At 32.9% G+C, this 108,245-nt stretch overlaps 3 protein-coding genes across 3 annotated transcripts; 1 reads left to right on the top strand and 2 right to left on the bottom strand.

Moving 5' to 3' along the window:
• Window positions 1-881: 881 nt before the first annotated feature.
• LOC113500597 lies at window positions 882-47,427 on the bottom strand. The gene is made up of 6 exons (XM_026881451.1): window positions 47,392-47,427; window positions 18,374-18,498; window positions 9,667-9,786; window positions 4,671-4,785; window positions 3,535-3,697; window positions 882-1,351 (listed from the first exon to the last, which is right to left on the bottom strand). The coding sequence occupies exons 2-6, from the start codon at window positions 18,431-18,433 to the stop codon at window positions 1,219-1,221; spliced, it is 591 nt and encodes a 196-aa protein (XP_026737252.1). The 5' UTR covers window positions 18,434-18,498; window positions 47,392-47,427; the 3' UTR covers window positions 882-1,218.
• Window positions 12,138-15,925, top strand: LOC113500596 (WD repeat-containing protein 63). The gene has a single exon (XM_026881450.1). It carries the CDS (start codon window positions 12,273-12,275, stop codon window positions 15,558-15,560), a length of 3,288 nt encoding a protein of 1,095 aa, XP_026737251.1. The 5' UTR covers window positions 12,138-12,272; the 3' UTR covers window positions 15,561-15,925.
• A 4,800-nt stretch (window positions 47,428-52,227) lies between the features above and the next one.
• On the bottom strand, window positions 52,228-78,667 carry LOC113500515 (alkylglycerol monooxygenase-like). The gene is made up of 10 exons (XM_026881345.1): window positions 78,463-78,667; window positions 70,066-70,236; window positions 67,588-67,715; window positions 66,778-66,929; window positions 66,194-66,297; window positions 64,460-64,622; window positions 62,669-62,820; window positions 61,495-61,629; window positions 60,561-60,674; window positions 52,228-53,486 (listed from the first exon to the last, which is right to left on the bottom strand). The coding sequence occupies exons 2-10, from the start codon at window positions 70,219-70,221 to the stop codon at window positions 53,220-53,222; spliced, it is 1,371 nt and encodes a 456-aa protein (XP_026737146.1). The 5' UTR covers window positions 70,222-70,236; window positions 78,463-78,667; the 3' UTR covers window positions 52,228-53,219.
• Between the last annotated feature and the right edge of the window lie 29,578 nt (window positions 78,668-108,245).

The following is a 108,245-nucleotide window of genomic DNA, read 5'->3' as shown; positions in this document are numbered from 1 at the left end:
AGATAGCTCCTTAATATATCATATGGAAAATGTACTTCTAGTACGAGTTCGAGTTTCTCGAGTTTTGAGAAAGACAAATGTATTATATGCCTAAATCTGAGTGACATTATATCAGTGTAGCATATGTGTTTGGTGCGCGTAAATGGTTTTTAAAGCGGAATCTAGCAGAAGTTTTTTACGGATTGAATAGCTCATAAAATTGCTGCATTGACTTAGATGAATATAAGATGATTTACACGACATTTCAGTCTACAATTTATCTATTATTTACAGTTGGAATGGCCTTATTTATAATAGGTAATTTGATAAATTAATTAAATCTTGATCGTGAACAATGAAACAAAAAATCAATAACATTTTAAAGGTTTGATTTATTACCAAGATGCAGGAAGTCTAGCTTTAATTACAAAAAACTTGTTTTACAAATCAGGGTTACAAATTAAACAATTACTTACACAGAAATGTAAACAAAAATGAAATGCGCGCTACCTGTTACTTAGCCAAAGTAATTAACAGCACTCAACGGGCGAAATCCGATACTAAGGGAAAAAGGTTCACAAATATTTCTACCGTTATGCGATTAGTTACTACCGTTTTTAGTACACGACCTATACTTTTATACATCTATTTTACGCATTTTACTGCAAAGGATATGAAGAATTCACTTGCATATTTGTCACTATATTAAAAAAATATGGTCTGATTATTGTTTGTAACACTAACAGAGTTCGTGTAGAGAATGTTTTGAACGCTCTACTACCCCATTTCTTCACTAATGACGTCATCAAAGAGTATATAGATAAACATGGTTCGTTGACTAGTGTTGCATGCACTTCACACGCTGAAACTGTAGGAGTTTATTATCAACGTGATTTCTCTTATTCCACAATTACGCCATCAAAGAAGCCATTGCACATTCAATGGCGTGGCTATTACTGAAATGGTTTTTACTTTATTAACAGTTACACAATGTTTACATCAATTAGGCGTTGCTACCTCTTTTAATGCTGACGTCAAGAATCCGTACATTCAAAGGCTCTTCTTATGAAAATATTGTTCTTCACGTAACGTTTATATCAACCAGGCGACTCTACTACCTTCTCTTTCAACGATGACGTCATCAGGCGGTGAGACGGTGAGTTCAGCTGCTGCAGCCACAGCAGGCGTTGTAGGCGCTTCACTCACCCTGCGTCGGGTGAGTGTGCGCTGTGGCTCCAGTCATGTACCGCTATCGATGCGTGCACAGATCGCTGCGCTAAGTAGTGTAGTGACTGCAAGCGCGATTTGAACGCACGCAATTATGACTAAATCGCGTGATGATGGTAGCGTTTCTTCTTCTATAGGACCGTCTCTGCAATCATAGGAAAAGGAGACAAATTTATAGTTTTTTATCTAAGTAGAAGCTTTCCTGAAAATATAATACATAACAATATCCTTTGTCTTACAATTGTGTTTACTATCGAACGGCAAAGTTGTCAAAGGTATGAATTGTTAATGCATTATCATTTAATGGCGACACAAGATAGAATACCGATCGATATTTAATTGAATATACATCAAGAGCGATTGACAATTCAGCCTCAGCCTTGAACCAGTTCCAAAATTAGATAATTTTATCGGTCAAGGTGCCCGATGTCTGATTTTAATTTTTATCACACTATACAAGCTTATAAAGGTCGAACCTATGCACCTGTCCTTGAAGCTTGCGTTGAAGTTCGCTTCATAAAGCTTTTCAAAGACAAACGATTGAATAGCCTTTTGTAGCAAACTTCTAACAATATGTCGGGGGCGGCAGGCCTGAAAGTAGGCGTGGGCGTGTATATATATTTTTCTCATAAAATTATTATACCTAGCCCTAGGGCCTATTGCAGGTAGAGGCCTTTTCTTTTATACTCTTCGCCGACATGTTCTTTTCCTTTTTAGCCTGTTGCAAGGTCCCTTTTCTTTTTACGATAGATCCTTGTTGTGAATATACTGAAGTTTCTTAAAGTTTATTCCTCGTTTCTTTAGCTCTAAATAATACTGACAGTAGAATCTGTCTTGATACCTAGCTGTTTTGCATACTACCTACAAGTCTGTATAATTTCATTATTAAGTTTTGATAACTAACGGTTTGAATAATAAACAGAGATGTTGATTTGATTAATTAAGTTTATTCATTAGAAAATAATAATACCTACTGTAAATTTCTTGGAATTTCGTCTTTAAGAAAAATGGCTTATAGCTCGTAATGGAGATAGATGATCATTTTAGAGATATAGATTTGTAAGAAGTGGAGTTATAACATTCTTCCGTTATCCCAAACATTTAGGTACAATATTAAAAGTAGAAACTTTACAACGATTTCTAAATAACAACAAATTATGGTAAAGATTACAAATAAAACATAAATACTAATAACGATAAAGAATTAGAAAACTTAAACTTAACTCAAGTTTACCATTGGAAGGGACTAAAATTATTTCAATTTTTAGCCAGATTTAGCATTTCTAGTAAGATATTAAAATATTAATAATTATAACAATTAGTATTGCAGTAACAACACAGAACAGTAACTTCTGAAGTCAAGCCTCGTCAAACTTTGACCGAGAGTTTCTCAGAATTGCTAACGAGAGCTTAGTTTGTAATTATTTAGATGCATTTGGGCATAGGTTTGATGCAGCCCGGTTCAAAGGGTGACAGGAGGTTATGACACCTGGAATTGTAAAGCCGTGTTCAAACGGCATATTGTAGCACTAGGCATTTTGCGTGTTTCAGGTTCAGATAAGGACTTTACTTGTGAATAGGTAATTTGATATTGTTGTTGTTTACAATTGAGAATATAAAATTATTTCAGAATATCTGAAAACTTTAGATTTCTTAACGACTTAAATTTTATATACTGTTTAGTGATTTTCCTCCTCTATCGAAAATTATTCAAACATTTTAGGTATATCGGTAACGGTTTGAATTTCCAATAAAGGTTTATTTCGGATATCCAATGGGTTCGGTTACGGAGCTACATAACATACGTGCAGGATCTGTTTGCCTTGTCTAGCGTTGCAAGATTCTGTAGACTGAAATGGCGAGACTTCGCTTCGCTCACCACGTAAACTTCATTAATCTTTGATGTCACGTTTATCGTCATCAATCAGAAAATGTTTTCAGCAACTGTTTACTCCTACTTTTACCAATTTCTACCTCGCCCTCTACCTATGTATATGGTGAATTATTAGAGTAAAAACCAAATAGTTGTTTGAATGTATTATCTTGGTGGAAAATTAAAATAAATGCGCAACTTAAATCGTGAGCTACTAATATAAACAAATGAGTTCACTACTGTGTAGGATTAAGGCAAGAATTAAATTAGTTTAAGTAGGACATAATTTGATGCCATACATCAAATTTTATCTGATAAAATGACGTGCCGTTATAAATTTTCTGACATAAAGCCCGTTTTCTACTTAAATACAGTTTGCCGCAATAATCCAAAACAGATGCATTAAAGATTGATAGCGTTGAAACGCAATCAGAATATACTTAGTAGGTACGTACCCATGATCAACGCCTGGCGGGTCCAAGATAGTTCTACAGCATTGTACCACTAGAGCGACAAGCATGCACGCTGCGGCTGCCCATATTATAGTAGCGGCACTCGCTTTGTTGGCCGCCATCCCCGGCATTGACGTCCAGCCTCGTGATGTGTGGATAGATATAGCTGGAACAATGAACGTAGGAATACTTGGTATATAATAATATAATAATATTTGTTAGCTGAAGCGTAATATTTATTAAGTTTATGTTTATGTAAATGCGAACTCTATGAGTTTAAAAAAATCTGCACGTATAATAAAAAACATTCTATATGAAGTTAGCGAACGTCGCAAAAGGACGATACTTTTTGTATCGATTACAATCCCGTAACATCTTTATTTAAGAACCTTATTATTTTGCCGCAATTAAGACTTCATATAAAGCCAAGCGTCGCAGATTCGATCCCCGCGTGGGACAAGCATTTTTGTAATCTGGAAACGCTTGTTCCGAGTCTTGTGTGACTTGGATGCACAACTGAAATTCCAAAATGCAGGAGCGGTTACTTAAAAAAAGATATTTTATGATGTTCCCTGTAAATAATTTCCAGTTAGAATTTATAGGTACACATTTACTACAAGTAATTAATAAGTTGCCGAGACTATTAATCTAGCAATTCTACTAAGTACTACTCTTGGATTAGTCAATCTACGGCCATTAGACATCGAAATGTAAGTAATTAGTATATTTCGAGCCGTATAAATGGGGCACGATACGTCTTTTAATGTACGTTACTTATTTATTAAAGTACTTTGCTGCTTTTAAATTAACGAGACATACCAGCGTAAGATCTACGTAATTGCACATAATTACAGACTATATTTGTTAATGTAATAAAAAAGAAACATAATAATGACGTGTGTATTTATTATTTCTTCTTTTTTGGCATTTTTAAAACTATTTTATAAATTAGTTTATCAAGTGTTTTTGGATTCGCAAGTCTGCTGGAAGACATCTGTCTCTAAGAGAAATTTTGTAACTTCTATACATCAATACAAAACAGTGTGTGTAGGTATTAAATTGTTAATATATTTACATCTCAAAACATGGTACAACACTATCTACAAAAATTAAATATATATTTTTGTTAATGCTTATACCTGCAGCTAAAACTGTGATGGCTCCCGCAGGAATCCCGAGCCCCATGTTGAACTTCTGCCTCTCTTCTATAAACGCCACGCTGCCCATCACCATCGCTGATATGCCACATACTATCTGCAAGCAAACGTTCTGTTACTATACACAATATAAAATTTTTGGGTATGAATTCAGATTAATAAAGTCAATTATGTCTTTTTCATAATCAGTGAAGTTTTAAGAAGTTTTTAATCCATGGCATGGCACTTAGGTCATACATCAACCTGATCCAATGAAGAATTTTGTATCTTTGTTTTTTGAGTGAGTAAAAAAAGGGACTTTTTTTTTTAAATCTATATTCTATATCTATCTATATTAATATATAAAGCTGAAGAGTTTGTTTGAACGCGCTAATCTCAGGAACTACTGGTCCAAATTGAAAAATTCTTTTTGTGTTGAATAGACCATTCATGGAGGAAGGCTTTAGGCTATAAACCATCACGCTGCGATTAATAGGAGCTAACATATAATGGAAAGTGTGAAAAAAACCGGGCAGTTATACCTAAATCATAACTTATATCTTCTACCCACAGGGACGAAGTCGCGGGCAACAGCTAGTTATTTCTAAAATTGTTTTAGTACATCAAAAGTTATTCCTACAAACTTCCGTTCTAAATATTATTAATTTAGATTTGTCAAACAGTGATATAAAGTATCTCTATTAATTCGAGGATCAAAACTTTGATGAGAAGGTGTAACTAAATAATCGCTTTCGTAAAGCTTATAATTCCATTATTACTAGTAATGGGTTATTCAACGCGACCAAAAGCGATATTGGATTTTAGTGAATAATCTCCGTGGGTTGGGTCTAATTATAATGACTTTGATGTAACTTAAATCGACGTTGAGATTAATATCCATTTGAAATTCAATTTATACGCAGTAGTTCAACTGAGGTCCTATATTTAGTAACAAAATCAGTTGCATTTGTGAAAGAGATACACGCTTTTTTTTCTGGGCGTAAAGGCTAATGTCTCCAACTCACGCCGAGGACATGACATGGGGACATATCGTACCATCACCTAAAAATATCCGGAACCCCTTCTACGAGCCTGAGAGTAATTCTAGATGCACAATACTACTTAAAAAAGGGTACGGCGTGAAAGATACGTTTCAACAAAGACAAAACTCCTGCTTTTCATTCTTAAAGTAAAACTGGTGTAGTTGTGGAAGTGTGACGCAACTCTATGATGTTGTGTGTTGTCTCGATCGCACTATTACAACCCTTGCTCTGTTATTTCAGTTCGTTTCAGGGGATCCCGAAAACAATAGAACTATTAAAACCTTTTATTTGAAGATCGTTAAAGACCCCATCGTAAGACTTTATGGCTTAAGCTACTAAGCAAAAATTACCCACCATTCGTAGGAGCCATTGTTTGTTAAGGTTCCTTAAGGAATTAAGAATTTCGTTTTATTTTTAGCAAAAAGAAATGTATCTTTATTTTATTCCTATGGGTGTCGTTAATAGTCGCTGAAGAGGTTTCGGCATTCTGATACAATATTCTAATGGGCAGGAATCTCATTCTGTTTTAACAATATTTTAGGTATATAACTTACTTTTTTTCAAGGTTTAAATGGGAAGATAATATTTGAATTATTTTTAACAAAGCTTTTCATTTAATTTATATTAGTAATAGTAGCACAGATCCAACTATTTTACTGAACATTAAATGCATGTAATACTGTCTTAGCAACAAAAACATACAAAAAAGTTCAAATAAAAAACTACTGCGTCAAACTTGATGAAATTTTAATAGTATCAAAATTAAATGGCAGCTTTATGTGGAATGAAAAAAGAATAAACACAGTCCATAATTCTGAGGTAAAAACAAAAAAATAATACAGAAAATACCGACGAATTGACAACTTCCTCCTTTTTGATGTCTTTTAAGAAAAGATGTCTTAAATGAAATGATAAGTAAATTTTCATTTCATTGTGATATTTTAAGGCAAATATTAACTTTAAGTTAATTGGAGAAAAACATGCAAAAAAAATATATCAACTGTTAAGACTAACAAAACATATTTTATACTGAACCGTATGAAAACCATTTTCCCGTTCTTTCAGCGATCAAAAATCTCCACAGTTCGATTTATATAAGATACGTTAACTCGAAGATAGACCGTAATCAGATTGAGTGTTGAGTGAAGATTTTGGGGCGACTTAATCCAATCATGGTCTTCAATAAAATGAAGGTAATATAAGAAATAACTTGGAGAAAGTAATTTCAATTTGGTAAGTTATCGTTGAAAAATAGGGCTAATTAAAAGTTGGACATGTGGAAGGAATAAGATAGAAGCTGGGGAAACTTTTATGAGCTACTTTCTCGTACAAATTTTACTGGAATAATGGCTCCAGCGTAACTCGCAATTATAAGGATAATATAACCTACGTCTTAGATAGTATATGATTTCAGGTATTTTTATGTTGAGAAAATCACTAAAGCAAGAAAGTTTAGGATGCTCGATTTCGTTAACTGAAATAAAATATTCTTGGTAAATCTTCCAGTTGTTTTAATTCGCCATTCCGAGTGCTTAAAGTGATTTAATACTATTGATACACGACCAGCCCCAAAGGCATATCCCATCCGCAAAAAAGGTTTTGAAACGATTCCTAAAATGCTGGAGATTTTTACAAAAAATAACAGTATTAACAGACGATTTAAGAACTCAATTAATACATTCTTTATTTTTCAGGTCCATTTTTTTATTTTTTGAGCAGTGTTAGGTATTATTGATTTGTAGTTTGTAACTTAATCATAACGATGAGGTTGCGATACATAAAAGGGCTACAAAATAAGAAGCTTATTTCAAGAATGCTAAAGTTCCGGAATTTCTAACATATGTTGCTTTCAAACTAACCTCGTTTGTACAAGATGGATAGTAGCTAAGGAAAACCACAGCGTGACGTAAACTTCAAGTTTCACGTACTTTACAACATTAAAACCCCTTTTTACTACCTATCTATCCTAACTATCTAATTCTATTGATCATTCAAAGGTGCCTTAAAATATATAAAATTTAAATCAAAATGTTTTTTTAGTCTTATAGTGCTTTTAGGCGTACTCTCGAAGGCTCTCAATATTACGAATACCTAGTCACGATCTACGGATCAAGTCAACGTTAGGATCATAAGAAAACAATGTAAATAAAAAACAAAACTAGCAACACATCTGACATACAACAAAACAATCATAAAAAAGTATATTCAAAATCACTCCTATCTGATATCTGTGAATATCGTTTGTCGACTGGTATCCACAATCTAAGTTTGCGTTTACTATTAGACTACTGTCTTGTCTATTAAATATTATAACGCTGTATTTCAGTCTACAATGCTGGATATATTTAAACCATGAATATTCAGTGAATCTGTTACAATAGCTGAGAACTTTAGTAACGAATATGAGCTAAATAAATTAAAATTCTTGGCTTCTTGGCTTTGTGGTTTCAGTTAATAGGAATCATTATTGAAGATCTAATGTGGCTTTGTATACAACCTAGAGTAAGGTTAGGTTCATATATTTTCCCTTGCCTTTATTTTATTTGACTATGAGATAAGAAATCAATGATTTGTTTTTTGTCATGTGAGAAGACCTCTTTGCTACAAACGGAAATAATCATTCATCGTGATAATAATAACTATCAATTATCAACAATAGCTTATGATTTGTGAAAAATCATATAATTATAAATATCCCATAATCATCAAATAATATGTATTCCAAAAAAATATATTCAGAACAACACCAAACATAGGAGACTAACTCTTAAACTTTTGTAGTCTTGTGTTAAATTATAAACAAATATATTTTTGTTCTGCAATAATTAAATAACACATGTCGGTTGTTTAAAGCATTAACAAATTCATTTAAAACACGAAACGTTAAATCAACGCGAAATTAATTTTATGCATTAATTAGGTTGACTAAACTTATAATGTAAGCTTTTAAATACAACAGCTGCAATAAATGCGAATATTATGTTAAGCGGTATGCTATGATAGTGGTACTTGAAAGTGACATCTGTAGTCACAAGTCCTCGAGGGCTAATTTATTATGATGACCGAATACAGCCAGCGAAATAAGTTAATCAAAAGATTTTCAAATCTATTGTAGAATTGAAAATGATAAGTTGTTGCTGCAATATTCAGTAAAAAATAGGCTTGATAGTTGTATAGTTATAACATGCCAGGTAATTCCTAGTAGAAATTAAAACAATCTGCATGTAGCCAAATGGTATTATAGGTTACCACCAAACCCACTGGTGAGCTACGTGTGCTCTGCGGGATCGATCCCCATGTGGAACTTACATTCAAGCGAAATATTTAACGATTTCGATATTGATCTTGCAAAGTTAAATACTGAATTAATTTTTATTTTAAAACCGAGTAAACGGAAGTAAGCGTGTTGTAAATGAATGTAGAATGAAATTTGTGTCAGCATAAGCTTTGCTAAAGCTAAAAATAAAACTGAAGTGTTAGACTTAAGTGTGTCGTTTACTGCAGGAGAGAACCTACAGTTTTGCTACGTTATGAAAGCAAGTTGAGCCATAAAAAGCAAAATTTAATGTCTGCTAAGCTTTTAAGACTCAAAACAAGAACATTAGAGATCAGGCTCTACCACTGGTTTATTTTAAGGAAAAAAACTACTAAAACTAGATTAAAACTTATTATGCGAAAGTATGAGTATATAAATTCTCATTTATTTTGTAAGAATTAAATTGAAAGTGTGTTCAAAAATCATTCATAATATAATACAGTATATCAATTAATAACACAATTTAAAATGTCAAAAGAATCAAAAACAAGTTCGACTTGTTATTATTACAAAATAAGCTTACAATTAAGAGCTTTGCTATAAAAACTTATCAAAACGTTCTATCCAACGTAGAGCCCTTCAGACAATATCGATCGTAAAAGAAAAAAACCCATTCAAATCCCTATCGCACATTACTCACCTGTAAAACTCGTAGTCGTAGCACCAGAGCGAGAGGGTACCCGAAGCCATGACGAAATATCGTGCTGTCTCGCTCCCCCGTCAACGGAGCTGCTGACTCCTTCCGCCGAGACAGGGCACCCTATAACAATTAATCAGTTTAAGCTTTCTGAGAACAACCCGGATTATTCGGCTTTGAAGATTTTAAAAGAACTGGGCCAAAAGCATAAAGAACTTGGCTATTTAATTTTTACTAATCTTTTCAGCGTAAAAATAAAGTTAGAAACTTAAGTGTGAATGACATCTTTGTGGTCAAATAATATTAGACCTTTTAAATTCGAGGGACTGAGTTTATTTTTATTCTTTCGCTTTTCTTTTGTCTCGGCACACATATTATAAAATAAGAATTATATCCAGTAAAATATTTTTTTTTTCATTTTTCTTTCTACATGAACAAGTAAATTGGACTATTAAGTTACATTAAAAATCTATCTGAGCTTACTCTAAGGTTGTATTTCAACGGTTTGTAAATTGGGTAAAGCTTCCTATTAATATGTGGAAGCATACCTAACTTGATTGGCTTTGAGCCAACCTGGTGCTGGAGTAAAAGGCTAAGTACTGAAAAACTTGGCAAACATTGGGGTGACACTATTATTCACATCGTTGATTTTTCAAAAAGACGATTGAAAAATTTAGTTGCAAGTCGAACATTAAACGAGTTTCTGAAATTATTTTTCTAGCTTCTCGATGTACAAACATGAACAATCGTATAAGAACATAGTGTCTGCTTAAGCACATTGTTTGTAACTTTCATTTTAAAAGTAACTCTATTTTAAAACTGTTAAGGTTGGTTTTTATTTGTCATAGTGTACGCATTATGCAGTCCGCGATGCTCTATAAAGTTCCTGTCTTTATCTGTTGGTACTACCTGGTACCAGAATTGTTGACGCATGCGTAAAGAGTAGGCAACGGTTTGTTTACTAATCAACCCACAATACAGAGACAATTTGAATTACCTCTACGTTGTTCAGTTTAAGTAATTTTTTAAAGTTTTAAGAAGAACGAAGAACCAATACCGGTAAGTAATAAATGTTCAAATATTTATTAAGTGTATATAATTTTGAGTAGCTAGACTGTGTGTCATCTTAATTACCTTTGGCTGCACAAAAAGTATCATTCATTAGAGAATAGAGAATTTTACGCATGTTTTTGTACCCTAGCAACTACATTAATGTGTGGTCAGACAACCATATATCTCTCAAAACTATGAATTTTTTTCACAAAATAATACATGTAATTAGGAGCGCAAGAAAAAGCGAATTAAATAATAATATGTTTGAGCGCCAAGCTTCAAATTTTTACTACAAATGAACTTAATGAAAATGAGCGAACAATTCGTCATTAAATTTGACGTTTCTTAAAATCACGTAAATAATCTATCATATTCTAATGATAGATGATCACCAGGCACCTGTGTTTGATGGTAATAGTGATGTCAAAGACAAATAACTGGATTAGTGTATTCAGTTAAATAAAACCGAGTCTGATTAATTTAGTTCTTATGACGACCTCCGTGGTCGAGTGGCGCACGCACCGGTTTCAAGGTGTCGCTAGCTCTGAGGTCCCGGGTTCGATCCCCGGTCGGGTCAATGTAAAAATTCACATTTCTACATTGTCTCGGGTCTGGGTGTTTGTGGTACCTTCATTGTATCTGAATTCCATAACACAAGTGCTTCAGCAACTTACTTTGGGTTCAGAACAATGTATGTGATGTTGTCCGCATTTATTTATACTTATTTATAAAAAAAGAAAAAAAAAAAGTTCTAAATGTAACAATTACATGTTCTCTTGCTTTTAATCCGATAACAGAAATGAGGGACTCACCAGACAGTGAAGATGAAACTACAACTGTACCACCTCGACGTAATTCATCTTCAGAATCAAGTTATGATGAAGAAGAAATCGAAAAAGATGAAGTTAAGCAAGAATCTACGGAAACGGACGATAAAAAAGTGGAAACTCTGGTTCAAGCAGGTATAAACATTCTTCTGTTTGCATTTTGCGTGCTATAAATTATATTATCGAAATACTTATATTTTTTTACACGCGTTTGTCTTAGGCAAGTAAATTTACTTCTTGCATTGCAATGCCTTTCACATATCTACATTTAAATCACTTGCAAAAAGACGCAGTATTCTAACAAGCGTTACGGTCCCCACCGTGATCATAGTGTGGTGATCTACTTATTGGAAAACTGCCGCATTCGAGAACATTTCATTATATCTGGTATTTGCTTTTTTAGTCAACTTTAGACAAAAAAGATATAGAATTTATTAATGTTCTAAAAAATTTGATAACATCATTATGGCTATTTCTACCTTTGCAATTGTAACTTTTTACGAAAAAACTTTCGTTATATGTGTTTATTTGTTAAATAATGTACTGAGGAGGTTCTATCATATAAATATCAAAAAGTACGCATACGGTTTAGTTTTTTTTTTATTTCATGACACTGACTGATCAAATAAGACGTCTTGAATTGTGTGTTGAATTAATATTATTAATTGAATATATTGCACCGTATACATATTTTTATAATTAATTACAGTTAAAACTGAGGAAGACGAAATGTCGTCGATATATGCTCAGCCACAACCACGGAGGAAAAGATTTATACCAAAATATGATGTTGAAGGCGTATATACAGTTATACTTAGTGAAGAAACTCAAACATTGATAGAAGCTGCAATAGGGGTCAACTTAAATGCTCAATTTCCATGGATCTATGTAAGTAAGGCCAAGATTAATGAGTCCATAGAATTAGAAGGTGAAGCATCCGAATTTTATCCTTTAAGAGAAAAAATACAACAATACACCGAAGACGACATTTTGATGGGCTACATTGTAGATGAATCAAAAGATGTAGCTCAATTCTATATTTGCCTTACAACTGAAAGCAGAGATCATTGCAAACAACAATCGGATAGATTCATTAAAAGGCAACAGAAAAAGTTAGAAAAAGCAGTTCAAAAAAAACCTCGTCCATGGGTTTGCTTAGGAAGCGACGCTGAAATAATGGAATTACGGCCTATCAACACTAGAACTCTTATGGAACTGGAGATTAAGGCTAAATTTCCTACGGAGTATCAACCGGAAATGTTTCATGTAAGAGATACTAACTCGGTACGAGATGGTTACATTGAACTGAAACCATACAGGCAAAAGTTTAATAATGTTTTCCGACGAAGAGTTGATGCTGCATGCCAAATAGCACCTGGTGTAGTTGATCGTTCTGCTCAAACGCAATTGAAATATCCTAAAAATATGTGGACCCAATCCATTGCAGACGCTTTAGGGCAAATGGGTGATATGGATGCAGGTGGTGATGTTGGGGCGCACCCACATGATCCCTTATTAGATGATGATGATGACGACGATGTGAGTTCAGACGAAGACGAAAAAACAAAGAAGCACCCAATTGATGACGTAGCGATGGCTAATTATAGAGAAGCTTATAGACGTTTGCGTAGACCCTCGTACATAAAAAAGGTTAACGGCTTCTTATCAACAAAAACCGAACAAATGGAGTCAATTATAGAACTGAATACAGTAATGGACATGTATTGCAATGATTATCCCAACCTTGTCACTCAGAAACATGTTGGCACTCTGGGTACCATGACATTCGAAGAGTATGTCTGTTTTACAGACGTCAGAGCAAAAGATAAATATGTTTCCTCCGCGGTATTTCATCCAATGTGGTCCGGGATCGTTGCCATTTCGTATGCTGATGGTTCACCAACTGTTATGAAAACTTTGACTACTCGTGCCGATCCGATTCAGAGGGCTGTCTATGGGCTAAACCCTGTAATGATATGGAGCCATATTGACAGCTTGATTCCAAAATTGTACTTAGAATCTCCTCGTGAGGTGAAGGTACTTTCATTTTGTCCTTTTGACGAAAATATTCTTGTAGGTGGTTTAGTGAATGGACAAATAGTAATTTGGGATATAACAAATAAATTAGAAAATGTCGAAAAAATTGAAGTACTAACTGAAACAAGGGAAAAATATCGAATCGCTATGAATGCTCATATGACTTGGATGAAAACTGTTCAAGATAGAGCTGTTGTAAACGCTACAGCTCTAAGCAATTTAATGACCAGTCATTACGGGCCCGTTACTGCCATTAAATGGGTTTCACCTAATTTATTGATTACACCTACTGGTAAAACGGTAAAAACAGAACATAACAAAAAATCATTAGTATTTATGAGCGGATCTGAAGATGGAACTATTTTGATTTGGAATTTGTCTGCCGACAATGTCACTTTTGTCGATGGTAAAAAAATAAAGAAATCGAAAAGAGTTCCAAGGAGACCTTCTGGTCTACTAGTTGACGTATCACCGCTTAAGATATTGGATCGTATATTACAGCCCACCTATAAGGTTATATTAGGTATTGCAGGTCAACCAGAGACTCTGCAACTGCAAACTCTTGATTTGGTTCCACCGGTGATTAAATATACTTATATTCCAAAATATAACTCCACGGGTAGAAAATATTTTTATTGTGAAATTTTACCAGATGACGAGCGTGTACCCTTCCCTACGGTATATTGTGGCTCCCAACACGGAGAACTTAGACGTGTATCTTGGGAAGGACACGAGTTTAACACTGGAGAAATTGTAAACTCTGAATATTGCGATATCAAATTTACTTGTTGCATACATGATGGTATTGTTTCATGTACTCAGAAAAACCCACTAATGAAATCTATAACATTGACAGTCGGTGGAAAAATATTTGCCATATGGTCAGATAAACTGAATGGACGTCCAGTTATATGGAAAAAAAGGCCCTATCGCTTGACTGATGGAGCATGGTCTCTATATAAGCCTAGTTTACTTTTTATTACGAATTCCGAAGGCGATCTAGAAACTTGGGATCTGCTCTTGAGAAGTGATAAACCAATATCTGTACAAACTCTATCAGGTACAATGCTTACAGGGGTCAGTCTGCATACCTTACCTTTAACTAAAAATATTATCGGAGTTAGTGATGTTAATGGATCATTTAGAGTGTTTTTGAGTCCACCAATATTTATGTTATCCAATGTTAGCTATGAAAAACGCATGAAAGCAATGATTGGGAGAGAATTGAAAGTAATGCATTCTTTTATTACTTGGCAAGATAACTTTATGAAAAATAATCCTCACATCTTATTAGAAATAAAACGAAAGGAAGGCGCACTTTTAGCTGAAAAAGAAGAAGAAAAGCGTCGCCAAAGAGAAGAAATAGAAAAGAAGAATGATGAAGAAGCCGAAGCTAGGAGATTGGAAAGGATGAAAATTGTCGGTCCAGAAGAAAGGTGGCAAAAAATTATACAAAAACTAATTGAAAGAACAATTGCAGTAAAGAAAAGAATCAATAGAGCTTTATTAATAGAACATGAGAAACCACTGCGAGAATTAGAAACACAACGCTTAGAGAAAGAAAGAAGAATGTTGGAAATAATGAAGAATCAAAAAGTTATTTTTAACGACACTGTTGCAATACTATTTCCTGAAGCGATAAAAAAACCTCCCAAAGTTAAGAAAAGTTTGCTTTCGGATGACAGAGATTCAGTCAAAAAAGAATATTTGGAAGATTATAACTATTTGAGAAAGTCCTCTATAGAAACTGTACTTCAAAATCCGTTCAAGGTCGTGTTCTCTTGGGATACCACGGTTGCGGAAGGTAAAGACAGACGCGCAGCTTTGAATTCGCAAGAAGAGTATTTGAAAATGCATAAATATAGACTTGAAGAAGAAGGTCGAGATTCAAACTCGGGATCACCACCTCCAAAACAACCTAGAGTGTCTGATTTGGATGACTTTGATGATGATAGCGAAAAAGGGGCACTTTTAAGATAGATTAAAACTTGGATAGACTACTTTAAATTTATACTTGTATTATTTTTATTATGACTGTACTTCTTAATAATTAAAATATCTGTATTTGAATTTATTAAAAATGTACAGCTATACAAGTTCTTACTTATATGAGTAAGAATGAAGTTGGTACATAACAGTTTAAAAATCGTTGGGGAGACATCAATTTCATAACAACTATCATTGGAATACAGGTTACGAGTACATACGAGCTGGTCTGAATGTTAAAGAGAAAATAAGTTCTTATATTATTTTCCCATTTGTAGTAATCTGTTGAATTGTATCGTTTAATACTTATATAATGTATTATTGTGTTATTATTTTTCAATAAAAATGTGTTATTGGAGTGTATCGATTTTTTTATATCTTTATTAGTCACCTTACACTGTACGGCAGCTGTTGCAATTTCTTATTTGGTGGCTGTTGGCTAACGCATAATAATATATATTTATAATAAGAATACATGTCTCAATCATGAAAAGCTGCTAAACTGTGATCATTAGAAATTGAAGTCAATACTGTTAAGTATGCTTTTTCCACGAGAATAATTAACAACGGCTTTCGAATGTAATAAAGAAAAACAAATCAGAAAAAGAGTGAGAGCTTTTTAATATATTTTTTTTGTAAATTACGTTGAAAATTTAACAATTAATAAACAGTTTCTATTTCAATTCTGCGCTGCGTAATAACATGACATGTTTATTAAAATTCATCATTCTATTTTGCGCTTAATGTAACTAAATTAACGTTAATTAATATTTACTAGTCAGCAAGCAATTAGCCGAGCTTGGTGCTAGTCATAATTTTTCATGAGGTAGCCCTATTAAATTAGTTTCACTCCCAACATTATCAACATTTTATGAGCACTTGTTATTCTTTCATGCATAATCCCTCCAGAGGAGTTATATAACACTTAAATGATACAGTGATATACTCACGCGCATTTATCGGATCAGCCGACTAGTTTTGGTCCTAACCAGAGTTTACAACTAGTTTTAGTTATATTAACTACTAGCTTTTCGCCCGCGGCTTCGCCCGCGTTGAGGTCGGTTAAATCGCGTTTCCAAGACAACTTTTCAAAACTCCGGGATAAAACTATCCTATGTTCTTTCTCAAGGTCAACTCTATCTATGTCCCAAATTTCATTAAAATCCGTTCAGTGGTTTAGACGTGAAAGCGTAACAGACAGACAGACAGAGTTATATATATATGTATATAATATTATAAATCATAGTAGGGATGATAAATACTCGTGAGTAAACCGTTGTGTCGGTCAAGTATGATTCAGTCTTTTGTAAGTTACTATAAAAGATTTAGGTGAAGCTCAAAATTGGTTATTGATGTACAGTTGTAAGAAATCAAGAATGATCATTGCATAGGGATTAACAATAGTAGGTATCTTTAGTGGGTCACTGGTGCTTCAATTATTCCCAATGAAGAAAGAAAGAAAGAAAATATATTTATTTGTGCTAAAAAAGTGGTTAAAAAATGGTTAAAAAGTGGTGGCTTATTAAAAAATGGTTTTATTAAATAATAATTCGATATTTAGAAAAAACGGCTTTGAGTACTTACAATCTTTACAAATCACAAAAAGCCAGTTTTTTTTTTAAATCGTGCGTTTGAAATTAATTTTATAACTAAGCGCTAAAACAGGGTGCAGATAGTAAAAGATAACAATGGAATAATTAATTTTATGTATATTGTGATAGAGTTCATTTGCCGACGAGAGCATTCAACCTTAATGCAGTCGGGAGCTCTGAGTCGTTAGGTTTGATGATGATAGTTAAAAAGAACAAGTTGAAGTAATTGCTCTCTTGGTGTGTTGGAATTGGAAAAACTCTTGTAGAAGCGAATTTATATATAATAAGTATAAAAGATAAAATTGTTTTTAGTGTCATTTGCATGGACAACCTTAGGATAATAAGGGGATGTGCCAAATTCGTACTGGATATAGCCACAGGCATGCTTTTCGGTTTTTTATTCTAACTGACTAGATAAGAAGTCAGTCGCTACTACGGCATCATAATATGAGATAACTAAACTTACTGTATTTCGATGGTTATTTTTTTACTAACTTGTTTGTTTTGGAAATGGAAATCCGAAATAGAAAAACCAAAATAGACTATTCTCCGAAAAACCCTACATCTTTTACACTGGTTTGGAAATTGATATCTGGCATTTAACTTAGTTGCCTGTTCCCAGGAAAGTTATTATTTATGAGTCACGTTTCCACGTTCCATTTAATATTCATCGCAGGCAATCGAGTTTTAAGATTTTTCGATAAATCGTAATTTCCTTTTTGCTACAAAAGTAAAAAGTCTTGTGGCTTTTTAATCGGAGGAATTAGAAAAGAGTTTGGTTTATTAGTGTTTTTTTTTGTACACTTATATCTATTGTAAAGTAAAAAGGTTTTATTCTATAAATTCGTCACCTGATTGTCAGGATCATTAGCATTTATAGACAATGCTCTATATAATTATAATGACGACTGAAAAGCAAGGGAAAATCTATGGATTTCTTTGATCAAAGCAGTGGCTTACACAATGGTAACCGCTCGTCCTGACTAAATATTCCAGTCTCGTACATTATTGTACTATGGGATTAACATGAGAGAAATTTCGAGCTGATTCGATTTATCGTATGAAGTATTTTCGGTGTTCTTCATTCTGCATATATTTCTAAATGAGTATTATTAAATTTCGCATTATAATTTTAACACATACTGTATGTTAAGTATAATTGAATCTACTCGCTATATAACAGTCGAAACAGCTGTTAGTAACTGCAGTACTTACAACATTCAGCTCCTCCATATCTTCACAGTTAAACGATGTTCTGCATAGTTTGCGCTTCATAAGTGCTGGGCTGTGGAGCCTTTGTCCAAGAATTACTTAATGAAGATTCCTGGCTTCACAAGCATCTGTAAAGATTAAATATCATATGAATATAACCAGAACTGAATACAGGTTACTTTGATTTTCAATGTTGTTGTCATCGAAATTTGACCCTGAAAAAAGGAGGTTACAACTTTACAAGTATGACCAAAGGGGAAGAGGTGAAAAATGCACTTCTAGTCCCTGGGTTTCGGAGATAGTGATATTCAATAAGAATCTTTGAGTATTTCTTAATTTTACTTTGTATATTGATCTTTTCCTCCAACAAGAACGCGCAGCACGTTTATTCCATTTATAACATTTATAAATTTTTTTTTTTTTTGTTATAGTTTTTATCTACGCTTGCTGGTGGATAAATTGCCTTGCACTAACATATGTTTTCTCTATAAGTGAATTTGTAATTCTTTTGAGAAATAAAATATCTTTAACCGTATAACCTTTTATCTTGTTAACGTATAAAATTCAGTACTAAGAATAGAACGTTCGAATTCATTTTAGGAATTTGTTGGCGTATTTGCCATTCCTGTGACCGAAGTATAACGGTAAACGGAAAATGAAAAGGAACCGCATTTTAATATCCGAATTCCATGCAGATTCATTTAATTTACTTCAATCGTGAACCGCCGCAATCTGCGGACTCAGCATATTTTCATCGAAGAAGTAGGTAACCACATTACTTCAATTAATATTTTTCAAACAGAAAGTTTTCATTTATAAAATGCAGAATGCGGATATAAGTTTAAATGTTTATTATCTTTATTTAAAATTAATTCACTTAGTTTAGCATTTACCAATTATGCCTAGATTTTGTTCAGGGGAAAATATTTGTCTGTAATACATTACTCACACGTATTTCATTTTCATTGTAAGGTATCGTTCAAAGGGGATTTAAGAAGCAATATTACACATTCTGATTTAAACATTTAGGTACACAAAGAGTAGAGAGGTAAATATGATACTAAATATTAAATTATTATAGATAGACTAGATGTATGAATATAGTATGGGACAAAGTGATCTGGAGTATGGTCATGGAACAATTAGTCCATCAAAACAAAAATAAAGGGTAAAATGTTATAGTTTCAAAGAAAAAAAAAACAATCATGATCCCGGACACCCGAAACCAAAAATCGTTAAATTAAATTTTCAAATATAGATTGTTTATCTTCGCAATATTACAACACAGTATTGGAAAACATTATTTATTCCGCGCAATACACAAAGATAAATTATTTAAAATGAAATAAGAAGGAGATTCAACAATAATACCGGCAGCAGTTGCAGCAAAATTGAAATTCCAATTTCATTACAATGCGAAAAACAGTTCTCGTAACGCCGTAAATAGGAATATTGAATGAGTAATGGCAATTTACGAGTTAAAGAAAGAATGGACTTGAATGGATTATTATTTGAAGTGGGTAGGTACTGCATATACATGTATATCTACCTACTTATGTACAACGTAATAAGCGTTGTTTTTTTAAGCAATGATGAATTTTGGCGCACAAATGAGGTTTTAGTTTTTGCAGAGGTGCCTAATCATGATCGTTGGTTCCTATCATTTTGAAATTTTACAGTCATATTCTAAATATATTATTCGTAATTTTGAGAAGGCGAGATGGGACCAATCATAAACGTCAAAGAGACAAGGATCGGAAGCACATTTAGTTCTTATTATCACGACTCACGATGACAGGTTATACATTTACTTTAAGTAGTCTCAATGGCAATCTCATTTAGGCGGTTAGCGAAAGTTAGTTATTTCACAAGATTTCATGTTTACTGATACATGAAGGCAATAGATAATCTTCTTCTTCTAATATATAAAATTCCCGTGTCACGATGTTAGTTACCGTACTCCTCCGAAACGTTTCAACCGATTCTTATGAAATTTTGTATACTTATTGGATAGGTCTGAGAATAGAACAACATCTATTTTTCTATAAGTGTTAAGGGTTGCTCACACTAAAAAAATATATTTTATTTTTCCTACGAAATATTTTGTTTTTATTTTTATTATAACGTGGCATTAAAAAATACATACAACTAGAAATAATTTATTAGGCAAAACAACGTTTGCTGGGTCAGCTAGTATTTCATATGATTTCAGGAAACAAAAACCGTCGTAAACAAATTTCCATATACGTAATACCTGTTAAGCTTTCTGTCAGTTGGCCGTCACTCTTGGGGTTACAACAATTTATCATAATCAAGCGTGAGGGATTTACACCTGAAACCTTTCGAATAAATGAATGTTATTTCCATTGCATTCTGTTGTTACTTTTTAGGATAGTAACCATATTTTCTATCACTATTGAATTGGCAGTGAAAGTTACATCATTACTTTTACAGATAAGACGCGAACATTTGGAATGAGGAGTCTTATATGCAAGTGTCTTATTAAATATTAACATGAAATGTATAGCAACTAGTCAATCTAAACAGACAGAACTTATCTGTCTCAAAGGAGCGCTTATTCAAACATTTTAACAATTGCCAGTATTCAAAGAACCCAGCTGTAGTTAAAATATGTATTTATTTTTATTGAAATATCAACACGATGAAAGAAAACACATAAAACCTTATTTATCTTTATTTCGCTCTAAGAGTTTTATTTTAATCAAGAAAAAATAATCTAATGTCAAATAAGAAACCGCCAAATATAATCAGCGTGTTTTTTGAAGACACGAAATTCTTAAATTAGCATTTCATTTCACATTTCAAACGAACGTCCATTCTAAAAGCTAAAAGAAAAAAAATGTCTACTTTGTGAATTAGTTAGAACTTTAGAAGTAAAAAAAGACAAAGAGACACCTCAGGCAACTATTTTAATTTTATGAATCTATTTCAGATCTTCTATTAAAAGGTCCACTGATTTTATTATAGCTGGAGACAGGTATCACATTCAAGAGCGTACTTTTTATAACCATTTTATGGCAACACTAAACCGATTTTCTAGGAGACTCAACTACTAACGATTCCAATTAATTACCATGTTTAGCAATCTTCTATTAAACAAGACATTTTTTTTAATGAAAATGTTGTCAAGATCAATAATTCTAAAAAAATGTTTTTGGTTTCGTCATGGCCGAAAACAATCCATGGAAAATTGGTTGATAAAAACAAGATAAGACATAAAAATAAATGAAAAAGAATGCGAAGGTATTTTGAGGAACGCTATTTTGGGAAACCTTCGTTTTCTCAAATAGAAAATAGATATTTTTTATTCCAACAATGGAAATTTAAATGGAAAACCCCTACATTCGTCCCTCAAGCATTTTTTCGGATAAATCTGTAGGATTGAGTACTCCATTTGAATATATATGTATAGCATGGAGGTCGCAGACGACAGGCAATCAGTGACCGGTTTTCGTCGAAAATAGACTAAAGCCCTATTAATAAATTGCTCTCGTTTTTGAGATCGATTCTATTTGAAGCCTTTGAGTGCTGTGATTCGATCTTGATTAAATTTTTGACGTCAAATCATGATGATCTTTTGCGTTCGTATTTTATTTCTAAGAGATCTCGTCTATCTTTGAGATATTTCAATTAAATCTAACCGAAATTGTGCATCGATGATTATAAAATTACAGTAAAAACGATAAACAAAAGTCAACCGAAAACCATTTGAAATAAAGACGTCTTCGATATTATGATGTGGCAATAAATGTGTTCTCGCAATGAAAGTTGAAACATTATAATATATATGGGAAGGTGGGGTAAGACGGGGTAGCGAGGTAAGATGGGGACCCTCCAAAAATATATAATACAGTATTAATTGAAAAGTTATTTTGACGCCATCTAGTCGTATTTATCAGTACTTGTTAGAGTCGCAAAAAGTTTGTTCGAAGGAGCGCACGATTCTTCATGGTAAGTACATTTTTAAAATTTGAAGTGGTTTTATCTAATTATTGAAGCATATAAAGTGCATGACTGTTATAATGTATGATAAACATAATGTGTGACATATTTTTTTTGTTAATTTGTATTTATTTTACTATTGTAAACTCATTAATTCATGCCGGTTTCTTTTGATTTATAACCTCTAAAAATTCAATACAACTTTTAAGTCCAGTTTGGGAAAGATGGGACACTTATGTGGGGCAAGACGGGGTAGGTACCCGATCTTATCCGCTGAGTTGTTATTCAGTTTGTATTGAGATTGCATTCAACATTAACTATTTTTTTATAGTACAGTTCCAAAAACAGTAATGTTGTCATTTCCTGATGCTTAAATGGCTACACCGCCGTAAATCATTTAGCAAACTCTCCACCTCCACCAACTGCTTCAACCTCATGTCTCAAGCAGGCAACAGTAAATGATTATATAGATAATGATGCATTCCATCTGGTTAGCCCGAAAAAGTTAATGCCTTATTCGCGATTCGCCGAAAAAAGACCAAGACAAGTTCGAAGAAGGGGAAAAGCAGCTATTATTACTGCTTTTCTATATAAAAAAGAATGAGAGGAAAACTAAAATAGGTAGAAACTAAAACCACATGTAACAAACAAAAAGTAAATGACAAAAATAACAATAAAGAGAACTTGAAAAACCGAAAAAGCGAAAAGGCACAGAAGAAGAAGATACAGAATGTCTATACTGTCGCGGCTTGTATTCCGATTATCATACTTGTATCACTTATCGTACTTGAGGCAAGTGAGCGCATTGTGTCTGTGCAGGAGTGGAAGACAGCGATGACGAAGCTGAACATATCTGCCCGGTTTGTGAAGATGACGGCGCTTAAATAGTCTATACCCCATCTTACCCCAGGGGTATACCCCATCTTACCCTATAGGTGGGGTAAGATGGGGTGATTCAGTTATTTTTTAAAAGTTTATATTTTTATGAGAAGAACTTATTTTTTTTTGTTTTGACTGATTGTTATTAAAAGAAGAAAGACTGATTATTTAATTAATAAAAGTTCCTACGTTGTGCAATTAAAAAAGATGGGTTTTATTTATGAAATACCTTAAGGTCCCCGTCTTACCCCACCTTCCCCTATATAATGTTGGACAATATTCACACAACGCCATCTAGTCTCAAATTAAGCAGAGCTTGTGTATGAGTACTAGACAACTGATAAACATACTTATATACATAGTTCTAAATACATACATATTATAGATAAATTACACCCAGACACAGAACAAATGATCGTGCTCATCACACAAACATTTGTCCTGGGTGGGAATCGAACCCACGACCTCCGGTATAGCAGTCAGGGTCACTAACCACTAGACCAGCAGGCCAGTCATATCATTCCCGCAGCGTTAAGGAGCAAACTCAAAACTATATTTTTTCTTTTTGAGCAAAATTGGAAAAATGTGGGAAGTGGAAAACTTTCTCCTGAAATATAACCAACTACGGATGAACTTGTATTTTGTACTTTTTCTCGAAAATAAAGATATCCGCAGACGTAGTTATGAAAGAAGCTGGTTGACTATTGGCACCCAATGTATAGCACGTGCCCCACATTGGGTGCCTTTAGTTTTTTTTGTCGTGTCTTCAACCTTCTGCCAAGTTTCGCATATAAATTGAAGAAAACTCATTTAAGGATAAGTGCCTAAATATGTGTCAATCTCACTGATGTTGTTTTAGTTACCTGTTACGTCCCTTAATTGACAGCGGGCATTTCACAATTACAGAATTATAAATATTCCTATTAAGCCGAACCAACTGTTATTCTAGTTACTTAAAAAAATCTTCATACGTTTAGTTTAGAAACTAAATTTTCATATTCACAAAATGTTATCTATTCCACCGCGTACTCCAGTGAAATGAGTAACGTTTAACTTTTAATCTTAATACGTCATAACGATATCCTAAAAGCAATTACTTTTGAGACCTGAAAGTCAAGTGAACAAGTTCAACTTTAATTATAATTATTTAAATTGAAATCGACGCTACCAAAAGAAGCTGTAAACGTAACGTATATTAAAGGCAGAGGCTTTGTTCGTGTTCCTTGAATCTGTTATTCAACGTAGAAACGTAACGTTGATTGTGATTCGACTACGTAAGTAATTGTATTTTATATTTAGGCCGCAGCCTCCTATAAGCGCTTTACGTCGCCTACAAGTCACGTTGTACGCAGCGTCACGCTGAACGCCGTGTTACGCTGTGCATAATCTCATAGCCTTATAAACACTATAGATCAGCTAAAGCGTCACGTTGTGCTCTGCGTCATGATGCTTACTATAGGGAGTACTTGACTGTGAAGCTGTGACAGTCTAGAGATAAATTCAAGACTGGCAACTCAAAGATCTCATGTTCGATCCAAAGACATGCACCAATATTTCAATGTTGTGTGCGTTTCATTCGAATGTAGTGTGCATTTTAGGGATGAATCACAGTATTCATGTTTACGCAGCCACATAAATGTCACAGTTTACGTGTTTCAGAAGGCTCGTAAATGTGGGTCTTTGATCTCTCTCTATTTGTGTCGGATTGCCGTGCCCTCGGGTTATGAGACTAAGGGATCAGAGATTCGAGTGTGAGTGTGTTGCATCGCATACACTTCTGCACTATAAGATGGCCCTGGTGTTATCCGACACTTCCTACTGTGGCCAAAAATTAGTCAAAACATTATTATTATCAACTCGTAAGTACCGTGACGCGTCGTACATCCTGACGCTGTTCGCCGCGTATAACGTTTGCAGAACAATACGGCCAAAGTAACTGTATTTTATATTTACGCCCATTCTAAAGGTTCGGTAGTGAGATGGTTGGAAGCTCATAAATGTTTCAAACGAGCGACCAATAAAGGTGAGAGGCAAAGAGGATACTGCTGTGGGAATCTTCAGTCTAAATTTCCTTTTATACGCCCTCAGAAGCAATACCCTTAGTAACATTTGAGAACAAAAAGATTAAAGAACCTAATTTCTAATGTTAAACAGATTAAGATTAAAGAAATATAAAAGAGGTTACTATAAATAAGATGCAAATACATATTTTTTATTGTTGTAGTTATAATATATGGTTTTACTACCAAGCAAGCATTGTATTTTGGTGTTACGTCAAATCATGAGTGTATTTTATGTTTTTGCAGCAATAAAACTTTTTTTTTACCAATTTGTATGTTCTCATTTTACATTACACATAATAACTGCAACTGCCAATTTGTGTTGAATGACAAACTGCGACCAATTAGCGAAACATGTTAAATGTAGCTGTAAGCTGTTAAAATACCCCTTCAGCGTTAATTAACGCGGCTGTTAGGAGACCAATTTGTAAAGTGGAAGTTTATGCGCTGGCCGACAAAAAGTAGTAAAAGGAACCCATTTAGGTATTTTGTTGGATGGTGGTACTAAAACGACGATACTGTTAGTTAAACTTAATTTAGTAAGTAATTTAATTCTGTTAGTTTATCGTGACGACTTTTTTACACATTTTTTATATTATGTTACCAAACACTTAAAATTAACCGCTGCATCGACAGACACGTGAAAGTTACAGCACCCTTCCATTTTTGACGGGGGATAAAGGATACAAATTTAAATTTATACTTACCTATACCATAGCTATAAATGACCAATTTTAATAATAGTAAATACCTACTAACCAAGCAATATATAACGGAATCTATACATATAATAAAATTGTAGAAAAGTGAAAACTGTACATTGAATATTTTTTAAAAAGAATAATTGCCGGGTGGTCTACGAACGATTCCGATGCCGAAAATATGATTTTTAGAATTTTTGTCTGTTTGTCTGTTTGTCTGTTTGTCTGTTTGTCTGTATGTATGTCCGGAAAGATCTCGGAAAGTACTGGATAGATTTGAATCAAATTTTCAGAGAATATCAACAAGAGGTCCGGTCAACATACTTTTTACTTATTATCCTGCTTTTCGTTACAGGGGGTGAGCAGGAGCCTTTTATATCTATAAACAAATATCAAATTATCTCATAAACTACTGAATATATTTCGTTCAAATTTTGCATGAACTTTATCGTACACATGATACAACAAATATACAAAAACCATAACGCTACTATGCAGGGGGGATGAGCAGTAAAGTTTTAAATTTTTGGGCTTACCCGTAACATCGTGTAATACAATTATGAGGTGTTTTTTCACCCCATTAAGTAGTAGGCAGCACGGTCATCAATTACACAAAAAAACATCACGCTATTCTTAAGACTTTTGGCAGAGCAATAATAGGATTTTTCGAAAATAAATCATTTTCACAAAATTAGTCATTTTATTCTCTTTCAAGTCTGATATAGGCCTACCGCGACTATTTCACAAGTAAAATAAAAGAAACATAAACTAATGCGTTTTTTTTAAGCAATTTTTGAAACATTCTTGAAAGAAAGGGACTTAAATTATTTTTATTTTTATTGATGCACTAAAATTACTCAAGTTCAAATGTATATGTATATGTTTTTAGCTCGGTAATGTTGGCGAAGCTTCTTCAAGATCAAAACATTCGTAGTGCCACTCAACCCAAAGTTGCATGTAGTTCACATTGATCTCGTCTATAATTATGCATAACAAAAAATTACTGAATGACACAGTTAATTATTACCTTGGTTCATCTGTAACAACTAGCAACAATTTTTCGGTCTTAAATTTTCAACTTTACATAGGCCAAAAGTATTTCGGATAAAAAAGCCCAGAAAACTTGCATAAAAACTGCATTATAGCTATGCAATGTGAGAGATCTATAAGAAAAAAGCTATCAATTAATAGACATTATGTATCTATTGCTAGAATAATGTTTACTGATACCGGGGATTTTTCAATATTTTAACGATTTGATCGGTCTACATTCGCCATTATAGAGACCGCACACGTGGTCCTTCCAAAATTCCTTTAACAATTTATTGTATTCTTTGTACTTATTTAAAATTTTCTTCTTTCGTAGCCTGGTAAAAACAGGGGAAGGAACGAGACTGAATAAGTCTCTGAGATCCCTAAGCCGACGTGGATTAGGAACATATTTTTGGAAATTTCCCCAATAAGGCTGATAATAGCGTGTAGCTATCAGCACTTACATCCGTCATACAATGTCTGGAAAATTCAATTAGGTAGGTATTATACTTCAATGATCGTCAGGTATGTTAACGAATACATAATTTTTCTTTGTAAATTGGTACAGTAAATAGAACTCATGCACCTGAAGTCACTTTTATGTTCATATTTTGATTTGTCGTAACATCACAAATTACACATATCCTATACCTACTTTAGATTTTTGTCATTGTCAATTTAAAAAAAGGGGTGACCCGTGACTGAAATTTTTTTACTATCACAAAAGTGATCAAAACACCAGGGGGCCAAGATAACACGTTTATCAACTTTTTTATTTTGGAAATATTCCAAATATTTGTGAGGAAGATCAGTTTTAATATTAAGAGGATAATCAAACATAACGTGTTTCAGGAAACCGTTTATCTGGGTGCAATTTTGCAAAATCTTATATCTTATGACACTATGTAAAATCCACAGTTACCGAGCCCGACTCTCACTTCACCACCTCCGTCCACAAAAATAATTTGACATCTTCTTTATACCGTCAGAAAACATCGTGTGTGAAAATAACAACTGTCTGGCTATCATTGTTCCTGAGAAACAGCCAGGTGACAGACAGACAAACGGACACTGGGGCCTCAGTAATATGGTTCTGGTTTATCTGGTTTACCCACCCAATTAGTAAATGGAAAATTTCGAAAGTAAAACATTTTTAGCAGAAGTGCTAAGACTGAGTTATACCTTCTGTTATTTTTTCCTACTTGCACCCATCTTCCTCCATTTTTAAACGGCTCGATTTGTCAAACATGTCTAAACGAACACTCGCACATAATTCACGTTTAAATTAAAATATTTCAATTCGTTCGGAAGCTATGATGTCACAGACAGACAGGCAGGCAGATATGTCAAAGTTATAAACCCCTCTTTTTGGGATTAAATAAGAAAAAGTCATTAAAACAGCTGTGAAATATTTGACACCAGGATAGTATCGTAAACGATGAAATGTGTTTGATTCAAACATTTGATAGTTTTTGGGCGGCTTAAGATTCATTATAATTTAGAAATTAAAAAGGAAGCTTAAAATATAAAAAAAAGTGTTTCATTTTCAATATTGCATTACATTTTTGCTATGATCGTTATTATTAAACTTCATAGTTTTTCACATCTTGAGAATCACGCAGACAAAGTCGCGGGCAACAGCTAGTACCTATCTAAAAGGAATGTTCTATTCAGCATCGAAGTCGTTAGTTAAATCAGGAACAGTTGAATACAATTCACGTAAGGCTTCAGACCTCGTGCGTTGTGGTAGAAGCAAGTACTGTGCAATCAATTATTCTATTCAACATCCATTTCCTAGAATCTATACAACATTGAGATCGTTCTGTAAGTTTCGCAGAGCAAGGATACTTTAGATGTGCTGTTGAGAGGGATTTTTGTCTTATTTGTTCATTGGTTCCTGTAATTGTGATGTGAATTTGTTTATATAATTTTGAAGAATGAAATTTTTGAATTGATGGATGATGGATGATGCTATTCGAAGTCTAAAACAAACCAAGACGTGTTATTGCCTGTATATGAGGCTTTAACACAATAATAATTTGAAACACTAATTAGTCGCACTCGAAGTCAAAATTGTAAACATATCACTGAATCACATAATTAATTTGTGTTTGCCTATCAAATTGTTCACGTAAATTACTTCAATCTAAATATGCTACAGTTAGGTTCAGGTTCAAGTCGGTATTCATTTCAATATTAAATATTATTTTGGTCATAAAAAATAAATAAGGAATATGCGATTCAGAAATTCATTTTCAGTTTTGCTATTAGTGAATGTTTTTGCCTTTGTTTCGAACCTGCCGTACCTTTATAAATACGTGCTATTGAAAAGTAAAATGAAAGGAAATGCTGAATCACGGTACTGAACGAGTTTTACGTCGAAATGTTTTGTACCATATTTAATATCTGAAGTCTGAACGGTGAGGAAAATTAATGATGAGATTTATTAAAATGTCTATAGGTACCTTGTCACCAAAAAATAAATATTTTGTGAAATCAAGGAACATTGTTGTGATTAGTAGTTACATTTCGACACTACGTATCCAGCATTTATTAATCAATCGATGAGTTTGGTAATGATGATTGATTTAAGTATTTAAGCATTGTGTCATCTCTTTTACTCTCTTTCCTGTTTTACTAATATTAGGTTCAAAGATGCTTTATTTCTCAAAAGAACATAGTTCACTGGATGAGATACAAAGGTGATAAAACAATAGCTAGAATCCAATGTGTGCTGCTTAATATTAAGAAAAATCGTAATGCTTAACTCATACATTCATAAAAGTTTACATTTAACCAGTAGATATTACTATTTTATACAAAACTAAATAAATCATTCCGGTATTCGACATCTATAAAAGAAAATTATCATTTCCAGTTATAATTCTTTTTAATTTGCTTTTGAATGCATTGAATGAACTGGTTTCTTTAATTTCGTTAGGTAGCCGATTGTATAGTTGCACTCCCTCATACTCAATATTTTTCTTACCATATTCTGTTCTAGCTTTACTTAAGCATAATTTATTTTTATTTCTTAAACTGTACTTAGATTACAAAAGAATCAAGATTTCATGGTGTCAATGTTAAAAATGCCCAAAATAAAGAAACAAACATAAAACAAATGCGTACAATAAGTCAAAATAATTAAAAATTTAATTAAAAACATGACTAAGTCGTAAAAAGTTCGGGGCAATGTCAATAGCAATTATGAAACAACATTGAAACACTGAAAGCTGAAACAAGAAAACATTTTGTTTTAATAACCTTGTCTCAATTAGCCGTGAGCAAAAAATTCGAACTTAAATACATTATTATTAAAAATAAGGGCGAAATTATACTTATTCATTTGCCTTTGTGGAAAACGTGTTTTTTTCTAAGAAAAATGAAGCAAGTTTTAGCAACCAATTTATGTATCGTCAATTATCATGGTCTCTCGCAGCTGGTAAATACTATGAATATTGCTACATCAGAATTTAATATTATTATCAGTTTAAAATATATTCTCTTTTCAAAATCATTTCGCTATTTCTTTTTTCAAAAATACATTTATACAAACATTCAAATGTTCTTAGTGGGGATCAAACCTGGTACAGGTCCCGCGCCAGTGGGATTAGCGTGATGCTCTATACTTGAAGAGAACGGTTCCTTGGTCCTTAGCGATACCTGACATATACCTAAATTAGAAATTCAAATATAGCACTTATCCAAAGTAGCCTAAGTAACATTTTGATTGACAGCTTATGATTATAATTTCAGGACCTAAAGCCAGCCCATTGCTAAAGTCAATTTCAAATAACCGAATAAACCAATTACGGTCTTTGTGTGTACCCTTCGAAATTAATATCAACCGCGTTTGAGTACTAAGTGCTGAATCAATTTTCGCAGCTATTAACAAACGTATGAAATAACTTTCGAAGCGTAGTAGAGGGAAGTGCTTTAGTACTGTATACGTGAAGCTGACACATTTGCTGTCAGATTCTGTTAAAAGTAGTAAAATAGAAGGTTTCGGACAAATAGGCTTATTAACTCATTGCTTGGGTTGAGCATATAACCGTAATAACCATCGCTTCGCCTCGATAATTACTTTTAGTATTTGATGTTATTATACCTATAGCGGCAGAAATACATCATCTGTGAAAATTGCAGCAGTCTATTAGATCTATCACTGTTCATGACGTACAGTCTGGTAACGGTCGAAATATTAGGGTTCGACGAAATAAGAAAATAATGTCTAGAGGGTACTTATAAAACTCTTACTTCTTTAATATACACAACTAGGTAGATAGTCCGCGCATAATAGTTCCACGCGTGTAGCCAGTTAGCCAGCCACTTCCTTTGATTCTCTGTTTAATGGAATAATACCATTCTATCTATAATATAGCTTACTAATTGAAACTGATTCAGCGTATTTACCTGCGTATGGTATTATATTCTCATATTGCAAGCGCTTACGCTGTGGTGTATGATTAATTAATAACCTGCCCAATAAATGAGGCAGTAATGAGGGCTATTAATTAATAAAGGAGGATAAGTAAATGGAGTATGACGTGTTTTCTGTAAGGCAATGTGTATGAACTTTTTATTTTTAAAGAAAACAGCTTCTGCTTGAAGCAATTTAATTCTTGTTTCTAGGGGGTGTCACATAAGTTTAAGTCGCGTACACAAAAACACCCAGAGTCGGGATAGCATTTGTTGCTCATGAAATGCTTTAATACTTGGGGATCGAACACGCTAAACTAAATTCTTTTTAAGTGTTCTCAACTAGGATTCATTAAAATACCTGTTCCCGTTTTATATCAACAAGAGACCTTGGTTTTTCTCCGTAACCCTGATCAGTTTTCTATTATCTGGATATTATAAAGGCACAGTCTCTTTTATGAAGGAAATGTTTTATCCAAGAAATAATTAGAACAAAATGGTACTGCGAAGAAGTGTAAGTAAGCGTAGTATAAACTAGAACAGACTGGACCAAAGGTCTTAGTCAGTTGGTTATCATACGAAAAACATCGAGAGAAAGATTCAAGGTAAACTATGATTAAGCGAAAAGCATGCATTAAAAGACCAACAGTTTTGTAAAAATGTTCAATTTATTTAGATAAACTTTATTTTCAGTACATTTTGTTTTAGCTACAAAAAAAATGGTGATATTAAAAAAGTTCACTGACTAGCTATCCCGTGTTAGTGTGATCTATGACGAGTTCATGAGACGGACGGATGGACAGGCAGCAGAACTTTAGTAATAGGGTTCCGCTTTTAACTTTTGGCTATGGAACGGTATATAGATGAATAAATACCAACCATTTTACAACCAAGAAATAGCTTTACGTTTCGTAAAACAACAAAAGCATTTTCTACGGATTAATAAAGCACGTTTTCATCCTTAAATGGTTAATATCGCTCCATTAAGCAATACAAATTAGTACAAATTACCAGCGATCTAAGTAATGAGTTATAACAGAAATACATTGTAAGCTAAGTATTGAAATATCTTAGTCCCTAACGACGTCCCAAGAGTAATCACGAGTTTATTTATTCATAGCCAGGATTACACGAGCTAATTGGATCAATTATGGTAATCTGTAGACCTGACTTAAAGTATCTTGTCATTTACTTTAGAACTTAATCATCGTGACGGCCTTGTCTTCTATGGATAGATTTGATACCGGAGGTGCTGATTGATCCAAACACTGGCAAATAGATCGTTGACTTTTGCAATGTTATGTGTAGGTACTTTCTGTCTTATTCTAACATCATATTTTGATAGTAACTATCGTGAGAATGATTCATTAACGGTTTACTCACGCGTATTTATCGGGGTAGCCCGACTGGTTTCTGAACCAACCGGAGTCCTTAATCATGAGCAGACGCGGTAGGATCGCGAGTCGAACTGTTTGACTCGCGATCCCGCCGCGATCCCGCCGCGTACCCCAGCTTCCCTGATAAATACGCGTGAATAAACCGTTACATCATTTAATATTCTGACATCACCATTAAAAGGAAACTGGATTCAAAATAGTTTAATCTGAAATCGTCAACTGGCAGGGAACTATGGTGGTGATCAATGCTCAAACCTTTACTACATGGGATTATGCCCAGCCGTGGAACGTTTATAGGCTGGTATTACTTCCGAACTTAACCTAGTTTTTACTGACAGGGCTGTAATCCATTCAAACTAAGTGGCAATTTAGAGCTACGCCCCAATTTGCCTGCGCACTTGGCAACCGCTTGTGAAAGACGCAAGTTAATGTAAACTTTTCGACCATATGTGTAGCAGCCGGATTGCATAATCCGCGGTATTACATTACGGCTAGCCGTTATGAAAAACATGGCCGTTTTGAAATGCGACGGTTCAACGAACTAATGATCGTTCTGATCACACAAACATAACATAACCTGAGGTCCAAAAGTCCACTCAGAATGGAAAGGAATGGAGAATTCCTTCCTAAACTTGGGCCAATCGACCAGGTTACCAGTGCCACAAACTCATAGGAGTATATAGATTATAAAGATTTTTAAAATCATTCTAAACATTACTGTATGAATATGGGCTATATTAATATTCTTAGCGAACAATCTTAACAGAGCATTACAGCTTAAGCTCTCTAACCCATTCCACTTGAATGGCTCAAGATCTTACTCGAACCACAGACGTGCACACAATACAGTTTAGACTAAAGTAAATACTAAACTTAGTTAAACATTTACATATTAACATGAAACTTATGTATTTTAGTTGCTGACAGTCCTGTGGTAAGCGCGTTTGGTAATGAACATTATTGCTCTGAAAGGCTTTCAGTGTGCATATACAAGACAGTAAATTAGAATTGATTAACTATCGAAGTGAACTTTGTTACATTGAACATAAGAGTTATTTATTGGAAATCAAACTAACCCAATAAATGCAAATTTAATCCGTAGGTACCTCTTCATGAAAGAAACGAAAATATTGGCTAAAACATTCGTTTTCCGTATTTCCGAGCCGTTTTTTCAGCTGAAATCGCAGAAAGTAGTGGATTTATAAATTACTTATTTTTACAGAATTGTGAAACATAAAATATGTACTGTTTTTCCAGCTAAATATAATTAGAGGCTCACAATTCTTTACTAAACTTATACCAGAGATAGCGATTGGTCAATAAATGAAATTGTTTGTTCAAAACTAGTGAGATTTTCTGCGTAACATCAACAGATTCAAACAAGAAGTGGTATTTAATTAACTGGTTAGTATGCTCTGATTGGTTCGTAGGTTAATCATCTAACTGTCTGCATGAACGAGCACAGCAGATTCAATTACAAAGAATAAATATGTCGCAGATAAGAATTAAAATGATGCATTTTATTCTTAGTTTTAGTTATTTCTAAGAAAACAAAATAAAATATATTTATTCAACTCAACTTATTCTATATATATTCTAGTAAATGCACATCGTTTGGAAAGTATTTGGAATCATTTAATTATTCAATACCAATGTTATTGACCTCACTTTTAATAAGACGTGCTGGCTGATTAAATGCAATGCAAGAGCGAAACAAAAAAACATAATTTTATAAAACAAAGAAGACTAAATCGAAGCAACGCATGATAGCGCATCTGATGACCATATAATCACAACGTCATCTGATCATATGGTGAATAGTCAACAAAATAAAAACATAAAGAACAAAGCAAAATAGATAACGACTAATAAAGAATCTCAACATGCCCATATATTTATTCAGCCACTACCTAAAGGCTCTCATATGTGCTCCATGTTAATTGACACCCCATTATCGCTACTCGATATAGTGCCAATACGGTAATGGTAAACGAAATAAGTGCTAATGGCCTAAAATGGGGCGAAGTTTTCAAAGAGCTGTGATGTTATAGCTATTACTAAATGTGATGAGGGTAGGGTATTGTTGAGAGATATGTAGTTATAGATACATTTGCCATTATTAAATGATGTAACGGTTTACTCACGTGTATTTATCGGGGTAGCCCGACTAGTTTCGGACCCAACCGGAGTCCTTAATCATGAGAGGACGCGGCGGGATCATTTAATAATGAATCATTCTCACGACAGTTACTATCAAAATACATTTGCCATGTTTCTCAGAGGATAATAAGTTAAAAATAAAATAAAAAATACGATGTCTACAGGCTAAAAACGACGGTGTGACATCGATTTTAGATTAATATTTTTTTGTCGGATTTTTGAGTAGTTAAAAAGCTCTTGCTTGATTTTTGTTTATTACCGTTAAAGCAGTAAAAGAAATAAATAGTTAAAAAAAATGTTGTTGGTTTACCAGGCTATTCTGACGATTCATGGGATATAGCATAGTGTCAGACGGACAGACTCCGGAGCCTTAGTAAAATTATTCGGTTTTCGTCCTTTGGGTGTGGAACTCGAAATACGCGAAACGAATCATGTTTATTACGTTAAATTGAGCTTGATAACATCATATTCTTATTTTATAAAGTTTCTTCGAAAGAGGCTTCGACGAAGAAACCTTCTTGCTTAGCATAAATTAATGAATTCACGCTCTTCAGCTACAATTTACAAGGAAGAGGGTTAAGCGTGGCCGATTGTGACTAGAATTCACTTCCTAAAAAAGATTGAGTGAGATCGTGACTTTGCATAAAAAGAAACTGTGAGATACCTAGCAAAAGTACAACGAGAGCAAGAACAGGCAAAATTCTACAAGGAGTTGTTATGCGATTCATGGTATGAAATATTAATTTTACTTAAGAAAAGCTGTATATTTTGCTACAGAACTTGCTAAAAACGTAAAAGCCCAATACAACCACGGCTTTTTTTAATTCATAGTAATGTTTCCATTGAATTTAATCCTGCATCGTACAGCTAACAGGGAAGTTCCAGTAAGCAGTAAACATATGAGTTTGATAGTATTGATTCAATTTTGTGTCACTTCCAGAAGATTGTAGGATTTTGATTCTTATTGTAGATGTTTTTTTAAATGGCAAAGTATTTCTACAATGTCTTTTAACCTATTAGATACTCTTATCGGTGAAGGTTTAACAGAAGTGGTTATTAATTAAATAATAGTTTCATTTTAAAAGGCTTTTCAAACATTAATATTATAAGAATAACTAGATAGAAATAATATAAATCATGAAATTTTATAGAATGAAACTAATAGTTTAGAAAAAAGCGAAAGTTTGAATAGTTTTTAGTTTTAATTATAGCGACAGAACTGCGGGCAAATTCATATGTCTTTCTGTAATTACTGTTCTGCTTAATAACCAAGTAAATCTCAATTTAGACTAGCTAGTTAATATATAAGCCAAATTACCTACTTACAGACAGCATATCACATAAGACACCGAAAGACATAAATTCATACAGAAAACCAGAGTTGTTGATTGAAAGATGTATTGCAATGAAAAATTCAAATTTAATCAGTTGAAGGATTAGGTGAATAACTATTTTGTGAATTTTTACCAGCCAATTTACCATGATATTAGATTTATGAAACCATGTGTCGGCTACACCTGGCCAGCAAGGCTACATATTACCTAGCAGACAGTTTTATTATGTCTTATAAGGCTACTAAGAACACCACGCGCCTGCTCTGACGTGGCTATCTCAATAAATCACAATGTAACTGAATTACACGGCTCCTGGCAAATATTTTAACTGCGCTGAATCACAAATAATATTGTTATTACAAGCTGAGTGCCTTGAAATGAATTATCATGTTTTTAGGGTATACGAAAGGTAAAATAGGAATCTCAATAGTGAAGCTCCTCTGTCTGTCTATCTGTCCTTCAGTCGGATAGTACAGGCTGTATCTCCTGAACTGTGATAGCAAGATTGATAGTCGATATTTTCACTTGTATTTATATTGCCACTGGTTATGCAAAGGTTGGCAAGGTGGGTTTGCTTTCATTAACTTCATAGGTGAATATTTTTTGTTGCACATGTACCACAATTGACCGGTTTTTTGTGGATTAAATACATTCTCAAACGCATTTCTGTGTTATAGATTTGCAAAGTAAAATCTATTTAAATAGAATTATGGTAAAAGACATGTGACAAAAAAAACTTATTATGGAAACTGGACTAAGTTAGGCATAAGTGACAAAATCAATGCCTCAGCTTAAGTCCTGTTACCGACCGAAAGACAGTCAAAATACTAGTCTACTGTTCAATATTTGTTAATAACCTGACGGACTAAAACGCACATTAACTACATACATATAAACCTACTATGTACCTGCACGTTGAGTCCTAATGTTAAGACAATTTTATTTAAATTAAATGTTTTATTTACCTTTTTGCTGTTTCCAATTCCATTAGATCTATTATTTATCGGCGTTCAAGACATTTTCAGTGTATTTCCCCAAAGAATACCCTCGGATACCAAATGTTTATTTTATTAGTTGAACTTCCAATAATTTTGGCAAAAGGTTTTCTTTAACATTGACGTCTAAGTAAGTTATGAAACTGTTATTATATAACTTATTGGCTCTTGAGAGCAAACTGTTGAAATAACTTCAACTTTATCTAAGTAAGTGGCTTGTTACCAATAGTTGTAATACGTGGCCAATGGTATATTTATGAAAGCAGCTTGAAATAATTTTTAAAAAATGGTTTTATACGTATTTATCGAGATCGCCTGACTAGTTTTACTTTACTTATGAGCTGACGCGACAGCGGGTTCCCGAGTCGTAGTCCGGCTTCGACTAAGTTACAGTGACAACATAGCTAACACTTACTATAAAGAGCGTCAGTACCGTTCTTCTTAGGTTTTTGTATTGTTTTTTTTTTATATTTACGACGGCAACAGGGTCCCGTCGCAGCCCTGCCGCCTCGGGTCCGAAACTAGTCGGGCAATCCCGATAATTAAGCGTAACTAAACCGTTGCATTTCTCGAGAGACACCCTCACGAAAATTACTACAAAATTATATGTAGATAATAATGTTATATTTTGCAATACCAAGTTTATAAGTTGTTATTCTATTCATGAATAAAAGATTTCAAAGGCATTATGAAGCCAAATTAGATGATTCAAACTAAATGTAATAAAAACATCAAAATTCTCCAGGTACCTACAGCAGAATAACTGACTTCAAACAGCCATCAGATACGTATCAAAGAATATTTAAATTACTCTCTTTTATATGGACTTCAAAAAATATGTACCTAGTATTCAATAAAATATATTATGTTTAATGTATTATATTTTATACGCAATAAAATTTTAGTAGCTCAAAACGTTTTAAAGCGCATAAACTTTTATGTTTTCGATAGGTAATCTAGTAAAGTATTATAGCATTGTTATTTTAGGGCATTATTTGAAGTATAAAGTGAGTGTTTACATTATTTTCGCAAAGTCTCATCCCCTCATAAATGTTATGACGTAATTCCAGTATTTATGTTCTCTCTGCGCTTTTCATTTATCTGTTAACAAATTCGGTAAACATTCATTTGGCGTATCGACGAGAAAACAGTGCTTAATGAGATTTATGTCAGAGCTGCCAATTAACTAATATTAATAACTAGGTGTCGCCCGCGGCGCCACTCACGTGTTGTCAGTTATCGCTACGAAGAATCATGTTTTTTAAGTAAATAAAAAGTAGGCTTTTTGTTTTTTAGGTTACAACCTGCTTGAAAGCTACATTTTATTAAATCCGTTTCATAGTTCTTACGCAAAAGACGAACATAACATACCAAACATACAAGGCGTTTGTGATATTAGTACACATCGTATGTGTTCTGTGCCAAATAAAATATTTCCTTTCTTTGTCTAACTAATCTAGCAGTCTCTAGGCTTTTTGGCAAGACCTAAAATGTGTCTCCCCAACCTTCAAAGTTATTATAATTATTTGACCGAAACATAATATAATAGTAATCAAACTACATTGTTATTTGTTTAATTTAATTTAATTTGGCTGAAACGTCATTTTCAATTATGAGTTTTTCCTTATGCATTGATTCGATCAATTATACTATCTCCTCTCGTCTTTGTAACAGTACCCGCGCAAACGACATGAGAATGCATAATGACTTAAAAGCTTTTTATGCTTCCGCAAATAAATAAAAAATACGAGCCCGACATCTGATAGACTCATTTGATATTTTTAAGTCAAACACCTAATTCTCGATAAAAACTTTATTATGGACATGCATTGCGATTGTTAAAAAGATATAGACGTATTACGAACTTCGTTTAGCAAAATTTCATCTTTACGCGTTATCTTGTTCATGTCATTTTCAAGTAGAATGTAGAGACTTCTTGCTTAAGGCTGTTAGTATTGTGACTTTTATAATAACCTCTACTTGACTTGGTTTCCAGTTTCAATATACACAGAAACACTGGAATATCACATGGACGACTGCCAATCTGACCTCCCTAACCCATTTACTGGCAATAAAAGTTACATTAGGAAAATGCAATCAATTTATTCCACGTTCTTTTTCCTGTCTGTGCTTTCGAGTCGTGCTCTGAATACCGAGATCGATATAAATATTTTGTGCACGCTACTAATGTGTTGAACAATTTATCTTCCGAAGTACGGTAAGCAACATAAATCGCTCGAAGCAATCAGATTTTCAAATCAACTTAATATAAAAAAAATCTTTGGCAGAAATGCAAAGACTCAGATATAGCCATTGTTACACTTCCTTGAAAATTCCACCAGCACAACATTTTAATGGCTGAACCAGTTTTTACGAAACATATCTAAGAACATTCACTCATAATTTACCGTTAATACAAGACAAACTAAATTAAAAGCAATCTAGATACGTTCGATAGCTATGGTGCCAGAGACAGACAGACAGACAGACACGTCAAATTTAAAACACCTCCGAAGTAACTGAAAATACTTTGTAAATATGGTTCTCCGACTTCGTTTGCTAACTGTACGATGGCACTGTGACGAGTTTGCTAAGCTCGGCGTAATAATTAAAGACCAAAATTGAGATTATCCAAATTCTAAATAACGATGATTAAGTACCAGTTTGAGGGTTCTGACGATCGAATATTTGGGATGCTATCGATAATATTTGCTAACATTTTTGTTGAGGTGAGCTTAATTTGTGGAACGGGTAGATGTGGCTCTTTTTAATACTTAGCAATTAACCGTAAAAAATGAAATACAGAAAACGAAAAGTAATGTTTAAAAAAACGTGTTTTGAAAATCTACTCCAGTTCCTAGCCAATTAAAATGGTATATCGCTCTTGCATCTTAACAATAATATATTATGTTGAAAAAGAAAATCACAAATAAATTTTCCTTTTCTGCCAACAAGGGATATAAAACACTTTTCTTTTCTGTTCAGAATTATTAAGTTTTCTCTTTAACGGGGGGAAGAAATTGGATCACTTATATTCTATTTGCTCCAGGAAAAGGGTAGGCATGGGCAGAAGTTTTTAATAGTCACTACTGTTTACTAGTCTGTCTTACAGAACGTAAAGATATTCCAAAGTTTTCATAGCCGTGTTTATAATTCTTGTTTTCAAGTCATTTTAAATGGCCTGTATTATTTTTGGTAAACAGTTTTTAGACCAAATGGTATTCTAGAAGCTTTCAGATAGAGATGTTTTTAGTTTGACGGATGCCCGTGAGAATAGCATGTAAAAGCACTTAAAACTTTTCAAGTTTGTTAATCTAAGATTTCGGAGTGTGGTAAGGTATTACAATTCTATGTTAACTTTGTTTTATTTAGTTTTGGTCTGGGTATTCCGTCTACAAATACCATTTGAAATATTTAGTTGCATCCACCGCAAAATAAACCCAGAACTAAAGTAGAATGTAAGCCGAACGGTGCCATTTAAGAGTGGTTTTCGTCGTTATACTTTGTATCTATCTTTTACTTTTCAGTTTGCTCATATTTCATCTGTCAAAATTGCTAAAGCTTTCAGTTTGGACGTGAACAAGCTCTCAATTCGCTACTCGCTGTATTTCATTGCGACGAAAGCTGGCTGAAGAGATGTGGACTCCAAAGTGCGGTACTTGTTGGAAAATGAGACCCAAATTGATAAAAATCTCATGTTATATAAACTGCTAATGATGAGGAACTTACATTTGTTTTTTAAATTCAGGAATAAGAAATCATATGGAGTAATTTCTTGAAGGAATTAAAATTCAAGAGCAAACATTGTAATGTCTCATTGGGAACTAAAACGAGATTATGTATATTCTTGTCCTTAAAATGAATTAACGTGTATACCTACATGTATGATAGAGTTAATTACAAAATAGGACTTCAAAATTTTGAAATATTATTTTGTTGGCATCTGCTTCATAAATAACTTCTCAAATATGTTATTTAACGTTGGGAAAGGCACTCAATTTTATACGTCCCACCCACAATACATTCCAACCCCAACTAAAAGGCGGATGAACCGTTTACTTGACTTTAGTATCTCATAAAACTCTGTAGATGCGATCCCTTAATATTTTGTATTAGGATATTTAAGAACCACTTATTACACAAAGTCGTTCCTCTCGAGAAATTCTAAATAATGAGGCTCTTACCTTTCCAAAATATGAGGGCGCAAAACAAAATATTTTCGATAAAGAAAAACGTACGATTTTACCTCTGAGACCTTTCGTGGTAGCTTAGAAATTTGCGAACTGAATTGGGTATAAAAGTAGAGTACCAGTGGCTTAAAATCCAGGCCAGTATGCTGTGCTTCTGATTACGAATGTCCTTAATATAAATAACATTTTGGGATCATAGAGTCTTTCGTTATTTACGTACGAGATTTTTTTGCTTTTAGAAAAATATAAGTTGCCATATTATTTATTAAGAAATGATTAATTATTTAAGGGCAGTTTTCGTGGTAATGCGAATAACTGGATTGTCAAACTACTCTCGGACCAAACCAGTCTTTAATCATGAACAAACGCGGTGGCTCGGTGGCGGGGTCACGAGTCGAACTGTTATTAAATAAATAATAATGAAACTCGTGATTGATTAATGTCTATACAAGATATAATATCAAGCCCATAGATTATACAATAGTGCTTCGATGAAACGAAGATGAGTAGTGAGTCGAGACGGCGCATCACAGCTAAAATTAAATAAAGTATTTCTTTGAAAATCGAGGGATGAGATAGTCGCTGTCAGTTTTCCACTCCATCCTATTTTTCAAGCGTCCAAAGTTAGAAAACTGTAAGTTCGTTATGTGTTTGTTGCTTATTCACTTATTAGTGTCATTTTTTAAGTTTATACTGACTGCTTATGCAGTCGGATGGATGGACTTTGCAGTCGTATAAAAAATGATGAAAAAGCTAAAGTTTTTCGTTTTAGTTTGACTCTTCATTTTAATTTCGTATAATATCAGATGACAGCTATTTCGGTTATTTAACAGTTCTTGGTTTAAGTTAGATAAATAAATATTTCAGGGAAGCCATAAACTAGCATGTTTCAAACTTAACACAGTATCTGATGCAGTTCCGCGTGTTTTGAATGTTCGAAAATCTGACGTCACAATACATTGCACTGTTGTGTTTTTAATTAATATCGTTTTGACGTGACGTGCTTTTTATCACAGATGAAAACAAAACTATAAAAAAGGCCATCTTGTTAAAAACCCACCGTTCATATGTTACGCAAATGGGTGTTTCGTAAAACAAAACACACTCAAAATTATTCAGTCTACTATTAGGTACAAAATATGGTCTGATTATACACAAGGTCGCGGTATCATAACTATACGGATCATTATTCCGAATAAATAGCATAAATATCATGAACACTATGTACCTATTTCAATCTCACGTTTACATAAAATTATCTACTGTTATTCTAAAAGCGTTTTCAGAGAGATCTCTGGTTGAAACACTATTCATTTTTAATTTGAATCTCACAGCTTAACGTAACAATAGCGTAGGGCAGGGCACACTAAGAGCTAAGTTAACAAAATTACTTAATTTAGCTTTAATGAAATGATCTGTGAAAAGTACTGAAGCGAAATATCAAGTGAAAAGTCGTGCTATCAAACGTCAAGAACAACAAAGGTCTCATAGTTTTTAGTCTGCAAGTTTGACTTTATAATTTTTGAAGAATGATTCAGTCAAAATATCGATGTCTTTGTCTATCATACAGAGTAGGTATGTATATTTTTATCTTATTCTATTGCCAATTGGTTTTCTTTAACGTACCATATACGTTGATGATGCTGTTGACACGTTAAGCTTCGATAGTCAGATTAGCCCACACTATAAGTCTGAATTGTTTGTGTTATTTTAGAATTTCGAACCTAACCCTCCTATAATCCATTTCTTCATCTGTTAGCTGTTCGTCCAGGACCAGTCACCTCAAGCACTATTGGATAAACCATGACAGCTAGAAGGTGGAATTTTTCACATGATATGTATTTATGTTGCCACTATAATAACGAACTATAAAAGCGAAAGTCAAGGTTAAGCAACATTTTTTATGTTCATCAATAAAATTCGATAGAATATAATAATTTATATCATTTTTTTTTTATAATCCTATAGGCGCGGAAGCGTCCGATTGGTTTTATTTGCTAACTCTCAGTGTATCCTAAGCTCAAAATGAACCAAGCATTGAATGTGTTCCAGCATTATTGTAAAGAGAACACCCTCTATTATTTAAAGTGGAGTTAGACCGTGTTAAAAGCTACAGTTCCCGGCTAGAGTGGCGTGTTTGTTCAGATGCACGTTTACCTCGCTGTTATTGTAGAGTGCAACATTGTTAAAACATTTGTGGTACAAATGTGAGAGTTTCTGAGACCTCGCTTCATTATTTTAATTAAAAATAATTATTCTTCTAACGTGTTATATTTGATTCGGACTGTATTTGCTTACTACATTTTGATACGTAAGTCGTATTTAAAATATAATATGTTTGCCTCAATGATGAGAGAAAACTGCTTTAGTAAATATCATTTTAAAGAGCGCGCACTGCATGAAGCATTTTAAATTATTTTTGTACTATGAAAATGTTTTCCAATTTGCGTTAACAAAATATACAGGTTTAACTTGTTCAAAATAAAATCATAAAATATATTGTGATATAGATAAAATTTAATTGATGTTCGCTAAGGGAATCAAATATCTGAGGTCGTTAATCAACCTTCTTTGTAACTCATAATTAAATGGGTTCACTTAGTTTTTTTTTCGGCCAGACAACATTTATTAAGCTTATAATTGTAAAAAGAAACGTGTAATAGATCCTTTTACTGTGTTTTTTTTAATTAATCTAGATCTCCTTGTTAGCAAAGGCTACAATATTTTTTTTTATTCAAAGGGAACTCAGACCAAATACATGCTTTTGTTTAAATTTTAATATGCATGTCATTTACTTATTTAAATGAAATCAGACAAGACTTTTTTGAGTGGTACTTTAAAGCAAACCAATCTATGTACAAGATATTGATGAGAAAAAGAAAGAAAAGTGACCACATACTCTTCTACCTTCTCTAAATTCGATTCTTAACGTAAAATTTTCTGCGGTATAAGCTATCTTAAAGAGCTTCGTTTATAGTCTAGTGAAATGTGAGCTTAAAGGAAATTGCTGATCCAAGATTCAGTGGGTATAACCGAAGCTTCATAACGTGTATCTTGTATTAAATTTAAAACTCTGAAAAATAATTTAGAAATAAACGGGTATTACAATTTTTTTTTTAAATGTATCTACATATATTTGATTTACTGAACATCAAGGGTTGATTAAAGGGAAGAGACACAAGACTCGGACGCGTCGCAGTCGCGGCGTTCCTTGTTCAAATTATTCATACAAAACCTACAGAATTGGTACAAAATAAACTAAAACGACAGGGTGCCGTTTCATCTCGTCTTCGTCTCTCTCTACCCTAAAGCTATGTTCATTAACACGTTCATTCAGTTTCACAAAAGTAAGTTAATCACCTGTCAAAGCTCATAATCAGCTCTCTGATTAGTTCTTAGTATCCCTGTCAACCTAACCATTCAAAACCAGGGGTCGTCAAAGCTAAATCAAATTTCTCCGGAAATCTAATACTAATAGAAGTATGACTTTTCAGAACATTCCTGACTAACGGAAATAATTTTAATAAATTATTTATAGTAACAGTTATCAGCGGTAAGAAAAAAATCGTTTCATCTTTTATACCTCGCTCATAAAAATATATTTTCATAGGTATATCCCCTGAGAGTATCTTTATCAGAAACAATTGAAACTTTTTTGATAAAATTAATAACACCTAAACAATGTGAAAAGTTCGCTTTAATTTTTGGTTCAAATTAGTTTGAGAGCACAATAGGTCCCTTTACCATAATAGGTACCACACTTAAAGTCGTTATCTTTTTAAGTGAGCAGCTAGGCATAATAACTTCACCAAAGAATAATTAAAAATAACAGAAAATGTAAAACCGCGCCTGTTATACAAATTACTTCTTCTGACCTTAATCCTACATTCCATTAAAACTAAAAAGGCAACTAACCAGTCATTCCGTTTAAATTACGACTTCGTATGAAAATTAAAAAGTTGATTTTACTTCGCTACATAGTAGAGTGGCTTGTGGTATTCGTAAAATCGTTATGCTCCATTGACTTGGGATAAACAAGAACCGCAATCCGTGCCAAGTTCCTTTGAAGGGAGTATTACGGTCTTTATTCTGTACAATACATAATTTACGCCTAGATACTAAACTAATGCCAAAATAGGCTAGCCTACAGTGATTAACAACACACGATTTGACCTAGTCTAATATCTAACCATAGCCATGGCTAGATATACCCCATAGAGGGGTATATCCATGGGTAGATAATAGGTAGAGATAACAAATGAATAAATACAAAATGTAGCCTGCTTTACTTGTGTAAGAACAATAATGATTTAACAACTGACATTTTTTGGTGTACAAAATTAATATTTTATCTGTCTACCTACAGGCTTCAATAGACAATTAATTACATTGTCTTTTCGTTCGAAAAGTATCCCAAAATAGAAGAAATCTAAAAATAAATGAACATCACGACACGCTTTGTCAAGTTTGTCTACTTAAAAGTTCATCGTCATTATAAAAAAACTCTGAATATAAGTATACATTTAAGTATCATTCAATTTAAAACTCTACGTTTCAGGAATAAAGTTGTAATTACATTTACTGTTTATTTTGTGAGACAAATATGTTGAACTGTTGTATTTATGATTTTCTAGAAAACCAACTAAGAGACACTTGATTAATAAATTGTACTCAAGATTTCATGGTTTATTTTCCTTTTTAGTATCCATAAGAAACAAATTATTTGACTGTCTGAGACGACTAGACAGTCAATATCCCTCTTAAATTTAAGAGCCAAAGGTTAATAAATTCTCGTAGTCAATTTATTTGTTATCATTTGAAAGTTTATTTACGAACATTTATTTTTATTGACAGTTTATTGCTTAAATTAATTTAAAACTTATTTGGTTAACGTTTTCTATTTCTTTTGTCCACTTCAATCAATTTGTGGTAAATGAACATTCGTATTGTTTCGAGAAGTAACATTTCTACTTCACATTTGTAATTATTTAAATTGCTTAAAGGTATGGAGAATACATTTGTTACGGTAAATCAATCAGGATGTCGAAACGTAATTTATTAAGGTATCCGCAGGTAACGAGCCTTTAGAAAGTTTGGGAGTGGTAATGTGGTAAATAATAGTATTAAGATCCTTTCTAAATACCAAAATTTCTAGAAATTGCATATAAGAAGCTTTGGTAAATAATAGTATTAAGATCCTTTCTAAATACCAAAATTTCTAGAAATTGCATATAAGAAGCTTTATAAGGAAACTTCTTTTGTCCAGAAGTGGGATCCTACAGCTACAAGACAGTAAAAAAAATGTGTTAGTGTTTTATTTTTAGTGTTGTTTATGTATTTCTTTTTTGGTTATGAAATTAAATTAAATTAAAGTATATTTTTTATTAAAAATATGTATCTCCATGTATCTCCAGTAGATTTAAATTGATTCCTTAGTGGTTTGTGTCCTAAAGGTTGACACAATGTGTTGGGACTTAGATAGGTCAATCTATTTTAGGGATTACTAAAGGTATAGGTGTAGGCTCAGTTAAGCATACATGGCCCAAAGCTTAAATAGATGTTGAGATGATATTATTCTGAGAATTAAATGATTTATTAAATAAAAACTTGTTTTAAAATTTCAATTAAAAACAGTTTTATTATCAAAGTTTACGAGAATTTTGGACATGAGTTTCAATGTACGCACAAATATATGAAATATTTATTTATTTGCTTATTAGGTAAAAACAAAGTTATAAATAACAAAATATATTTTACATTTATAATAGTTAATTTTTATGCGAAGCAATGTTTAGCATAATAGGTATTAATTACTATACTGAATAATGATACAACCAAACCTATTTACTCACAGAAAAACAATAACAAAAAAAATGTAATTCAATTCTCACCTCATTTAAAAGAGCATAAAAGAACACCTTCACACAATTATTAATCCCACACAATTATTAATCCCAAAAGCAACAAAGGTAACTGTCACTCACAATAAATAAAAAAAGAAAAACACATTTTTGAATTGCGAATCGTAAGCCCGTAGCTCAACTGCGAACTGACGTGAGATGATCTCGGAGGCTTGCGGACAACTGAGGGAAAACTTCGAGGGTTGAATACAGTATCAAGAACTAATAACACCTACATGGATGAATAATTAAATTACCTTTGCAGTCAGAAAATGTCAGCGTTATTTTAATAAAAGGTGAATTGTTTTTTGTGAAAGCGAATGAGTATTCTTTTACATCTGATCATTGAGTTTGAAAATAGAATCGATTTAGAACATTTTGTCTTAATTTTAATACGACTAATAAAAATGTTATTGTTTTGATGAGCGTATTATGAAAATCGAACAACGTTTTGTAAAAGCACGCTCGTAGGTATCTATTTTTAATTAAAAAGTTTTCAGAGATTCGTAACGGTTTGGTGAATGTTTTTTTTTCGGAATTTGTTATCAGAATGGCTGTAGGTAAACATTCCATTTTAAATTATAAACAGTAGGAATGTAGGCTTTTTGAAATGACTATGTCTATGACTTACTCTGCATATAATTATAGTATAGCTATATACCAAAATGATAAAACAATATGTGACAAACAATATAATATAGGTGACAAGAAGCGTCTTCAGGACTTACAGAATCGTTTCTTTAGAAATATTTTACTTATTTACTTATAAAAAAATGTGTTTCTTTTTGTTGAGTGATTACGCAATATTCTCAAAAAATACCATCCATATGTTCAACTCCATACCATACAGGGCTCGGGTCAGTAGGCTCGGGAATTTTGCCAAATGTTTTATTAATTTTGTTTACAACAATACATTTGCTCATGATAGAGTTTGTGCGGGATTACTTTCATTGTATTCGATAGCACTAAAAGCTTAATTCGATCATAATTAGTAATTATGTTTCGGGCTAGCAACCCAAGATCCTTTGTTTCAATGTAATTATATTATAAAGGACTAAATAATTTTAGTACTATTTTTTTACTAAATAATTTTTGAAGGCTGTTTTACATTTTGAGCTTATATTGAGGCGTTTTGTTTTTAAAACAATGAGTATTTTTCATAGCTGTTAATGCATTATCTTTCCAAGATTTTTATGCAATTGTTTTTATTTTTCAAATTTTTTCAACCTCTTTTTTCCATTTTCACTAACTTTGTATTCTTGCTTATCGTCATAGGTAATGTAGGATGTCTAAAGACGTAATAGTAGAAAGAATGTCTCGATAACTTTTGTTCGATACGAGTAATTACTTTTTCACCGACCATCCGAACACAAGTTTTGTCTCCTTAATCTGTAGTTACCATAAGTTTTCGTGGTAAAGTTTGGTTGGGACATGTTTGTTAGTTTCTTTTGTATCTTTATTACGTTTATCTGGTAATGAAACATTTTCCTTTTGTGTGGTATAATAAAAGTTACAAAGTAAAATAGCAGTTACTGGTACATTTACTAGTTACTACTTATGTGTCGTAAGCTCATAGGTATATATACACCGTCATTTTTTAATCGTCTTACAAAAGCAGCCCAGTTCATATATCCAATGACTAGAACAGGTACATGATAAAAAAAATGGTATTTATGAGATTTGAATAAATTTAAAATGCATTTTTTTTTCAATATTAAGATGCAATTCGTAGTTTTGTAGAAACAGCTCTGTTGCGAGCGCGGTCCAAGCCTTGTAACAATAGTGAGGGGCGCGGGCGGCGCGGCGGCGTTTTTATCATTTTTAAGAGTATATTTCAGATTTCTCTTGTTAAATTTTTCTTCGTACTTATTATCTTAGTTGATTTAAAAAAAAAATCGCGCCTAGGGGTATTTTACGTCGGATACATGAACTGGACAGCTTTTGTAAGACGACTAAAAAATCACCGTGTACATCATGTACATAATTTATGAACGTAACACACATTGTCGTGCAATATAAATGTGACACCGATAGTCCATTACATGCAGGGTAGACTGCCGTCTTATTTCCGCAATAGAAATAGTCTTGCTTCAGAGTTCATTGTTTTGAAGTAGGTGGAGGTCTTATGCGATAATTGAAAGATATGTATTGACTTATTAGTTCTAAAACTAAATATGACAATTATTCTTACTAAGGGATATCGTGTTGCCCAGGGAACTTGGCTGAAGAGGTAATATCTGACCTCTTATTCTCTTGACCTCTTGTTCCAATGTTTGGTACTTAGCTGCATAGAAGTCGACCCCCACGTAGTTGGAAAAAGGCTAGGATGATGATGATGAGTTCAAATTCGAAATCTGTAAGTACGTATGTACATTTCTTCTTGTTAATTCTATAGAACGATATAATTTGAAGAAATTATAAAAATAAACTGTGTCTGTATTTATTGCACGTGCAAAGATATATGACAGGATAAAGGAAGTGATGTCCAATGATTTAAACATTCATTAAGAGCTACAAATGTCCTCTTATAAATAGAATCGGTCTCGAAAGAATAAGTAGTCAGTTCGAGCATTGTAACAATTTGTTTTGTCCGTTTTTCGTCGTTTTTTGTTCCGTATAAGTTTACAGTTTGTACCTTTGGAAGGAGAATGAAACATTAATCAAGCTCGCCCTGACATGGCTGTTTTTCTAAAGATTTGTTTCGGGAGAAAAGTTTTTTGTAGTTTCTCAGTACTATAGTATTTATTAGGTTGCTATAGGCAGAGAAGGAAGTTCTTGTATATTTTACTTGAGATATTAGCTGGATGAAATAAATTTTAATGTAAGTATTGTTTTCGTTTTATTATTAGGTACTGCATAATGGTAACGCCATTACAGGTAGTGATAGTAGAGTAGAATTTTCAATTTTATTGCTATCATATGTGACCGTCACTTTTCCAAGAGTACCTAATTATATAACTGTCGATCATATTTATGCCACATGTACGAGAATTATATATTGACATAAACATTTACGGTCGCAATAACCTTTACTCTTTATCGTCAATGCATGGGAATAAACAACCAATATCCTAAAATACTCATCATAAATTACTGTGTATACGTAAACACAATTGCTACAGAAGTTATTATTATTTGTTCGCAATTGTACTCAAATGTACGCGAAAGTTAATTGTATTTGCGTTTCATATATTGCCGAGTACACTGTTTTGTTAAGGAATTGTGTGCTTGGTTATACTTGTATAGAGTAGTGATGGGGATAACAGCTTTTTACTTTTGAAGTAAATAGTTTATTTGTTTATTAAATTGGATCATTTTTATCGAGGACTTTTGATTGAAATAATACTAAATTCTTTTTGGAAAATGGAAAACACAGCTGAGCTTTTTTAAAATTTAAAACTTGTTTTGAATCAATTTCGTAGTTTTTGGATTAAAATTATGTTTTTAAATGAATTACGTAGTTTTTTTAACCCTTTGTTTTATAAATTAAAAATAATGTAAAAAAGCTCTTTTTAAATATTTTTTTATGTGATTGCCGCTTCAAAGTTTTCGTCTTTACAGGGATGCTTTCATTTGCAGTGCCTTTACATCAGTGGTATGACTGAGTTGGTTGATTATGTTCAACAGTGTGGGTTTTGCTCATTACGGTTAGAGTCTATACTAATTGTGCTGGTCGATATCGATTTAGGTTAACTAGATTCATTTATTCAGTTTACCTCGTCAACGTACAGTGGATCCTGTAGAATTCACTTTTCACCCAAACACTGACACCTTTCTAAATATAGAGAACAAATTATTTCCAATTCACTAGTATAATATTGTTTAAAGAAATAAAGGGCATTCGATGTGATCCATTAACTGTTTGGTTTTGAAGTAATTTTAAGTTTGAATAAATAATTTGCTGAAAGAGGGCGGTAAGAGCTGTCTGTGGGTACATGACTAGTTCAGCGGAATCTAACATAGGTAAGGACATAGAACCTACCAGTAGATACACACATGCATGAAACAAGAACATTTATGTTAATGATGTGCGCAACATAATATCAATATCATATTAGTATGATGTTAGTAAATAAGCAAAGATGGGCTAATATACCTATTTGAAGGTAGTTAGTTAGGTAAATTTTAAACTATATTGCAATATGTATATAACTATGATAAAAATATGGTGGGCCATAGTGTCTCACTATACTTAAATCCTATGTGAATGTCATTATAATATTTTGAAAAAGGTATGACCTACTCCAGGTGCCCGTGACATTTGTTAAATTAATTACTTTTATTACGATTTCTAAGCCAAAGTACATTTTCCTCAAGGATAAACTTATTAAAAGATAATTTAATAATCATGTTGAGGGACTAAAATATAATTTACGAGGATTGTTAACGAAATAAGAAATTCAAAGTGTATGAATAATTAGGTGTACATTTATACTTTTTATTCGAAAATTAATTTCCAGTTTGTAGAGACATTTGTTCGTAATGTCGAGTGAAAAGTATAATTCTTTTGTTTTGTAATCATTCTCTAACAAGTGACGTTCGATATTCAGAAGTCAATGCTAATGGAATCGTTGTGTGCAGGTGACAAGTTTGATAGCAATTTACAAGACCGACATTTGCTAAGTGACATTTTAAAATGTCTTTATGTCTCTATTTCAACAAAAACAGTATGACACCTTTAGGCCATTGTGCTATGCGTTGTTCTTGTATTCAGTTGTTTGTCGCGAGCTTCATGAAAAATAATGTTCTATGTAAGTAAAGGAAGATAGGGAAAAGGGAGAACAATTCATTCAGTGTTATAGAATGTACTGGAAATGAAACAAATCGTACTAGAAATATGTGCTGTATTGAAATAAACTCGTAACAAATAAATTATCAAAAGTTATTTAAACATATCAATATCAAAAATAACTAATCACTATTCAAATGCTAAGGCGACTTCAAATAATTAATTATGAATTAATTATTTACAAATATCTGCTGTACAAAAACATTATCATCTTATGCAAATTACAAGTATCTTATAAAATCTAATTATTTGGTGTTCTCTTATAAAAATATATACCCTATGAGAATAACGATAAATTGGTTTATACATTAAAATACATCATGTTATATAAAATTATACAAATAATGTGAAACGTGTTAATAAGATTGACTGAAATTTTAAGTTTCCATTAATCTGTATAAAATGATCAAGGCCATTTCACTTTGATTAATTATATTGTCAAAAGCAAACAGGATGAAACCCGTTATTGATCAGTTTATAATTGAAATTACTCAATCGAGCTTTGCTCTAATTACCTAATTATTGTAATTAACTTTACTTAGTGTAAACAGCGATATAGGTGAGGGACGTTGAACCGCCGTTGTGGAAACGAGACAAAATTATACTGCGCGTAGCGACGTCTCTCTTCACGACAGCGGTTGTTGCCGTTTTGTGCTTATGATTTAAAGGCACAGATTTGAAAAACGAAAAGAAGGCACTGATGGTCTTCATTATAAATTGTACTTAATAGGTGTCTTTTTATAATTACGATAAAAGTAAAATTTATTAATGTTAACGTAACTTTCATAACTAAAGATTAAAACTGTAGATCATCATTTCACTCATGGCATGTATTGAAACATAATGAACGTCGACTGATACGGTTTACCTTGCAAAATCTTTAAACAGAAATCTAAAGTCAAAAATCAAATATAAAAACACGTTTCAAATTCCTTCATACATAAAACAATCAGTTATTCAATCAAATATTCATTAACTACAGTTGCTTCACCTAATCTCGCAAAAAATAACAGTCAAAAAGTATCAGACTTTATTCCACCTTCCTCGTCTTCTTGATCTCCAAGAACTTCAGCATGTTCAGGCACCAGAACATAGCTGAGGCTACGTAGAAGATCTGTAGCGCTGTGCCGTACCCTGGGCTGGTGACGGCGATGCTTCGGGTGAGGAAGGCAAGAGCTGAGCAACGGAACACTTCAAGTAGAGCCGCGTACTTGGAGTTGTCGAAAAGCATTCCGATGATTGTCAGTGACGCAATGATGTAGAGCACGAAGACTAGAACCGAGATTGGTGTCATGCCCTGGAAAGAAGAAAAGGTTTATTTTAATTTGAGTCGAAAGTAGGTAGTTTTGAATATTTTAGGTTTCCACAACATTTTAATGTCAGACATAATTATTTCATATGACAGTTATGAAAGCAAGATGTCCACGGTGTTTAAAGCGTCATCAATCTTCCACAACTGCATTCTTAAAATAAAAAAATGTTGTCTTGTTTATTTATCTCAGGACTTATATATTTGTGCTTTTGTGTGTATTTTTGTCACAAAGACTGATTAAAAATACTACTTGATATTGACTAACTACACTACCATCACCCATCACAAGTTATTGACGGTTTTGTTCCCACGAACGTAACCTACACAAGTGGTTAGACTAGCCGGCCATTGCCAAAGGTTTTGATTAAAGTAGGCTAGTCAGGTTGGTCAGAATTAGTCATAACCACAAACATGAGGTTGACCACGAAACTTCAATATCTCAACAGCGAAAATCTTCATCAAGAAAATGTATACAGATTTAGATTTAGTTTAATGTTCCCAAAGATAACATTTAATCTTATTTAAATAGAGTTTCCCGGCTTGAAACGTTCATCTTAAATTTAACGACACACAAGTATAATAATGATACGTAAAGTGAGATTGTCGGTTTCAAAACTCGGGTCTATTTCAGACGGCGGATCTAAATTGCTTTGTAGATGTGTTTGTTATTAGTCTAATCAGCTTTATTTAATTACGAATTGTGGACGAAAATAGTCAGGCTCACTGCCGTGTTTTAGGTAAAATAATTGTGTATTCTCAGTGAATGATAATATAAACGGACCTTTTGATAGCATTGCACAATATTTTAGTTATTATCAAAAAAAATAGAAAAGTAGAGTCACACGGAGACTTGATATGATTTGAAAAAGTTTTATAATTACCCTAATTTTATTGAAGCTACTGAATATTTCAAATCAGCATATGGTATTCAATTAAAGCTTAATAATCGAACCGCGATATTGAATTTCTGTAGGAACGCGAGTGTAATATTGCATCACCGTTTCTTTAATCATTGAAGTAATCGGATTTATGAAACAGGGAATATCGATAATTCGACGCAAATTATATTCCTCATCTGAATCACATTATGTAGGTATATCGGTAAGACCGTCATTGTTTAAAAAAATTAAGATACCTGGAAAAAAAATACATAATTTCATTTTTATTTTGCTCTATAGAAGCAAAAACATCAGCTAAGGTGAAGGAACATAATGTAAAAGGGCATCTAAATAGTAAATAGTTCGAATGAAACAAAATAAAAGCCAGGGAAGAGTACTTTTGATCTTAATTCAAAAAGAAGAAAATTAGAAAAGGTAACATTATTTTCCTATACCAAAAAAACCGAACCTTTGGAACTTCTTGAAAGAAAAACAAAAGATTGCTGGAAAATTAATAGAAAACCGTAGGAAGGCAGAAAAGGTCGCGAAATATTTAAATTAAGTTATGTCTAGACAACTCGTTTATTCATCCCACATACACAACGAAATACAGAAGTTAAATAGAACAGAACAGAACTTTTAATCACTGTACGTTTTGTAGCGAAACTTTTAACGATGTACGGTCACGTGTCCTCACGTAACTAATACCGGGTTATGTTAAAGGTAAAGTTGGTTTTCCAGTCAACAATGTCTGTTATCAAATTAATTTACGTATTGGGATAAAAGGTATAGGGTTTTGTTTTTCGGTTTATTGTAATTTAAATTTATTTATTGTAATTAGTCTCTTTGTTGAGATTATAGTCCACCACACCAAAATGCTGTTAGGCGTAGTTTACTGTCCTAATCTTCATATTAATTACTTTAACACTCTCGAATCCCTCCTGCACGATTACTGTTCCCTTTACGACCACTTAGTCATAATGGGCGACTTTAATACCTGCCTTTTAAAACGTGACAATCGTTGCCTTAAGTTGCAATCGCTTCTGTCTTCCTTTAATCTCGACATTCTACCTTCTTCTCCTACACACTTTGCTCCTAACTGCACCCCTTCTCTTCTTGATCTTATGATAGTTTCTTCCCCTAATAATGTTTCTGCTCACGGACAATTCTCTGCTCCTTTTTCCTACCACGACCTCATTTTTATGTCGTACCGTATCCGCCGTCCAAAAATTAAACCTCGATATCTAAATCTACGGAATTATAGTAGCTTAGACCTACAGGCGTTGAGACGCGATGCTGAGGCGATGGACTGGTCACCACTATTCTTATCGGAAAGCATTGACAGCACTGTATCGTGTTTTAATACCAAGGTCATTCATTTAATCGACAGACACGCTCCCAAGCGTCGTATTAAAGTCAAGCATGATCCTGCTCCCTGGGTTAATGCGAGCATTAAGGAGGTCATGGCTAGCAGAGACCGGGCTAAGAGCAGATACAAGCGGAGACCATCCGATCACAATCTGGCCGTCTACAAATCTTTAAGAAATCGCTGCAATCGTCTGTGTCAAGATGCAAAGAGGCGCTATTTCCACGATTCACTCAATAAACTTAGTCCTTCTGACTCATGGAAATTCCTTAAGTCAGTCGGTATCGGTAAATCTCCCGCTACTCAAGTTTGCAAAGACATTGACCTCAATGACCTTAATCGTCATTTCTCTCTGTCTCCGGTTACATTGGGGCCACTTGAGAAAACGAGCACTCTGCTTGAACTGTCTTCTTTACCGGTACCGAACTGCCCACTTTTCGAACTCAATACTGTCACTCAATCTGATGTGAAAAAATAAGTCTTAGCCATATCTTCCTCTGCTCTCGGCGTGGACGATCTCTGCTCGAGGATGATTACACCTATTCTACCGCAAATACTGCCCATCCTCACCTACATTTTTAATTTATCCATCTCTTCCTGTACCTTTCCTTCCGTTTGGAAACAAGCGTTCATAATTCCATTGCCCAAGTCTTCCAACGCTTCTACAGTTTCACAATTTAGACCTATTTCTATTCTTCCTTTCCTTTCCAAAGTCCTCGAGCATATTGTACATAGCCAAGTTTCTACTTTCTTAACAATTAACTCTCTTCTTTCCCCTTTTCAGTCTGGGTTCCGCCCGGGCCACAGTACTGTCACTGCCCTGATTAATGTCACTGATGACATCCGCCTAGCTATGGAGGACAAGTGCCTAACGGTACTTGTTCTTCTGGACTTCAGCAGTGCATTTAATTCAGTTGACTATGACGTACTTTTAGGGGTACTCAAATCCATTAACTTCTCTTCTTCTTCTACAGCTTGGTTCTCTTCCTATCTTCGGGGCCGTTCGCAGTGTGTCCGCCATGAAGATACCTTTTCTGAGTGGTGTGACCTCGCTGCGGGCGTACCTCAGGGTGGCGTCCTCTCTCCTTTATTATTTAGCATCTTCATAAACTCCATCACGCGAGTAATTACTTCTAGTTTCCATCTTTACGCAGACGACTTGCAAGTATATCGACATTTCCTACCATCTGATGCTGATGCTGCCATCTCCGCCATGAACCATGACTTGGCAAACATTAGTTCATGGGCTAAGTCCTATGGTCTAAGATTAAACCCTGTAAAGTCGCAGGCGTTGATCATCGGCAGCCGACATCAGCGCAATGCTCTCAATATAAACAGCCTCCAAAAGTTATTTCTTGATGGTATCCCTATTCCTTACTCCGATACAGCCAAAAATCTAGGTGTAACAATCGACTCCAACTTATCATGGCGTACGCACATTAATGATGTTAGTCGCAAAGTTCATCATGCTTTTCATTCCCTCAAAAGCTTGCAGTTTTTTCTCCCAATAAAAACTAAAATTTCGCTGGCACAAGCTTTGATCCAGCCAATAATTGATTATGCCGATGCCTGCTATTTAGATGCTACTGAGGAGCTATTAAACAAACTTGAGCGCTTGCAAAACTTGTGCATACGTTTTGTTTTCGGGCTACGTAAGTACGACCACGTCTCCAACTTCCGCAAGGATCTCAAGTGGCTCCCGATCCGACTTCGCCGGAACACTCGGATATTATGTCTCCTATTCAACATCCTACATAATCCTCAATATCCATCCTACCTGCGAGAGCGTTTCTCTTATGTTAAGCCTCCTGACGCTCCGTGTCGATCCCACCTCAAAACCCTCCTTAAGTTCCATCCTCACAGCACGGACTTTTACTCCTATTCCTTTTCTGTGCATGCAGTCCGACTCTGGAACTCACTGCCGCCTGACATACGTAACTCTCCTTCTATTTCAATATTTAAGAGACGAGTGAAGGAACATTACCTGTCCTCTTAATTTATGTTGTTTTGTTTCTTTTTTTTTTTTATATTGTTTTTCTCGTGTCACTATCTAGTATGTATTATCTATATTCTTATCTTTGCTCTCCTATTTCTTTTCCTTTAACATACACAGTATATATTATTATCTTATTATTCTCTCTTGCAAATTTGTGCACCTATGTCTATATTTCTAATTTTCTTCTCCTTTCGCAGGTCTGCTGGAAGAGATTTCTTATAGAAATAAGCAGTACCTTTGTACATGTATTTTCATATCCCATATTTTTGTGAATTTTCCGTGTACATGAATTGTTAAATAAATAAATAAATAAATAAATTGCAAATATAATTATTTATTACAAGGAATTATAATGTAAGTAGTTTTCTATATCTAAAAGATTTTATCATTTGTATAAGCCGTTTTGTGGGCCGACTTTTGGAATTCACGCATTCCACTGACCAGGCAGTAGAAAACTAGATAAAAGATGGTGGCATTGTATGTAGAGAAAACCATATTGCTCTAAGCTTAAACGAAAAAACTGATGTAAAATAGAGTCGCAGTTAACGTCCCTAAAAGTCTGGCTTAATAAAAAACCTTCAATAAAAAATGAAGCTGTCTTTACTTTATATCTTTCGATCATTGAGAAGTGTCTAAAAGCGAAAACGCTTATCTTCAATTTTTTAATTAAAATAATAGGTAAAACAAGAATTACGATCTACATTTTTAACTTAATTAATTACAGTCTGACGTTTTGAAAGGCATTCCTTAGGTTGAATTCAATGTAATCTCTTACTCTTTGAAATCTGTGACTAAGCAAATTATGTAATGGAAGTGTTAATTACAATTAATCATGCTTTTGATACTGTTACTAGCTTTAAAACAATTTAATTTACAAATCGGAATAAGTAAATTTCTTGGAACAAAACTACAGGATTTTAAAACACAAATTATTCAAGCATGGCTTCCCCTAGCTTTTCACGGCTTTTCATCGCTTGTGACGTCGGATGGAAAAAATAAATGGTAAAACACCAGCCGAATTATTAAAATGCGGATATGAAAAGTCGCTTTGCTAACAGCAATTAAGATTAAGGTAAGCACAATTAAAAAAATAAAGTGATTTTAAAAATCCCTTAGCTAACGCTTTTGTTGCTAATTATGGCAAACTTCCTTAATCTTGTCTTGTCTTTTTAATTTGCCTGAAGAGTGATTTTTAGATCTCTTCATTATTTTTAGTAGATATGACCTTTATTCATAAATGAACAACGCTTTAGGCTATGTCATTCCCAAATTAACTCAATCATCTATTTCTATTTTTAAGCCGCTCTGATTTTCTATGGCTACGAAGAATAACAAAAGTTAATTAATAAAAATAGCAATTTATAAGCACCTATCAAATTAAACATTTTGATAAAAGACAAAGAATTACAAAAAAATAATTGATTAGTATAGCAATTTATAAGCTACTATTAAATACCTGAAGCATTTTTGATAAAAGTAAAAAAAATGAGATTATTTTGTTCATTAACAATCATTCATTCGCAGCACCAAAAGTTTCGTAATACACCGAACTATACATCTTTTTCTCATAACAACCAGAATATATTTGAACAAGCTACCCCTACAAAATATAACAAGGGTTGCTACATATTAATATTTGTTTACAACTCCACTCGCATTACGTGACATTAAGGCAAAGGTTAAGGGTTGATACTCGATGCTCATTTGTTTATAGCTGGACTAAATATAGAAGAACGACGAAAATATTTTTTAACTTCTGTCTTTCAGACGTTTCTATTATTGAAGGATTGTACTATACAAATCGATGGAAGATTTTTTTGAATGAATGTAAGTAGAGTACAGTTGGAAAACAGAACAGAGAGGAATATGTACAGTGGTTCAGCATTTACACGAATATACGCAATCAACTATTATTATATTCATTTTCATAATCAGAAACGGTATTATCAAATGACACATAATTTAAAAAAAGGAACGGCGAGCTCAACGAACTCGGGATTAAATCTAAATGAAATTTCAAATTGAAAGAAATCATATTTTTTGTTAGATAGCCTAAATAATAAGGCCAAAGTGATCGAATTAGCGTTAAAAGGCTACTAATATCGCGTATTTCTTTTTACGAAAAAAATGGAATAATGGATATACAACAAAAGCCACATGTAATAACTTTAAACATTTGTTCGATAGATGTCAGTATTTCTATGATACTAAGCCGATATTACTCCTTTGATAGAACCAGCTAGTATGACGGGAAAAGAACCATTTATGGAACGGAATACCAATCTCGGAGTAACTGATACTTTTTTGCAACAAAAACCCTGATACTTCTGTCCAGTTTGGTAATAGGTACGTAATTCCAATATCGGTATCGATAACAGGTTCAAACGATGTTTGTTTTGCGAACAATATTTGGATACCTGATATTATTTATACGCAGTGAGAATATTTTTATCGTAAGGTGAGGTAAATCATGATAAATAGCTGTGATATTGGATTATTAAAATAGGGCCAATAATTTTCTTACTTAAGGTTTACTGCAAGCGCCGAGTAATGGCTAAGTAAAAATTAGGAATAATTTGTGCACTACGTTCTTACAAGAAGGGCTGCCATTAAATGTAAAAATTCTCTTTCTTTTTAATGTCCTTTAAACGCAGTCATCCCTAAGGATTTTAGTTGGGAACAAGAACAGTCATTCATACGGCTTACTACAAAACATCGCGTCCTCCTGCTTTTACAGCAGCAAAACTCAGCGTTGTCAGCTCATAAAACCATTCGTTTTCTCAAAGCGAATATAAAACAAATTTTGTGTTAGTACTCACCATGTACTTTGAAGCAAGTTCGAAGAAGCCGTACAATACGATAGTATAGTGTGCCACGAGGTAGAGGTTACACCACGTTGGCAGCGTAACGTCGTATTTGTCTCTGTTTTCCACCTAGTAACAAAAGAGAAACGTTTATGTCTATTAACATAATACCTAACTTTGGTTTTGAACGACGTTGTTGATTACCAAAGTTTCAGCTGCATCAAAAAGTTTCTATTCTACAAAAAGCTAAATAACTTTGTTTACGTTAAAACTTGTATATTGCCCAAATGTAGAAAATGCGCATCTAATTTATTCCGAGTTCACAGCTTTTATTATACATACGAAATTTAATAACATTCTACCTGAGTTTACCCAAAAAGTTTCACAAATATACGTTTTATTGTTGTTCATATTTACCCTCGTAAAAGTTTTAAGATAAAATGAGAATTGTTTAAATTTTGTATTTTCTCAGTCTTTGTTGAATCGGGCTATTATTATAACGTGTTTAAATGTGGACCTTACTCTGAAGTTGTTTTTGTTTCCTTTCGGATTTTCTGACCCTTGGTCCCTCTTGCCCTAATATAGGTTAAAGCTCCTATGAAAATGATTTAACTGTTGTGTATGACATAAATAAGGGTACAAGGTTATGTTTGTATTCATGTTTATCAACAAACCCCGATCTGGAATGTTCAAATCTATTCACAAAAAGCTTTAAATTATTTACTGCATCATTTTTTGTCTCATTTAGTCAGTTTCTATCAAGAGAATATCTAAAAAAATATTAAATATACAGGTATGCTTTTTAATAAAGTTTCAGGATAATTTTAACTCATTTTCGTTTCGGTTCGGAAATCTCATAAGGATTACGACTTTTGCATGGAGTGCAAAAATACACCTTAATACAAAAAAATTACGATTCAATTTAATTTGTGCTAATAATAATACTTACGTCTATTTTTTCGTCTTCATCACCAAGTCGTGGCGTGCCTGGCTCCCAGCTCGGCCCCCAAAACACTGCCTTTAACTTGTTCTCCATGCTGTCTAGCCTACGGATCTTCTTTAATATGTAGTTATTGTAGAAAGCCTGGGGAATAAATATTAAATTAAATTGTTGTAACTTTCGATTTTACAAAGGATGGATTTCTATCATGTAGTTTAGGTGAAGTCGAATGACAATCCAAATAACTATTGTAAATTGATGTACAATTGCTAATGTCTTTTTTTAAAGCTGTGTTATGATTAACTTCAATTTCTAAAATCAATCATACTACCTAGTTTACATAGAATGAAGAAATGTAATTGAATGAACCCATAACAGCCTAGGATTGGTCAACATGTTTAATAGTGTGATAAATTGTCATATTATGCAAGACATTGCTTTTCCACACAAAAGAAATGTGTCTTTGTGCTAAGTCAGTAACACAACGCTACATAAAAGACAACGAGCCATATTTTCACGCAAGCCGGTTCACTATAGCGAGTTGCAGCTTATAGCAATATTTTATTTACCTACTGACTTATCGCCGCCTTAAAAATGGAAAAGTTGCAGTTGTGAAAACGGGACAACGATTTATAAGGTATATAGTGGCGTCTCTTTTTTCCCAACAAAATTCTTGCAGTGAATGGTTCGTCCTCCTCGTAATATTTCCAATATTTTGCTGTAAGTATTTTTTATTATGATCTTGTTAAAAACAGTCATTTATTTTGTTTATAGGGCACGCGTGTATTGTAATCCCCTGTTAAGTATCCCTTTTTGCTTTAATGCCCCATTTCAGGGTTAATTGCTTCATTCTAATTCTAATGTGTCCTTGTTATATTGTCATTTTGTGGTTTAATTATGGAATAAATATTCCAAATGTTACTGGGTATTATGATAATTTTAATCTTCTTAGCTGTTATGATATGTATTGCTGAATTTCTTTGTTTAAATTACGAGCTGTAATTCGAACAAAGAAATCCTGTAGCTATTCCCAAGTTTATCTTTTTTGTGGGCTCTTTAAAAATACAATGAAAAAAACTTTTGCTTATAAGATTCACATAGAAATGAAGATCGAAAGCCAATTACACCTATAAAACAATAAAAGCTAACAGAATCCGTATAAAAATAGTTTCAAAGTTATTACCTGCAAATACAGTGGGTTAAAAGAAGGTTGGTTGTAAATAAGTCCGTAAACGATTTCAATCTTGTCTGTCTCTGGTCTGAAGGTACCGAAAAGGCGATCCCAGATGATCAGTACTCCGCCGTAGTTCACGTCCAAGCAGTATTTGTTGCTGCCTGAGAAGAAAAGAAAACATTAACACGTGTTTTCTAAAGACTCATTTAGACAAAGTGAGAAGTTTCTTGGGACTTGCAATTCATTGCCTCGTGAAGATATGACATTTTGGTTACGAAGCCTTGCGACTCCGCAATGTATTGTCGGTGTACGATATTTCATTCCTCTCGAGTGCTTGTCTATGTGTCTTAATACTGGTGGATGGCAATTAAATTTGTGATTCGATACAAAATTGATTATTGAAAGTTGATAAACAAGTAACGTCATTATTCATCAATATGCAATTGTCTTTGTTGTCGTTCAAAATTACAATATAGTTTATACAAATGTGATAGGGATAGGGATATTAAAAAAATCCAACTTAGAGCAAAAACATTTTTTGGGGAAGACCTTTGCCCAGCAGTGGGATCTACCTCAAACTTTATGAAAAAAAAATACCGCTACTTCTAACCCTTAATTCATTATGTTAACCTTTCATTTATTGCATAATCATAGGTGTAGTCCAACCAGCAGTTAAACATTAAAACTACATTATAAATACTTAATGTGTTTCACAGACAGTCAGACAACGCATAAACAATGTGTCTGCGGATCTCCACATGCAAAAATCGAGGTCATTCGAGTGCAGTAGTCGCATTGATAAAAATATACGGCTGTGTCCGGTGGACTACGAAGTAATGTTCTGATTTTGTTATATCTTTTTAATTTGAAATGTATGAATTAATAACACTAACATTTTAAGCGTTCGATTGTATAAAACTGTAATTGGTAACATGTGTCTGTTATAGTCTTGTCTTTTGTGTTTCGTCATGTGTGTATATGAGTAGACAGTTAAATAACTACATAACTAGGCTTCTAAGCTGGATAAAATTACCCATCCTTATAATGATTCAAGTGTTTAGTCACAAGATTAAGGTATAATAATCATTAATTAGATCGATTCGATACACTTTCATTTTATTCACGAGATAACTTTATGGGAAGAGACTCCGTTCTTTTTAACGGACTTTAATTCAAAATATTGTTTAGCATCTACCGCGGTCGTTGTGCGACACATACATAAAGAATCCAAATTAGGTGCAGAACTGTCGCATAATACGTGTGTGAAAATAATTAGGGCGTGACAACGTCTTATAATTCGGTGGAGCCGGCTGCAGGCACGAAAATATTGTCAAATTTTATTCTAATGCGAAAATGCAGACATTTAATCACTATTTTCTTAACCTCAGTAATCCGACTTTATAGACAGCTTATTATTTATAGACATAATACCTACCTTTGTACACGATTTATATATAGCTAAAGACTTTATCAGAACCATTAATATTACTTAGTAACTTGTTGTTGATCGGAAAAGTTACGTTGAAGGTGAGGCTTAGCCACGGGGAGACGAAAGCGAGGAGGATAAGGAAATAGTTTCATAAATCCTTATCTTACTTAATATATACGGATTATCTCGCCATACCAAAAAAAAGGTATACAGAGATAAACAAAGCTGCTGTCTACTCAAAACTATGCAAAAGGCACAATACCGCCAAAGCTATTACGATTTGAAGATCCAAATAACACATACATAGCTTACACATACAATACATTTGAAGAAAAGTAAAATTTAAACATTGTTTTTTGAGAGCAACTTACCATGATGGACTCTGTGGTGGCTTGGTGTGTTGAGGATGTACTCCAGCGGTCCAAGACTCTTGATAGCCTCAGTGTGGATCCAGAACATGTATAGGTAACTGAATTGATGGTGCATCACGAACTGTGCCGGTGGAATTACCAGCGCGAGAGGTAGATAGAAGGCCTGGTGACAAAGAAGTTAGATTATCAGTAATTGTCAAAATAGTGAACTGTCTATTTAGTGGTGGGAATTCATTTTCGAAACTCCTTTGTAAAATTGGGTAAATTGACTAGTAAATCGCAAAATGTGAGAGTATACGGATCAGACTCTTGAAAGTATGCGGGGTAGACCTTTTTCTAGTGGTAAATTGATAAAAAAGCTCACGGGACAATATTAGATCCCGTCACGTGACTAAATATATTCTGAATTGTGCTGTTTTCGGGATTCGCGTGTCATTATCGATTATATTCAAGTATTCAATATACGTTCAAAAGTACAATGATATTGTTTTATAAAACTTGGCCAAGGTCTAATTCTAATTTTTTTTTAAATTTTAACATGTCCAAAATAGAGCGCAAAAAATAGCATAAACATATATTATAATGCCAGTACCAAGCACAGTAAAAGTTTTTGCTCATTAAACCTGAAGTTCTTGAATAGGCTAACACGATATCAATCCAGTTATCGATAAACAAGACCGCAATAACAACCTTCATTTATTTTATCCAATACTTCGCATAAACGTTTTAGATAGTTGTAAATGCATAAAAAAATGCGAGGTCATTTATCCTTGACATTATGTTTTTCTGCACTATCATAACAAGCGCAAAAAGGAGTGCAAAGTATCAAGAATATAAAATACTATGATTTATTTTTGTATTAATAAATATGTATACAACGTTTGATCCATTGCCGTCAGTCAAGTCAGTCTTTATCCATGTATTCCATATTTATAAGCTGCTCAAAGTTCACCACAGAACGTTTTGTTTTTATTTTCCTATGATTTCCATCATTTGTTCATTAATAATACATAGGGAAAAGTCGCGGTTACTGAAACTTTTATCGAGAGCCGTGATACTGAATACATTAAGGGGTATTATGACTGGCGAAGAATGACCAATGAATGTGTTTTAGTGTCATACATGGTGAGGTTATGAATTGAGCTGTGGATTAGTTTGAAATTAATTATTGGTCAACGAAGATGGATTTTTATATAAGTTTATTTTTCTTGTATTTCTGTAATGTTTTGTCAGTAAAGGGCAATAAAACAAATGATAAACATTACAGTATTCCTAAGAAAATACATAATAATATACAGAACAACTAACGGTTGATTGAGTGAGATAGATTAACTGTAAATGAGTGTTATGTTTTTTTGTATATTTACCAGGCCAAGATACTGGTTACATAAATGTCCAAACTAAGAATGATTGTTTGTAAATAATATCTAATTAATATATAATGATAATAAATTACAAATAATTATTCATCTGCGGTTTCCTCTACAAGCATGATTTAATTAAAGGCGCCTACTACAACTAGGAGACAATTTACTTAATCAGGTAATTTGCATTTGTTGATGTCTTACTGAACATGTATTCAGATATAATATTAATATTAAAAAAGTCCGTTAAGCCACAGAACTAAAGATTCAACATTATTTACCTTAACCATTAAGTTTACTTTAAGTAATCTTTGATAAGCTTCAATAAAGTTTGTATCATGATACGTTGTATGTGTTTTTGAATACTTACAAATCCACACCACCCTTGCAGCATAGACTGTCGTATACCGACACCCATGTTGAAGTCTTCAGAAGTATGGTGAACTTGATGTTGAGCCCAAAGGATGTGCACCTCTGTAAAGAAAATAATATATTATCTTAAGAATTCACGTTAATATGCAGAATGAAAAACGAATATTTAAAATGGACCTGAAGTAAAATTAAGCTTGGTTTATAATGTACTTTTATCTAAAATATAAAATTCCCGTGTCACGATGTTAGTTACCGTACTCCTCCGAAACGGCCTAACCGATTTTTACCAAATTTTATATGCGTATCCACTAGGTCTGAGAATCGACTAAAATCTATTTTTCATAACCCTAAGTGATAAGGGTTATCCACCCTTGATATTTTGTCTCCACTGTGATCATCGACTGTTAGGCGGAACGTAGTTCGCCGGGGTAGCTAGTTTATGTATATAAAGATAAAAAAAGCGATTGTAGAATGGTAAAATGTAGAGTCATCTCATTATCAACCAAGTGTTAATTTGCTAAACAGATTAATTTTACAAAAGGTTCATGTACAGTATAAAGAGGAAATACAAGGTGTTCTAACCATGGCAAGCTCTGTGCATCCAGTAATAACAGAAGTCGACTCCCAAAGCAGCTGCATACCATGTAAAAGCATGGTCCCAAGGTAAGTCTACCAGCCTGAAGTTGGCATATATCCACGTATATAAATATGACTCCGCTCCACGCCAGACTAGCCTGAAAAAAGTATTTATTTTAGATACAATACGAAACAAATCAGCTGAAAACTTCTACTTACGGAAGGAAAAAGACAAAAAATCTGGGACTTTTGTTTATTGCATATTTTTACAAAAAAAGTTTTTGTAGAGTCATTAAATTTAGTGTAGCCTATATTTATAAAGGTTTGTTAAGATTAGGCGTCACGAAAGTTCAGTAATATAACGCCTAAGTAAGCGTTCCAAAGATAGTATAAATTTAGGTTCCCAACAAAGAGTAGGCCACAAATCCTAATGGCGCAATAAAGATAATCTCAACCAAAAGAACATTACAATGGCAAGCTGCCAGGAGATATGCTGAGTGGAACTTAGTCAATCCTAATCTGAAGGGTAGCAAGTCAAAAGTGATGGTTTCAAGGAATATTTGTTCAGAATATATTGTTTTCAATTATATTGAACATCACTTCAGTTTTAATATATGGTGTTTTTGTAATTTGACGATGTACTTGCTAATTAAGGGATAAAGGTATCATGTTATTTACAAAAATAACATGATCTAGGATCTACCGTAATATTTATTCGCTCAGCTATGATGACGAGAAAACGAAAATTATCAATGTTCTATCGTTTAATTTGTGTCCCTGACATGTGATGTAAAGGTGCGTCTCAAGAAATCTTACCTGCCGCACTCCTGGAAGATTCCATGTGAAATGCTTGTGATTCCATCGTTTAGCCTGATGCCTGGCTTTCCCTTTAGCCTTAAGACTATGTGTTCTATCATCATGAAGATAAAGAAGTATGGCCATGACTGAAAATAAAACCAACAATTAAATTTTCTCAAAAAAAAAAGAAAGTGGTTTTCAAATATGAGTGGGCGTTACACATAATTCTTAATGAAAATATTTCATTACGAAAAATCTACAACGGAATATTTGCCATAGCAAAACAGCCTTTCAAAGAAAGCTAAAATTGGTTAGAACGGGTCAATTCGACCCTTTATTTCAAAAGAACTCTATCCAAACATGTACCTTTCCCTAGTTAGCCTGGGTCACTAACCACACAAAAATCGATAGGTAAACTAATATCGTTATCCACACCTGTGTTTGCCATGTATCACATTACCTATTTCGTTCTCTAGACGCAGTACTGTGAATGTTGATATATCGTATTGCCTCGGTTTTGTAACGATTGCAACAAGGTTTGTTAAGACATATTGGTATTTTATCTTAATACTTTTGATATTAGCTGGGAAATGTTTTGTATTGTGTGGAATGATATTAATGTTAGCTGGCCCGTTATTACCTAGGGTCGGTTACGTGACCATAGTCTGGGTTCGGAAAACTTGGAGATATTTCAATAAGTAGCGGTTTGGAATGTTCAAATTACGAGATGGTAGATAAATGTCTAAAATCCAAATACTTTTTTAAAACACAAAGAAAATTCATGTTTTATTTTCGGAATTGAAAGACAAATGAAAGTTAGGTATTGTCATAAAAATATTTTGTAACAATGGAAATATTTTAGGCACGTCTAAAGGATTCGGCGATTGTAAAAATATAGAGATTTGTATGAATTCGCCTTAGAAGTCTAGTTGAATGAATAGTACTTTCACGTATATATCGTTAGAGAAAAATGATCAGTCGTTGTGAGAAAATACTAGAATTACGTGAGGATCAGATAAACGACCGCTTGGGGGATATATGATGTAGAATAACGGTTGTGGGTACTACTAATACTAGGTTTGCGGTGTCGAGATGTGTTGAATATACGATCAAGATAATTTGGGACTGCGCTGATTTTTTGTAGACCTAATGAGATAAAGCTGATTGACTTTATAATAGCAAGTTTTAGCCGTTAATTGTACCTAGTTAAGGGCTTGTCTTAACTAAACCTATGTACTGATGGTCAGTCATCGACTGTTTTGTACTTCTTTGTAAGATGCGCTGCTTTGTAAGAGGCGCTCGTTTCTATTGACTTTTCCAGTTTGGATATAATATTAATATATTTGACCATAAAAAGAAATGTGGAATCAAAAACAGGAATATTTCTATATGTATTTATTTTTTTGGTCCTACCTTACCGAAAAAAAAACCGTTTGGTTACATGTTCAGTCTCATAACGGGGCTCACAGTGTAAATGACTATATTTGATAGCTGACTCTGTTTAATTTGAACACGAACGAGAAGTCTTACATTATTCAAGCAATTAAGTGTGCAAATATGTTCATTCATGAAAAAACGTTACTACGTATGTTCAGTTCAAAAGCTAGAGTATTATTTTACTCTATGCAAACATTGGAGAGAATTCTATTTCTAATTGCTACGAGTATATCAACCTCTCAGTAGTGCGTCATTATAAAAAATCAAAGGTCAAATCTAAGTAAAAAACTCAACCTCGAAAGCAAAAGTTTAAACATAGGCAATTAATGTTAATATGTCAAGTGCATACTAATAAAAAAACTCGATACAAATAAAATATTGACTAATTTTACCTTGATATTGTTTCTTGCAACATGACATGTTAGTCAAGAATATTTTGCAATACCAATTATATACATTTCGACTTTAGAGTCATTTACATAAACTCTATTTTTGAATGGCAATGGCCATGATGTATTCAAGGTGTTTTATTCAAGTAAGTACATTTCTATTGATATCTCGGTCATTGAACTTTGGATTTCTCGATAGTGTATTTTATTGTAATGGTTGTAGACAATAGTATTTTAATCATAGCAATTGGAACGGTCTTGGCCTTGTTACACAATAGGCTAGTTAAGATGATAATTTAGTACAGTCCGAGAATACGTAATACTGATACTTAAAAAAAATTGCAAACATTTCTACGAACGTCAATGCTGATTGAAATGCTCAAACGTCACAGATTAATATTAAGTGACTCTTCGAAAAGGACTATCATTTTTTTACATTTAGTGATTTAATCAACGCCAACGCTTGTAAAATTTTCACTGACTTACAAGCAGGGATATATATAAAACTGTTTTAGTGTTTTTCTATCACAGGCGCTGAGATTTTTATAACGACATGATAAGATGTGATTAAATAACCACTACACTAAATACACTACCTAAGGATTGTTTTATCCCTGATACAATTTACATTTGTTATCAACTTCTAAAATGATTTTTATTTCATGGTTACCTGTCTAAAAAAGTTTGGTACATCTTCCTTTCTTTCAAACATGGTTTCCTTAGGCGAGTGGAGGTAGAACATCCTCCCGAGCCCCTTCAAATGGTCACTGACCACATCAGAGAACCCATCCTGCACGGTGTTGTTGGCGAATGACATTTCCGCCATCTTGGTTTATACTACCTGAAACAAAAGCGTATCATATGATGTAGTTTTGAAAAGATCAACCACGATAACGATTAAGGTTAAAGGAGTAGGTATACATTTTTTTAAAGTAACAACATTTTTTTCTGACACCAGGAGTGCCTAGACTGTGATGTGATATACACCAATGAATAGCTTCATAAACCTAGCTTTGTATAGATTAATAAAAATAAAGCTATTCTATAAATTCTTGAAATCACATCGTTCGTCACACATTCCTGAGCCTTTAGAAAAGTAACATTTCTCAAATGTATTGAATTGACATGTCAAAGTGACGTGATCTGTCGAATAGGAATGTCATTGTCATACAATTGGAAGTTTTAATTAATGATGGTGCTCGGAGAAATGTATGTACTTAACAGGTCCAGGAGGAATAAGTAATTATGATTTAATAATTCTCATTTAAAACGGTTTGTTTGTTGACCAAATAGATAAAATCAGTGGTTTTCGTTTAGTTCTGATTTTTCACTTACTCAAATAGTTACGATGGTATTATGAACTCTGTAAAAGAGTTTTGCCAAAGTTTCAACGCTCTTGGTATTAAAATGACGTTGCACTGTTTGTTTTCGTTCAGTAACCAAAATATTTTTGAGTTTGATTCTGTGTCCTATTGTAATGTTTTATTTTTAAATTTTGTGGCAGTTTAATTTTAATAGCGATAAATAAATAAATTAGCCAGTGATAAAATTCCGTAAATTATTATTTTCAATAAACGTTTGAAAATATCACTTAACACTTTGAAAGCTTGATACAATGTTGTATTATGCAAAGACATTTAAATGGTTTGATAACCTTTGTTCTCCGGTTCATGCATTAAATGTTAAAGAGCCCCTGATAATACAACAACTTGAACTCTAGGAGGTTAATATAATGTTCTTTGATTATATTTACAATATAGTTTCTTATGATACCGCATTACATTTAGTTTAAGAGAAGTGCGTTTAACGTAAACATCTAGCTATCGAATTTATTGCTGATACTAAAAATTTGCTTACGATTTTGTTTGAAATCTTACCATGATTATCAAGGCCACAACAAATTGGTCTGTCTGTGTGTTATGCTTGCACGGGTAAATTTAATTTAGGTGTAGAGATAGCCTACTTTTGATTGATTGTTTGCTAAACGGAATTTTGTATGAAGTTGGTATAAAAAAATATCAATTTGACAATGTTAAATGGAGCCAAGAAACTAGGATTTGTTTTGTACTAACGTCAATTTTACCTTATAGCAACAAGATGTCTACATTACGATAAAGGAAAAAAAATGTAGAGCCATAATTTAAAAGCCATTTATTTTTGTATTCGAATATTTGTATTCATGAGACGAATAAAACAGTCTTATTAAGGTAGTAATAATAGACATTCGCAGACGAAGTAATTTAGTTAATAATATATGAACGATTTTATGTATGTATTGCCTGTAGAGAGTTCTATAACCCCACAATTACTTATCGTAATGGATTTAACTGAATACCTAAGTAATTGGTAGTTTTAGATATTCTTTATTAATGTTATATCGTTACTTATATCTAATCCTAAAAATGGTTTTTAATACCAGTTCTAGTTGCAAAAAGCAATGTCTTTTATTTTTTATTTAAAAATAATACAATTATCTGTGTTACGACATCTATAAAGGTTAAATGAGTTTATATGTATATGGGTTGTGTAATAAATATGTTGAACTGATTTAGATAGGGAGACAAGTGAATATTTTAAAAGCAGATAAGGGCATTAAAAATTGATAAATTTATGGAAATGGCTTTTGAACCTGCGCAAAAATGTCACCCTAAAGTTTCTAGCAGCCTTTATCAGTAGCCAAAATGTAGAGACAGACTTCTTCGAAAGTCACTTTTACTCAATGTATTGTTTTTGGATATCTCAGATACTGACTTGTTTTTATGCTTTTCACGCGTTGGAGAAAGTCTATTCAACTATTTTCAAGATTTTCGAGATAAAGGTCGATTTAAGTAGAAAGAAGGAACAATTTTTGCAGAGCATTCCTCGGAGATTTCTCAAATCAATCTTTAGCAAATGTTCTGTCATTGATAAGTACACCAGTACTAATACAACTCCGGTTTTATAGTGATTTCTGTGTGAATTCTAATAATCAATTATTGTGCAATATGTCGCTGTTTGTTATTTGTTTCAAATATTATTATCACTGACAGCTTGGGTCGTGTGATGTTTAGTAAAAAAAATGTTTTAAGATAAGTTTGAGATAAAATATCGTGGACCAGTTTTCTAGTGCGTGGAATCCTGGTGATTAATGTTTTTTAGGCTGAGGGTACAATTGATTATTTGTGACTCTTGAGTGCTGTGCATATTAATTTTTTTGGTTGGGTATAAAGCGTAATGACTGTCATGAGATGATCGCACTAAATCGGAAAGTATATAGAGACTCACATTACAGCTTAATTTCATACAGCCTTTTAATTCTGACTCTTCTTTTAATAACGACAATTTGCACTCATATACATCAATAATAAATAAATATGCTATATAGTAAATATCTCTGACCTAACTGGATAAAGATGTTCTACGATTTATTTCCTAAAAGCGCATAGATACCGATATGTTATGATATTAGGTACTTATTGTTAAGGAAGCTATTATATTCGGAGTTGTTATTGCTCATTATTTGTATCTATCGTTTCTATTCTTGACCTATCCAACTTAGAAACTATCGAGAAAAAGATTAGAAACAGTAGGTTTTTTTTTAAACATTCAAGATAGATTGTATTGTTTGTCACCCAATTGTAAAACGAAGAGGTTCTATACTCAACTATTTTTAATGTTTTTAACGTGATCTCGGTTTGCATGGATCAAAAAGCCTTCCGCTACCTCCTGCTGCAGTATTTTTGCTGTTATGCTTTCAAGAGTTTTGTTAGGCAGTCAGATGGGGGAAAAAACGACTCGTTTATTGTCAGATACAGTGTAATCGTATTATACGGGGATAAGATTTTGAAAAACTTAAGTACTGTTGTGCTTATTTTTGTTAATGGTCACAGAAAATGTATAGAAACGAAATGGAATAGTTTTAGAATTTGATTTTTAGAAATTTAGGCTCAAATAGCGTTAATTAAAGTTAAATGTTTATTTATAAAACATAATTTTTAACAATAACAGTAAAACCGATGGGACTTGAAATAGGATATATTCAAAGAATCTCTATTTCTGGTTAGATTTAGTTCATTTAGCCTTAATTTGCAAATAAAGCTGCTACAGTTCTAATATAACATCAAAAATAATGTTTCTAATAAACTGAAACTTTTTTCTATTTCATGAAACAGTGGAATTTAAGTCAACTATGATTAAGGGGATTGTTAAGGAAATAATAATTGCGGCTTCATAAACTTTACTTAAGACGGTAGAAAGAAATTTTTCAGACAACCTCATTAGCTGGATCTTTACTCTTTGCTTTAAAATTGGAATGTAGACAATACTAGAACAATCAGACATTTAAGTAAAAATACTCAAACTAAAATTTTGTTTGAGAATACGGCGGTTTCTTCTATTGTCGTACAAATGTCGGCCATTTATTTACTTTTATAGTACAAACTAGCACTACTGTCAAAAGATCCACAGTTCAGCATAATAAGTCTACATGCAGTATTTTATTTCATTGACCTTTTGCCAAGATATTTTGCCGTTTATTTTTAGTTTACAACCGTGTGCTGAATTTTGAAGTAGACTGTATGACTAGCTGTCTTTATTTGTAAATTTGCAATTGTTTCAAATTGTTTTAGAATTGAAAATATAAACATTTTTTTGTAAACCAATGAACTCTACTTTTACCATACCGTGTATCGTTATGGTTCCGTTAATGAACGACTGTGGCTTATACGTAGGTATAGGTTAGTAAAGAACTCTCAAAATCGAAAGCGAAGAAAATAAAGATAAATATTGAAATCAAAATCTTTCCCCGTTTAGCTTCTCCTCATTAGGTGAATTCTCTTTTTCTTGTTGTACTTCTTAATGAGAGCGAAAATATAGTACTTAATTATAGTCAGCATTGTTTAATAAGAAGGATACTTTCCTGTAATGTCAGTGTATATTAAGACGTTATAGTAACGGTATCGTAAAGATAAACTACCTCTATTCATGTTAATTGCCCATAAACATTCTCTTTATATTTTCCTGTTTTGTCCGAAGCTGGCTATAGCGTTAATTAACGTAGATTCCTTCCGTATGAGACGTTTTGGGAAATAAATGTCAATATTACAAAAAAAAACCTTCATTATATTTACCCATAAAAATTGTTTTCCTTCCTTATTTTAATAATAACGATATGACTTTTTCTCGTGAAAGTAAAAATTCAACAATGAACATAATAAAGAAAATTGGAAAAGTTAAAAAAGATGAAATGACGGTACAAAATAGTTCCCAGTTTAAAAAAAATTGTTTCGGGAGATAAACAAATTTACAGTATTTTAGTTGTTTATAATTTGCACGAAACTGATGTTTGAGTACGGGGTATATTTCAAAATATAGGTATTTTACGTAATCGTATAATAATACTACAACAACGGCTTCACATAGCAACAATTGAAAATGTCGAACCGGCCTTGATTCCATGGAATATTTAAAAGGATCAAATATCCAAGGGTCAAAGATCTCTACAATTGATCACGATAATTACATCAATTATATTCTATTTCAGTCGACTTTAATAGAAGATCAGCGAACCGTATTCTTATGTATGTGATGCTGTTTTGTTTTAGATTAATGTCTGAATGTAATTGGTGGTTTGAATCACATTTTTTTTGCATTTGTTATGAGCTGGGTATTTTTGGAGTTAAACAAGGTTTCATACATTGGTGGCAATTTAAAATGACAATCACCAATCCTCAATGAGCAAGCGAGGCGATCATTGGTCAATCCTTAGACAATGGTGTTAGAAAAAATTGTCTTTTTCAATCCCTCAATCCCTTACTGGTTCAAATCGTCTTAAACTTGATTATCTACTTAATTCTTTTCTACGTGTAAAGAAGACTTTGCTCAGCATCAAGACATATCTAGACTGGAATATTATTACTGTTTGTAGATGGAGATAGTCGTACTTATATCTTAAGACTTTTATTATTTTCCCGCTGTCATTAAACAATAGGTACTTATGCAATCACGATGTAAATCAACAAAGCAAAGTAGGTAGATGTTTGCTTGTCTAAAATATCAATTATATGTCATATATATATATATATTGAAGGTTGATATAAAATAATACAATGTAAGTCGTTAACCTTTTCCGATTACTCCATTACTCTTATTTAGTATGTTTGTACGAAAACATAATATAACCTTTGATCTTTTTTTTCTAGAGCATTTTAAATATTGTGTAATTCCGTTGTGATTGTTTGAAACATCTTGGCTTCACGCCTTTGCCTTATGGTACCTACTTACAGAAATATTGACTGAATTTAATACTTATTTTGTACGATTTGATACCCTATCATTATAAACGAGAAAGCTTGCATGGAGGTTTGGTACACAAACAACTCGTTAATACTATAAAGTAATGTTGTCGAGGGTAATCTCAAGAACTAATGATAAGATTTTTATTTTATTTTTACCAATAGAAAGCTATATTACTTGTGAAAGTCATATTTATATACAAATGCATACTTCTAAAAGGAAATAAACAGTATATTTTAGGTACACCGTGATACTACCTATAAAGAATCATTATGCGTCAATATATGCAATCATTGGATTAAATAATACAAGGAATACTTATTTTGTGGTTTTTGAAACATTACACAAAAACATTACGTGGTATACCTACTAATGTACCTATATGGTATTATATTGTCGCTATTTAACTAGAACATTGTTGATGACGAATCATCAAGTTTTAATTCATTTGTTTGGCATCTCTTCAGCTGTCATTACGTCACAAGGAAACATTTTCTTATTACACAAACATTTATACAAAAGTATAGCATTGTAAGATGAAGATAGATAAGCGAATGCATACAAAAATGAAATGTCGCTAGAAAGTTTGTAAATTTTCTCTTCTCAGATGCTGACAACGTTTTCGAATACTTGTCGACAAAAAATGATAAACGCGAACTTTTAAAGTGAGATGAAATATGAGAAAGTATAAAGAAGACAGCTTTATTATTTTCTATCATATTATTCAAAAGAAATAAAGGTAGGTAAGGTAGAAAGGTATTTTAGAGGGTATTGCATATTTTGTATTGAACAGTTTCACCACAGAAATGCAAAAATTAATAGAATTTAATACGATTACTTGATTAGAATAAGCAAATACCTTATTGATACTAAACGAAGGCTTATAATTCTCCATCGTAATTAAATATATATAAATATATAACTTATTTAACTAAAAAAACAAAATTCATTTTCTAAAACTTCACTCTCTTCAAATGAATAAATTCTTAAATGGACTTTAGCACCAGTCACAGTTAAAAAACACACTGATCAAATTGTGTTTTTTTATTTCAAAATAATTTCGATAATTATCAAAAAAACTGTTGCTATAAACAATCGCATTGATAACTTTTTTCTTACGCATTCTTACGAATAAATTTGACACAGAACAACTATCAAAGTTGTGATTATTTTTTTATTGTATCACGTTTGGACAAGCGTGTTTGTAGCGTGTTCTGTGGTCAGTAATTATGGCGAAATATATGAACCGTTGGGCCAAAAACGTGATTATTATCGTATATGATAACTATACTTTTTTAATAGTTAGATGAAACAAAAAAATCTGAGAGTCATTTGTTATAATGCTTGGCTAAATCGGTGGGTTTATTATAGGCAATAAAAGATTACCAAACAACCTGACATAATTATACCAATCTCTTGAACTGTAATTATTTTTTATGAATTTCGAAACATTCTCAATGTAATTGTTGATCTCATTGGGCAGTTTGTATTCGAAATTAAACCTTGAACACAAGAGTTATTTTTAAAAAACTTACACATTGAACAAACATTTGTGGAATAAACAAATGTTTGTGCCACCCGGGGCTCGAACCCGTTCCACGAAGCCAAGAAGGACTTTGAAAAGAGTGAAGTAGTTTGAACCATTGGGGTTATGAAATAAAGTTGTGCAACAATAGCTAAAGCCGTTAAGATAACCTACAACTATTAGTTTTTTAACTAATTATATCTCATACATTTGATAACGACTGCCTCAATAGCTATTATAGTAAAAAATGAATGAATTTACTTTATCATAATTTGGTTTAAAATATTATTATTTGGTTTTGAGTGTGAATGACATTGATGACTCATAAGTTAAAAAATAAACTCAAAATTTTATCTTTTGCTTTGTTTTTTGTATTTGTTTTGGTTTTTTTGTTCGATATCCATTTTGGAATGACGTAGGATTGGGAGTTTCTTCTGCACTTTATAGTAAATCATTTACGTGTAGTAAGTAGGTTATAAGTTATGTTTTAAGAATAATAAATACATTGAAATAAACACGAGACGTCTCATATATAAATAGCTTTGAATAAATCTAGCACGTGTTAGGACCTAATCTTTGTTTGTTGTTACGTTTTAATACTAAAATGAATACTATTTTGTTGTATCAACTTGTGCTACTTATCACTTACTTAATACAAGTTAAGAGTCTGCTTACTTAAAACACGATACAGACCAAAACAGATTCAATTCCTTTAAAAAGAATTAAGCTTAAGAAAAAAAGAGGCTGGAGAGAAATAAAATTAAGAAAAGAATAAAATGTTATCAAGAACAGAACTATTCAAGGAAAATAAAACAAAGAAACATGATAGTGTAATAAACAAATGTAGGAATTCAAAATATCAAGACCTGTATGATACGATAGGTACTATAATTTTAATCTAATCTAATCTGAATGTCAAAATGTTAAATTTATTTTTGTTTATTTTTGCTTTAGAAAATACTTCGTCCAATAAAATTCATCATTACTGTATACCTAGGTATGTTATAAAAATAAACACAATTTTAATTTTTAATATCTACGTCATCATCAAAACAACTTCAAGATTCAAACTGTTTACTTTATAAATAAATAGGTATACAACTTGAATCGTATGATATATTAATACAGGTAACTTAATACATTCATGTTGTAATATATTACAGGAGCATTATCAATTACAACGTTACATTGTAACTACTTAGGTGGACCGATGAAATATCGAAGTTAGTTTTAAAACTAAAATAAAATTCTAACTTTAAAACTACTTACAATTAAAAGACGTCCTCCTTCGTGAAATGATGAACCACTATAACAAGGCACTATGTTAGTCCCACACTACCTTATAAGTCCCAACCCTAAATCGCGGCACTGTCAAATGTTGCCTCGTAAAATAATACGAAACGATTGCGATCAATATCGATCGAGCGTGCACTCGCGGTAAGAATCGAATGCAAACAGTCAGCCGGACTAGGTCGCATTTGTATTAATAGCCACGACGATGCTAAGTACTTTAACACGGCGTCATTGAACCGGTCTCTCAGGCCTTAAAGAAAAAATACATAAAATATTCTTTAAAAAAAACCCTGTTATGGGTGTGACCGAAATTGTATTCTCTGTTTGGGGCTGGCTCGCGTTATTTGGGAGTAAAATTAATGTTCAATTAAATTAAAAAAGAATTTGTTTGTTTCTTTGAAAATAAACTATTTTTTTTCTGTTCAGTTTTCGTTTCAATTTCTACCCGTTGAAATTAAATTGAAAGATGATTTTCTTTTCGACAGAACAATATATTAATATGCGGATATCTAGGAAAAATACATCGTCCTTCCCAAATACCAAAATCAAAAGATTTTTTAAAATAAACACTCAAATATTCCACAAACATGAAATCTATACACTTTAGTCAACAAAAACAAACCTTCTGTTTGAATATTATTATTCAAATAAATAATTCATTTGAATAAATCGCACGTGTTAAGAATAACAAAAAAGTTTGTTGGCATAAAACCGTCGAAATACTACGTTGTTGGCATGTATTAAACATATGTATGACCAAAAAAAAAACATGGTAAACAGTAAAAAACGCACTTTGTTTTGTACCGAGATTCTTAAGAACAAAATGTATAATCCGTTCGCATTAAAATGAAAAAGTTCATTCACATCTTATTTCATTTATATTAATCGTGTACCTAAAAATATCGTTACTTTTGTGCTTTTTAAACAAGCAAAAAAACGAATCCTGTTAAGACCATTTTTTCTATCAGCCATCGCAATTTACTTTGCAAAGCAATAATAAAAAAAGAACACAGACTTAAATATAAACAAAAACTATTTAAAATATCGAATCCAAATATTTGCTCAACCACATTCGACTTACTATTTATATTAAACAAAATGGTAACCACAATACCAAAAAAATATACGAAAAATAGAAATAAAATTATCTCCCAGGTACTTTCGACCGGTATCTTTATTTTAGTGTTGATCGTAACGTATTAATAACACAAGCCGCGAGGTATGTCACATGCAGTGTTTACTTTCCGATAACATAATAAAAATAGACATATATGTAGGTATGTATATCAGTTATGCAATTTTATCTTGATCTTTAGGTTGATCTTATAGAATGTAAATAAATTGTCGCATTGTTGTCTGGTCTCATGTTGATCTACCTGAGTTGTTGTTGCTTATATTTAAGTTCGTAATATATCAAAAGAAAAGAAAGAAAATAACTTTTATTACGTGCTTGTGACCCAGAAATACATAAGGACGAATTGTACAAAATATCAATGCTTAAGTTATATATGAATACTATAATTTGTATTATAATCTTAAATTAATTTATTTCCTGCAGTCATAACCACTCGTTGCTCTGGAAGAAAGTCTGATTTAAGACGATATTACGCAATGTTATAACTTAGCAAATTATATTTAAAAAAAAAATTAATGTTGTTTAGTTAAATAGAACGAAATCCTTTAAAAGCTAATTCAAATTTAGAATTAAGGGAAAGTGTTATTGATAAGTAGAGACCGTTTCTGGCCAGACTATTACAATACATATTACGTCATCAAAAAGTAATAATTAAAACTGGAAAGATATATTTATCTTGACATTACAATGTATCAGTAGGTACCTGGCACTTCCGTAACAAGAAGATAATTTTAAATCAACCTCTATGCTTATTAAGCCCTTTACTAGAGGTCAATGCACAGTCTCTGTGTGTTTCCTTCTTCCTGATGTCACGAACATTTAATGTAGGACAGTTTCCATTAATGTTTAAACTAACCAGACTATATAGACCTATTATAATGTACTACTTTCTTGAATCGCGAGGTCTAGTGAACTGGCTGATGGGTGGAGTCCATTCCAACCTTATTTTTAGAATAGACTTTAAGAACGCAAAGCAGGTTTTTTATTTATATCGTGTCAGTTACACCTGATCTCCGTTTTTGTAACGATTAGGTCATATTTCATTTAACAAAAAAAAAACGCATCTTCTTAGAAAAACTAAACATTTAAGCTGAGAATATTAAAAAAATATCATTACCCATAGATACCGCAATCAATCAAGCTGACCTTTGCTTCTATCAGTTTGAAGATAATTTAAAATGTAATGTAATAAAATATTAATTTTATAACGTCAAATATGACAAAACACTACCGAAGTAGGTCACGTACACACTTCACTTACAAGTACATTATTCTGGCTTCGTGTACTAAACGTCGATTAACAAAATAACAACAACTTAACGTCGAATAAAACAGACATTATCTTAATAATTATGTGTTAACTACATAATTAATGTACATTCAGGTCATCTTATCATAACAAAATGAAGTTTTGTTTACATGCCCGGCAAAAGATCAAAAAACTCATAATGGAAAATTTTATCTCTTTTTTGAAGAAAATGCATGCCATTTGAGATAATAAAGAAGCTACAAACGAATAAAGATTAAGAACGTGTATTATACTCTACACCGTGATTTTTTAGTCGTCTTGCAAAAGCAGCCCAGTTCATGTATCCAATGACTAGAACACGTTCATGAAAAAAAAAATAAGTATTTATGAGATTTGAAAAAAAAATTAAATGCATTTTTTATTCAATATTATGATGCAATTCGTAGTTTTTTAGAAACACAGCTCTGTTGCGAGCGCGGTCCGAGCCTTGTAACAATGGTGAGGGGCGCGGGCGGTGGCAATTTTATCATTTTTAAGAGTATATTTTAGATTCTCTTGTTTAATTTTCTTCGTACTTATTATCTTACTTGATGATAAAAAAAAATCGCGCCTAGGGGTATTTTACGTCGGATACATGAACTGGGCTGCTTTTGTAAGGCGACTAAAAAATCACCGTGTATAAGTCATAATATAATTAGTCTCAGACATTCTACAAGAAACTCTACATTATCAATGTAGAGACCACAAAAATAACGTGCTGATCAAAGGTCAGTCATAAACAGTGTAAAGAAAAAAGTTTTTGCAGATGTATACCACACTGTGGTATCTTTTCTCAAACCACGACCCACTTAATCTGCCTAGTGACCAGTATGTCACTACCTGTGCACACGCTGACCTTTGAGTAATTGACAAACATATATTATATTGGCAATTTGTACTTCAATTAGGTAAGGCAAGTTATTTTTGAGAGTGTTTAGACAAGATCCGGCTTATGTCCAACATAGAACTTGTTTCGACAACTGCAACAACCCTATTTTACGAAGTGAACCCCCTGAACTTAACCCTTAGGTCAATTAGTTGATATAAAATTTCCATTAACAAAAGATAACTCGAATACTATAACATTGTCTTAAACGCGTATCTGTTCAATTAATATAAATTATATAATGGCTCTTAGATTTCCAATATACGCTAGAATTATTTTGATAGTCTGAAAAACATAAGCATTTGACTAAGGGTTAATGCCTTAGCTCATTACAGCTCGTATTTTAGTAAACAAATCTCGATCTTTCGTCTGACTTGGATAATATTATTATTGTCCATTTATTAGACACATTAGTCAATCACATTGATCTGACGTGTCAGTTGTCTTTCAATCTTAATAGCTGATTAACATATTAAATAATCTTATTAAGTATATGATGCATGATACGCAGAATTAGTGATTATCTCTGTGCATGTGGTCTCCCTGGAGGTCTGCTAGATTATTTTATCTTTGTTCCACTTGTTTGCAGTCTACTTTTAGTTTCTCCCTAGAGTTTTGACATGCTTTGGCATTCCTGTTAATCATTTGATTAGAACTACATATTTTAGTGTAAGTAAATTTTCATTCAATTATTATTGTTTTTGTTTTGTCGGAATATGCTTCGTTCATGCATCAACAGTGTAAATCTTATTAAAATTTACTTAATTTTAAAGTTTTGCTCATTCATGATTGGATGTCTGATTTTATTAAAAACCTTTTTGTTATTTGATATTAGTTTTGCTATTTTACGCTGTTTACACATAAATAATAATGTATGAGATTATACTTTAATAATTTAGTGCTGACTATTAAGGGATTCTTGCCATGCGTAAAATTAACGAAATTAATTCTTGTATTGCCTGTTTCTATGTGAAGAAATAAACCGTAAGTATAAAAAAACAAATATATCAAGTGTGAGTATACTTATTAACGCTAGACAATTAAAGGCAGAAAATAACACTTATTCTCGTTGTTTACCTAATCAAATCCAATGCCTCAATTCTGAGATGCCTCATTTTAAAGGATATTTCGTATGAATTGAATTTGCTATGGTTTTCCTTTTATAACCGCAAGAGTTAACATGATCACGATTGTGCAATATAAAGCTAAGGTAATCAGATTTTATCAAATTGAAAGTCATGTTTATTCCTAAGTTGCAAATCAGGGAAAACCCAAAGCTTAAACGCTTTGTTCTTGAGCTTTCCAAGTAATCATGTAGTGACTTGTACTACTATCCGTTTAGTTACCTAGCTGTTAGTGGTAAACGTCAGTGCGCTAACAAACACTATGCACGTGTCACAGACTTAATCCTCACACTGGGACATTTTAGCCTTCCACTAATAACGCCTATGTCAACAAAGAATGTCTCAAAAGTGAGACAATCATTTTAATATTTTTGACGACCTCCGTGGTCGAGTGGCGTACGCACCGGTTTCAAGGTGTCGCTAGCTCTGAGGTCCCGGGTTCGATCCCCGGTCGGGTCAATGTAAAAATTCACATTTCTACATTGTCTCGGGTCTGGGTGTTTGTGGTACCTTCGTTGTATCTGAATTCCATAACACAAGTGCTTTAGCAACTTACTTTGGGTTCAGAACAATGTATGTGATGTTGTCCGCATTTATTAATAAAATATAGAGTCAACCGCACATCGCGATAATGCAGTAAAAATCATAAAGTATGTAGTTTAATCTCAAAACAAACCATAAAAGCCTGAAAGTTACTTTAAGGATAGCTGTTTTGCGTGAAAACTCAAGTCCTCGAAGTCCAATCATACGACTTTAAGCTGCAATGACTCGAAAACGCGCCTTTCTGAGAGAGATAGTCTCTTTAGGACTTTAATCGTTAAGGCACTACCATTCTGAATTTCAAATTTTGTCAAGTGCCATACATGACAGATTTTTGTATGGTTGATTAAAATGTAGAGTCTGCGTTTAAACCGTACTTGGGATTTTTAAGTATGCCGTTGAAATATTATTTTTGTTGCAGTTGCAGAAGAGAGACGCCGCACTTCGTCATGTAGTGCTCTATCTTACTTAATGCAGCAGTCATAATGTGGTTGTGGTAAGGAAGCATTTCTTGGTAAGCAACTGGCTGTAACCACTCACGATCGTTAAATCCTAAGACAGGTTGTTTATCTCTTTATAAAGATTTCTCTCTACCGATAGTGGAAACTGAGAATAGCTTATCTAACCTTATTATATTAACCTTGTAAGCTGTGAAACTGTGCCAATAAATAGTTCCGTTTACTATCTGTCAGTTGTAAGATAACGAATTTATAATGTGCAGCATTGTGAATTCGTTATCTAGTAAGCAATGTGAAACAATTGCACAGTTTAATGTGCAATTGTGTTATCGCATCTTTTATTTTATATCCTTTTCAGAGGTTTTCTCCGATTCAAGTTCGAAACGATTCAAGTTCAGTGAGTTAGTCTGATTCTCTATCCACTACCTAACATAAGGTAAGTGTTCATGAGGATTCCTCCTCCTTACACAAAGCAAGGGGCACGATAAAGAGTATTAACATCATTATTTTTTCCATTTAGTTTAGTAGCTAGTAGTGTAAATGAGACTTAAGATAAGTGATAGACACGAGTAGCAGAAATATCTAGTTGTGAGTTTCTTCAGAATTAATAATGCAACAATTAAAAAACAAGGCAACGAACGATCTTGCCTCTACAAAATGTATCCACATTATAATCTGCGTATTATCTGAGTACGTTGCCTGTAAACAAGGAACAAAATAAAAGTCATCCATAAAAATATTGTGCAAATGATTTTGTTTAAAACATTATTGTGACGTAACTATTTCACAATAAAAACAGTTCTTGGACAATATTCATTACCTAACGGTAAGAGATAACGAATGAACTATTGTTTATTTTTTTTTTATATAATCTTAATTGACTACAAGAAATGACCTTTGCCTTATGTTTGGTACCTGATTGCTGCTCTACTATGAAATTGTGTTATATTCTTATGTTGCTATGGATGGGCCAAATAATAACAAAGTTCTATTTTGTGTAGTATTCAATGAATAAAATTCATTTTGCTTAATGGTTTTAGAAGGTTTTATGTGAGTTGAAGACTCTTTTGAAAACGTTTATAAACCATCAAGATGATCTGTTACGACTTAAAGGAATGGAAAACTATACGTACAAAAATATCATACTCTTATAATAAAATCGAAAAAAAAGATGGGGGTGGACTAACCATAACTCTACATGATGAGATATTTTTGTCAAGCAATAATAAAAAATGTATGTAAATATATTAATATAAACATATACTGTAAACATAGGTACCGAAGCAGAAATCAAAAGTAACTATCAGAAGTAGCATAAACAGTTTTATTTAAACGTTTTCTCCAGAAACTATAAAAATGTTACATTTAAGACTTGTTGCGTTGATTCAAACTGTTTTTTTATCGATAAGAACCGGCAAGAAACTCCATAAGTATAACTTTTTTGGGAGATAAAAGAGATACCATGGAATGTTTCCTATGTTTTGTATTGGCATGTATACATACATATACTACCCTTGATATTCCATTACCGCATACCTAAGCTTTCGATCGCTCCAGGGCGCGGAAAATTCTTCCATGTTTGTGCTTTTATAAAATTATGCTTGACGTAAGGGGGAGTGATATATTTATATTGGGTTAGATAAAAGGATCGTAATATAAAACATTTCTCCTGGCGTTTATGTAAAGTATTAAAGAATATTAAATTGAGGAACAATCCATTACCCTAATTACATGAGGGATTCGCTAGTGTATGTTGCCGAAATACTTAATGGAGAGTTATATAAGATTTTAATACGTTATTTTTACCATACCAAAATATTCGTCGTCTGAGTTATCGTCAGTTATCGTTGTCTGTCATTCTTCTCATATCTAAGCAAGAGGATGCAGGTTCTATACCACAAAAAAGGCAAATTCTAATGTGACCTTACCAGAGCTTAAAGATTTTTGAAGATTGGATCACATTTTTAACTCTAGAAAACTGGAGTTCCAAATATTGTAGTCTGGCCAACCGGCCGCGAGCTAGCTTGGTGATACATTTTTAAACCATCCCTATATGCAAAGAGGCCTGTAATCAACAGTGGGTCCTATATTTTTTTTTACGCTGTAGTACTAAGATGTTATCAAAATGGAAAAGCTTTAAATTTTATACATCCTGAAATTAGCTTCTATTATCATACTTGTCTTGATAACTCTTATAGTTTAATTACTTAAAGGCACAGTGTAGTCTACCACTTAATACAATACAGAAATGAAAGCCTAGCCATCTAGACAAATGAAACCCATCTAGAATAGTAATGATGATAAGACAATCACTACACAGAACGACAATAAACGTGGTAGTAATTTGGACAACCAATAACATTATTTTAGTATCTCATTAAATGAAACACAATGGTTTCCGAACAAAGCAAATCTTTTTTAATTTAATTTATCCATGCACTTGGAAATCTAATCGCGGAATGACAGAAATTTGAAACATGGGAATCGTAAATAGTAAGGATTTCATATCTAGGAGGAAAGTGGATGAAGCAACAAGCAATTCCAGGAGGAGCAATGATGAGCCTGTGTATCAGGCTAACTTATTACCTATGCATATCAGAATTATCAGAAAATTACATATTAAAACAGTTGCTGGAATTTAGACCTGCAACTATGTGCATAATAATTTAATCTTTGAAACCCTAGTTCACATAAATACTTAGACCTTTGTTTAGTCCTAGCTACCGCATTAGGTTAAGTAACCTGTAGTGGTAGATTAGTGTGATAATACAATAAATAAAAAGGTCAAAAGTAATTTAATCGCCATAGCGTAACATATGAATAGACCGACATGGAGTGTAGACAAAAAAGAGAGCTAAAAGTTACTCCAATATTATTGACTCTACAATCTACTTTATCTAAATGATATTGCACACTTTCCTAACACAAGAATAGGCTTATTATATTCTAAAGAAGTTTGTACTTGAACCCATGGAACCCACTAGTAAACAATTAACATAATTTAAGGTCACTAACCTTAAAGATAAAGACGTCTTATGGATGTCTAAAGATAGCTTCTATCAGATATTTATTCACTTTCGTTGCGTCAAATGTAATAGCCTTGTGATTACTCATTGGCCCAGATTTAATTTCCGTATAATCAACCTGTTTACAAGATTTAATTTTTGAATAAAAAATATACTTAAACGTGTTTACAAACAACTATTAATTGAAACGATGTTTTTGTTGCTAAGAATATAAATATGCATTTTTTTATTGTTTTGTTTCGTCGTGATAATGTATGTTATGTCGCATTTATTAAGTAAAACTTTTTGTTAGCTTTATAAGTCAACAAGTTAGATCAGCATATATAATATAATGACTAATAATGTATACTGTGTAAAAAAAATCAAGTTACATAATTACAGATTTTCGATCCGGAATTGATTTTCAATTACTGTAATCAATAGTAAATAACTCACTTAAACTAGAAAAAATAAAGTTTGTCTCAAAGTCCTCTGGAAATAGAAGGAGTAACAAAAAATGTTTCTTTTATCCTTAGTCACAAGAAACAAACAGAAACAAAGACCAAAAAGAAACTATTTTTAAAAGAAGCTACGGTCTCTAAGAAACATACACGCCAATTTGTCATACATTGACAAAGAAAAAAAAACATTAAATTTATTTTCAACCAGGAACAAAATCTACAAGTTATAAGTCCTTTACCTAATTAGATACATAAAAGTAAAGTTTACATGTTAATGAACTTGATTTTATATGATGCAACAAACCAACCTACTTTCATAATAGAAAACGAGTTATGCAAATTTGACAACTCTATCATTATAATCATAACAATTACCTTAAAGATAAAGAATTGTTTAGCTATTGATTTGAATTTCATGTCGTGGTTTTATAATCTATTTGCCTCTTTCGTTTTTTTCAGGAAGACAAGTGGCACATTTTGAACAGTTACTGGCCTTGTAAACAGGTTACATTTCTTCGAGTGCAACGCATTACTTAAATGTTTTGAACTGAAAAACCAAACTCTCGCTTCAGAACTTAGTCGCAGCCATCAAAACTTCTTAACTAAGCGAAATTTGAACTTCGTATACTGTAATGGCTTCCGTTGCAATTGATGTAGTGAATAAGGTCTAGCATGTTCATACATTCGAACGTTTTAAACTTAAAAAGTTACACTTTTATGACATATTTCAAACTAGCTGATCCGGCGAACATCGATCTACTGGGCTATCACCCAAACGTGCACCAATGAATTAAAACCGGACCACTTTTTAGATGGAGTTCTGGACACACACGTACAATAGCATTATTCTAATAATTATTAATAATGTAACACTTCTTAAAAAGCAATGTAAAATTGTGTTAAATGTATAAAAGCTAGTACAAAAATACGCATAACTATAATTCAGTAAATAAAAATAGCCTAGTAACGGCGAAATGAGGATAGAGCTATTTTAATGATACACGTGCTTTATGTATAAGCATGTTAACAACTATAGTTCTACGTAACGAACCTATACCTACGGTTATTAAATATAATCACTGGTATGAGTGATATGAGTAAGGATTATAATTTCATGTCAATAATATGTCAAGTCAATGAATATGGAACAGTGTGTGATAGCGGTGTTTTATAAAGACTCAAATTGTGGTTCCGTATACGTCTGTCAGTATGATCGCTTAAATTTGGTTGTGAAAACAATTTGCATCGAACTGCGATCGAGTTTCGATAATATTTTACTGGTTTCCTCGCATAGGAAGTGTGATTAAAAATTTTATTTTTTTATTGTTTTTTGTGTTTTAAGTTTGAATGCTAAAACCGAACATGACAACTACCTTTTAGCTGTTGGTTTCAAATGAAAAGAAAAACAGTGTCTTTGGAAACTATATTCTATTCTGATTATATATTCATAGTATTTGCATGATCTTCATTTTTATGTCCCGTAACTAAAGAGTAAAGATGAAACCCTGTTATCAAGGCTAAGCTGTCTGTATATCATGAAAAGTGATAGTAAAACAGTCCAACTCGCACTTGCCAGGTTTTCTAGTACATAACTATAGTGAACAACCCTGGGTAAGACGGAGAGACACTACTTATTTCTCCTAGCTATAGCCACCGAAGAAATTGTTCCCAACCGTATTTAGTTAATAATTTACCTTTATCCGAATCCTATTCCTTCTGTTTCAAAATACTGGGAAACAAAAAAGAATCGTCATCAACAATAAAATGAAGACATTCCTACGTTTCCCTATTTGAGCACTTAAACAGAACGATATTAAATTGAGATAAATCAGTCATTTTTTGTTCTCATTAGTAAGTTGTTATTTTTCCGACTTTCGCAAGTCATTGAGGTTTAATTAAGGAAACTTGGTTATCGCAAAGTGTGAAAAAGATATCAACTTTAATAATAATAGTTTGCAGTCTATTTATAAACTTAAGGTAACTGCTGATTTATTAGGAATATAAAAAGAAAACTATTTTTATATTTTCCTTTTTCTCTTAATTTTATTTAATCGAGTCCTTTAAGACTGATCAACTAAAATAAAGGCTACGCAATCCCCTGTAAAAACTTATTTTAAACGCTGTGATTGGTCGTTAGTCTTTTGGTTAAATCAGCCAGGCTCTGTAAATTTAAAAACAGAATAATTTATAAGCCTTTGAGAAGTTAACTTTTTAATTATCTTGGTCTATTTATTTTGACAAATCTACTTAATGTTTATAGACAATTGACCGTAGGTAATTGGAGCAATGGCTCGAATATAAAATTTATCGCAATTTATTAACACCACAGAAAGTAATTTGGCAACAGACAGTCATAAAAAGTACAAACTCAACCTCATCTCCATAGGGTTAAAATACAAAGTATTTTGTATAATTTTTCGATTTTCTTACAGAACCCTAAACACTGATGCAAATGGCAACAATACAAACTGTATCTAATTATGTTTGTTTGATTTACAGTTTGTTTATGACTTTAAAGCATAGAGCAACGAACTGAGATATTGCATCATAATCTCCCTGAAGGTTGATGAATTAATTAATACGAGATTACTTAATGGTGATATCTTAATGTGAATAGATTAGTTGATAGGTAGGTAGGTACACGGTTTTGTTGAATGAATTTATTAAAGATTCAAGTCGATATAAACAGAGCTTCAGTAATTTTCGTATTCAATATACTGTCCATCAATGGATTTGGCTACTATAGAAATAATTTAATGAATGACCTGTTTTTTGAGTGGTTAGTGACCCTAGCTGCTACGCCGGAGGATGTCCTCCGGCGTAGCAGCTAGGGTCCGCGTTTTTTTCTGGTTGGTTTCTATTCCCAACCAGAAAAAATGATTGTGTAATGGCATGATCCTTTTCTTTGTATCTTGCTATTATTGATATGGATTACGTATGTAATAAGAAATATGAAAGTATGTTTATCAGTTGTCTAGTATGAGTATTTTCAGACGAACCACATATCGCTTCTTGAATACAAAAAGGACACAAATCGAAATCCATAAATTTTACAGGACAGCCAAAACAAATTTTTGAAACTGTTTTTTTTAAATATTTTATATATTTTTTAATTAAATACAAGATGTTAATATATCATTAGATGCGTATTAGTTTTTTTTTTCACTATAATATATAGTCGGTTCAGGTGTCATTTTTGCAATAAAACGATTTTTACTTTTTTTTAATTGTGGCCCTTTTGTATTCATGGAGCGATATGCTTCTTATGTTAATTCGGAGTGGGTAGGCTTTTTGATATACAGAATCTTATAAACAACAAAAACAAAACGTGTTATTTTCACTTGTGTGAAATTTCAACTTCTTAAAGTTCTCAAGAAAAATATTACTTATTAACTGAACAAGACTTGAAAATGTAACTGATCATGTGGGAGCACAGAGGTAAATGACTTCGAAAAGTTTTTCGAAGAAATCATTTTATATTAAATGGTTTTTAAGAGTAACTTTTAAAGTGATTAAAACGAACTTATTCCATTATTTGATAAGTAATTTTATGCTACGACTGTTTGATTATTTTTAAATATTTTTTTGTGCAAAGGCCTAGAACGAGCGTGGGTTCATTTCATATCATAAACAAATAAATTGTGTTATAGTAAAATAGATTATGTTTTTATGCTCAAAATCTTTGTGAGGATAATTTACGTCATCTTAACATATGGAAAGAAATGTCTGTTCGTTTGTCTCAAAAAAATAAAAATCAGCAGGTGTTTACTAGTAGAAATGCTTAAATAATTTCTAGGAGAATTTTACGAAATTGACTTCATTTAATCGACCACTGTCAGAAACACGAAACATTTAAAATCATTCATCACAAATCATCCACCCTATTACGTTACTATTCACAGTGAACTATCGGCGCTCAACACGTAACTAAACAAAGCCATTTCTGACGTATACCCAGTCTGTTTTACTCCACAAACATTTAGTCTAGCTAGATATTTGATGTATGCTGGAACTAAATCGTTTAGTGCAGTGGGAGTGAGGGTTAGAACCCCCGGGACATGTTAGAGAGACTGAATGAAGTACTATTTTGGGGTAAATTTATCCTGGAGGAATTAGTTCGTGCCTGTAAATGTAATGTGCAATAATTTTCTCCAATTCTTATTGGTCGTACATTGTATTTTTACAGATGATGCATTTATTTTACCGCCGCTACCGCCATAACCGCTATAAATAACAACAAATATGAAAAAATAAAGCTCGAGGTTGCAGCGTTTATAAATTTGTTGGGTGACAAATAAGTGTCACCTAACCGATTTGTTTATATTTAACCTATTTCTACGGAACTCTCAGATTCGCCATTCCGATTTGCACTTGGCCGGTTTTTGTTATTTATATTTTATAACTCAGAATAAAATTCTAATTTACATAGTTAGTAATAAAATACTATTGGACGTTTATTGGAAGATATACTTATAAAAATGTTTACGTTTCCACGCTGAATCCGTTCAGAAATAGTTTTGTTTTTATAACCTGCTAAAATATCTATTTTTCAGGCGCCTCTTTCATCGTTTTACGTTTAAACGTGCTTTCGCTTAAGAAGTCGTAAAACAAAGATTACTAAACGCATAACTTTGGAATTTATATCGGCTTTTATTCCGCAAACAATGGGGCTTTGGCTAAAAGTTTAGACATTTGTCATTTTGTTTTTGTCTTTTAATGTTACGACTGTTTCTTAGTTGTTTAGTCAATATTTTTACACTTTATTTTAGTTATTATAATATCATTTTGAGGTAAATGAGTTGTAATGCATATAACGGAGGTTAATTTGAATTTAGTAATTTTGTAACTATTTTTGTAGCCAAACAATTATTTTGGCATGACTAAGGCTTATTTCAAATTGCTGGAATACCTACGGAAAGTTAGTCACATTGATTAAGGAATTCATTGAATCCTACCTATTTTATTAAAGAAGTCGGCAATACAAGAATTTTGATATTAAATAAGAGCCGAAGTCGGACGCTTTGGTTGAAACTAAAACTCTTACTTTGGTTAAAAATGTGTCTTTGTAATCAGTATAACCCAACCCTGCCTTAGATTGCCTCTGTACGAAAGATTATTTTGCATAAAAACTATTCAATCTCTTCACAATCGCAACCGCAAGCCCGGGATAGTTTACATTAACCCGACTACAGCATAATAATGAACTAGCGCTGTTCATAATTCCAAAGTCCGTTCAAGTATTGAAATTTTTCCCCGGGATTAAATAGAATCTGCTTACTTTAACCTCGATAGAACACAGCCGTAGGGGCTTACAAGTTTTAGTGGACTCTTGATGGTTTTTGTGTACTTGGTAGCTGTTGTATTTTTTTTTTAAACGATTCCCGCATTTATGTATTAAAAGTACACAGGGACCGAACTCGCGACACGTCGCTCTCAGTGGCAACCACTTGACTAGTCGGCTAATTCGATTATTTTTGAATGTACAATAACTAGCTAATCTTACTTTGAGTCGTAGTGATAGACCACCCGCCTGATCAAGCTATTTACGTTTATTTAAAAATGACCGGCATTAAACATCGATGAATATCCACCATTATTTCCTCCCCAAATAAAGAACACACACATAACCTTGATATAATTGAATTAACAGTAACAAAGGTATAAAATACAGCAATACTTGTATAATTAAGCCGATACATGCCGTGAGTCGAGACTGTAATCGTTTATCAGTATCAAACCAGGCTCGTCGAGTTGTTTGTTTGGAACCAAATTAATTACGCCATGATAATGATGATTTTATTACTGTAATGGGAAGTTAATCTTTAATGCCGGGTTTGGGTCACATTTGAACTCTACACAGTGGAGTTTTGTTCAAAGAATACATGATCGATTGTATCGAAATATTTTATTGAAATTATTGCAAGGAATTCGAAGATAAGTTTTTGTTTTGGTGAATATAAAATTTTATGTAGTAATTGCATGAGTTATATTAAAGTTTGAAACTGATTAAATAGAAAATATAATTTCTTTTTCGCAGAAAACTGTTTACATGTTCAATCAAAATCAAGGAGTCAAGATTATCTATCATTAAAATAAAATGAATATATTTTCAATTGGATCCCAAACCTGGTCTAAAAACAAAAATATCCATAATATCTGGTAAGGAATATGTTAACAGAGGTGTTAGTATAACAAAAGTCCATAAACAGTATAGACTGGGAAATGAAGTATTAAAACATCTCCTAGTCCTTACTTAGCTAAAAACTTGCCAAACATCAATACCATTTTTTATTAAGTTGGTTTTAAATCCCACTGCAGGGCAAGGCCTCCCCTTTGCTCTTCCAATCCTCTCTATCGTATCTGTCCATATACACATATACAAAAAAAAATCTTTTTGTCGTCATTTGATGTTCGTAACTTAACGGCCCAAAAGGCCAGCATGACAATAGTATTCCTAAAATAAAACAAATATCCGTCATTTGTTTTTTTACCAAATAAATCAATTATGACTTTAAACGTACCACGTTTTCAATCGTTTGAAACAGAAAAAGTAAACTAGAACGCGACATGACGCTCTGTTCCACAAAGGTTTCTCCACAAAGCTGGATTGTTCTACTTGCGCCTTAAAGGGAACTATTGTGCCACTTTCCGTTTGCCTTTCCTATTAACATTAGAACTAAGTATTATATTAAACGCTTCTCTTTGAGATGTTCAGCTTTAAGGAAGTGAAAAGTTTGAAAACTTTATCATTTTATTTTTAATTTATTGTTTCGCATTTAATTGAAGCTTTTCAACTTCATATATTTCATTATAACCGACCAAAGAGTAGGTAATGGTGGCCAAGACAAGGCAATAGAAGCGTCGAGAGCGTCTTCCAGGAGCAAGATGGGTCGACGATGTAATAAAGGTCTCGGGTAATTGGCACGAGAAAGGGGAGGCCTATGCCCAGCATTCGGAAGACAGACTGTGGATGATGATGGAGAGTTAATATTCTGCTTTCTTCGTAAATAATAATTCTACAAAACCCAATTGTAATATTTCTGTCGTACACAATTTTGCACAAACAATGCCAAATCGAGTTACTATTTCTTGAAAAACTTATTTCGCTAAGGTTCCTTTAGATTGAAAAGCTAGCGAAGGTTACAGATGTTAATCCGATTACATAGAAAAGAGCTAACGAAGCGTGTCAGTCAATCAACTTACACCGCTCAATAAGATGATAACGGACTTTCGTGACAAAGGCTGGCTGGAACTCCCTTTGAATTAATGAGGCGGTAGTGATTCAGAAAGCAACTGTACCTTCCTAATATATCAAAAGATTTTTCTTACTAAATAAACTATCACTGCTTGTATAGATAGCAACTGAATTCTATCAACGTGAAGATAGGAATGGCTCCAGAATATTTTGTATTGGATTTGGCAAAATATTTGAAAGCGGAAATATTCGTAGATTTAAGGAGAACCTAAAATCTTTCTGAAAATCGATTTTATTGGTGTTTCAGAAATTGGTAGATTGTAGATCTCCGTCAAGGTTATTGACTTCAATCGACTGTTGCCCATAATATAAACTTGAAAGGAATACAGTTTCCATTTTAAGAGCGAGACAGCGCGCTACGGGGTCTGTAGTGACATCTCTTTCCATACTGCCAGTCAACATTCCGCCGTGTCTACTAGCACGCCTGTCTACGTCCTACGTGTTATAGCTTGCTCTAATTTTCTCTTCTTGAAACATAAAAAAAATATATTTCCGTCCATATAAAAACCATAATTTATAAAACACAGTCAACCAAAAACATCCAGTTACGACCCTTACGTCCTATTAACTTTTACTTTTCCTAACTTCAGTTGGTTTTTCGGTTGAGTAATAACATCTTTACTTGAAATGTGAGGGTCCGCTAAAAATGGATATAGCTCTAGAGAAATACTACGGATTGCGTGAATCCAAAACGAGTTTACCATCAATTTATCCTAAAACTAGGGGTTTTTCCCTAGTTTGTATATTTATGTATGGTAAACATTGTGTGTAAGTCAACTTTTTCGTACGTTCTCATGAATAAGTAAAATCACACATCTGTATACATCTAAAGAACGAAAATTTTACTTTTCATAAAAAGCATGATTACTTCAGTTAGGTTTATTTTCGAAAATGAGAATTCCAAGTGTATGTGGCTTTCAAAAGACCCGTTTTTATATTCTATTCAATTCAATGTTCTATATAACATCTAATTTAGTTAAGAGCATTGAGAGCTCGTAATCAAAGTGATGTTTTCTGTTGATTGAATGAATGAATCTTTCTTCCAATGATCGTTTAAAAAAATGAGGGATTAATAGGGCTTTGACTGCTTAATAAAATGTAGAACAGAATGAAAAAAAACTCGAAGATTCACATGTGTTACGTATGATAATAACCAGGCCAAATATTGATCGATTCATTGAGAACTTCTAAATGGAAAGTTGTACAGGTGGAGTTTGTGTCTTTCGAAAAACCTAGTTTATTACAGCTCTAGATTAAAAATATCCAAGATGGAAGAAACAGTAGCTGCACAAACATTGAAAATTTTGTAACAAGTCTTCAAGGTAGGAGAAAGAAAGTCAGTTTTTACTGAAATGTGGTTTACCTTATCTCGGTGCGATCTAAGCCGAATGCCGCTTAACGTCCGAAACTACCTAACAATTTCATAACAACGGTAGCAGAGAATTTCTGGATTCCGTATGTATGTTCCCAAGAGGATGCTTTGCATATTTACATACCTTCAGCCTTCACGGGGAAAAGTCCCATATAATATTGAAATCTATTTAGAAGATTACACCTAATCTTTAAGGCATGCATTATATGCTCACTCTCTGTAGCGTTAAAAATGGCTCGTGAATTGCAACGTGATGATTATATATGAAAACTTTTATAATGTAATCTCATCTGGATTTGATCAACTTTGACAAATTATTATTTAAAAACAAGAAACAATATATTATAAGAGATGATAACAAATTCATTATTATAAAAATCGTCTTAATTAGCTAAGCTATTTAAATTAGTCTTGAAGTTTGATAAACAGTACAACATAAACGATTGAAATATGTTGTGAAACCGTGGTTTTATTCACATTAATATTCCATTAAGAACTTTTTAAATCGACACGTAAAAAATATTGCGTAATTCAATTGTAATAATTATCTACTTATAAGTGAAAAAATAAACAAAATAAGGATTTTGCCGAGTTTACTCTCTGTTAGCTATGTTTTCGTTGGCTTTTAGGTAAATTAGTTGAATTCTCCCGTTTATTATACCTCTACCTGACCGAGACAACGCGAGGTGTAAAACCTTTTTAAATAAAAGAGTCTTTACACTAACATGTACGTCATTATCTAATGAGGAACAGCGCTTTTAAACTGAAAATTTCAAACATTTATCATGAAAAATGTATTAGATATACAGAGATTCATATAACTATTAAAAGGGATTGCCATAATCCCATAAATAATTTTGAGTAAGGTTAAGTACGTGACACAAGATGGCTGACGTTTGGGGTCTATAAAATGGCGGGGCAGTACTTGACAGGGTTGTGGTGAATGTGAAAGTGAACCGTTGCGGTTTTTGATGGTCAGAGCCGACAGGGGATCCTAGGGGATAAAGTGGACTCTTGAAAGTCACTGTAGGTATTTTATGATGTATGTCGTGTGCAAACATTTAGAGTTTCTTGTTCTTTGGTTTGTTCGTTAAAATAATATAATATAAATAATGAGGTACAATTAGTGCAATACATTTTTATTTTTGAACCTTGGACTTTTTAAGTTGAAATGGATTGAATTAGAAAGATCAATTTGTGTCAAAATGCAGAACTAGAGTTGAAACATTCCGTAGTAGCACACACTTTCTTGTAAAATCACAGCATACCTACAAATTATCTTTAGAATTTTTGTTATGTAAGTCCGACTTGCACTTGACCGGGTTTTACCACGTTTTTACTAGCTCGATCACTTTGTAACCGTCTCCTTTGGACTTTATTTTTGGGACGTCATGAACTCACAACCCATAGTTTTTATATAACATTAGCATATATTTCTAAAACCAGGTTCTAATCCACGTTTTACTTGAATTTACTTGCCGAATTACATTATTGGATGTTATTAGTCAAATCTTTACTACAGCACGAGTCTTAAAATTATTCTTAATTTACCCACGGCAGTTAACCACAAAGCTACCACCCACAAAGTTAGGTGATAATAACTCAATAACATTAGAAGTCAATGAAACATTAATTTGTTATTGAAACAATCACCTATCAATAAAAATAACAAAATGTTATGCAAATGTTTTCCAATTAAGAAGTAATTATGATTAGATTTGAGTCTATAAGTAAATGACCCCGATAATAAATGTTTCTGGATCAAACTATTAGCGGAAAATTACATTCTTAACTCAGCAAATTTTGAAATACTTAGATATATTTTTTATCCTGTGCTACCTGTGATGCCATCTAAATACCAATTTTGAGCAATGGGACAAAATATTTTTTCTTTTATGGCGAATCCTATCACCATAGCTACGCTGTCTGCCTGTCCGAGTGTCCATCTAGCGCTCCCCGACCGTCTATCACTCACCATGTTGTATCGCATGAACCGCTATAAAGTGTCACTAATAACAATTATATTGATTGCGCTTTAATAGCCAGTGGTGAAGTCACCACGTGAAAACCAAAGAACCCGACGTAGAAAAAGCGTCTGCGTGATATACGAACGCTTATCCTGAATCAGGGTGTCTTTGTGCTCGTGAATTAAATATTAATTACTGCGGGAGTCGGTTTAAACAATAATCTTGATATGCTTTCTTAAAAATCAATACGAATATGTAATTACAAAAAATGAGTAATTACAAAAAGGGCAATTCTCTGCTCCAGTATTTTTTTGTCCAAATATACAATTTGAATCAACTGATTCTAATTTTACCTAAAAAGTACATTGTTTTACCATACCCTCAACTGATCTCCCGGGGCCTGTAAAGCATTTTTACATTATGGAACTCGAGAGGCCTCATTACACCGAAGCCTCATATGGCCCTAAGCAGTTTAATACACGTGCTCACACTGCCATCTGTGTGTTCCTACATGTATCACCTCCTGTTCACGTTGGTCGAGTAACGAAATAGAACCAGTGTTATTACTGCCACCTGTCAGCAAATTACAAAAACCAGAACGTACTCGAATTGTTATGATATTTCGATAGATGTCAGTGCTACAGTTCAAGAACGTGAACAAGATTTGCTGGGATTGCAAAAGTGAAGAAGTAGTATAAATAATATTATGATACAATTTAATGTTGATATAAAACTTAGCCTTTGACCATTTTATTACCACCACTGTTAATAACATAGGAAACAACCTTGTGAGCGCATCACGGAAGCAATAATAAATTTGCTAGAACTTATTGTCGACGACGGTCATAAAATAAAGCAAAAAGAAAAACTGAATAAAATATAATAAAAGAATAATAAAATATGAGGAAACCATAATAAAATAAAGACCTCGTTGGTTGAAATATAAAAGCACAGCACAAGTTGATCGATCACACATTAAGCTACGCTTTTACGGTCAGCTAGTGAATGGGTGACCATTTTTGTCATAAGAAGGCCATCCGTATTTCAGAAGCCAAGTTAAATTGTATATTCTGCTCATCATCGTCTTTGACAGTCGTTGCTGGTAGTTAGAAAATTATACGCCGAGAGCAGTTGAATAGTAATCGAACTGCACGTTTGGTTTGCAGTTCTATTGCAATCAACTGCATTCAAACTGCAATTTGCAGTTAGATTGCAGTCCATCTGTCTAGAGCCTAAGAGATATTCTGTCACCCAGGTTGCTGGAATGTGGTGGTCCTACAGGCTATCGTACCATGTAAAATACTAGTACTTAAACCACACGATTTTGTTCGCCTCGTTTGAATATGCAATTGGTTTCAAAAATAAAATTAGTGTACAAATACACCCAATACTACTCAAATATACTTCGAGTACCTAAACAAAAGATGCTTGTGCAAATAGCGTGGAACTCCGTACAATTTCCTCCGAAATGTAGCTCATAGTTTATGCGGTTGGTGTCGACAGACGTTCCTTATACCTACGTGAGCGTTCTGAGAAATTCATGATAATACATAATACACTAGTACGTACATACATAGGTAGTATGTAGGTACCTATCATGTAAAATGTTAACGAAGTTTTAAGCTGTTGTGAGTCGAAGCACGTCTTTAATCATCATTATCAATATCAACAGCCCATCACGGTTGATCTTGTATAGTAAATCAAATGTTATAACTAATTAATTTTATAATTCTTTATAGACCAAAACTACTTAATGTTACTATGGCAATTAATGTTTTTGATGAAAATTAAAAACTTTTTGTAATGTACATTATTTAGAATGTTGAACACTTCAGCCATGATTTGGAAGTTATGTCTCAAAGGCAATATTTACCGATTCATATTCAATACGATTTTAGGACGGTAAACGAAACATTTGATTTCAGTCTTTATGTAGCAAAGAATATTGTTGAGTTTTCTGTGAAATTCAAGATTTCATGATGCATGAACGCTGCATATTTTTGAGTTGGCTAGTGCTGAAATAAACAGACGATAGTCGATATCCGAAAAAGGGTGTAAGGAATAGATATAAGAAATTATCAAAATCAAACAAAAATTTAAAAGAAACAAGATTGTTTTAAACTACTTTTAATTATTATTATCTCAGATTCATCTTAGATGATGGTTGCAAGATTTAAGTTGGATTGAAAATACGAGCAACGAAACTTAAAAATATTTTTAATCGAATGGATTGAATAATCCATGTAAACATTTGTTGCAAAATTACTTTATGATTCTATCACTGCATAAGAAAATCTTTGAAAATGGGTCGAATGCATCGTCTACACACCGTATAAATAGATGTGTGTATTGGAGCGGGAATCGAACGAACGACCCGAGTGAGCAGCGGTCGACTGTGATTAATTGACACGAAACCTTTGTGGGTTGTTGTTCAAGCGTTACTTCAGAGCTTACAGTTCAGCTAAAGCACTAGAATTAATGGTTAAACTAACAGCTGATTTACTGATAGAGTATTGCGTTTATTTTGATTAATTAACATTGTTTGTCTGGATCTACAGTATTCGGTAGGGTTTTTACGTCTTAGATTTCTTAATGGGATAAAGTATTTTTGTAGCTGTACGTCGCCTATGCTTTAAACACCACCTCGTAAAGTGATATGTTATGACGGTTGTGGATGCGTAACAGAGCACTCACTTGTGTCACTCTATAAAACTGCAATAATAGTACTGGCTTAAGGCCCCTCAGCTCGTTTTCCATGATTATATTTGTTAAAACTGAAAAATAAATTACTGACATTACCTTCTCTTATCTCAAAAAAAGATCAAAAAGAAAAATTGAGAAACTTAACAAAGTGGGAGTCTGTCTCTTTATAAAGTCAAATTTGTTACTCTTTATTAAGAGAGCAGAGTGAATCCTGGAGTCTTTCGCCACGCTTTAAAGTTATGTTGTTGCGACTGTGGAAGAAGAATGTTGTTCCGTGTATTACGCCGTTTGAAGACGCGGTGGTAGAAGCACCTGAAATTCATCGTAATATTATTTACATACGAAAAACTTTTTTCCAAAAAGCCATATTATTTATTCAAAATTTTGAAACAAAAATCTAACAGTTTCCAGTTGAAATAAATCCTTTTTTCGTCCTTTACTTAAAGTTTTTATTTATAACTTTTTTAATACATACTTAGCATGAAGTAAACCATAATACCCTTTTGTTACGTCCGCTAAGCGCATTAAGAATTGATTCAGTAGCTACTGGCTACCAGGTCACAATTCCCATAGGGAAATTCCAGAGTGCAACATTAATTATTTAAAATAGCCTTCGCAGTACTATGCAGTAGCAAAAACCTTGTCCATTTATGTTAGATACCCTTTCTTTTCCCTTAAGTAACCGTTTGAAGTTTATAAGTATAACTTAGTATTAAACGATTACACTCTTCCGTGAAGCTTTTAATAGGTGGTCTTCGTAGGTGAAAAATATAAAACCTGTTTTTTTTTAATAGTTGAGCTTTGTTATACAATGTATTCCATAGACTTTGCACATTCCTAATTCCAAAAAACGAAATAAAGCTTTTGAAGAAGCTTGAACTACAAAGTTCTCAGCTGCATAGAATTGGCAGGGGTATACCAGTACCATGATCAGTAAGTTTCTCAAAAAATGCTCATTGCCTTGCACCAAAATGTTTTTAGTCTATGGCCGAGAAAAACCGGTCAAATGCAGGTCGGAATCTTGACATTGAATGTTACTCTATCTTTTGTTTTCATCAGTTTATTTGTTTCGAACACAAGTTGCTCGTGCGACCTCTACCGTTGTTATGGAGTACAGAAATATAATATATCATCTGTGGAAATTACAACTGTTTAGCTATCATGCAAAGGACAGATCATGTAATAGAGATCCGTTTTACTCTTTGGGTGCGGAACAATAATGAATCTAAAAAAATACAGGCATTATTTCAACGATTCATTATTGTTCTGTTTCCGTTTCGTACATTATTTTATGTTACGCAACGTTTACACATGTATCTGGGTCCCAACTTCCCAAGTTCGTGATAACCCTTCAGTTCACGCCTCGCAAAACAATGCGAGGGGAATGAAACCCCCGAGATATTTCTCATAGCAAGCAACCCAAAATATTACGGGAATATTAATTCGACATGGGTCCTCGCATCGAGAGATTTTTGTGTGGAATACGTAATACCTTTGGGTACAGTTTCATTACTATGAAACGTGCAGAATTCCTTAAGAAAATTAACCACTTCAAAAAAGGGGCACAAGCCAGAACTAAAACAAAATACGACTTTTACAGAGCAAAATGCAGTTTTTTATACCATTGAGCATGACCATGTGAGCATGAAAAATATGAAACAAATTTACATCACATTATTGCTCAAAATCTTGCTGAAGAAATAAAGAGTCTCTTTACAATCACGTTTACTGCCTTTTTGAATACCTATTAAAACCCGTCTAATATCTGTTGGGGACAATCTTTGCAGGCGAAAGGTTCGTGACGATTCCATTATGCTATCGCCGTGGAATCTACGCTATAAAACCATTATTACGTCGGTCGCGTATCGGCGTATCGTACAAGCTCATCCATGCAGTCGTTAAGCTAGCATTTAAAAATTATTTATTGGCTGCAACGGCGTGTGGAACGAAACATGTGTTGGAAACGTAGCTTTATACAACTTATATGGGCTATTGTTGTTGGGTCAGAAGAAATACAGTTTTAATGCCTTTCATTCATTTTCTTTACTGCAGTTTCAGATGTATTCGAGCATTTATTATTGCGATGATCGAAAACTTGTAGGGTTAAAACACGATTTATAATAAACCGTATGCAATTTTGAGACCGTAACGTGTTGTAACCTCATAAAAGTAAAGAGATGCACTCAGACTTAATTAACTGTTGCAGAGATGCAGGCAACCTTTAATAGAAGTTTATGTTAAGTTAGCCAAAAGTCAATGACCGGTCTAGCGTCTAGCGGTCTAGTGTCCCCGTGGACAATATTTATAAGATCTTAAAAACATGTTACGAAGTCTGAGAGGTAGTGTGTGGAAAATTTGGAATTAATATTAAAATGATGATGACAGTAAAGTTAGCAAAGCTTTAGTTTAAACTATGGAAGAGAATAAAATATGACAAAATAATAAATTCATTCAAGCTATCGTATACTCGATATATAGCCATACGAACAATTTTATGTTGCTTTACGTTTAATCAAAATTGAGTTGGCAAACATTCCCAGCATTAATTTATTTATTGCATAGTTTTCAATTCGTCTCCATTACTAAATTAAATGATTTTTGGAATTTTTAAATTATGTGCTTCGCAAAACCTATAAGAAAATTAAATGTGAAACAAGAAACCCGGTTTTTAAAAGCTCTATAAAATAAATTTATGTTCACCTTTAAGAATTTATTAATAAAAATATATTAAATCCATTTTAATACTATTAAAATGGCAACAATAACGGATTAAACCGTTGAGTAATGTTTTAATTTAACAAAAGCTTTTAAACTCCAACCAAACCAAAAGTAGTACAAGAATAGCGCTGGTACAAAAAAGTTTTCCAAGATATTGCAATATAAATCAAGTCGTTGTTTTTTAAAGCAACTCCGAGCCGCGAGATGTTATTTTCTGGCTTAAAATAAAAATCCTCTGAAACAGACAGAAATGAGTGTACCTACAAAACTTTATGCTTTTATAAATCCCAAAAGAGAGCTCCTAATAAAAGCTTGATTTTTAATTTGAAAAAAGCATGCCTTTATTCACGAAAAATTGGGGCTTAATTTTCACGGTGAAAACAACGTGGCTTAAATTTTAATCTCTGATATCAAAATGTTAAAATAAAAACCGCCTTAATAAATATTTATGAGAGTTCCGATGTAGGTGTAGTTGCAACGTTGTAAATTGCTTGTCTCCCGATAGCACACACCTGAACCACTTGCAATCGGACAATGTAGGACATGGTACCTAATGGATTAATTTCAGAACAGAATACTACCATCTCGTAGAATGTATAAGTAATAGAATCCCTTTAAACAGAGTTCTGCAAACACTTTTTACTGAAAAAAATAGGTGTGATCCTTTATTTTGGGACCGGATTCCTTTTCAAGTCTTTGGCAAAGAGAATAATACGATTGAACATTGGATGAGTCTCTTGTAGCTAGTTGATATACTTATACGTGACATTCATTCACCGTCAATATTATCTGACATGCCTTATGAAACCTGTATGGAAAACAATAAACTTTTATATTACGTTGAATGACAACAATATTCAATTTCCGTTGTATTGATCTTATTAACCACGCTTTTATAGTAGGTACTGTATAAAATTGTCAGTTCATTGAGTGCCTTACGTAGTTAGAGGTTTCATTGGAAAATGTAGACGTTGAACATTGTCACGTAATAAACAGTGATCACCGATACTTTTGCCAAATTGTTATTGTAACAGTTTCTAACTGTATAACCGGTCAAATACGGATGCGCCGGCTTTAGTCGAATATTTACATTGACATTACATTTATGAAAGTTTGCATTTTTTTTCACCCATGTTTAAGGTATGGTATAAAAAGTTTAAAAGCGATTTTGTGGGGTTCTTTATCTTTGAGAAAAATCCGCCATCTTGAAGACGGAGTAAAACAGGTTTTGCGTAATACTCGTAACTAATAAATCTATCCATCCCCAAAAAGAGAATACGGTTTTTTGAATAAGTATTGTTTTAGAATGCACCATAGTTTTACACATTTTTGCGTTGGAACGGTAATAATAACAATTTTTTTTTCAGAGAAATGCCCTACAATTCAAAAATAATTTTAGTATATTCTTTGCCTTTGGGTCATATTCACGTCTTTTCAAGATGGAAATATCTTAATAGCTCCAAGATAATCTTACGCGATAATAAGAGTTACAATAGTTAGATTAGAGTTCAAATTAAAATGTGCTTACGAATCTTGATAGCCTGCCAAACGCCGACAATCAATAAGTTTGTTTGGCTAAGCTCTAGGAAGGCAGAACTCTGTCTGGGGATTTCTTTTAAGTTATTTAAAAGGATTTGTGGAAGTCCTACTTTCTGCTACCTTCTAATTAACTATTGAGCAATCTTTGTTAGTGCAAGTGGTGTATTCCAAGAAAAGCCTTTACTGTAGACCAACATTCCTATGTATTTTTTGTGAGGTATGTGTCAATGACTTCGTATCGAATGCACCGTGTGGTATTCGTACCGTCTACATTTTGTACATGCCTAAATATTTAAAATATTTGTTTCTAAATGTACTAGGCACTAGTACATTTCAGATTTTAATTTACTCTTTCCATAATTTAAAGTCAAAGGGTCAAAATCCATAACTACAAGTCAATTTGTATTGTAACTCATATCGCCCACAATACAAATTTAGTCCTTTAGTTAATTTATTCTACTATTATTTAATAGGAATAGGAGAAAATTTAGCGCAGTAGAAGAACATTTAACGTTTTTTCAAACTTAGGAACGTAGCAAAAGAAAACATCGGGTGGATGATCTGGATTTTCATATATTATTATCTGAAATTGTCAACCTGCAGTGTCTTAGCGTGATAATCAATGCTCAAACCTTGCCTATATGGGAAGAAGCCTCCCGCCTGTGCCCAGTAGTGGGGAATCTATAGGCTGGTATTATACGTATTCCTTTTATATTCCTCCCACATATACTTTCGGAAGAGAATTGGGTTACATTAATAAATAAACAATATTCCATATCTTTGCTCTACGCTGGTAGAGCGTCGATCATGCGTACAGACTGGTGCCAAGACTAAATCTAGGGTACAACTTAAATCGGTGTTTGGCATAAATCTCGATACTCAACAAAACAGTAGCTACGTGGCAGAAAGCCAATGCATAGCCAATTTACTGGCCTTAATCCTTTCATCGCGGTCTAAAATCATGAAACTGATATAAAGTGTCATTAAGTCCCAAGTTAATTTTCCTCTGCTAACAAGTCAATTTGGAGAGGCCCCAGAGTAATTTAAATAACGAGTGGTCATTAAGATGAGAAAGAAAGAGATGGGTATATTTATAAGCTTCATTCAAAGTATGATGTCGAAAATTATCTTCTGGTGTAAGCGTATAAGCTTTTATAGCGACACGGTCTGAGTAAAGCGCCTGCATATATTAATAGAGCAAATATTATCTCAGTGTGGATCAGAATAATTTGTAAAGCATCAAGGAGCAAACTCTGCTTTCTAGTTGTTATATTTAACAAATAGAATTTTCATGTGTCTCTACATTTTACCATAGAAATTTGTTTCTGATGTAATTAATATTGAAAGTAAAACGATCATGAACGCTTTCAAAGAAATTAACAGTCTACTGTAATTCCATAACATAGTTACCTACACATTTGCTGAAAATCTTTTGCAGATTGTTTGTTAATTAACTAAAGCAAAACTGCGTCTGTTCATAACATCCTAATTAAATACCCTTTGCTTTGTATGCTTATATATTAATAATTAATCAAGAAATATCTTGAAGGTAGAGTCTAGCTTTATCAAATTAAGCGAATAGCAAACCCATTGTGAACAATTCATAATAATTAATATAAATTTCTACATTTTGATTCAAGACTTAGAATCCAGGTTAAGTAGGTATTTATTTTTCTGATTTGGCAGCGAGATTGTCCGAAAGGGTTACCGTTTCCCCGGTACGCGAAGGGCTAAGGCAGGAACATGTGTGGGTTTTAGTCAGAAGGAATCTGACACTCCCTTCCACTCAACCCAAAGCAGAAGAAGTCAACTGTCAATTTCCCATCCGAAAAAAAATGGGGTAAGTATTTACAAAAATCGACATAATGATACTAAATAAAAAAGTATAGTACACTTCAAGTTATTACGTAACGTGCTCTACCTTTATAAGTATCAAATATAATCTGAAAAAATACCTAAAATAAACAATGCAGTAAAGTGAGCGCCATAAAATCTCTAATTGAACAACCATTTGTTAAGCGAAAAGCTGAATAGCGTTTTATTCTTCCCAATTAGAAGTCCATTCAATTAGGCAGCAAACGTTTGCTTTCAAATTTACGAGCAAATGAGAGGCAGTCAAGTGAGTTTGCTTCTTGACATTGTTTCACACATACATTCCATCCGACTTCAAATTATGTAACCGTAAAAAAGAGATTAGTCTGAACATTTTGTACAGTTCGAAAGTTTTGTTTTCCAGTAAGTTTCTGAAAAAAATAAAAGGATTTGTTTAGTAAATCTTATGGTAGAATCGATTAGGGATATTAGCGATCTACAAAATAGTTGAAAAAAAAAGAATAAATTAGCGAGAGAATGATTTTTGCTAACTTCAATGCTCATTCTCCATATTTTATGTCTAGTGCATTAGTGTATATTTATGAAGTGTTTTGCCAATTTATTGTAGATACTGTAGAACATTATTATTTTTTGTACTTTAATTCAAAACAAACCCTTATCTTTTTCATATCAAGTTTCACACAATAATCGTACAAAGACGCTCACCATAGCACCCATTTAATACTCCTATCTTTTTTATTTCAATACATTTCTACCTCACATTTTTACAGTTTAACAGGAACTGTTCGCTTTCTTAAAAGGAAACCGTGAAAAAAGCTTCAACGGAAATATTACTGCGTATTTACCTCCACGACCCATCCTCATTACACAGTCATTTATGTAGCGACCTTTGATAGGTGTTGTAATTGGTTTTCATAAAATATGAGGGTTATACCCCGTGTTCTGATATCATATTAGATACGTGACCACAAATTGTATTTATTTATTTACTGAAAGAATATAATATGATAATAAAGTATTTTTTCAATGTCTCTATACGGCTTCTTGTCTTAAAAGCAGAGATTTGCAAAATATTTCGTTTGAGATTTTTTGTCAAACTCTCCTTATCATGATGTATAATACGTTTATCTTTCCTCAGTCGTATGGAAGCAACTTTCAATCAGAAACATACCACAAAACAAAAGACTTAAGACACTAAAGAAGTAGCGTCTTACGCTTATTTACCGTATTAAATTTGTTTTCGTACATTGACTTTGCTTACTGTTTTATTAATTTGTGATGTACAGGCTTTGATATGGGTCAACTGTTATTATCTATGAACCCCTAGATCGTAATATACTAAATATAATAGACAACTTAGTCAATTTAAATGCCGCAGGGTCGTGCTACTAATTAATTCAGGCCACAGGATAGTCAAGTAAACATCTTAATTGTCGTATCACATTATCATACTTTTGATAGAATTTGTGTTTTTC

The sequence above is a fragment of the Trichoplusia ni genome, chromosome 14 (assembly GCF_003590095.1).
Source record: "Trichoplusia ni isolate ovarian cell line Hi5 chromosome 14, tn1, whole genome shotgun sequence".
Taxonomy (NCBI): Eukaryota; Metazoa; Arthropoda; class Insecta; order Lepidoptera; family Noctuidae; genus Trichoplusia; species Trichoplusia ni.
The sequence above is the reverse complement of the archived record's forward strand: the minus strand, read 5'-3'. Positions and strand labels throughout refer to the sequence as shown.

Excerpts from the sequence above, each read along its gene's own strand:
- LOC113500596 (XM_026881450.1), top strand. The coding sequence starts at position 12,273 with ATGTCGTCGATATATGCTCAGCCACAACCACGGAGGAAAAGATTTATA.
- LOC113500597 (XM_026881451.1), bottom strand. The coding sequence starts at position 18,433 with ATGAAGCGCAAACTATGCAGAACATCGTTTAACTGTGAAGATATGGAG. Across the intron at positions 3,698-4,670 it reads CATCACAGTTTTAGCTGCAG|CTATATCTATCCACACATCA; the intron begins GTATAAGCATTA and ends TCATTGTTCCAG. Across the intron at positions 1,352-3,534 it reads CCGCCAGGCGTTGATCATGG|AGACGGTCCTATAGAAGAAG; the intron begins GTACGTACCTAC and ends CTATGATTGCAG.
- LOC113500515 (XM_026881345.1), bottom strand. The coding sequence starts at position 70,221 with ATGGCGGAAATGTCATTCGCCAACAACACCGTGCAGGATGGGTTCTCT. Across the intron at positions 62,821-64,459 it reads CCACCACAGAGTCCATCATG|GCAGCAACAAATACTGCTTG; the intron begins GTAAGTTGCTCT and ends TTTTCTTCTCAG. Across the intron at positions 61,630-62,668 it reads TTAACCCACTGTATTTGCAG|GCTTTCTACAATAACTACAT; the intron begins GTAATAACTTTG and ends TTTATTCCCCAG.